The 143,294-nt window shown below is 36.5% G+C and overlaps 16 protein-coding genes and 2 non-coding genes across 18 annotated transcripts; 5 read left to right on the forward strand and 13 right to left on the reverse strand.

The window, feature by feature from the left end:
- Positions 1–70: 70 nt before the first annotated feature.
- On the forward strand, positions 71–3,939 carry LOC108594691 (CG5367). Its single transcript, XM_017979832.1, has 2 exons — positions 71–1,083; positions 2,846–3,939. The coding sequence occupies exons 1-2, from the start codon at positions 91–93 to the stop codon at positions 3,890–3,892; spliced, it is 2,040 nt and encodes a 679-aa protein (XP_017835321.1). The 5' UTR covers positions 71–90; the 3' UTR covers positions 3,893–3,939.
- A 29,717-nt stretch (positions 3,940–33,656) lies between these two features.
- LOC108595324 (lysyl oxidase homolog 3B) lies at positions 33,657–36,112 on the reverse strand. The gene is made up of 4 exons (XM_017980543.1): positions 35,879–36,112; positions 34,885–35,827; positions 34,668–34,825; positions 33,657–33,973 (listed from the first exon to the last, which is right to left on the reverse strand). The coding sequence occupies exons 1-4, from the start codon at positions 36,051–36,053 to the stop codon at positions 33,756–33,758; spliced, it is 1,494 nt and encodes a 497-aa protein (XP_017836032.1). The 5' UTR covers positions 36,054–36,112; the 3' UTR covers positions 33,657–33,755.
- Positions 36,113–44,662: 8,550 nt separating this feature from the next.
- LOC108595914 lies at positions 44,663–45,202 on the forward strand. Its single transcript, XM_017981205.1, has 2 exons — positions 44,663–44,875; positions 44,930–45,202. Exons 1-2 carry the CDS (start codon positions 44,750–44,752, stop codon positions 45,053–45,055), a joined length of 252 nt encoding a protein of 83 aa, XP_017836694.1. The 5' UTR covers positions 44,663–44,749; the 3' UTR covers positions 45,056–45,202.
- Positions 45,203–47,621: 2,419 nt separating this feature from the next.
- On the reverse strand, positions 47,622–49,081 carry LOC108594692 (trypsin-1). The gene is made up of 2 exons (XM_033295030.1): positions 49,077–49,081; positions 47,622–48,750 (listed from the first exon to the last, which is right to left on the reverse strand). The coding sequence occupies exons 1-2, from the start codon at positions 49,079–49,081 to the stop codon at positions 47,622–47,624; spliced, it is 1,134 nt and encodes a 377-aa protein (XP_033150921.1).
- A 502-nt stretch (positions 49,082–49,583) lies between these two features.
- On the reverse strand, positions 49,584–50,872 carry LOC108594969 (trypsin-1). Its single transcript, XM_033295031.1, has 2 exons — positions 50,042–50,872; positions 49,584–49,987 (listed from the first exon to the last, which is right to left on the reverse strand). Exons 1-2 carry the CDS (start codon positions 50,870–50,872, stop codon positions 49,670–49,672), a joined length of 1,149 nt encoding a protein of 382 aa, XP_033150922.1. The 3' UTR covers positions 49,584–49,669.
- Positions 50,873–65,242: 14,370 nt separating this feature from the next.
- Positions 65,243–66,359, forward strand: LOC108595013 (serine/threonine-protein phosphatase PP1-like). The gene has a single exon (XM_017980148.1). The coding sequence runs from the start codon at positions 65,321–65,323 to the stop codon at positions 66,281–66,283; it is 963 nt and encodes a 320-aa protein (XP_017835637.1). The 5' UTR covers positions 65,243–65,320; the 3' UTR covers positions 66,284–66,359.
- A 259-nt stretch (positions 66,360–66,618) lies between these two features.
- LOC108595011 (serine/threonine-protein phosphatase PP1-like) lies at positions 66,619–67,709 on the forward strand. The gene has a single exon (XM_017980146.1). The coding sequence runs from the start codon at positions 66,696–66,698 to the stop codon at positions 67,704–67,706; it is 1,011 nt and encodes a 336-aa protein (XP_017835635.1). The 5' UTR covers positions 66,619–66,695; the 3' UTR covers positions 67,707–67,709.
- An 82-nt stretch (positions 67,710–67,791) lies between these two features.
- LOC108595014 (serine/threonine-protein phosphatase alpha-2 isoform) lies at positions 67,792–68,934 on the reverse strand. Its single transcript, XM_017980149.1, has one exon. The coding sequence runs from the start codon at positions 68,844–68,846 to the stop codon at positions 67,899–67,901; it is 948 nt and encodes a 315-aa protein (XP_017835638.1). The 5' UTR covers positions 68,847–68,934; the 3' UTR covers positions 67,792–67,898.
- LOC108595010 (serine/threonine-protein phosphatase alpha-3 isoform) lies at positions 68,906–70,081 on the reverse strand. The gene has a single exon (XM_017980144.1). It carries the CDS (start codon positions 70,014–70,016, stop codon positions 68,997–68,999), a length of 1,020 nt encoding a protein of 339 aa, XP_017835633.1. The 5' UTR covers positions 70,017–70,081; the 3' UTR covers positions 68,906–68,996.
- Positions 70,082–72,964: 2,883 nt separating this feature from the next.
- On the reverse strand, positions 72,965–73,840 carry LOC108594693 (ryncolin-1). Its single transcript, XM_017979834.1, has 3 exons — positions 73,815–73,840; positions 73,139–73,648; positions 72,965–73,076 (listed from the first exon to the last, which is right to left on the reverse strand). The coding sequence occupies exons 1-3, from the start codon at positions 73,838–73,840 to the stop codon at positions 72,965–72,967; spliced, it is 648 nt and encodes a 215-aa protein (XP_017835323.1).
- An 835-nt stretch (positions 73,841–74,675) lies between these two features.
- LOC108595004 lies at positions 74,676–89,818 on the reverse strand. The gene is made up of 7 exons (XM_017980139.1): positions 89,755–89,818; positions 86,851–87,863; positions 84,547–85,684; positions 81,807–83,066; positions 77,289–81,071; positions 76,430–76,545; positions 74,676–76,361 (listed from the first exon to the last, which is right to left on the reverse strand). The coding sequence occupies exons 1-7, from the start codon at positions 89,816–89,818 to the stop codon at positions 74,793–74,795; spliced, it is 8,943 nt and encodes a 2,980-aa protein (XP_017835628.1). The 3' UTR covers positions 74,676–74,792.
- A 1,531-nt stretch (positions 89,819–91,349) lies between these two features.
- Positions 91,350–92,569, reverse strand: LOC108595015 (cell wall integrity and stress response component 2). The gene is made up of 2 exons (XM_017980150.1): positions 92,211–92,569; positions 91,350–92,152 (listed from the first exon to the last, which is right to left on the reverse strand). The coding sequence occupies exons 1-2, from the start codon at positions 92,541–92,543 to the stop codon at positions 91,628–91,630; spliced, it is 858 nt and encodes a 285-aa protein (XP_017835639.1). The 5' UTR covers positions 92,544–92,569; the 3' UTR covers positions 91,350–91,627.
- A 2,815-nt stretch (positions 92,570–95,384) lies between these two features.
- LOC108595017 lies at positions 95,385–96,174 on the reverse strand. The gene is made up of 3 exons (XM_017980152.1): positions 95,981–96,174; positions 95,762–95,922; positions 95,385–95,696 (listed from the first exon to the last, which is right to left on the reverse strand). Exons 1-3 carry the CDS (start codon positions 96,162–96,164, stop codon positions 95,436–95,438), a joined length of 606 nt encoding a protein of 201 aa, XP_017835641.1. The 5' UTR covers positions 96,165–96,174; the 3' UTR covers positions 95,385–95,435.
- Positions 96,175–97,094: 920 nt separating this feature from the next.
- LOC108595016 lies at positions 97,095–97,955 on the reverse strand. Its single transcript, XM_017980151.1, has 3 exons — positions 97,711–97,955; positions 97,504–97,658; positions 97,095–97,443 (listed from the first exon to the last, which is right to left on the reverse strand). Exons 1-3 carry the CDS (start codon positions 97,907–97,909, stop codon positions 97,141–97,143), a joined length of 657 nt encoding a protein of 218 aa, XP_017835640.1. The 5' UTR covers positions 97,910–97,955; the 3' UTR covers positions 97,095–97,140.
- An 8,293-nt stretch (positions 97,956–106,248) lies between these two features.
- On the reverse strand, positions 106,249–106,320 carry Trnag-ucc. Its single transcript has one exon. It is a non-coding gene; the product is annotated as a tRNA-Gly (tRNA).
- A 7,370-nt stretch (positions 106,321–113,690) lies between these two features.
- Trnag-ucc lies at positions 113,691–113,762 on the reverse strand. Its single transcript has one exon. It is a non-coding gene; the product is annotated as a tRNA-Gly (tRNA).
- Positions 113,763–125,991: 12,229 nt separating this feature from the next.
- LOC108594694 (serine protease 27) lies at positions 125,992–136,392 on the forward strand. The gene is given in 5 exon segments (XM_033295032.1): positions 125,992–126,055; positions 126,413–126,449; positions 126,954–126,977; positions 134,350–135,055; positions 136,063–136,392. Coding segments are annotated over 5 exon segments (1,161 nt in total).
- Positions 136,393–140,848: 4,456 nt separating this feature from the next.
- LOC108595006 lies at positions 140,849–142,581 on the reverse strand. Its single transcript, XM_017980141.1, has one exon. It carries the CDS (start codon positions 142,419–142,421, stop codon positions 140,913–140,915), a length of 1,509 nt encoding a protein of 502 aa, XP_017835630.1. The 5' UTR covers positions 142,422–142,581; the 3' UTR covers positions 140,849–140,912.
- Between the last annotated feature and the right edge of the window lie 713 nt (positions 142,582–143,294).

A 143,294-nucleotide genomic window follows, 5' to 3' on the forward strand; every position in this document is an offset into this window, starting at 1 on the left:
GCATATAGTATATACTATGCGGAGTATATATAATGTGAGCAATTATGAAGCTTCAATCAAACAGTTCTACTACTGCGAACAGTAAGCAATATGTTCAAAATAATCGCAGTCTTGGCACTTGTTGCCTTCGTTGGTGCAACTTCTACGACGGAGCAGCTCAACTCGCAGTTTATCGTCTTTAAAACGAATTTTGCCAAAGGATACAAAAGCCTTGAAGAGGAACTTCAGCGTCGAGAAATCTTCAATAGCAATAAGCGTTCGATCGATGAGCACAACAAACGATTCGAAGCTGGTCTGGAAACCTTCGAAATGGGCGTCAATCAGTTTAGCGATCTGACTTTCGAGGAATTTGAGCGACTCTATCTTTCGAGTCCTAGTCCGTATACTGCTAAGTTTGCTGAAGAGTCTGTCTATGAGCCAACTGAGCAGGACGTGCCTAGCAGTATGGATTGGCGCACCAAAGGCGCTGTAACTCCAGTAAAAGATCAGGGACAGTGTGGCTCATGTTGGGCTTTCTCTGCTACTGGCTCACTTGAGGGGCAATGGTACCTGAAGACCAAGCAGCTCATTTCGCTCTCTGAACAAAATTTGATCGATTGCAGCACTGAAAAATATAATAATCTGGGTTGCAGTGGTGGCATGTATGACAGAGCTTTTCAGTATGTGATCGACAATGGAGGCATCAATGATGAACACACTTATCCTTATCTGGCCAAGCAGGGTAACTGCCAATTTAAGAAGAATGCCATTGCTGCAAAGGTCAACCAAATTGTACAGGTGACAAGTCGTAATGAGGATGCTTTGAAGACAGCAGTGGCGGAGAAGGGACCCATTTCAGTGGCAATTATGGCCACAGCTAAATTCCAAAGCTATAAGAGCGGCGTGTTTAACGACGAGAGCTGCTCTGATAGTATAAATCATGCTGTCCTTGTGGTTGGCTATGGCAATGATGCCAACGGAGGTGACTACTGGTTGGTGAAGAACTCATGGAACGAGGGCTGGGGTGAAAAGGGCTACATTCGCATGTCGCGCAATCGCAATAATCAATGCCAGATTGCTACATACGGTGCGTATCCTGTGGTTTAAATAATTTAATAATCAAACTCTATTTAACCTTAAATATAATCTATAAACTTATAACTTTACAATCATGTATAATATGTATTCAAATAAATCTGATTAACGAATTTCTGTTATTTTTCTATTTAAATGTTGCAATAACTCTTTCTTATTTTACAATTGAATTGAATTGAATACTCTAAAGTTTTTAAAGCTTGGTTGGAATAAATTTCTTAAAGCTACAACAGCAGCAAAGCAACTTGACTGTTCGAGTTATAAGATCTAACAATAAGCTATATACTGTTTTGAATAATTTGTGTTAATCTATTAAATATAGAAAAGCAATATTACTTGGATTGATGGCAATATTTGCCAATTAGCTAAATATGAATTTATTAATAAATTCGCCATATTATGAATTTAAATTTGTCCGATTGTATGTAAGTTGTAACGATCGTAAACGATATTTATTAGAAAACTCTTGAGTGAGCGAATTCATTTATCTTATTGCGCATATTGTCAGATTTATAGCCCTGCTGCTTGCAAAAAGTTGTGCAAGTCTTTATGAATCAATTGGGTTACTTGTATTTATAGTTTTGTTTCATAAGACGTCCATGAACTTGTCATGTTGTAAAACTATAAATACAATAAAGCTTTTGTAGGTCAAAAAATTTGAGTCATCATTTGATCATCATATCAGACTTTGATTGTAAAATATTCTTGGAAAAAGTGAATTTGTTATTATAAATATGTCAATACTTCAAAGCATCTAGAATACCCTCAAATATATACATATGTTGTAGAAAGTGGTTGCATTAATGTAATATTTTCAATCACAATAATACTGTTTGGATATATGTTTCCAGAACGTGTGTGACGACGAGAGATTCGCTTAAAAATCATCATTGTCAAGTTACCAATTTACTAGTGATCTAATACTCCATCATGATCATTTAATTATGGAAACTGAGAGATTTATTTAAACCATAAAAATCTCTACAACACACATGTTGATAACTAATAACAAGCGCAATGAAATTAAATGTGTTATTTACAAAACATATTCTATTTCCAGATATAAATGAGTTGAAACTATAGTAAATTAAATTATTATTAAATTATTATTACTGCTTGCATGCTTTAATTAAGTGATGATTGCAATTTATTTGTAAGACATGGCTTATTATTAATTAATAAAATTAATCAAGTTAGCTTATTCACGAAATAAATTCCATGTCTGCTTCTAGAATGGGCTTAAATATGTTGCAGAAAATGGTTGCATTACTGTAACATTTTGAATCCCTATGATACTGTGTGGATATCTGTTTCCAGAATTCGTGAGACACAGAGAAATAAGTAAATTCTTTGCCTGTCTGTAAAAAAATTGTAATCACATATTGAACATTGAACTTAGTAATTACTCATCTGATTACTTATCTCATTTTTTTTATTTGTTTCGCTTCCAGTTTTATAGTCTTTTGTGAATCAATAATCTGCAATTATATTCGCATTAGTAGCTTTTGCGACTTGTCGTCTGGCACGTGCTTTTGTTTTTCTTATTCTCTACGTATCAAAGCTTTATATTAATGACGATGTACTCTTGCATATTAAGTCAATAATTTAACTTTTTGACAAATTTTATCGGTTATTAACTGATAAGCACTTTCACTTGATGCATAAGATAGAATACAGCAAGCCCTTATCTTACAGGTTAGCTTGCTATCTGTAATTTCTTTAACTGATTGTACCTATATTATATACTAAGAGTGCTATATAATGTGAGCAGCCCAAACGATTCAATCAAACAGTTCTACTACTGCAGATAGTAAACAATATGTTCAAAATAATTGCAATATTTGCGCTTGTCGCCTATGTTGGGGCAGCTTCTTTGACGGAGGTACTCAACTCGGAGTGGAGCAGCTTCAAATCGAATTTCGGACGAGGATACAAAAGTCTCAAAGAGGAACTTCAGCGCCGGGAAATCTTTATTAGCAATAAGCGTTTGATCAATGAGCACAACAAACGCTTTAGAGCTGGCCTTGAAAGCTTCGAAAAGGGTGTCAATCAGTTTAGCGATCTGACTTTCGAGGAATTTGAGAGACTCTACCTTTCAAAGCTTAACCCTTATCATAATAATACGCTTGAAAAGTCTGTGTTTGAGCCAGCTGAGGGAGACGTGCCGGACAGTATAGATTGGCGCACAAAAGGCGCTGTAACTCCAGTTAAGGATCAGGGACAGTGCGGCTCTTGTTGGGCTTTCTCGGCAAATGGCGCATTGGAGGGACAATGGTACCTAAAAACCTCGAGGCTCATCTCATTGTCTGAACAAAATTTGTTGGATTGCAGTACTGAAAAGTATGGTAATCATGGTTGCAATGGTGGCTGGCCGGCCAGTGCTTTGAAGTATATTATCTTCAATCGTGGCATCAATGCTGACAAGACTTATCCTTATGAGGCCAAGCAGGGCAAGTGCCGATTTAATGAGACAGCCATTGCTGCAACAATGAACAAAATTGGATACGTGGCAAGTGGCGATGAGGATGCTTTGAAGAAGGCTGTTGCTACAGTTGGGCCCATTTCTGTGGCTATTATGGTTACAGGTAGTTTCATGAACTATAAAAGTGGCGTGTATAGTGAGGAGAGCTGCCCCGCCGGTGTGAATCATGGAGTAGTTATTGTTGGCTACGGCACTGATGCCAACGGAGTTGACTACTGGTTGGTGAAGAACTCTTGGGGCCCTCACTGGGGTGATAAGGGCTACATTCGCATGTCGCGCAATGCCAACAATCAATGTGAAATTGCCTCATACGGTGTTTATACTGTACTGCAATAATTTTGTAAATAATTTATTAACCATCGTGATATTAGCTTGTAAATATTAAATAAATATAATTAAATCGAACTAGCAAGAAAACACAAAATATTTTAATAAAGCTAAAAAGCTGCTATAGCTTCTTATTATATTTTTTAAATGTAAGTTATATCTATCCCACCAAAGGTTATAAAGAGCTTAAATTTCGCTCTCTTAGCCATATCAAAACTGAAATAAATAGTTTTAATATTCCAAACTGAACAGTTGGCAATATAAACAATATATTTGCTTTCTTAGATTGGTGTTAATATTTTAGCATAATAATCTTTATATTAATATGAGCAAATTCAATAACAATTGACATAATAATAATAAGCGCTTAAAGTGACAACGCAATTGGCAAGTTGAATATGCAGTTTTTGAATTTATTGATAGACAATGGGAATATTTATAATTTCAACACTTGGCCAAGCGGAAGCGGCTTGTTGGGCACAAGTGCCAAAATGATTGCATTTGTCGTTTGTCATTGAGTTTGTTGGTGCTACAGCTAAAGCAAATCGTGTGTGTGCTACTAGAGTCGAGTCTATTTACACAGACGTTGCCCAATGAGCCCTGCAGTGGCCGCCACTTTATGTCTGTGTCTGTATCTGTGTGTGTGTGGGCCGAGGCAAACAAGTCAAAGTCGTAACCGCCGACATTTTGCCGTTCGACAAGCTCCCATTCTCCCATACACATTCGCATATCCATTCGCATCCATGGCCCAGGCCACTGTTGGCCACATGCACATGCCAACACAGTTGGGTATAACCACAGACGCGTCTTTTGTTTGCACTAACTCAATGTTGTTGTTGTTTCGATGTGTGTGTGTAGAGTCTGGTTAACTGTTTGGCATTGTGGCTGCAGATTTGCGCGCTGGGGCACTAAACTTTTATTTCTTAAATCCAAAAATCGTTTGTGCTGCTCTCGGCTCAAAGTCAATATGCGGGCAGGCATTTGGGGGGGTTGCGGGTACGGCGTGTTGGATTCGCATGTCTGTCAACGCCAACTGTAGCCGACTGCTTCCTGCTCCAGCTCGCAGCTCGACTCTGCCCCTTTTTTTTATTTTTACGAAAATCGGTTTTTGTTGATTTGAGCGCCAGTTGTTTAGCCACCAAAAACATGCTACCAGATATCAGAAAGAGACAGAGCGAGAGAGTGACATCTATACATTGAGCAGAGCCTGCAAATGTCCGGAGCTACTTCCATCCTGTCGCAACATTCAAACTCAATGCTGTATGGAGTGGAGTTTTGTTTGTTGTCCGTTTGTCAATTACAAACTTTTATTGCAATTTACTTTTGTTTCAGCCTCGCAGCAGGCAGCGAGGCCATCCCAGCTAGCATGTGGACACACTTTGAGGTCGTTTCCAGTGCCGAGGCCTCTCCTAAGGGTATGCGGAGGTGTCGGTGTCTGCGCTGCCATTGTGTCTGTCAATGTTTTACGTTCAAGTATTTAATATTGTTTTCGATGAAGTAATATCCATTTGCTGTTTGATGAATTGTAACGGTTGGCACTGGGGCTATCAAACGACGATTGCCCCATTGGAATTTCATTGATGTTCGAGCAATGGACATGGCTATTCCCATTATTTTTGTGGGCCCCTCGCTCGCCTGCCCAGCGGCTATTTGATTGTTCGCCAGTCATCTCCCTTTCTCTCTCGCCAGAATGTTTGTTGTTAACAAGCAAAGGCTACTGCTGTGTACAGCTGTTGGCCTGAAGTGGCAGCATTTGCCAATTTGGCAGCCTCTTCAGTTCGCTCGTTGTTGCGGAGCTCCCAACGTTCATTTTGCATTTACGATATGCAAGTGCCAAATGGTAGCTAAAATAAATATAATGTATATGCTAATTGCAATAATGATATTTCAATGAGCTGAAATAATAGATAGTGCAATGAATTGTATGGCAAGCTGGCAATTAAAACATTGAATGCATTTAATTTAGGCGCAGTTAACTTTTTGATATGCAAAGCACGTGTAAACAAATTTCTAAAATAAAAACGGTCAGCAGTTAGATATTTCATAACAAGTTTGCTGTCTCTAGCTCTTATAGTCTCTGAGTTCTTGCTGCTTATACAGACGGACCAACACTACTTCGTCTTCGAATATGTACTTTTTATAGGGTCCCACAACTTCATGATACCCTTTTCCATTCCATTTCAGATTGTAACAATTATTATTCTGTTATTTTTTTGCATGCCAATATATCCCTCTGATATAATATTATTTGTGATATATACATACTATTGAAATTTTCATATTCTATCAAGTAGAAAGCAATTCCTTTTTTTAACTTTAATATTTTTCATTAGAATTTTTTTTAGGTGTTAACAAAAAACTCCATTTCTCTCAGTGGAAAACCACAAATCAAGCTTATCTCTAATGTTTGTAAACTTTAAGATATTTGCCTATTTCACTTTCTATATGATAACAGCAGTTAGATTAATTTAATTTTCATAAGCTAGTGATGTGAATAGTTTAACACAAGCACTTCTTCCTCTTCTTTAGCAGTTATGAAAATGCAATTTAAAACAATTTGTCAACCGGACAAGTTCACACGCACACGCTCGCCCACAGACACACACATATGCGCACATGGTGGGGCCAAAAGAAACTGAAAATAATAATGAAAGCAATAGAATAGAGAGACGAAGAAAATGAATTATGAAGCGAGTACGAACTGGAAGCTGAAACGGAAGTAACGCCCACGATCTGTGTACGTGAGGGGCAAACAAATTTTTTCTGCTTGTATGACAGAGTCAATGCTATAAAAAATTATATTGTGTGTGTATATGCATGTGTGTGTAAGTGTGTGTGTGTGTGTTAAGTTTGGCACGCGGCACGCCCACAATAAACCACAAATGTGTTGCCGGCTGCCCACAAATGTATGCAACATATTTCAGAGTTCGAGCCTCAGCAAAGGACAAAGCAGACCCCAGGGATGGGGCGACGAAGCACTGGGCGTATGGGAGTTGGAACCACAGTTGCAGCTTGAGTGCCAACACTTAATGCGTGACAGCTACACTGCTCAGCCCAACTTTTCGCCATTCCCACTCTGAATTTTGACTTATGTGAGCTCTGGAGCTGCAACTAATACGACTTTGTTCAACTTTGAGCTCTGTGCTTCATGTTTATTACGATTTCATGTGCCATTAAACCAAGTCTAAGTTTCGGCACTGTATTTATGCAGGGCATCATGTCTGGAAACGATCTGCTAATCTGTTGATAAATAAACAAAATACACAACTTGATAGCTTTATTCAAGAGCCCAACTCTGTCGGCGTCGTTGATAAATGCCAAACAATTTTACCTGTGGCAAGGGCTCACATTTTTTTCCACAGCCAAATATTTCTCGCTTTTTTCCCCCATTTATTGTTGTTGTTATTTTGCATGCCACTCACGTTGCGACACGTAAATGTGACCAGGTGCGTGTGCGTGTCGTTCATTGTTGCTCTTTCTCTCGCTCTGTTTTTTACTGTCATTCATCACTGCTAGCAATGTTGCTTGAGAGCAGCATTTTAACTATATGCTAAACAAAGAATTGTCACTTTGACACGTTGGCTGCGTGCCAAATGTTTGCACTTTTTTTTTGCTAGCTTCAAATTTTCTTGCTGCAGTTAACTACTTCAATTCTAAATATGAAAAAGGTAAAGCAAACTTTATGAGTTTTTAATTAATATGTTAAGACTAAAAGCTTTAGAACATTGCGATTTATGTGTATACATTTTGCCTCGACTAATACAAATAAACAAAAAGCCATTAGTGAATTTATTTTATCTCAACTATTTTTATTTTGCAATACGAAAAAGATAAAACAAACTTTATGAGTTTTAATTAATATGTTAAGACTAGAACATTGCTTAGAATTTTAAAAAGAAAATTTTATGTTTCAACGATTTATTGTGTATATATTTTGCCTCGATTCATATAAATAAGCAAAAAGCCATTGGTGAATTTATTTTCTAGTAATCTCAACTATTTTTTATTTTGAACGAAATATTATTAAGCAGTACCAATTACAATTAAATTCTAAAATTTTAGTGACTGGTTATAACAAATGGAGTCACTGTTTTATTTTATTATATGATATTATTATATTATTAAGCTTTATTATGAAGTGATTTTATGGTTGGCTTATAAAAATGATTTCCTTTTGTTGATTTTATAAATACTAAACTTTTTTGTTATTTATTTATATTATACAATATATATTATGATAACTATGGCCATAGACTCGAGTTAAGTTTTAATTACAGTCGACCGCTCAGCAACATTTGTTTGTCATCGAATTTCAAACTTTAAAAAGGATAAAGAGTCTCTTAAAAGTTTGCGAGGTTACTTAGGCCACTTTTTTGTTCTATTCATTTTGAATTACCAATTGAAATGTTGCTTGTAACAGTTTTGAATAATTAATTTGTTCTATAAATTGCTGCCAACATTTGCAAAGCACCCTTAATAAATAGTTATTAGGCTGAACTGCATAGTTGACCATAATTAAAACCATTGTGAGCAGAGTTGCGTGCATTTTGAGTTGGGCGATGGGGCATGGCTCAATCAGAGGCGCGTGTTTGGTCATGCAAATGACTGTTTGGATAATTTTATGCAAATTGTTTGATGATTATGTGCAGCTGAAGTGTAACAACATTTTATTATTATGCTGTCATGCAGAGTTGGAGTTATTGTTATGTTTAATCTCTACCAATTTTGTAGCATGCAAAATGCAATTGAGCAGCGCTAAAGTGAAAAGTTGACAGCAAACATGAACCAAATACAATTAAAGTTGAGCCATTGCCATTGCCAGTTGCGGAATTGAAAAGCTGCCGCTAATGCAATTGCGAAACTTTAATTGAAAGCACACTGCAGCCGCCATTATCAGGCCAGGCCAACTGTCAGGCACACAAACAAAATGCGGGGCTACCAAAATATCTAATATACACGAAAGACAATGCGAAGGCAGCAGCAGCAGCAGCAGCAGCAGCAGCGGCGGCAGTCAAATCAACGCAGCTGTGGCAACGGATGCCGAAATGTTTATGCGCATAATGAACAGCCGCCATTTGCAAAACGCTTTGCTTGTTTATCGTCTCTGCCTCTGTGTGTGTGTGAGTCGCTGCTATGGAAGAATGCACATACACATCGGCGCATTGTCCTAGTGGCCCCTTTAGAGCAAATCTGTTGGCTGCCAGGCGCAGCAGACAGAGCTAGGCTCAAGCTTATAGTTTGGCCCAAAATGCAAGTGCATATGAGTTATATGCTAGCAGCTATATTACGTATACGCAATGTGTTTTGTGTAAAATTAATTTGAAGTGTATGTTGACCCAATTTGCGCGCTTTAAATTGTCATTTGATGTGTGTGCGCATCGCTCGCTCCCTAGCGTGCATTTTCTCAATCATTTATCAAGTGAGTTTTCATAAAATGTCACGCACTGCAAAAACGTTCCCTGTTGTCAGCTTATAAAAATGATGCTACAGCGCATAAGTCAGCGCAAAAAGAAAAAGATATATATGTATGGCAAGCAGCATAAGTGCGCTTGCATGCTTGTGTGTGTGTGTGTGTGTGTGTGAGAAAATCCTGTCGCAGCATGAAAGAAATTGTTAGCAATGACTAAGAGCTTCAAACAAAAGGATTCAGTGGAAGTTGTCGCCAGCTTAAAGCTGATTTCGTATACTAGCTCATATTTGACAATATTACTTTGTTGCATAAGACAGCAGCTGCGCTTGTGTGTGTGCGCGTGTGTGTGTGTGTGTGTGTGTTTGTCTTGCAGCCAATAAGTTGACAGCAGGCGTTGCCAACGTCCTGTCGCCTGCGCTGCAGTTACAACTTAAAGCTTTTAATAAAAATGTCAACTGCATTGAAGTGCAATGAGTTCAAATATGTGTTAGTTCAGCAAAAGCAGAGCGAACGCTGTGAAATAATAAAAAATAATAAAAGTGCTGACAAAAACTTAAGCATAGGTGACAGTTAATTCAAATGCTTTTTACACACATACTTACAACATTTTAGGTCACATATATATATATACATTTTTTTTCTGTTTGTTGAATGCAACTTTTGCCTCACATGACTTGTCTTTGTTTTTAGCTTTTGTGGGTCAGCGACAGAACGTCAAAGTCACTGAGTTAGAAACAGGTATGCGCAACGTGTTTGCCCCTAGCCAAGCCAATTCAGGAGCAGCACTCAACCCCTCCGCTTGTAATTTGAATGCCAATCGACGTGCCAACGTGGCTGACAATTTTATTGACAGCCCGACATTTAGATTGATTGCAGTTGGCAAAACAGAGCAGTTCAATAACAATGCGTAAATATATATTTCTTTCTTTCTTTTTTTTGTTGTCTCTCAGCAGATCCTTAATTAAAAGTTTTGCTTAAATTGTTGACTCGGGTAAGAGACAAAGCTGCAGCTTAGGTTGCATTTTCTTCTCTTGTCCAGGCAAAGGCAATCGTGCAAAACTATTTCAAATTTTAGCATCAGACCGACAGACTTTCGTGTTTTTTATTATGCAAAGTCAGTTCTTTCAAGTTTGCTCTGCAGTTAAATTGCAATCTGATGTTGTAAGCAGCGAAAAGATAACAGTTACTTTGGCTGGGGCATGTTATGAAGCCCGAGACTGTAAATAAGAGTTATGAGTTCAAACGAAATGTAAGCTTAATAAAAACATTGACTCGTAGATATATATTTTCTTTTATGACAAATTTATGAGCTTACAATTTAATATTCTAAAACTATTTTTATTTAATATATTTATCCAATATTTCAATTTAATAGCTCTTAACTTTAAATTTTAATTAATTATCAAATTGTTATTAAATTATTAATTCTTAACTAATAATTATATTGCTATTTCATTTTATTGTTAAAATTAAATATAAAAATTACTCGTCAATTATAATAATATTTATTAGTTATTGTAGTTAGTACACATCACAAATCAGAATATAAACGTTTATCCTGTACAATTTGATTGGTGGAAATGCGTCGCTATAATTTCAATAGCTTTCTAATATATCATGTTCCCAGATATAATTAGCATTTAGTAATAAACTGTTTACTCTTTTATAAGAATTTACAAGTAAATGACCGTAAACGATATGATTTAATTTTTAAATTTCAATTGAAATTACTTGTTACTTGTACTATATAAATTATTTTAAAATATAAACTTCCCCATACCTGTATCTATAATTACAAGCAAGCGTTTGTTTACAAATAATTTTCAATTTGCCATTATTGAAGCTTAGTTACATCAAAGCTTGTTATCCACTGTTCAATAGTTAAATATGTTTTCTATAAGCGTCTGGCCAGGAAACTAAAAGCTTAAACAAAATGAAATGTCAATCACAATGAAGTTTGCAAATCACAAGCACAGAAAGAGAGAGATAGATAGAGAGAGAGAAAGGTGTAGCTGAATGCAGCTTCAGCTGCTTGTTTGCAATTGCAAAACTTTCTCGCTCACACACTCTCTCTCTCTCTCTCGCACTCTGTCTGGCTGGCTGGCTGTATAGATTGCCTATCGCAATGTGTCCGTAAATTATGCATACAAATTAGAGACTGGCAATGTGTGTAGTAGATGACGTGAACATAGAAATGTGGAATAATAACATTAATGAAAACACGTTGATAACATGAAAGGCAGGGAGGGAGAGAGAGGGAGAGAGATCGAGAGACGGCAATAGCAGACGGGGGCAAACAACTGCAGGATACGCTGGCAAGCAGAAAATTAAACTGAACAAAGCACAAGCGAAACAGATGGCGACAGGATAAACACACACATACACACACACACACACACACACACATATGCGGAAGCACAGCAGCGTTGACAACAATCACAGTGAGCGCAAAAACAATACAACAACAACAAAAACAGCTGCTGTCGGCATTATAAATTTGTTTGCCGCTTAGCAACTTTACATCAAAAAGGACAAAATCCTGGCAAAAAGCTTCTCACATGTGTGTTTGCATCTCTCTGCAGCACTTGGCTAAGTAATATTTGCCCGGGACTGACTAGAGAATAAATAAACTGCACACATCACAAACAATTCCCCATCTCTACTATTTTAAATGCGACGACAATGACAAGAGTTGCCCGAAAAAAAAACAACAACAACAACAAAAAGTTTTGCTCGGCAAAACACAAGTTGCAAAAATTGTACAATGCTAAATTCGCTTGTTCTTAAATATATGTATATACACACGTTCATATGTTTGTATAATCGCTTGCTGCCTGCCTCATATTAATTCCATTCCATTCCATTCTGTTGTGCTTTGTTGTGAAATTCTTTTTCTCAAAGATACTCTTGCCAGACAATGTTATTCATTTTATTTGTATTTTTCTTTTACTTTTCTGCTTTTTCCCATGCAAAGCGCATAATCTGCCAAGGCAACGTGTAAGCTCTAACTTTGCTATTGCATACATAAATTTTGAAATAATTATGTGGTAGGAAGAGTGCGCATAAAGCAGCCACTAGTCCAAGCGGAATAACAAAATATAAATAGCAAAAGTAAACAAAAATCCGAATCAAATATACCACTAAAAACCAGAAGCAAAGCAAATGGTTTTTATTTTCATTTTATATCTAAGAGATATCCTTAAAGCACAGCAAAATTAATTCTTTTGAATTTAAAGTGAGTGAATTCAATATTTATTATTTACTATTCATTAGTTGCGGCGTGTCTGTTTTAATAGTAGAAGGTGATTTAATAAGCTCAAGCCAAGCTTGAATCTTTTTCTCATTTAATTTAAAACCTAAAAATATAAATAGCTGAATCCAATATCTGTAATCCACAGGTCTGAATGGGCTGCCTGTTTGGATACTTCTAAGAGATACATTTTTTGACTCAACCTAATCTACCAATTCCTTGATATTTTGTTCCTTTATCACTTAACATTTGCACAACGAATTATCCGCTGCATGAGCCCCATCGACTTTATTCTGTTACCAACACAGAGGCCTCTGATTTGATTAATAAGCTATTTATTTTAACTTTTTTAACTATTAATAATTAACACTAACCCAGACCTGATTGAGTTTTTGGGGTTTCCCCAATCCTTGCAACAAATGTTGGGTTTGTTTAACACTCCCAATCTGTAAACTTATTAGATTTCAAAACAAAAATTTAACTTTAAATATTTTTTGTAATCATTTTCATTTACCGTCGACTGTTCATAGTTGACATTAAATAAATAAACAAATAAATAAAAATAAATATTCACTTGAAGCTAGATAGTCGGTTAGTTAGCTAAACATTATTCCTAGAGTACTCGTTAGTAGACATTGGAGTGTTCTAGGGCTGCTAGCGTTGTGATTCTTCCGTAAATTGATTTACGTATATGTAGAATCGAGAATCGTGCTTAATACAAAAGAAACTTTAAGACGCTTAGACCCTTTATATTCGCCCCAATTTAATTTCCTTTAAGCGATTTCCGTATATTCGAATTAAGAATACGCTCAGGTCGAGTTGGTTTTCTTACTTAATACTGAAGATGACAATTAAATAGTTGTTTAAGATTCTTAAATTGTTGCTAAAACTGCGGACAAACTTACTGATTAAAATATAAAATAAGCTCATTTAGTTATTTAATAAAATTATTAAGCAATATGTAGAATTTGTGTGTATATTAATGAACAGAATTGAGTTCTGAGTAAACCAAACTTCGAGTATTATTATAAGCTCTTTTAAAAGTAGAAACCTACGCTTAATTTGTCCCTAGCTCTAACCCCGCATCTAATTTCCTTTAACGGGTTTGCAGCATATAAATAAGAAATTACAAGAAATGCAACCTAAATAAAAAAAAAGTGTCCGCTCATTGAGAACGCAAATCTTTTTATTTCTATTTGACTTTGGCATGACTTTCACTTAAAAACATGAAATGACAACATTTTTGCACAATTTTGTTATTAGGCAAGTCGCTTGCTGTGGTGCTGTGGTTAGATTTGTCTGCAGGTTGTTTTTGAAGGTGAGCTGGCATTTTGGTGGTGCAGTTGGTGGTGGCTTTGAAAAGTTTTTTAATTAATTAAGCACGTCGAACTAAAAAGTTGTGGCAATTAAACGAAAGTTAAAAACACAAATGTGCAAAAGAAGATGCGCAAAGCAAATGATTTGAGGTTAGAGCAAACCGCAACTGAAAGAAAGTCGAGCAAAAATAAGTATATATATTATTTAATAAATCCACGAACATAACAGTGACGCAGTCACGTGCCACTCACGAGCATTGCGTGCCACATGCCGCACATACAAACAGACAGACCGACAGACAGACATACACATATGCATATGTGTGTAATCCTACACTTGCTCTACTACAAATATGCGCCTAATAATACAGCAGGCAGCTCTTTGTATGCCCCTGCTAACAATCATGTTGCCATAAAGGCTTAAAATATTTGCACGTAAAATGTTGAGCAGCAAATCTCAACGGGCGAACGAACACACACACACACACACACACACGCACACACTTACGCCTTGGTGGCTGTTGGCATATCACAGCTGTTGCGCGTATGAAGCGAACGCGTCGTATGCGTAATATGCCTTCAAAATGCCATCAGCATGTGCCTTTAATGACATCATTTTGCCGTTTTGGCGTTTTGGCCGCTGCAAAGTGTCAAAAGTTTATGCGCTTATTGTTTTATTATTGCATATATATATGAAAAATATATAACAAATGCAAATTTGAAGGCAATCACAGCTGCTTGTAAAAAGCGGAAACTTTAAATTTAGTGCAATATTTTTGTTAATTAACTTGAAGCTAGTTCATTTGGCATGCCCAAGCAAACAGTGGCTGCTAAATGTATAACGACGGCACATCTTTATTGCGCGTCTGTCGCTTCGCTCTCGCTCATTAGTATGCAACATTGTGGCAAGTTACATTAATTGGGCGTTGCAACTGATTTGAATACGAGACACAGCGCACAAGGCAGCGAAGAAATAAAATACGAATATTCGCAAAAGCTGCTAAACGAAAGTGGCATTTAACATCGACTGCAGTCTCGTTGAGCTGAGCTACAACTACTACGCTCAGCTCTGGATGCTGATGAACATGGGTTTTAATTGCCAAAGAGTTGGCGCTGTCTGTTGACTTATGGAAATTGCCGGCTATATCGGTTAATGCCGCAACACATGCGTTGCATAATAACGAGACGTGAGTCTTGCTGGGCTGGGCGCTGCTTTCAAGGACATGTGACCGCACAGCGCCTGCCTGGCATATGAGTCTATTTATTTTAATTAACTACAGGTAAGCGTAAGCGCACTTTTCTGTTTACACTTGGGGCGTGTTTTGTTTGCAGCCATAATTAAAATGCGACACTCTGATTCCTTTTTTTGTTTTGTTCTTTGCCATTGTATGCTTGGCCTAACACATCACTAATTAATAAATAAGTTAGGCTTGAGTTAGGCAGCGCGCTACCTGGAAGCTTACCTGGTTGCCTTGCCAGCATAATTACACTGATTAATTTAGTAAAGCTCTTAGCTGCATACACGCAAAACAAATTTACTCGCTGTCCCGCTCAGCGTCTCAGCCTCATTTGTATTGTCGGCCGAAAAGAAGTTATTGTTGTGCCGCCACATAATGGAAGACCCTACGAGCCACTTGAGGCTTACGGCCACAGCTACTTGGCCAACAAAACTTTGGCGCGCACTTTAAGTAAGACAGCATGGCTGACGTCAAGTTAATATTCATGCATAGAAGCAAACAAATTTAGTTCGCTTGAAGTCTTAATAAATGGCAGCTTATTCCCAATCAGCAATTAAGAAAAATATTTAAAGCTTTAAATGAAATGTTTTAAGTAAAAACTCTTTATTATTTTGTGTGCACATGTCTTTTATATTTATCTGAAATGTTGTGTTATATTGTAAATATTACCGCTTGAGCTATTTTGCAATTTATGCTCTCAAAAGAATTTTGTAGGTATTAAATAAATTCAGTTTACATTAATTCGGATGCTTGCATTCAAAATAACAATTCATATTTATTTAAAAATTCATTTAAAAAAGAATTAATTTCATATCATATATCTTATCATCATATCATATTTTTTAAATGCGTTCATTTTTTTCCAATCTGAAGATTCATTTAAAGGATTATATTAAATGAATCTTCAGATTGGAAAGATTGGAAGATGAATTGAATTCAATAAAGATTTGAATCTTTTATATTATTTTTAATATAAAATACAAAATTGAAACTTTTAGTTTCGATTGTTATTGAGTTGTATAACATATAATTAAAAATAATAATTTAGATAAATTTTCTTTTTAAAATCTTTTTGATAATTTACAAGTCTTTTTTTAAATGTTTATATGCCTTGTCATATTAACAAGACAATAATTTTAAATAAGTGAATATTTTAAAATTATTAGCTGTTATTTAAATGAATATTTTTACGCTGTATTATTGAATATTAAAATAAATGCACTTCGCTTTTTAATTTTTTGTGATATCTTCGATTAATTAAAATAAATGTAGTTAGAGCTGTGGCAAGCTCAAAACATTTAAAGCTTTTTATTGAAGTAAATGTATACTTTTGTTTAATATATTAAGTGAATTAAGAACAAACGAAAATCAGGTCAACTTGCCATTTAAATAATGCAGCTCTAATGCCAATTTGCTTTCAATTCAGTGCACTCGTTTGTAGTTTAAAGTAAAGTGCATTGCCTGAAGACAGTTTGGCAAATTGCATAAATTGTTGTCACAAATGATAAAGTAATGTCATTATACATTACGCATACGCACTGATAGATTCTTGGCTTGCTCGTAGCTCAATTACAAGAAACTTTTTGATGCGCACACAAAGAATGAATGCTACATGTGTATATATCACAGCTCGTAGAACAGATTTACACATACTTACTACTTACTATACTAATGAAACTTAAAGATGGCGCCGCCGGAAACAACTGAGCAAACTTATATAGCCACGAATAGTTATAACGCACACGCATAAGTAGTGCAAAAATAACTTTTTCTGCAAAAGAGCCAAGGCAAAAGAATAAGAGAGAGAGATTATGCCATGTTCAGATACATGGAAACATGTGAAGTAATTTGAGAGCTGCTGTGGGTGGGTGTGGATGTGGGTGGGGGGTAGTAAGTGGTCCATGGCAACAACATGACAAACAACAAAAGATTAGTGAGGGTTGCAGCAATCGCTGGCTTGAGTGTCTTACATTTGTCGAAATTAAACAATGTAAACTTTTTGGTTTTGCCACAACTTTTGGTACTTGCAATTGAGACCAACTATATATGTAACTCAATTAGTTTATGCCTCGAAGAGTTGATGTGACTCAGCTCAGCCAAACTACTTTCATGGCCATTCCTCTCGAGGCATTTTCAATTATGGCCAACCAAGAACGTGGTGAGTTTGCAACCACTTTAACAGTCCAATAGCCAGTTGAGTTCTGCACACATATAAATTTGCAGTAATTGCTTCACGTTCTGGGGGTAGAAGTCAACGCAAAGTTATGCTGACAACTGCTGCAAGTTGTGGTAAGTAATTGACGTCTAATTGCTTATTGAAATAATGCTGCCATAACTTGTGACTGCTAATCGAAGCTTTGCTATGGATTACTGGATCGCTTCAGTGAGCAGCTTTAAGTAATAAATTTAAATAAATTTATCAAAGGCTGTGCCATAACTTTTTAGCATGTTCCACTTGACAAATGTTGCGCTTTTAATATTATTAAAAAAAAAGGGTAAAGTGCGGCTGCTATTCATTGAAAGCTGTGCTCGCCATAGTTATTGATGGGCTGTGCTTTTGCTTTTATTGATTTACTTGGCTTAAAGGCAGGCTTAAAGCCTGCACGGCCATAAGATTGATGGCCGCACTGGCGACACTTAATGCGAAGCTGTTGGCGCCGCATTCATGCAAAGCGAATGAAAAGATAGAAGCAAAGAAAAAGTCCTGCCCATCTTAGTGTGTCTACGGCTGACCACATTAACCGGAAGCAAACAGCCGGCAAACTTATGCAAAAGCAAAGCCCAAAACTTGGCCAGCGCCCGCCCAGTGCTGGCAAACTAAGTGGCAATAGAGTTGACGTGGAGCGTTGACGTTGAAAGCGTTGCCAAGACAGACGCTGAGCGTCGCGTCTGCTGGCGCCTTATTGTGCAAAGTGTTGACTTTATATCCTTCATTTAGTGCACATAAAAAGGATATTATTAAAAGCTTAGAAAAGTAGCCATTTCCTTGAAAAGTCAACGTCGTCAGCTTTGTTACTCTCATTCTATCGCTTGCTCGTCCTTTTTTTTTTTATCACAAAATATATATAAAATATTAGCTGCCTGTGCAAAAGGAATACAATACAATCTCATGTTCTTTTTTTTTTCAGCTCAGCTCAGTCTGCAATCAGCCAGTTGACCAAAGCCCATGGCAGACAATGAGACCAACGCGGTTGCAATAATTTTTCCTTTTTTTTATTTTTTGTTTTGCAGCGCTTTTGGTTGCGGCTCATTTGTCTTTTATGATGTTGGCTCTTTGTCGTTATTAGAGCAAAATTGTAAGCTAAAAGCGTTGGGGGAGTCTTTGCTCCAAAATGTGCCATGTGAAAATATTTGTAAAAAGTCCATTATAATTATAAATGAGTTGAGCGCTCCCTAATACTTAATATTCTTTTTATGTGTGTGTGTGTGTGTGTGTTATTGCCAAAGCTCCATTGGGAAGTTTATTACAAGGCTTTGTCAAATTGACTGCCACATTTTAATGACCAGCTAAAAATTTAGGCCAGCTTGCCAAGTTGGCTAACAAATCATTGACATAGATAGTCCATTTTACACAATTCTTTTTGTTTTTTAAATATTTGATTTGCCTTTGAGGCTGTGTTTGGGTTTGGCTTTTATCTTATGCACTTTGTTTTAAATGAGATAATGGCCAAAAAGATGCTTTGTGCTTAAAGCAAATATATTTAATTCACAAAAAGTTAAGGATATTCAATTCTAAAATTGATGCTAGAATTGATGCTAACAACAAACTTGCATCATTTCATTTTGGATTTTACAGCAAAGGGTAAAAAAAAAAATCACAAAATTTGCCAAAAACATTCTAAAATGCATTTAAATGCAGTTTTGTGCAGTCCACGAGTCCACTTTGAAATTTGACACCATATCAAAGATATAGAAAGTTGTCTTGTTTCTTTATAATTTTGTTTATAGGATAGCTAAATAATTTGTTTTCTTGTAAACATACATTATGACTAACTGATACTTGTAATTCTCGCTTAAAAGGTTTGGCAACTAGCTACACTTGTATTTGCATACACGCCTTGCAAACAAGGACATACATCCTGTATGTGGGCATTTGAGTCGCTAGCCTGAAATTAACGCCTAATAATTGATTTTTTCTAATTTTCAGAGGGGCGGTTTAAAAGGACATGTGACAAAGATTGGAAAAGCTTTAATAATTAGGCTGTAATCAAACAGTGAGTTTTACTGCTTGAGCGAACAGGTTGTGTTATCTAAATTAATCAAAATTAATCATTATTGGTGAGAAAAATCTTAAAAATCAACATATAATCAGTATAACGTAATTTTTAAAAGTGAGCAATAATTTTCTTTACGTCAGAAAATAATTATATACAATTGTATTTATTTTAAAAACAACTAAATTAATGTTGAATTTAAAAGTTCAATTTCAATTGGATAAAACTGATGATATGTTAGAGCTAAGTTTGATGGGCAGACAGAATAAGTAAGGTAAGTGTATGCTAGAGCTATTAATCCATAGATAAGACTGCACTCTATATCAATATCAATGACCATAAGTTGAGCTTATGCGCAAGTTGAAATGCGCTGCCAGCTCTTTGGGTTTCGGACGGGGTCAGTGTTATTATGAAGTAAGAATTCCATTTCAGAAAATGAACACACATTTTAAAGAGAGCACGAGACTGAGAGTTAGCCAGAACTTTATGCGCTGCTGTCTTCAAGCGACAAGATACTTATCCATTATATCGCCAACGCATTTTGTTACTTTGATCAAATTCCAATTAAACGTAAATTTAATTTTCTTGTGTTTTATAATTATTTTTCTTGTAAATACAAATATAATGGCTAATTCAATTTACTGATTTCTGTAATCTTACGTCATTCGCTAAACGCTTTAAATATTTTATCAATATTTTTTCCAGCATATAAATATGAATATATTCCATTTAATTGTGTATGCCACGATAACAAAAACGATAGCATAAAATTTTATATGCTTGACTTTTTACACAACACGTAGCTGAAATTTGTATTTTCAATATTAATAAATTCATTTAATTTTCATAAGCAGAAAATCGATATAGCGTAGATATTGTAATTAGTATACGAAGTCATTGCTGAAATTGACTATTAAATAGAAAATTTACTTAATTACGCGACGGCCAATAAAAGTTAGTTAGCTATCGTCTTGAACGAAATTCCAATTTAAATGAGAATATTAATTAAAGAGTATTTTAAAGTATTTTAAAATCGCTGTAAAAATGCACACGTGTTTTATGAGTAACTCTACCACATCTGAAAGTCTCTGGCGGAACTTGGCCTGGCGCAATATCCTTTTCAGATCGCTATTTTTTCTCCGCTGTTTATTGCTATTTGCACTGGCATTTTGGCAGTGTGGGCGTGGCGCGCGCCTTTGTTGGCGTTGGCGCGTGTATAATTGCTCAGAGACAATGAGCAATTGTTTTTCATTTCTCATTTTGTGTGCAACATTAAATTTTTTCTTTAGCACACACACAAAAAAAAGAAAAAAAAAAGAGAAAAAGATGGAAATTGTTTACATTGTTTGCATACATTTTGCTGCCAGTGTGTGTTTGCACATCTGCTATGCAAAGAGGCCTCAAAGCATTGTTTTCGATATATGTGTGTGTGTGTGTGTGCTTTCAGTGAAAGCAAATTAGTTTACAAAGGACTGTTGCTGTTACCTGCGATGTTGTTTGGCACGCACAAATTGAAAATGCATTTTAAAGCAGCTGTCGCGGCATAAAACGCCGATGGCTACAAATTATTGCATATACATATTGCTGTCCAGACTTGATAGGGTGGGGTGGGTGGTTGCTGCAGCGAACTAACCCTGAAAAGTTGGGTTTGTTTGCATTTTCATAATTAAGCGCGAAAATTGGCCACACACATTGTGGTCGGCTGCGTCGTCATATGTGAAAATTGTATATGTATCCGTCTAGGCTTGGCCCACACACAGACAGTTGCTTGCAATTAGTTGCGGTATATTAAGATAAAGTTCGCGCCCACGTGCCGTTCCAATCAAGCGCCGTTTTATGACTCAATCTGAAGTGCGTCTTTATGAACTTTAGCCAAATGAGCGCAAATAAAATATATTTTCCGACTTGACTGCTGCTTGCTGCTGCTGCTGCTGCTGCTGTTGAAGTGTCTAGGCAACAATTCTGCACTAATTTTTGTCGCTATAAAAATTCAGTTGCATGCCACATAAAGTGTCAACGCCAGGCAACGTACTAGTTGCGTGTTTCATTAGTTGCGAAATATATGACACTCCCCTCCCCCTTCCATTCGCTGTCTGTGCACATTGTATGACAAATTTGCTTTTATTTCTGTGCAGCAGACAGACACAATAAAACACATAAATGCGACACATAGACATGGGCCTCTCATAGTTATGTTATAGTCACAATTTTCAGTACGTGGCGCATATATATTTGCGCCAAAGCAAAATTGGCCATGGCAACTTTAATTATGTTTGCATTTTGTATTCCCCTCAGCACGCACATTAATGCTTTTGGCTGTCTGAGCAATCAGCAAGGGCCAAGTGAGTTGCCAGATGCACTGCATATAATTTTTATGTACTCTGCAGCTTATTAAGTTTGTTTACTTTTTAATTGCCATATGCTTTGCTATATACAAGTTAGGGAAATAATAAAAACTAAGTTCTAGTTTTATATATAAATAATGTATATCATTTATTTATTTAGAGATTACCTTAGATATGACATATAAAAGTCGGCATAGATTTGCTAGTGTAATCAATAGTACACTCATTGGCAATTTTCGTTATCGATAGTATCGATAAAGCGAAAATAATTTAAATTTTAGCTAAATTTATAATAAAATTCAATTATTAAAGATTAATACCCATACTTGTACTTTCAAAGTATAATTAGGTAAGCCATAGGAAAAAAGGTACAAAAAATCAGCCATCGACCCTATCGATATTGCCTTCGATGACTTTTCTTTCAAGCTTGAAAACTTACGCATTATAATTTTGTAAAGCTTCCAAGTATATTTTAATCCCCGCATTTGAAGTTATAGTTAAAAATGTATGTTTTTATTTTTTTCTTTATATTATTTAATTCAAACAAGCTTTCAGTTACCGCTGGGCAACTTAATCTAGTTATATATAAGGGAAAACAATAACAAAAACCATATACTAACTAAACAATTTACTATATACAATTATTTACAATTATCTTACGACAACTGGCATCTTTTTAACCGTCTTCTCCTGAATTAAAATAACATTTAATTATTTGTATTTTATATTTAAAATATTTTAAATGTATTTTTTTATATATAAAATATTTTTCATTAAATCTATTGTTATTTTGTCCTTATTCATATTAAAAATATTTTATCTCACTAATTATGCCCACTCTTTTTTTAAGTGTACTTTTTTCTTGCCTCTTGCAATAAAGTTGACTTTATGCCCCCTGCTTAGGTAAATCCCAAAGACTTATATTTGTTGTAGTTGCTGCAGCAGCAGCAGCAGCACGAATCGTTTCTCATGTTGCTGTGCGTCGACTGCGTCTTGTGACAATCTTAGCTATGGAACTATAGAGCTATAGACTTGTGCCATATGTGCTCAGATATTTTTTACAGACATGCTGCGAAATAGAAAACATTGAGAGCGTCTACGCTTCGTGGCACGGACAGTGTTGAGTCGAAATGCTTCTAATGCTGAAGCTGCATTTACTTTGGGACTCAACATGTCAGTCAGGTCGTCAGCCCAACTGTCTGCTCTACTTGCTCCACGCGCTTTGAGTTGTTCAAAATGACGACAACTATATCCAGAGCAACTTTTGCTAGACCCTTTCAGACAGATGCGGGCTGCAAGCGCAACAATTTGACTTCATGTTGATGTTTCTTTGTTAATTTCCATGCCGTGTGCTGCTTTCCACTTTCCACTTTTTTCTTTTTAGCTTTGTTTCAAATTTTTTGTGTCTTGCTTAAATGTTTTGTACGTGTGACAAATGTTGAACTTGTTGGAATTGTCTTTGCTGCAAAAGTTTGCATGTGCCGCGCACATGGGGGCAGGAGACTTTGAAAGGTGAGGCTGGGAAACGTTTATCTTTGAGTTACACGACATTTGCTGTCTGCAATTAATTTGGAAAAGACTTTTTGAATGCGTCTCTGTGAGACATGCAGGGATTTTGTAACCTGAGGCGCTGACGTAGATACTTTGAGAGAATTTATGCAAAGTAATGTTGAGCAGCTGTAGTCATATTTCTTTGTTATAATTACGCCCCCAGGTAGCAATGAAAATCAAAAGTACTTTAGAAATTATTGGAAAACTTGCCAACTTGAGTGGCAAACACCCAACCACCCCAACCCACACCCCAAGTTAAAATTAGAAATTGGAGGTCATTGCTCATTTCGCTTGCTTAGCCTAAAGTAAACCCACGGCTGGGCGCGCCGCACTTAATTACAAACAATATCGAGTGGGTGGGTGGGCGAGCAGCTAGGCAGGTCACATCTTTTTTCGATTAAAAAGTTTTGCGTGCGCACAAAAGTGAGAAATGAAAACTTGCGCTGGCAATTGTCAGGCATCCACTTAAACTCGACAGCGCCAATTCTAACGAGAGATTAACGAACGATTAACGCCATGACGTGGCTTTGTCTCTTGCACGTGCGCCCGCTTCCCAATCCCAAGTCTCAAGTAGAGACTCTGCCCACGGGGTTTATGTTTGTGGCTCACAGCTGTCGCGCGTTTGTTCGAAATTTATGTTTTGCAGGTGATTTGCCGCATAAAATTCCGCAAAAAGAAATTCATAAGGCAAGCGCCGTAAGCGTAAAATAACAAGCAGCCCGCAGTCAACCGCAATGCCAAAACGCCACAAAGTATGCAGCAGAAATTGTGACACTGCCAACGCGGCGGCGTATGCGTGCCGACAACACAAAAACTTTTTCATTTCTTTCTCTTATTTTTCATTTTTGAGTTGAGTTGAGTTGGTTTCAGTCACTGCCGCTACGCATAGTCCTAGTCATGGCCCCCAGCATAACCTCAATCTCGCCAGTTCGCTGCAAAGTTTGTCAGTTTTCAAACGTTTGTTGGCAGCAGCACCACCCACACCACACCCCAACCCCAACCCCACCACGACAACAATCACACCACATCCCGTTTGACTGCCATTTCAAATATTTTTGTCACATTTTCGGTCGCTCTCTCTGCATTTCTCGCAGCCTTTAACATTTACAAATTGTATCTTAGGGGCGTGTATCTTGTATCTGATTTTCTATGCGGTCTTCAAACTCCTACTACTGTTAATCTGTTAGATGCGTAGGGATTTGTTTGCTCTGCACTACCACAAAAAAAAATGTATAGAAAAGAGCAAATAAAATATCTATTTAAGTCTCCAAGCTGTCTTACAATTAGTTAAACAATCTTCTTTAGATGAAACATTATTTAAAAAAATATATAACATTAGTTGTTCATCAGGAATGTTTACTGTACTTTTGTAATATTTTGTTTGTCCCAGTTTAATTTTAGAAATGATTCATTGGCTATTGCTTGTTCCCTTTGCACTTGATTTAATATTTTTATTATATATTGTTTATATTTATTTTTATTGACAAAATCACGTTGTAGAAATTAGTTTTTAAATTTTGGACTTTCATCATCTAAATATTATATTTTATCAGTAAATTTTCTTTAAGTCGCAAAAGAATTGGACTCAAAAAAAGGTTGTTGCCAATATAAATCTAAAATATACATTCTATTTTTTTTTATTAAAAATATCACGTATCACGTTATAGCAATTGAATACAATATTTTGTATGAGAATACCATTCTTCATTTATTTATATTCAAAAAAATTTAATCCTAAAATAATTGTTGCTAATATTTATTTTAAATGTATATATTTTTTATAATATTATATATATTAAGTATGACAAATTGCTTCTTTCTGCAATACCATTGCCTATTCTTTATAAAGGCTTCAGCAATTTAACAAGCTGTTACAATTTTTATTTTATAAAAAATACAATTTGTGCTTACAATTTAAAATTGCAACAAATAAAAATATAAAATATGCAGGTATGTACATTTGATTATTAATATATTTCGCTGAAAATAGAATTCACTTTAATTATTTTTTGTATGTTTATTATGAAGCACGTGAATACAAATCGCAAAAAAAAATTTTAATTTAAATTTCTAGCGCTGAAAATAGCATAAGCGTTTTTTATTTTTTGTGGATTCAATTTTAAGCGTGTGACTTTTTTTCTAAATAAAATAATTTTTAAGCCAACTTTTCAAACGCTGCAATCACAGCCAATTTGTTTTTTAGCCAGCATGTGTGTTTGTTTTTTATCGCAAATTCCTTCATTTTGTCAACGTCTATTTTTTGTTGTGCTGTGTGTGTGAAAAATTGCGCTGGCTTTTGACCCGCAATTAAGATTGTTCCAGTCGGAGAGCATACGCAAATCGCCGCCAGATACAGCTCCAGTGACTGAAGCTCGGTTTCATTTGCTTGCTTATCAGCAGCTTAAGGCCGAGTGAATGTTTCCCGCATAAAAGTTTCGCTCGCGTATTTATTTTGTTCCCTTTTTTTCAGCTGCTGCTGCTGCTGCTGCTTGGGTTTATCTCTTGTCACATGTGTGTGCTAGCATAGGTGGGCGTTGGTACTGGCGAGGGGGGTGGCAGCTTCGTTTTTCATTTTTACAGTTCGCTTTGCAGCTGTTGATTTTTGATATATAGCACCCAATGGTGTTGTTGCTAGTATAGGACTCATTGTGCTTGTAGCATTTCAGTGCGTTTGACTTTTTGCGCGGCTTGATAAGTGCGCTTAAGTGTGTCAAGTGTTTGGGTCTATGGAGCGAGGGTGGTGCGTGGAGTTTCAGCAATCAGCAGCGGGCAGGAAATGTGCGTAGCTATGCGAGTTTTATTGCCGCAGGCAAGACAAGCTCTCAAAACAGATTGCTCCATCCCATCTCCTGCTCCTTCTCCGCTTCGTTCCGTTCCGTCTGAAGTGCTGACATTTGAAAAGTGTCGCAGCAAATGCTTGTAAATGATATGATAGAGTAATGATTGTAGCTTGTTCTGTTTGCGGCTCAAGGCGCAGCTCTTTGACTTATGGAGTTGCATAAATAAAACACATTTATTTAACGCTGCCTAACGAGAAAAGTTCGGGGTGCATTTTTCATTTTGAGCTTTTAAATAAATTATTTTTGAAAACCAATTGTAGCAGAAATTTTATTGCTGTGCATACATAATTTAAACAAAGCATAATTTCAAAATTTAAAGGCTTTAATATCAAGGTAGGATACACATCCACATTCGTCAAACTATCTAATAAATATTGATAAATATAAAATATATATATAAAATTGGAGAAAAACACAACACAATATCTGTCTAAAAATATATAGTCTGGTAAAATAGTATTTGACACTCTAGTACTCTATACTCTATTATTCGATAGTCTAGTACTTGATACTCTAGTTCGATATTCTTTGTAGTATTTGATACTCAAGTATTCGATACCCCCAAGGGTTTTCAAGTTTTCGAGCATTCGGTACGTTATTAAAATTATATTTAATTAATTTAACTCATTTTCAACACCTAAAACTACAAGATAGTGAAATTATACAAGATAAAAATATCCATATGTATGTAAATATTTTTTTAGTGGGGAATCCCCAATTAAAAGGAAACAATTTTTTACAGGGAAAAAATAAACCGAGCTATTTGATCTCAATAAAAAAAATTATTCACTCTTAAAGATACTTTCTAAATATTTATTCTGAAATTAAAACTTAAAATTTAATGCGTTTCTTATTATCTACCGATCTATTGCGAATTAATGAAACATTTTGTGGACAATCTTAAGTATTTGGCAAACAATTTATAGCAAAAAAAAAATTAAATTTTTTTCGACTTTCCAATTGGGTATCCCAAAATATTTTTAATCTTCTTCGATTATAAATATGGATACTAGTATGTTCTTTTCACTTCTTATCGAGTCTGAGCTCCAATATGTCATAGCAGAGGATATGAAAACAAAGTTTGTCTTTCTAATCAAAAGAATTTGATTTAAAACATACACATACTCATCTCCTAATTATTCTATGCCCACTTCTTTCCCCAGCGTTTTTGTATCAAATCAATTAATTAGTCAATTATAATTGTTGCTTTTCCTTGAAAAATCACCTACTAAAACACTTTGGAAAGCTCTCTCGGTGTTGCGCTCTCTGTTAAATAAGCAATTAGCCCATTAGTGTGCACATACGATAACGTATTCACTTCCGTTGTAAATGTGCCCATTAAAAAATCTATTTGGCCGAATGGTTGTTGGCAGCCTTAAAAGCTGCATCAAATTAATTGTAATTAAAAATTAAAATGAATTTAACATTAATTATGCAATTTGCTTTCATAATAATTAAAACAAATGTTTGGCTGACTGCCTGCCTGCCTGCCAGCCTGACAAACAAAATCCGGCACACAAATGAGCCAAACAATTTCACTCGTTCGCTGACTTACCCTCCCCCTTTCTCTCGCTTTTCTTATGCTGCTTCTCGTGTGTCGCATCAACCATGAAAATGATAACAAGCCAACGCGCAGCGCATTGGGGCTTGGCTTTATGGCAGGGGAATTGGAGCTGCGGGTTTGCCAGAGCTTTGAGCTCTAAAAAGGGTTGGGGATATGACAGTCGTTGTGTCGTTGTCATCTAATAAGTTTATTCGCAATTAGCTGCGTTTAAAATGCAAATGTTCTGACTGCTCGTGTGTGTGTGTGTGTGACAACAACAAAGCAAACAATGGCGCCAACAGTAATGAAATGGCAATAGCAAGAATATCAAATGAATATTTGACTAAACAAACACACAGGAATATTTTAAATTTAGCAACAGTTTTTATGCATTTTTTAAAACACAATAATTGAAAGAGAAATAAAGGCAGAAAAATATTGGAAGTGGCTAATTGTACTAACTAAATATTGATTGTTGGTATCCAGTTGAAACTTTCAATTAAACTAACTAATTTAATTACATTTTTAACGTGTTGTCTGTTTATATTTTTGATTTGCCAATTTGAAACTGTATTAAGGCTAATCCTTCCGTTAAAAATAAGAGACAATTAAAATTTGTTTAAAAATGATTTTTCAATAATTACAAACCATATTCAAATATACAATCAATTTATTTAGCTTTCAGTTTGATTTAATTTGGAGAATTAGGAGCCTTTGCATTGCTCATTTCTCAATTTACTTTAAATTTAAGTTAGCTCATTCCTTTGCTTAATCTTTGCTAAAACGTAGCATAATTATTTTTTATAAATTTAACACTGAACAATAAAAATAATATAAACATAAAGTTAAATTAAATTTTGAAAGCTGGCAAGGCGTTATATATTATTTAAATTTAAGCTTTTTACACTTTAAGGCCACTTTAAACAAGTAAAGAGCTTAATAAGTAGCTGTCGTGCCTTTAAATTTGTTCAAACATGCATTTAACTCATAAGAGCCAAACCCACAGCTAAACTTCTTTTCCAGTTGGCTGCCTGGACAAGCAATAAGGACGACAATAAATGTTTAAAGCTTCAGTTGATGCATCAGTCAGCACCTTTTTGCTATAACAATAAAACTATATTTACCCAACTAAATCATATGCAATGCATATCTGCACACAAGCGCTTCGAATTGCACTCAAAGTTGTGCCCAAGGCGGCAACAATGCCTGTAATCTGTAATCTACTTTACATCAGCAACTACTAGCATAAAATATTCCCTGTATTGTGCTTGCAACATGCAACAAACATGCATAACAATTGCAATTTGCATTTTGTTGCCATAACAATAGCTGGCAGCAATCTCTTAAGAGCTCAAAATAAAATAAAACTCTAACCGAATTTACACACAACGCAAATGCCTTAAAAAAATAAACAAATACGTTGTCATAAAAACAGCAACAAAATGAATGGCAAGTTGTTTAGTTGACAAGTTTAATATAAAAATAATTGTACCAAAAAATTTGTAGCTTATATTTGTAATTAAATGCAAGCAAAATAGTTTTTAAATTAAGTAATAATAGTTACTTAAATAATTTACTAATACACTTGTTTAGTTGTAAATTCAAGGGTATGCCGAAGGACTACAAAACAAATCTGTAGCTTGGCAGTTTTATTAAAGTGCATTGGCCATATGGAAAGCTTACATATGTCTGTGTGCGTGTGTGTGTGTGTTGCAAGCTGCATTTGTATATGTTTCTTAAACGTTGCACTTTGGCCAACAGTTTCATTTGACATTAGGGACTGCGACTGGGCAGCAGCAAGGACGTTAGTTCGATTGCTGTGCACATACAAATGGCAGGCACTGTAACTGTGTTAGTGTGTGAGTGTCGTTTTAGTGAAATTGCAGAAAATTGTTTTCCGTTTCGTTTCATTTGGTTGTTGCTGCTGCTGCTTCTTCTTCATTGACAATGTGCATGAAAAATTTATTGCAGCCAAAGCACAAAATTAACTGCATACAAAATGTTTAAGGCTGCCTTTCGGCCACGCCCACTCTGTGCCGCTTTATCGCATTTGCTGTTGACAATTGAAATAACAATTTTGCCTGTTACTGTTGCCCCCAGAGCTCAAAATTACCGCCTTGACTAGCTCTGGCAACTGGAAACTACAACTAGCATTGTTTCAATTGCTGCTGCCCAATCGATTTGCCAGCTGCAAAACATTTTGTAAACATTTCGTTAGTCCTGCTGGGCTCAAGTCTCTATGTGTGTGTGTGTGCCAATTTGGACTTTAATCAATTGCAATTGCATTCGTAGCTGCAAGTGAGAGTTAATGAAATGTAAAACTTGCATGCAAGCTACATCGTCTTTTGTCTGAATAAATTCTAAGAAAATTCTAAGCTGGCCCAGTTGAGCTTCATGCCGTAGGCTTACGTTTATATAAATTACATTGAAATTGAATAGTTAACTCTAATAAAAGTTTACAAGGCTGTAAATAGAAAATAAACATGAAAGAATTAGGCTGTGTAATTCTGTCAAGTTTTTGCGTACTAAATAAATAATTGCTTTGTTCTAAACTCAATTATTTTGCATAAGCAAATTTTAAAAATGATTTATGACTAAGTAATTTTGATCTATAGATTACAAATCAGTTTAAACATTTTTCTTATAGTTTTTAAATATTTTTCTGGTGTTTACTTAATGTTGCAAATGCTTTAAACATTTTTGTTTCTAGAATTCGATTAGGCGTGTATACTACAAATTAGAGAATTGTAGTTCAGGTTTATCAGTTGAAGGGATAAGCAATTGATTTGTTTTGCTAGTATAGGTACAAACATTTTGATTATTTACTTATAGTAGTCATTTCGGCTTTAGCGTTTTGTATTATTCAGAGTTTTATATAAACTAAATAACTGATTTACTAGTTCATGAATGAAAAATAGGTTAATCTTATGCTGAGCTAATATACATAATTTTAGTAGTCAGCTAGTTTTTAAGTGAGAAAAAAAATGATTCTAACTTAAATAAGAAAAAGATTTTATTATAACATTTCTTTAAAAAAAAAATTCTGTATATAATAAATGCATGCAAAATTGCAAATATTTTGAAAGTAAGTGATTGACTTTTAAAACAAATATTAAAAAGGTTAAAAGTATAAATGAAATATTGTTAATTAATGATTTAGCTAAACTATGTTGAATTTGAATTTATTTTCAATTATAAAACATCATTACAAAAAGAAAATATTAGAAACCAAATGTTTAATTCTTCAGACAAAAAGTTTGGATCGAGAACGTTAATAAAAATAGGTTATCGTAATCTTTTAATATATGATTTGATAAAATCTAGACAATTACGAATTTCCTCTCATTGTTATTTTTGACCATAGCTTATTTTTTTTGACATTAAGTTACTCAAATTTATGCTTTCTAGCACTGATTAGAAAGTGCTTCAAATTTAAAGAGCATCATCACCTTAATAGAAGCTTTTGGTCTCGAGGCCATCTATTGCTATTGATGTCATCACATTTATCTTACTCAAGGAACTGCCACTGATTACGCAACTCATTTGAAGGCAACTGTCAGACAGCTGACCTAGCTCATCAGTAAGGAGAGATAGGCAAACCAGAATTTCGACAAGGCTCTAAGGCTGTAAACCATTTAACCCTTGCCACAAATTCAATGCCACAAGCGACTTAAAAAGCAAGAAACAAAAATGTAAATAGGTTTCTACTTAACACGAAAACATAAACAGAGCCAAGCTAAGAGCAATTGATTGATTACGTCACCCTGCCAAAAACAACAACAAGAGCCCCAAAAATTTAATTAACATAAGCGGCTTTCGGACAAAAGAACGAGAGAGGGAGAGTGAGAGAGTGAGAGTGCTTGAGCGCTTTTAATTTGTATTTGCAAGCGATTAACAAATCAATCACAGTTAACCAATCTGGCTGACAACTCTGAGAATCCAAGAACTCTAAGCTGGAAACTATTCCAAGTCGAAACGCACTCAACTAACTATAAATCAGTCAAAGTCGGAGGCGCTGCTTGGAAGCTTTTCTGCAATTTGCAGCGTGTCTGTGAGAAATGATAACTGTGCGCAGTCAAGTGTTATCAGCTCCACTCACACTTGTGGCACGTGCCACACATGAAACGACCACGCCCCCTTCTCCCCCAACCGCCTGTGTAGCTGTGCAGACAAACAAGCATATAAATAATTGAAATGTTCCCACTGAACGGGGGCACTTTGGCAAAATTGCAGCACTTTTCAAGTGGTGCGACTAGGTGGTGCTTGGTGGTGGGTTAGTGGCCAGCTGACCTCTCTGGAGCCCATGAGCATTAAGTAATCAAACATTTGATTTTCATTTATCGTGTAATCAAGCGTAAAAACAGCTTCGTGACCAAAGTTACTCATCATCGTTCCAGCTCTTGTGACACCCAAGAAGTGTCTATGTGTGTGTGTGTGTGTGTGTGTGTGTGTGTGTGTGTGTGACTGCGACTGACGGCTGTCCACTTATGGCTGGTGTTGATGACATTACGACCATTTGATTGCTTCATTTTTTTTCTGCCACGTGCATCCATCAGTCGAGACGCTGCCCCGCTTTGTGGCATAAAAAATGTTTGACGATTTGTGTGCTGGGGCCCAACACGTTAGTTTGCCATTAATTGCGTGCGGCTCTCACTTAAATTGATGCTGCCTGGCTGTGCTTAGCTGTTTAGTCTGATGATTGCAGTTAGCGCTTATCGCCTGCGAGCAGAGCAGAGCAAACTTAATTTAAGCTCTATTTATTAGAGGCAATTATTCATTTAGCGAATTTAAGGCTTGAAACTTGAATTATTATTGAACTTCATATTTTGAATGTAGCTCATTCCGTTATTCACATGTTAAATTAAATAAAAATAACTGCTTTTATATTTGCATATTTACATTTTTTGCCTTTTTGCGCAAATTAATTATCAACTGATATATTAAACTGATATGCAAATTTTGAACTTTTTTAAACAATTTCATTTTTTTATATGGGAACTTGCTGTTGATTTACAAGAATGAGTTTCAAGCTTAAACAAAGAGAGCTTTTATATAACTGTATGACGTTCGTTCAATGCGATTGCTCTAGTTAGAAGAGCACTGAATGTCTTGGACATAACTGAATATAAGTGAAAGTTATCTCTAGAAATTGCAGTCTCAAGTCAAATCGTACAAGGCGCATATATCAAAGAGATTTTATTGTTTGGAATATTTAGTCATAAACAGTTATATAGCCATGTCCGTCTGCCCGCAAGTTGCAAGTTCTTCTATTTTTGAAGCAATTTGTTCACATTTTTTAAAAATTTGTTTGCTCCCCCCTCAAACGTAAATTCAGAAAAAAAAAAAAAAACGATTTACGCCCGCAAAAATATCGGAAAAAATCTTAAATAAATGGCATTGGTTTTTCATCTTTCTGAACGGTATCGTTAATTTCAGAACGATCGGATACATATATTAGCAATTAGTTACATTTTAAATCTCAATTTGCCCTAGTCAAAGTGTATTTAAAATTTGATTGAAGCCAACTTTGTTTAAACTGCAACTAAGAGAAAAATCTGTGTTTACTAAAACCAGCTTAAAGTTAATTTTGAATTGCTTTGTAATTGATTTAAAATTAAGTGGCACCCATAAGCTTGAAATAAAAATGGCAACAACGTAATTAAGGTATTAAGGTAATATAACTTGTCTAAGGTCAGGTCTTAACTCTGTATTAATTAATTAATAGCGTCAGTTAGTTGTAGAATGTATAAGAGAAATGTAGTTGAAACTAAAAACACTGGTGTGTATTACATGAATTTTTAGTACAACTCGTCTGTACTAACTGACAACTAACCCCGCCTAGGGTTAGGGTTAGCTTAAGTGACAACAACGCAGCTCAGCTCAGTTCCAGTTCGACACGCAGTGACATTGATACCGCTATTGACACTTGATGAGTGAGTGCTCCGGGCTCGGCGTTGACAATGTCGTTGATGTCGCTCTGACATGTTTACACTTGACTGACTTTCAAGTTCATTATTAAGCATGCGTATGCGCATAAGTAACTACGAGACGCGCTTAATGCTCAGCTTAGTTTATTTATGTTTTTATTACGGTAGAAAAAGTACAAAACCCACTTGGCTTAAACTAATATTTGGCACGGTCAAAGTGAATAATTCGTTGCGGCTCCTAAGGTCTGGACAGACGGCAGTTGTCAACGCGCGCATAACTTTCGCTATAAAACAGATCGCATATGGCGGCATTATTGTCGTAGCTCATCTCGGCCACTTTGAACTCCGGATTGATGGCAATTTTGAGTATATAAGAGCCGGCTGGCAGTTCCGTTATGTCCACCCACTGGCAGTCCAGATTGTAGAGATAGACATCGGAGCAGTTCACTGAGATGCCTACAAAAAAATTAATAAGCAGCCAATAGTATTAAGAAGAGTTTCAATACGTAAATTTAGAAAATAAAAATAATTCTATATATATGGCATACTAAAGAGTTAAAATAAAATTAAAATAGATCAAATAAAATCTTAATAAATAAATTCGATACTATAAAAATTATATAAGTATCTTTAAATGCTTTCTATACATACAAGTTACCTATTTCCATAAGAATCATTTTTGAAAAAGTATATTCTAATTACTTACTCATATAAAATGTTTACTTTCATATGAAAGATACCCTAGTAACAATTTGAATGGTTCCAAAAATTGATAAAATGGTATAAAAATAATGGTATAAAAAAATAAAAGTTGAAAATTCAAAACAATCAGCATCAACACTGGCTGAAATATATATATAGAGTCTTAAATTAGGCGCTAAACTCAAATTTAAAAAATATTAGAATTGTAAAAAATAAATAAAATATGCTGCATACAAATTTTGATTTTAATACACGCAAAATCAGCTCGAGGTCCAGGCCATGGTTATGACGTATTCCGTAGATAATAGTTTTTAAAAAAACATCTACCAGCTTTTATATACGTATATGCTCTCTTTAGATAAAAGAATAAACTCAACTGAGTTTTAAATTCATTTATTCTCTTTAAGTTGAGACTGAAAACAAAGAATTATTTGCTTTGCTTGCTTACCTTGATCACCGTAGTTGGCGCAGTTGTATTTCTTGGGCACTCCCGGCAGACAGTTGCTGTCCTCCAGGCAAAAGGATGCCTTGTGTCCTTGGGCCACTTTTCGTCCTTGTTGATCGTAAATGTCAAAGGTGGCAAAGACCTCCATGCTATGATAGTGCCTGTGAAATATAAATTGAAAATATAATGTGGGTAGATATGTGTTGGTGGTGCACCCTACATATGACACATGTGCCACTCCCACTGGCTTTTATCCTTAATGGGTCGAAAGTCGGCGTTTCCCGCATTGATGGCAGCTGCAGTGAACTTGAGCAAGCGACGCGTCTGATAGCGCCAGCTGGGATCGTCACGCTGTATCTGATACGCCTCATTGGAGACACAGTTCTCCTCCATGGCGCACTGCATCAGCAGCATGGGTCGATCCTCCAAGTGCGCTGTTTGCTCGATTTCATAAAAGTCCACAACCAAATCCGGCGAGCGATAATCACAAATGACAGCAGCCACATGCTGGCGATTTCCATGACAGCTGACAATGCCCTGCAGATGATCATGATGCAGACAATCCGCCAGCTCAGTTTCATTGCCATAGCACTCGCTGCCGCTGAGCATGGGACGCGAAACGTTTGCGCCACCAAAGTAGTCCGTTTGAAAAGCTTCGCGTGCATAGCCCAAATCCAGCTGACGGCAGACGACATTCGCCTCCAGCAGCGACCAGCCATCGGCGCAAATGCTGCCCCAGCGCTGACCATTCAGACGCACCTCAACGCGTCCCTCGCTGGCGTAGCGACCGCCTGCCAGACGCACATAAAGCCGCGAGCTGGGATGTATGGGATACTTGGGCAGCAGACGCGCATCGCTGTAAGCTATGGGCGGACGCACTAGATCCGCTGGTGGATAGCATATAACGCCAGCTGCCTCGCTGGGCTCGCAGTCGTTGATGCCCCAGCCCTCAAAGTGGCATTGGGTGAGCTCCAGCTCGTGACCTTCGCAGTACAAATTGTCCATCCAATAGCGACGCTTGGCAGGACCAAAGTAGCCGCTGTGTGTGTAACGTCGCAGTCCCAGAAATCCCAGCTGACGACAGACAATCTCGCCCTCCGATGCATCCCACTCATCATCGCACACCGCGCCCCATTTGTGATTATGCAGCACCTCAACGTTGCCTGCACCCAAACCGATCAATATTGCAATAAATTTTCTTTTTAAATAATTACCCTCATATTCCGCATCACCACCCACCAGGCGTATAGCGCCCTCTTCCTTATGCAGCGTCTTGCTATAGCGCCGCACCAGCTGCTGCTGCTCCTGTCGCGCATCCTGCAACGTTTGATGCAACACCGCCGCAGCCAAGTGGCAGCAGCAGCTTATTAGCAACAAGTAGCGCCACATTTCGTTTCAACGTGCGCACGAGAACTGAAGCTGAACACTGGCACAGCAAAGTTCACAAACGAAAAATTAAATCGCAAATGAAATCATTTAACTATGAACTTCAGGTGAGCTACTATATGCTGCTGCTTAATATCTGTTGCTTCTGTTGCGGTTCAGAAGCTCGCTCAAAGCTTCAAGCTGAACGCTCAACGCTCTGCCTGACGTCAGAGCCGAGAGACCAGCGACAAGGGCATTGATTGAGACAGACTAGCGACGAGCATATAAATCGCTTGGCTAACAAATTCAACTCATGTTCATCTCCATGTCTGTTTGTGTCTCAATGCATGCAACCATATTGCATGCTCAGCTAGCTGAGAAATCTAATGGCATTTGCAGTTGTTGAAGATGTTGTCATTCTCTCAGGCTGAGCGATCTGGATCGTATATAGAAGCGGATGTGCAGCTTGGCATGCAAACTTGTTAGAACTATTTATGCCTTGCAGCCAAAGTGAAAATTGTTATGCACAGAGAGAAATCAGAGACTCTTTTGACGCATTGAATTGACTCAGCATTAAAATAAAATTTGTTATGAATTAAAATACAGATTAGAAAATAATTAATGCATTCAGATGTGTAAATTCAATAAATTCTTTCGATTCATTTACTACTGAATGCATTTTTTTATATCTCTGTTAGTGAAAAAGTCTATAAAATAATTACGAAGTCTATTCAGATCCATTTAGAGTACATGATTAGCATCTTAGTTAAGTTCTCCAAAGACTAGAAAGCTCTTGAAAAACAAATTTGGAAGTCAGCTACTTCTTTAACTTGTTCACATATAAAAATATGTCTGTATGAGCGACAAGAACTTAGACATTATATGAGCTAGAGCAACCAAATCTCTTATATAGGTTATACGCCCTATTTCCAACAAAATTATATTTAAAACAAAATTTTACCTACACACTCTTTCAAAAACTGAAAGCAACAAGCATTTACGCTCACATAATTAGCATTAAAAATTAAAAAAAAAAACACACACACACAAGCTTTAAAATTTTCTCAACCGATACCAAAAATTTAAGAACGATTGCATAAAGCTAAGCCAGAATAAATATTTCTGGAACAATATTCTTCATTGCACTTTTTAGATAAATGGAAACAGTTAATGTATAAATTTATAAAATAGCTTCATATGAGAATAATAGTTGCACTAATAATTTAATCGCTAGGCTTTGCATTTTTATGAGAATATATTTTATTTAATAGACTTTTTCGCTCAGTGCAACTGTCAAACAAATAATTGCTGCTCTATAAACAATATTAAGAGGAAACAAACTAAAACTTGTTTATTATAGACATACAACTCGCACTATATCGTGCCTGCAATAACAAATAATAATAATAATATTCATACAGACATTCGCATAGCAACAATTATAAACTATTTCTCACACACACACACATGACGAACATTTAATGAGGCACGCCCCCACGTATTTGCTCAAGTTGCATGTTTCGACTCTCCGGACAGCCCAATGTGATTTTGCTATGACATTGCTAAAATATATGGAAATCTAAGCCATAATGCAGTGAGTGAGCAGCAGCAAATACAAAACGCATTGAGCAATATATAGTTAGAGCTATATTTGTTGCTTTTATTATTGTTGCTAAATACACATGCTCATCTCTATCTGCATAGCTGACAAACTCATCAAGGGAAACCCATTATATTTGGCATGCAGCCATTCGAAACGCCACAACAGCAACAACAACAACAAACATGCAACATTGAGAGCTGAACTTGACACTGAAACAAATGCGATTTAAACAGGAAAATAAAACACGTGGTAATGGCGTTTGCCAGTTGCATGCATATCGCTTAGCTTGTATGTGTGTGTGTGTTTGTGGGCGGGTGGGTGTGCACTCATTAGTAAATGTGCCAGACATAATCGTAATTGGAAATCTAACCAGATTAGGTCAGCGACAGACAGAGACAGAGCATGATTTGTAATAGATGCGAAAAGAAACAAAAAGTAGCAAGTCAAACATCATTTAAAATATTCCAACTTATAGATACCCCATAAATATTTCGAAGTAAACAAGAATTATGATTTAGAGTAGTAGAAAGTTAGAAATTAAAAAAAATGTTCAAATAACATATTTTTGTACCCAGTAACAGAATAAACTTTTACTACCCTTTTCCTTTTTTGTTTAATGCATTTCAATTCTGATTCTAATTCATATCAATAATAATAAGAAATTTACCCGAACCTTATTGAAAATTTGTATTGTAACTGTAAAAATTGTAACAAAATAAAAATTAGTTTGCAATGTATTTTAAGTAAATCCATTTTAACTATATTTTTCATTTATGTATGTATTTATATTAATTATTTATATTTTTCAGAATTCTTAATTCTTATGCATGATATTGGAATCAATAAGCTCAGAGCTAATTCGTGTTCTTTCCAGGGTATACATAAATAAACAAAATCCATTGAAGCATAACCAAAAAAAAACAACTCCCAACAGCCGCTGAATAGATTTTCAAGATCAATGGGTTGCTACATTTGGCCTAAGCACAAACAAACGTATTATATTCATAGAAAAAAAAAGTTTACATAAGCGCACACGCAGTTGGAAAATTGATTGATTTAGAAGCTCTATTTGACTTTATTAATTACGCGTACTAACCTATTTATGTGGCATAATCGAAGAGCATGTAGCATGGCTGAAAGTTTCATGAGCAACATCCCAACACACGCACTGGCAATAAATATTGACCATACTGAATTAATTGGATAAACGTTTTATGATATTGAATTATGTTGTATTGGGGTCAGACTGTAGGCAACTTTTGCCACGTCGGAAATTCCCACACAATTTTACGACAGCGTAAATTCCAGAGACACAGGCGTTAAGCACAAGGACAACCTAATCCTTGCCAGTTGCGCGCTGGACAGCGTCATGCACAAAGGTAATAAAATTCGATATAAAATCGTGTAATAAAATCATTACTGGCCTTTGCTCTCTCTCTCTCTCGCTCTCGCTCTCAAACTGGCTTAGCAGCGCCCAGAGGCAAAAGCAAAACGCGCGGGCGGCGGACACAGGATATGACCCAGTCCAAATGCCCCAATGCCAATCGCAATCCCTACGCCTTCGCTTCGGTTTGGCGCAAGCTCCTCAAGAACGCATAAAAATGGCAACGTGTGCCGCTGGCTAAGACCAAAGCGACAAGTTAAAACCGCGCTCTGCTGCTGCCACGGAAAAATAAAGTAAAATAAAAGCAGCGAGGAAATTATTTGTGTGGGGAGCACCCTTTCATTTTTATTTTTCTTGGAGCTGCCCGGAAGGCTTTGGCGTAGGAAGTGTAGTAAAAAGCAAAAAACAGATGCAACAGCCACAGCATGGACAAGTGCTTAAAGGATATTGAAAGGCACTAAATTGCTTTATTACATAATTGAATTGGTTGATTAGCTAACTGCAGGATATGCCATTGCTAAATTATTATTGCTGTGGATAAAATCCCATAACTCGAATAGCAAATCGATAGGTTATCAAATTATAGAGTTTATAACTTGCAAAATATTAGTGGTGCTTGTTTTATAATTAGCAAAAATAAAAATTTTTATTCTGCATTTATCATTAAAATCGATGCTGGATCAAAGCTATTCATTTATTTTTTTATTCAACTTAGTTTAGTTTTTCTTCACAAGTATTTTTTTTAAATTCTTAGTCAAATACATTTACTCAATTGTATATAATCTATAGAAAGCATAAAATTCAAAATTAATGTAATGCAGTTAAGAGAAAGTCTATTTAATTAATTAGACTTTTTTTTAAGTTTTAAATTTTTTTTTAGGATTATCAAAAATAATAGAAAATAATCCAGGCACCCAGATTATATTGGGTATAAATGCTTAAATATTTGTATTTATTTTGCAGAAAAATATTCAGGAAAAAGTTAATTACAAGCAATTTTTTTAGTTCTACTTACATATTATATATCAACTGAAAAATATTCATGAGTAGATTATATACATATATATAGTCCGATATTTGATCTGGCTCCTTTGGTTGAAACGATATTTCAATTAAAGTTTTATTTCTAATGATTTTATGATAAAAATTAAGAAGTAATTCATATTTTAAATTTTTATAATAAAAATGTGAAGCAAAAATTATGGTTTAATTATTATATAATAATTAAAAAATAAATGCATTTAATTAATAATTAAAAATAATTTTATTAATAAAAAAATTATTTTTAAATTTTTTAATTTTATTTAATACAAATTGTATTTGTTACGATCTATCAGCTGCGATAATTTGTATTAAGTTTTTGATATGTATTTATTTTATTTTAATTGCACTTATTTAAATAGAGCATAAATTAATAAATTCTGGATGTGATTCTTCAATCTTCCAACAGAGATATAAATTGCAATTTACTTGATTTCTGCCCAAATAGACAGTGCAAGCTGCTGCGTCTTTAAGCTCCACACATAACTCTCAATACTCTGGGCAACTGTTAAAACAAAACTCCGGCTGTTCATTATGTGCAAAGCCTCGAGTAGCGACATTAAAGCCTACGATATCTCTTTATAATGATATCATGTATGGGCGCTCATTTGAACATTAATAAAATTGGATGCCGCTGACAGCATAAATGTCACCAAAATGCTATTAAAATAAAATTATAGCCGACATAACCATGATTCATTAGCACCAAGCCCCAAAGACGCTCAAACAGCAATCATAACGCAAAAGAAGAATGAAACAAATATAATACAAAACTGTGGCAATAACTCGCAAATTTGTTGCTAGCCAGCAGCAAAACAAAAAAAAATATGTTTATTAATTCTTAATATGCAGCAAAGCAAAAACAACGATAAAGCTAAAAAATGTGGCAAAAGGCGTGTTGGCGCTTTGAAAATGTGCCAAAAAAAAAAAAAAATAAAGTTCACATTGTCTTTAATACCCTTTTTAATGCGAATATCAATGGCAAATGGAGCTGCCCGAGCGGTTGCGGCGAATTGGGCTTGGGTTGGGTAGGGACGTAAAAAATAATAAAATTCAAAATGCGCCTTGTGCGTTTGGCAGTCACTTGGGCACACGAAATGTACAAAGCAATAAAAAAAATTATAATGCTATGAAAAGAATAAAAAAAACAAGCAAATATTCCACGCAGAGCATTGTGAAATGATTCAGCTTGGAATTATAATTATAATGAGCTTTATTTTATGCAATTTTTTGTTCTTATATTTGCCACAATTTGTTGTTACAAAATATATATTAAAAATATGTATTTAATGGGGCTGCTGAAGCGTTTTTAATCATCGAAAAAAAAAAAGAATAAACGTTTGGGCAATGAAAAATGTAAAATGTTTAGCTTAGTTTATTAGCAACACATTTAATAATATTTTTCTAATCAGTTGTTTCAAGCTCATTGGTTCACTTTAACGAAGTTGATAAACTCGTACTAAGATATTATAATTATTTAAAGATTGAAAGCTACCAGAGAATTTGAAGGTTGCAATCTTTAATACTGATATGAATTCGCATACAAAAAATTACGCTGTTATCCTTAAAGTAAGCTAAATGTTAAATCATTATTAATGGATTATTCATAATTAATGTTTTTATATATTTTTAGACCAATTATCATTAAGTCGAATTGTCATTGCAGTCAATACAGGTAAAAAGAACGTATAAAACATAAATCAATTATGATGATTGATAAATAGAGAAAGTTGAAATAACTTCATATAGTGTTAAAATACCAGTCTAGCTATATGATATACCCCTGATCTACGAATCCGCTGCTGATATTCCAACTATCTCAAAGGCGTGAAGCCGATAAAAGTTAATAAGTAAATTTCAAGCTGATAGCAGCACAGGAAAGAAAACTTATGTAGGGTGTTAGTGCCAGTTAATTTGAGGTTTGACTTTTACTATACAAAATGTTATTGTTATTGCAAATTCAAATTGATTAATATTTTATTTTATATTACATTTGCTACATTATGTATTATATGGAAATTATTGAAAATTATTAAACTAAACCATTACAGTGTAATAATAATAAGATAAGTTTTAATAATTACGCTGCCTGAAATATTGTGTTCAGCAAAACTGAATTATTTGCAATATGCTTGCGCTTATATTAATTTTATTTATCGGCCAACTGACTCTGCTGAATTAAATTAAAATATGTGATTTTAACATGTTGATGATGAAGCTCTTACGTATCAATAATATTTAAATTGTAGCTAAGATTTATTGAAGCGTTTAAATACGCTTCAAATTGCAGACAAGCTGTCAGCTGTGGCAGTGGGAACCAATGACAAACAGTAAATACGGCAATAAGCATCGAGATATATATTGTAAACAAATAACAGGTGGTATTTCCGGCTTGTGCATCATTGGGCAGACAGTCCGCACAGACAGGCAGACAGACAACAGCACAATACAAAATCAAAAATACTTTTTTTTTGTTATAAAAGTTGCTGGTAGCTTAGACTAAATTCCACGTATAGTATTTTTGTATATTGGCTGCAGCTTTATTTTAATTTCGTCTGGCCCTTTTGCAGTCTGTTGGGGATTTGCAAGTGAACTTTTTGCTTATTCTGCAGTCTGTCTGTCTGTGCAGATATTTATTTTAGGATTTTTATGAAAAAAGTAAAATGACAGCAAGAAATCAAAAGCAGCAAGCGTAAAATTGTCGTCTATGCGTCTTGGCCAATAAAACTCAAATTGCTGGGGCAGACGCTTCTCGTTGTTGTTGTTGTTGCCACTTTAAAGTGTTTTATGAAATAATTTTTAAATAGCTGCGCACACATATGCAAATCAATTAATTTTTTTTTCTTGTAGCTAATTGAATTTGGCAGACAAAAGAATTATTTTGCTTATGCTATATTTATATATGCAACTCGTTTATCGGATGCAAACTGTTGTGTTGTGTCCCCAATGTGAACTAAATGAATTATGTAACATGTCTAGCCATTTAGTGCCATAATTCAGAGCAATCTATGGAGTCCATATGGCAGACACATCAAAGCCTAGGCCAATATACTAATAGTAAACGGGCTAGGGACCAAGGGAGCCTAAATTGCTCCGGCAGCGAGACAAATTGCATTTGCATAGCATAATTGGAATTGCATATTGAAAAATGTTTATGCCTATAAAAAGCTAAAAGAGAAAAAATAGGAGAAGCAAAAACTGCGATTGAAAACTATAATTTGTTGGCGGTCGTTGCGGCTTTTGTTCGCTCAACAGTGTGGGGGCTATAAACGATATATGACTGTACTATGTTTACCAAATTGAAATACGCATTTCTTTTTTCCGTCAGCATAAATTGGTCTCGTTTTGAGTGGCTAACAAATTATAGACATGTTATTATTTTATATGATTTAGAGCTGCAGAAAGTGTAGAACTCAAATCTGTTCACTTGTTTAGTTGATTGTTGGAAAAAATAAAATTATAAATTTAGTTTTCTATTATTTACAGAAATTGGGTCGTTTTAATAATACAATCAGCACAACTTTTATTCGTACGATCAACATCCCAATACAGTAAGCAAAATGTACAAAAACGCAGCTAAAATAAACAAAATATTTTTAAAATATTAACCGATATTTACCCTGAGCTCTTTACAGATTTTTTAAGCCACTGTGCTAAGAGAGCGCTTAAGCAGAGAGAGCGCGGAAAAGAAATTAAAAAGCAATGATCAAAAGGTCAAAATGTCCAAAAATGTAGTCAAATATCCCACAATTTACAATTGCTTGTCTTTGACATTGACTTTGCTGTGGGATCTATAGAGAGAGAGAGAGAAAGAGTGGGCTGTAATTTTATTAGAATGTTTAGGCTCTCTTAGCGTGCATAAATCTGAATATTTTTTTCATCAAATTAAAAAGAGCTGCTGTCCTTCACTTTAACTCTCAAAGTGAATTCTCGTTCTCTTTCTTTGCTGCCATAGCTGTGACTGCAATTGCACTGTGGTGTATATGATTAAAAATTTCATTTAAACTAAATCTTCTTTAAATGATTCCAAAAAAACAAGAACAAATAATTCCAAAAGACAAATTTTTATACACTTTGAAATGTTCTAATAATATTATTTAATAATTTAATACAAGTAAAATTAGTATCTTTATTAATTTATTTATTTTTCGGTTCTATTTTCAGATAAGCTGGTATGTGCCCAATATTCCATTTTCTAATGCTTGTAAATTCAAATAAAATTGAACCAAAAATTTTATAAAATTATTCTTTACATTAAAAGTTTAACAGCTGGGATTGCTAATATAAATATGTATATTGTTTACAAGTAAATTCATGGTTCAAAGATTTAGATTATACAATTACCATATGATATGATGTATAATTAAAACAGCTTCGTGCTTATAAGCATGTTGTCATAACTATAAGCTTATAAAGATCGAAATCAACGCAAGAACTGATATCATAACATGACTAAGTTTTAGAAAATTTAATTATTATTTTAATATACCTCAAATAATTGAATAAAACAAGAGTTGTGATATGTTCGCCCCATGCCTGGACAAGTTTTTTTTTTTGTTATGTTGTAACAAATTTTGATAAAATCTAGGCTTAGACTATTCACTCAGACGTTATTTTAAATAAGAAAAAAAAAGTAATCTATGCAAATTTTGGTTTCTAAGCTTATTGTGGTGCACCGTTTATGCCTCGAAGATGCCTGTTGCCATTCGCATGGTGGAAGCCCTGGCTTTGGTTACACTAATGGCCCTTATTACCTTCGTCTCGCTTGGTGTTGTGATTGCCCAGCGCACGGTTAGTCTGGCTGTAACATTTATAGAGGTAAAACTGAGACTTGGCTTCAAACAAAGCATTTCAGCTAATTTGAGATTTTAGCCAGCAGCGAATATATTGGATGGTGTGCTGATCGTAACGGAGAGAATGCTTGTGGGCACATTGGTCGGGGTTTCGGCTTTGGTGAATGCAGTAAGCATTGCCTTGCATACGGCGGGAATTGCCTGAATAGGCTCATAAGCAAACTTTGTCTTTGGCTGCATGTTGCTAACCTAAACGAAAAAGGAAATAATATTAAATTGCTGAATGTAAATATTTATAACGAATTTTAAATCAACCTCAAACTAAACCACAATTAGTCCATAATAAAACTTTTAAAGACAAGAGCTAAGTACAAAATATATTAAATGAATCGCAGCAACTTTAAGTTGATTTGGTATGAGCGCAAATTTTCTGTTTATTTGCTCTTAAGTATTTTCTTTAATTTTTGGGTGCAGTGTAAAAGCGAAAACCCAAAAAGTATTTCCCATAAAGGAAAGGCATGCCGCTCTAATATTCAATCAAACAATTTTACGCCCCAATAAATTTCTCTAAGCTGCAGGCAGCTGAAAAATAAAAACAAAATGCGCTCAATTGCAGCAAATTTGCGCCTTGGCTTGTTAAAAAGCAAAGAAACTCAAGCGAATCAACGAATTCTCCTTTTTTTCACTCTTTTTTTTATGCGGCTTATATAAAAATGCGCTCGAGGTGCTGCATTATGTTGTTTTGCAGTTTGATTTTGTTGCTTTGGTTGGGGGCCGCCTTTAACGTTTTTAGCACCTTTAGTTGCGGCTTATTCTATTATTTAGTTATTTATCAATGCTGCGGGTATGGCCAAAATGCCAAAAGGTGTGAGAGTGTGTGTGTGTGTGTAGGCGTTGTTCAGCTTATTGTTATTGTTTTTGTTGTTGTTGGTTAGGCTTTTGATTTAGTGGCAATTTCGTTGTGCCATGCCTTTGGGAGCTTTTTGGAGTTCAAAACAACGCGCACATTACAGACGGGAAATTGAAGCAGCACGCAGGGCCAGGTTAACAAGCCAGCGAACAAACTTCCCGAGGCGCAAACACATTTTGTATTCTCTTTGTGCCCCAACACCTTGCCACAAAGTAAAACTCCTCTCGTTTACTTCCTTTTATATATTGTTATTAAGCTCTGCCAGTCAGATATAAGCACCACTATAGTCGGTGCACTATCCAGTTTTATCCCATAGACTGTGCAAATGGCATAAAGCTAATGCAAGTGTTAATAGTCACTAGACTAGTGGCATGGCTCTGCATAAGATTAAGTTTACTTAAGGAAGCCTCTATCAATTTATTCCAAACTGCATTACATAATCTTTTTATTATTTAAACTACTATTAAGTATAGCGCACGGGCCTATGTGAAATCCTCAAATTGAATCATTTTATTTACAATCTTGAATGCCTTAATTCATTTTTAACTAATCTTTAATAAGAAAATTTTAATTTTTAAATTACAACTAATTATACTTGGAAATAGTATTTTTTTAAAACTGAAATCTAATGCATTTTTATATCTATCTCAAATATATTTATATTCCTTGCTACCCAGAATTGTAAAATTTTGGACCTAGCCCATCGATCTTCTGTTGCTGCAGCAGAAGACTTTATTATTATTATTAATTATTTATTAATTTTTATTTAAAGTTCACCTTTAACTAAAAGACAGCAAATTTGCTGATTATAATATTTGATGTATTATTAATACTTAATAAAGCGCAAAATTGCTCGAACATCATATAAATCCAGCGACAGTTTATAGCTTTACACTATCTATTCTATCTATCAATTTATTCCAAGCTGCGTTATATAATATTTTTATTCTATGAGCATTTATTCTTCTTAATAAAATTCTCTTTTATCACATTTAGACACACCATATAATTTACAATCTTTAGTGTCTGTCTTTGTAAATCTGTAATGTATTAATATATATTTTTTCAATACTTTACATATACAGTATTGAATATCTTAAAGCTATAATTTTTGTATTTTAAAATGTATCATGTGGCATACGATACTTGCTACCCAGAATTGTCCAATTTGGAATAAGATATATGTAGGTATATAACTTCATGTGTTGCAGCAGTAGCTCTCAATGGTATTCCATAAAATTAAAGATATTTGGCATGTTAATTACCCAATTCAGTGTTTTCGTTAGCTTGATTCCTTTCATAGGAATATACCTTTAGAAGTGCTCTATATTCTAACAAAAATTCTGTTTGTAATACTTTAAATATAGCTTAAGGCCTAAAATTAAATTTCTCTAACTCAGGAATCAAATATAAGAAGCTAAAACTGTAAAAGGAAAGTTTTTCATTTAATTAAATTATGTTTTATAATTTGTTTTTATTTTTCTCATTCTTTTAGTCAAGCTTATAGCTTTTTATTATAAGCCACCTGAGTACTTTTTACTTATTTTTAGATTTAATAATTGAAAATATTCATTAAATAAATAGCATTAAGAAAATTTGTATATAGATATAAAAGCTAGTTATTCTAATGCTAACAGTCGGTAGCGACTGTAGAGTTTGGTCCCAAAATCGATGCTAACTTAACAAATAAATAAAATTTTTGTTTACTCCTTTGTGGGAATTTTTCTGAAAATAAAAAAAAAATTATACATTTTTTCTTCTTTAAACGAATGGATTAAAACAATTATAAACATTTTCTTTAGAGTGCAAGAGTATTTAAAATGGCATTGCCTTTATTGTGTTTTGTTTTGAATTGAATGAATCATTCAGCTTCGGGTATTTCAGTCTCTTGACCCGTTGGCTGACTAGCCTGAGTAGTTGGCAGCTCTGGCTGTGCCTGCTCTGTTGTAGTTGAAGTTGAAGGAGGAGTGGCGGCGCTTTGTTCCTCCTCAAGCTGGCTGCAGGCGCAGGCATCGCGTGTGTTCTCCTCGATCCAATCGTTGAAGTTGCTGACACGCGTATAGACGCCGGGAGAGCCGGGCTTGGCGCAGCCCTCGCCCCAGGAGACAATGCCGGCGAGTTGGAAGGCTTGACTGGCGCCCATAACGTGCATGGGTCCACCACTGTCACCCTGGCAGGAGTCCTTGCCGCCTTGCTCCACATTACCGGCGCAGATCATGTTGTCGGTGATTTTGTCGGGTCCGTAGCTGCTGTTGCGACACTCCTGCTGGGAGAGCACAGGCACCTCCACCTCCTGCAGCGTATCCGAGATGGGTCCGCCCTCACTCAATGCGCCCCAGCCGGTGACGACAGCAGTTTGGCCGGCAAAGCTTTCAGCTGCAGGCGGCAGGCAAACTGGATGCATATCAATCCCAAGACGCACTGGCTCATTGAAGCGTATCAAGGCTATATCGCTGTCAAAGTTGCTGGTGCTGTAGTTGGGATGCACCAGCACACGCACCACACGCCGATCCTGAATCTTCACATTGCTGTCCTCTCGATTATGCTCGAGCAGCCGCACGGTAATCAGCCGATGATAGAAGCCATTGACGCAGTGCGCCGCCGTCAGCGCGTACTGATCGTTCACCAGCGAGGCGCCGCAGTAGAAGCTGCCGAACCACATCAGCATGGCCATCCAGGGATACTCATGCACCTCCGTCTCCTGGCCGCCCACGATGCGATGACGCGTATTGATGTTGCCACAAGCGCAGGCGGCACATTCGCGCTTGGCCGGCACACTCGTGTCCGCATACTCTGGCCCCAGTATGGACATGATCCAGTCGAGGAAACTATTCTGACGCAGATTGCTCAGCGACTGCAAAATCTTGGCCGGCTCCGTGCCGCTGCGAAAACTGGGCGTGGCCAGGGCTAAGCCCAGCAAGGAGAGCAAGCAAATATAGCGCATTGCAGAAATGGAAACTGAACTTGGTCTGCCAACTAGCAATTGGCAACTAAATGGATGAATCCTTAGCCCAGCAAGCAGGCAGACTTAAATAGAAAGACGCCAACCGGCTCTAGAACAGGCTTGCAGTCCGGTTTGCAAGCCCAAAAGGTTGTTGGCCCTCTGAGGATCTAAACTTAGACCAAACTCTAGACTCAGCTTGTTGCATTTTATTTGATCGTTAAATCAGCGAAGGGGCTTAGCTTCGATAAGTCGAAGTTGGAATACGCTTGGCTACAGTTTTATTTTTTTAATATTTTTTAAACCATGCAGAAATGTAGCAGGAACTTTAAATAATGTCATTTATATTTAAAAAGTTGTTTATTTAAAATTTACTTCATTTTTAAGAGCCTTAGATTAAACTTAGTTCTGAGCAGTTTTTAAATTAATTTTTTTTAACTAATAGCACTTTTTAAATTAACTCTCAAATATTTTTGTAATTTTGAAAACTGATCAACAATTTTAAGAGCTGTAAAAAAAAAGTGCAAATAAATTAAAATTTGTATTAAAATAAAATAAAGTATGAATTTTTATTTGTTGCATGAATGAGTTTTAGCTTAGCTCTGATCAATTTTGTAATAACTGTAAGCTATAAATAGTAAATGTTGCTAGTATTTTTTTTTATTAAAAAATACTGCACTTTACAATTTAAAGCTAAAAATTTGTATAATATATCTAACGAAACTTTTAAGTTTAAGCACTAAAAACTTAAATTTCCAGATATTTTTTTTTGTAGATGTAAAAACTGATCGAAACTTTTGAAATGGAGTAAATTAAATTACAGTGTAAATAAATTAATTTTTGTAATAAAGTAAAACTTCACTGCTTCTAAGCTATGCACCCTTTACTTGATTGCAAGCCACGCTTATAAAACTTCCAAACTGGTTTCTTGAATCGCTGTCTGATTATTTGCGCTGCTCGCTGCTAATTTATTTGATCTTCTTGGTCTCCTGCTGGCAGAGGCAAGCCTGTTTGGTGAGGTTCTTGATCCAGGTGCCGTAGCGATTGACGCGCGCATAGACGCCCGGATAGCCGGCCTTGGCGCAGCCCTCGCCCCAGCTGACGACGCCGGCAATTTGATGCTCCCGCGTGCCGTTGGGCACAATGTGCAGCGGACCGCCGCTGTCGCCCTGGCAGGAATCCTTGCCGCCCTCATCGAAGCCACCGCACAACATGTTGTCGGTTATTTTGTTGCCATAGCGACTCTTACGGCAGGAATCTTGCGAGAGTATAGGCACTTGCACCTCCTGTGAAAATAAATGCAATGAGTTTGTTAACTTTTGGCAGTCAGTGTGACTCACCTGCAGCGTATCTGAGGTGGGGCCGCCCACCTTGAGCGCACCCCAGCCCGTCACAATGCCCGTTTCGCCCTTGAAGCTGCGCCCAGGCGTGGGCATGCAAACTGGATGCAGCACCTCATTGAACTCCACAGGCTCGTCCAGCTTAATGATGGCTATATCGTTGTCATAGTTGCGTGCATTGTACTTGGGATGCGTAATGACCTCGGCGACCTTGCGATCAATTTTCTGCAGATGCGACATTTTGCGATCGTGCTCCAGCAAGCGAACTGAGATGCGCTCCTTGCGGAAGCCATAGACGCAATGCGAGGCGGTCAACAGGAACTGATCGTTGAGCAGCGAGGCGGCGCAGTAGAAGCGTCCGCCATAGAGCAGCATAGCTACCCAGGGATACTGATGCACCTCCGTCTCCTGGCCGCCCACAATGCGTTTTTGAATGTTGGCCACACCGCAGACGCAGTCGCTGCAATTGCGTGGCGGATTCAGCGTAGGCTGAGCCGGTGGTGCAGTCGTGGTGGCTCTGCGAGTTGTTGTGGTGCTTGTAGCTGGCGCTGCTGTGGTGCTGGTGCTGGTGCTGCTGCTCGGACTGGCGGTGCTGGAGCTCATGCTCATGGGCGCTGCAGTCGCTGAGCTGCTCAACGTGGCCACCGTCACTGTCTCCGGCGTCGCTGAGCCTGGACGTTGTGGCAACAGCGACAGCACCCATTGCACAAAAGTATTCTGGGATTGCTTCAGCAGCGGCGACTCTGGCGTTGTGGCCACATCCGAGCCATAGCTCAACTGGCTGCTGATCAGCAGCAGCAGCAGCAGCAAATAGAACGGCCTCGTAGACATTTTTACGCTTTGCTTTCTCCACACACTCCACGCTTAGCAGCAACTCCACTGGCGGCTCGTGCAGCTCGTTGCAAACTGAAAAGCCAGCAACGAATTTGAAAGCGAGCGACAAGCATTTCACCCAATTTTTGAGCTGGTCAAGCAAAAAGCAAAAGAAAGACACAAAACGAAAAGTTGTTCTGGCCTGTGGCACGTCCACTTTGCCAATCTACATATATGTGCGTGTGTGTGTGTGTGTATACATATTGGTGTGAGTGTATATTGGCCACTTGTATTTGTATTCTGCGTGCATGCGGGGGAGCCGCCGGCTTGACCATGATAATGATGCTTCACCCAAAAGCTACAACAACTCAAAATCAAAGTGTATAAAGTATTGTAAACTATTTGAAATACACTGATGAAACTTAAAATAAATAGTCATTATTTTAATAAGTATTATTTTTTTAATTTTGTATTTTAAATTCCTATATTTCTAGATTTTATATTTTGTTATTTTATATTTTCAATTCAATATTTTATATTTCATATATTTTTGTCTGCTATTTAATTTTTACAATTTTTATATTTCTGTATATTTTATTATTTGTCTTATTTCCATATATCTATTATGTATAATAAAAAATCATATTTTATATCCTATATTATATATATATATATTTTATATATCATATATTTTTATTTTATATTTTAAATTTTTATATTTCTGTATATTATTTTATAAATTGTATCATGTATTTTTTCATATATTATATTTGTATATTTTATTTTTGTTATATTATATTTAAAAAACTCCTATATTATATATTTTTTATATATTACTTTTTCTTATTTTTAATTTTATATTTCATATATTTTATATTTATATCTTAAGTAGAGCATGCAAACTTCAGCTAGCAACAAATAGAAATATATTCGCTTTTATTTGAATTTTTTCTGGTTGTTCTTTTTTTTCGTGTTTTTTGCCATTGAAGTAGCGAAAGTTTTTTCTCGACTTTGATTTTATTGAATTCAATTTTTATTCACTTTTTTGTGATTCGCAGTTGGCTCGCTCGACGCGTCGTAATTTTACTTTCTTTTGATTTATTTTATTGAATGACTATTTTACGCTTGTGTGCGTGCGTGTGTCTCTCTCTCTCTCTCTATGTGTGCGTGCTTGCTTTATTTGTATGGGTTGACCATTTGTGCGTAAATATATATAAGAATATATGTATTTTTATTTTGGGCTTTTGTTTCGGTGGCCATGGAACGACAATCGACACCATTTAACTGTTTACATTTACACCATTTACGTGGTTGGCTTTATCAATTCAATATGCGATATATACAGGGTGCTGTGGCATACTAAAAATTGGGCGAATAATAAATAAAGTGTGTCCAAAACTGTTAAAGCTAAACTAATGCAAATTAATGAGATTAAAACTGGTTTAAAACAAAAGTTTACAGCTTAATAATATGCACTAAAGAACAAATTAAAATATAATTAATAATTTAAGAGCTAACTCCGATGCGCAGAAAACACAAAATGGAATAAATAGCACGAATTTAATTCGAAACGATGTGAGAATATAATAAATCCCGTATTTTCTTGAACCAAATATAAATTCTTAATATTGTTTAATGCAATCCCAAGTTGACCTTTGAATAATTTTGTATAGTTTATTTTATATTTATGTATTTTATGTAAATGTTTTGAATATAACTTGTATACATATATAATAGTTTTGTAGTAAATAAAATGTTATCCTAATTATATTTATTAGATAATTCGATTTTATTTTATAGAAGACAGGGATATTTTCTTAAATTCAATACCAATTGGTCAAACAATTTGGTTTTTTTTCTCGTCTATAATTTGTACGTAAGTTTAGAAGTAAATGGAATATTGGATACTAATAAGATTTATTAGATAAGTAGATTTCATATTTTAGAGTACTTGCCGATTCAGGAGTCAAACCAACAAATCTTCTAATAAACTATTTGAAGAAAGACTTTCAAAAACTTGAACAGGATTAATACATATATCAATATAATGATAGATTCTCACTTAAATATAAAAAAGACTTGTTTAAGTCTGCATTTTATTTAAGATTTATTCGCACTTCTGTTCTTTTCTGTCTAGGAACAGCTTCAGTCTGTTTCTATAACTGTCTGTGCCCTCAGCTTGTCAAGCTTGTTGCTCAGCAGATTAATGGTGAAGCAGCCAACGCGTCTGTTGGCTAAAGAATGAGTCATGCCACATGCCACATGATGCATGCTGCAAGTTCTCAACCCACAAAAATAAATATGCTTAAGCAGAGTTGCGCCTGCGCCTTTTTTTCTAAAGCAGTCCTATTGATAAATGAGCAGAGCAAAAACAAAATTCACTTGCAGTTGCGCTTACTTTTGTTGGGCACTGTGACAAAAACTCATTACTATGCGCACACATAACACTTGGCGCATTAATTGTGCGCGTAATGTGGCCCAAAGGGCACAGACACTAACACACACACACACACACACAGACACACAGGTGTATCTATGTGGCTGATGATGAACTAATGTCGTAGCCTGTCCTCATGCGCTGTGGCAGCCAAGCGCAGTTAAAAACAAAGTGCTATTTGCATAATGACCATGCTAGACAAAAAGCCAAACAACCTATGCTCACTTTTTATCCATACCCAGCTGAGTGTGTGTGTGTGTGTGTGTTTATTTATGCGTCGAGCTGCAGTTGGCAATTATGCAACAACTGCTGCCGCAAAACGTGACCACCAACAACGCGACGACGACGACGACTCCTCTTGCCTGATTGGTGGGTCTGCTCGCAGCCCAAGGCGCCCACCACTCGCTTGTTAAACACGTTGGCAAATATGTTAATAGGCTTTGTAATATGCACATTAGATGCTACTCCAAGTCCATTAAATCAACTGTGCGTCCAGCAATTACTGCGTCCAGCTAACTATTCTAAGCTCTGCTCTCTGCCCTGCAGTCAACTGCAAAAAAAAGCAAAATAAACTCTTTAATGGCTAAGTAAGCGAAAAATAAATATTTGCTAATGCTTATGCGCACTTTGAGCGATGGCTAAGCTAAGAGATAATCAAACGTTTAAAAATCAATTTCTTTAAAGCAACTTAAATTAAATTGAGTAGCTCAAAGATTATTATTCATTACGCTTGAAGCTTGTAGTTAATAAATTATGCAGCTGCGTTCAATAGGCAATGCTAACTCTAATTTATTTATATCAAAATAATTTGATGTACAAATTGTTTATTCATATTGTTATGTATTAATAATTAAATTATTGCTAGTATTAAGCAGCTAAGTACTTAACCGTTGTATAATATTTAAATATAACACATACGCCACGTATGCAAATACTTAATTGGCATTAGTTTTATTAAGTAAGCGATAAATTGTTAGCAATAATAACACAATTTTGCAATATATTCTAAGCTTTAATTTAATAGTTTAGCTACTCATTACCTAATTTAATTATCAGCTATAGCTTAATAAAATATTATACGTGAAGGATTATTATTACAAACATTGATAATTATGTATGTTTTTTGTACTAATGCTTTGAGTTTTTACTATTGTATAATATATAAAAGTTAATTTAATTAAATAATCACAACCACTGTTGACTCGCTTCAATGTTAATCTGAAATTAGCTGAAATTCCAATTAACCACCTTATGTTATATAAATGAATAAATATATAGTGTTAATGCTAATCATTCAAAGCTTTGCTTTTTTATAATTTAACTACATATGTAGTGTACTTAAACTACTTTTTTAAATGTTTTTTTTTACGTTATCAGTATGCGCTCATAGATAAGCTTTGCTTTTAGCTTTTTGAAAAAAAGAGCAACAAGCATTAAAACATTTTTTATTAAATTGCTAGAGGCTACAGACGAGAATTTAAATTACTACGTTTGGTTATGCAGCGCCATGAAAAAAAAACCTCAAAAAACAATTAAAAGCGTGTTGCTCTGACCCGGCGGCTGAACCCTTTTTTTTTTTTTGGTGTTTTCGGAAGTGGTTGGAGGCCTGGAGGTTAAGGCAAGTTGGAAGCTGCGTAACATGTAAATGAAATTTTCGCAGACAGTTTGGCGGGTGTGTAAAAATTTCATGTTTGATTTATGCGAACCACTGCGAAAGATATGAGGATGGGGGTGGTGGGGTTGGGGTTGGGGTCGGGGTTTTTTTGGTTCATTAAAACAATGGCAACGGCAATTGAGTGGCGGACAAACGATATTGCAACATATTTGCATAGACAACCTTTATGGGCAACTATTACAACGCATAGATAATGTTTTTACATAAAATTTTATAAGCCAAGTTAATTAAACTGGTAGTCGGCTAGCCAGACAGCAGTTGCTGTTGCAGTTGCAGTTACAGTTGCCTTTGTGGCAACTTTGTTCACTTGCAGCTGAAAATTTAATTAGTTATTCCATTTGCGTGGCGCACAGAAATCGTTTCGTTAGCTGCTTCTTCTTCTTTTTTCTCTCAGCTGCTGCTGTTGCTGCTGCTGCTACGTTTCGCATTCATAGAAATTAAGCCAATTGCGCTTTTTTTGGTTTTCTGGTCAGCATTATGTGTTGCAAGGTGTGTGGTGCGCCTCAAAGACTGCGCAGCTGAAAGGGTAAAAATTAAAAGTTGCATGTCGAGAATTGAATAGATGTTATTTCCAAAAAAAAAAAAAACAAAAAATGCTGCAGTCCACACCTGAGTCGTTAAAAGGGAACGCCAGGCGCCCATGTAGACACTTCAACAAGCTCCATAATGATGCAGCCAAAGTTGCTTCACATGCAACGCCACATGCTGCAAAAGGTACAAGCAAATAGTGTTGCCAGCTTAGCCATTTTATAGCTAGATTAAAATATCTTAAAATTGCAATAGATATAACAATTTTTTGAAATGCATTTAGCTAGATTTCTAACTATTTTATGAACGGCATTTGGCTATTTTTGTATTCTAAATGAAGCTATGAAATTTTATTTTAAGTTAAAATTAAATTAAAATTAAATTATCCACAAAAGCTGAAAATGATTAGAGAAAACAATATTAGAAAAATAGAAACAGTAAGAAACTTAATTGTTGATAATGAAGAAAAATAACTAATATAATAAAAGCCCCTGTGTCAGCTTTATTCAATTGGTAAATTATTTTAAACATAGCATCCGATATCAAAGGCTTAAGTCATTCAATCTAATGAGGGGTATATATCATATGATATAGAAATCGAAGTTAAATAATTTATAGAAACTTCCTTTAAATAAAATAATATGCATGAATTTGCAAGCTCAGTTAATCACACACAATTCAAGAATAGTTAGCAATATGAGCCCAAACTATATTTTCAAAGTCTAAGCAACAAAAAATGTTTTATTTTTATTCTGTATTAACATATTTTATTCTACATTTATATTTCTAACATTACATTATCAATCGAAGCTTACATATTTTTTTCTTTTAGTTATTTCTAGCGATAAAAAAATTATTGATTCAGCTATTTTAAATCATGAATTTCTAGCAGCACTGCTCTCAAGCAATAAGAAATACTTGTAACTTCTACAAGTTGTGTGCACAGCACGCGATTTTTGTCGATTATGAGTTGTACTTGCAACTGGAGAATACACAATTTTAGCTGCACAATAATTTGCATGCAACACACACACACACAGAGACGACGACGCGGCACAGCCTGAGAAGTGGCATGACATGCAAAGTGCCGCACGCAAAGTCTTATAATGGATTAATTACACGTGAAGTGCATGCCAAAAATTTATATTAAAGTTATGCATAAAATTTAACATGTTTACAAAGTGTTAGCGGCCATGCTTTTATTTAAAAAAAAAAATTGAATTTTTTATTGCGCTCTCTTTAAGCCACACTCTTTTATTCACGCTGATAATTTCATTTGCGATACTTTGGCTGCTGCTGCTGCTGCCACTTCCGCTGGCAATAAAATTAACTGCAGATTTAATTAATTGCGGTTTGCACTTTTCGCATTTTCAACTGTTGCCAACAGCAACAATAAAGTAATACTATTTGGTTTGATTTTGTTAACGCGCTTTTTTTTCATTTCATTTCGCCATTTTCTTTTTTTATTTGCACTTCGCGTCGTTGATTTTTGCTGATTGCATTTTCATAGGAAATCAGTTTTTAATGAAATTTGCAAGTGAGAGGAAAGGCGTGAAATAAATTATTTAATAAATTTGACAAAAGTGTAATAAAAGGCAAAATATGTTTATTTTTTTCTAAGTATATTAACGGTTTTTAGTCAAAGAGAAAAAGCTGCGTTTAGCATTAAGTTTCAATTATGGCTTTATTATTTTATTGGAAACATGGGCGTGGCATTTAGAGGGCATTACATAATGTATAGCATTAATTATAATTTTAAAGCTACGCCCATGGACTGCATATTTATTAATGGAATTAAACAGGTTATGCTTACCTTTTGGCATCCATAAGTCAATTTATTTATTTACTTTTATACACTTTGACATATTTTAATAAACAGTCGGACAAATAACATAAAGCGAAACAATATTAACTAATAAGCGAAATTAAATTAATTAAAAGAAAGAAAAAAATACATAGCTTCATATTAAAAGCAAACATTAATTTAATTAAAAATCACTTCTTTGCTTTATTTATTAAAAGACATTTAATAGCTTTGATTAGTCTTTATGGCGGCATTTAAATAGAAAATTGATAGACCAACAAATTGATACTCAAATTACAAACTCTTGTTGATTTTTATTTTTTTTTTTTTTGGTGATTGTGAGATTTTGTTTGGTTTTTGTTTTCACCTGCAATTCGTGACAATTGATGGGCATGCGGAAAACGTAGCACAAAAAAAAAAGTTAATTTAATTTCTATGCGACAAGCTTGAGCTGTTGCTCTATCTCTTACCATTTTTTTGCTCGTTGGCAATGCTCTTGATTGTGAATTTCGATTTTTATGGTCGTCAACAAGCGCTTAAAGTGGCTAAACGTGTAACGCTCGAAACGCTGGTGCGCCACCAAATCGCCTGTCAAGCGGGTCTAAAGTCGCGTGGTTAATTGGACAAGCATTTGAATTTGGTAAGCAATTGAGAACTTGGATTTGAGCAGTTGCAGCTAGCAAAATTCAAAACTGTAAGCTAATATAAACTAATAGTTAAATATCTTCGACTAATGGAGCCAATTAAGTAAAACTTGGCAATATTTAGTCAGCATATGCAATTGCAAACATTATAAACTCAATTGGGCCTAGTTTGGTCATTCAATTAGGCTAGTTAAAATAATGATGTGGCTATTTTGTTATAATTTTGTTGTTGTCTAACAACATTTGCATTTAAATGAACTCGGAGTGGACAAATGTCTGCGTAGCTGGCAACTCTAATGACATTTGACGCAAATATGCAAAATGCTACCGCATGTGTCTGTGGCTGCTGCTGCATGCTGCATGTTGCATGTACATTTTCTTCATCAATGATTAATTGTTTTGACAATTTTGGTCTGGCAGACATCACTTTCAAATTTCTTGTCTGCTGCGTGGCAAAATTTCGCGTTCGAATTGCAACTAAAACATGCAAAATGCAACTGCCACATACAACGAACAACAGTTGCGGCAGCTTGTTGTATTTGCAGTTGCGACAGGCAGCGCCTCCACCTCCGCTGCCGCCTCCTCTCGCCATTTGTGGCAACTCTCTGCTCTCTGCTGACGAATGTGCCAAAATTGATGTATGATTTTGGCAGCAACAAAGCTGCGTGTCGTCCAGGGCCAAGAGGGAGGCGTGGGCCCAACACACAACATGCAGCAGTGGCTGCTGCACTGTCAGATATTTGAAGATTTATAATATGGCTTTTAGTCTGGCACGCAGATTCATGGCACAGGCGCCGCAAATGCTTCAACATTTCAACTGCTTACAGTTGAAGTGAATTTAAAATTTAAAACTTTTATTCTTAGATAATTGATATACAACTGTTTTTATGGCATTCACATCTATGTGATTGTTAAATAAAAAAAATGTATAAAAAATTAATGTTATTAATTAGAAGACAAACTTGAACTGTAAGGTATATTACATTGTTGTTATAAAAAACAATGATATTATCTATTGCACTTTGAAAAAGTTAATTGCCTCAAAATAATCGATTTTTTATTTCATATATTTAGCTTTTACCTCCAATTTTTATTATAAGTTTTGAGTAATTATAAAACCTTTTTTTTCGCTGCTTTTTATTGCAAATCCTTTTAAATAAATCACTAATTATTGCCATGTAATTTTAACAATTTACTGCTGACCATAATGTTTTAAACTCTAGTGGAAAAATCTCTGTGGCTCGTTTGCTTTCTTGCCTATTTATATTTTTAGCTCTTCATTATTACAAATATGTAGATAATACAATTGTCTTATTCATAATTAATTAAAATTTTGCTCATTAAATTACAATGAAAATTTATATCAAATTAGATAGGGTTGATAGATAGGATATATGCATTTTAAAAGAAATCTTTTGTTCAGTTCAGGCAGTAAGCAATCTAAATATATTTTAGATGTAGAACAATTTGTTACTGCATGTCATGTTTACTACTTCTCAGAATTTCCTTAACAATATTTATTTAAAATTAGTAACACCCTTGAATAAGCTTTAATTTCCTTTGCAAAATTGGGGGTTGCTTGACCCAAAAAAGACCAAAGACAATTGCATTATCTCAACACTATGCTCTAGCTGTCAATTGCAGTAGCTTTAAGCTTTATTGACATTTCACACTTTTGTGCTGGCTGGACCAGCAGGTAAATAACTTTCACCGGAGATAAATCTGCTTTTGTTCAAGAGCAGCTTCCGTTTTGCTTCAACCAATTTCCTAACATTTTCTGCTCTGTGTGCAGCCAAACAAATTAAACTTAAAATAAATAAAGTGAAACTGAACAACAAACATTAAGCAGAGCCCCCTCTCTGGGAGCTGTAGTTAAACTGTGCTCGTAAAACTTTCGCTTGACCCTTGTCACATACAATGATAACAACAGCAAGAGCAGCAACCACCCCCAAACTGGAGGGTGGCAAGGCAAACAGTGAGAAACAGTGTCAGTGTTGTCATGTAATCAACAGAAAATTGGCACCAGTCTCGACATTTACTGCTGCGAGTTGACCACTTGGGTGGGTCGTGGCTTTGTTTGGGGGTGGTGACTGACCAACTGACTTAGTTACAGGCCATATATATCGACACGCTGTTTGCGTGCCAATAAATCGACTTCTTAGTTGCAAATTTGTTTGCCTAGCTTTAGGCGTTTACACTAATGCTCGTCCGTCTGCCTGTCGTTCTGTTCTGGCTGCCTGCCCATTTATTTTATCAGCAACTGCAGCCCACGTGCTATGCATTTAATTTGTTTATTAGCAATGCTAATTAGTACTCGAACTCGAACTGCAGGCGCGTCAGTTGCCAAATATTTACCGTTACAGTTAGCGCTGCAGATGGCCCGCGGCTGCGGCTACGTGCGGGTTAATTAAACGGCCATCCAAATGCATTGCATGCCCCGTTGCCCAGGCAAATGCATAAATCTATGTCCTAATTGCTGCTAAACAGGTGTTTCCACGGCGAAACTCTATAACAACAACAAATAGTGTTGGTAAACGTCTTAACTGTGTGCGCGACACGTTTCACTAAAGTCACTTAAGGGCTGCGGTGACAGCTGCTTTAGCTGTAACTAGGCAACGATTTACGTGATTCTACTGCAAGTAGAGTCATTAAAATAGAGTCGTTAAATAGTTTTTATATTCTGATATTATAAGTTGTATTAGTTTAACTTTAATCCTTTAATTCCATATAAAAACTATTTTATATTATGATATAAGTTGTATAAGTTTAACTTTAATCCCCTGCTCAGAAATAGTTTTTTAATTTATGGCTTCATTTGTATACAGACAGTTAAAAATATTTGCTCTTTTAAATTCAATTGTTTTTAAAATGCTCTTGAATGGTATTCAAACAATTTTGTACAATCTCTATAAAACTGTATCTTTTACAAAAAATAAAATGGGGCTATTGAAAAATAAAATGCAATTACATAAAGCGCTAGATGAGTAAATAATAGAAAGCCTCAAGTTTTCAAAATCAGCTATAATAGGTAAGATATAAACTCCTAAGATCCCAATTTTTATTATAAAAAAAGGCTACAAAAAAGGAAATAACACCCCAAATATGACTAAAGATCGTTGTTGTTGTTTCCTATTTAATTTTTTTGGGCATTACGAGTATTTCCTTTTTTTAATGACTTCTTTCATTAAGGTGTTAATTCATAGCGCCATAAAATTGTACTATAGGTCGTATGATGTATTAGCAATGATAAATCATTTTTTCTATATATAAAAAAGTTTTTAAATTGGGTTCCATTTTATTTAAATTTTTTTATTTTATAATTTGAACACTTATATCGCAATTTAGGATGCTTAGAAAGAAATAGAGCAAAATCTTTAGTTGACCTAATTGTCAAGGATGCGAAGCTTTTTAGTACTGGCAGCAAAAAACACATTTTAAATAATTGGCTTTGATTTACTTTTACTAACGTTTTATTTTTTCCACCCAGATTTCAATCAATTGCAATTTCAAATCCCAGCACACACACAATGCATGTCATTTGGTGTAAGTAGCCAATAAACATAAAACTGGTAAAAAGAGTGAGCGGAGTGCTGAGTGAATAACATGCTGAAAATGAAAATGGATTTGTGTTGAGCAATAAAAAAAATAACTGATGCAGCACATGTAAATCTTCAGATTCTAATACACTTCTCATCACTTGAATAAAAGTTAACGAGCATTTTAAAAATCAAGTTAAGGGATCTTACTTATTCAGTAATCAATAAGGAAAAACTATTTTATATATATATAAATATTTAAATTATGTATTTGTGGTAAAAATTATTGATCAATTTATTAAGAATGAATCTCTAACATTAGATTTACACGACAAAAAAAGATAGTGATGGAATGATTATACTTTATAATCTTATAGAGATTGGAAAAATATTTAATATAATATAATAATAATAAAATTTAATATTTATATATTACATTATCATAATATTTATTTTATGTATCCAAAACTTAGATATCTATATCACAAATAAAATCTTTGAATACTTCTGTTGCGTTTAAAAAATGGAAACTTACCCTTCATTCTCATAATTCCCATTCCCCTTTTAAATAGAAAACCTTGACTCCTACGAGGTTTTCTTTAAAGCATTCACTTTGGTATTCATCGATTGCCCGCTTAAGGAAAATGAAATATCTTGTCGTTGCCTTTTTCAATGTTCTAATCCATATTGAGCACTGTCAACACTCCCTGGGGCGGGCTGTCAGCACTTGGCCAAGTTAACATTTTTGCGAAGCTTTAAAGCGACTGCTAACATACATTTTGCACGCTCTAGCACCAGCACCATAGTTATAAATAATGGCTTGACTGTGTTACATTTTTCGCTGACCTCACAAGCATATTTCCTTATTTTGATACACTTAAATAAAAAGATGGAAATAGGGTGTCTTAAAGTTGTACAAACAGTTAAAAGGAGAGAGCTATTCTTTATAAATATTCCTAATGAGCAAGATAAACTGTATAGATATAGATCTCAAAGATCTCTGAGCTAGGTGCACTAAATTTGATCGGTTCACATTCAGTTTTTCTTGGATTCCGATAAGGAACAGATTTAAAAAAAAAATTACTCGTTATCAGAAAATTTCAAAATTTTCAACCCGATCGGATTAATTGAAAATTTCTATAATATTGAGTCACCATCTGAAATAAATAAAAAATTATTCAAAGAGCAGAGTGATCATAAATGCTGCGACTGCATTGACAACAAATGGAAGTGTATTAAAAAGTTGGCTGCATCCAGATTTCTTGCCCAATCGTTTTTGTTGTATTTCCATGCCAGTTATAATAGAAGTCATGCAGCCCTTTCCCACGGTTGAGTAATTTTTGCGACCGTTTGCTAAACCGTTTTTGGCATTTTTTGTGCATTGCATTTCCTATTTACATTTATCTTTTGCTGCTGCACGCAAAGGCCAAAAAATGAAATTTAATGGTAAATATGATGCAGGCTATAGGGTTGTTGGCCTTTTAGGCGTCAGTGTGACGGCAACCCTGGCGCCACAGCAAAACACAAACTGCAATGCATTGTCCGTTTTTATATGATTTTTAATTTATTTATATACAAGTGTGCTATATATGTATATATATATATATATATTTTTATCTTTGACTGACCAAATGGTGCCAACTAGACACTGCGCCAAAAATTGTTAACGGCTGCCAACTCTGCATGTAAATTGAGTGCAATGCACGACGACAGTGCGTATGCGTAATATTTGTGCTTTGGCACAGAACTAAAAAGATTTAAGCTTACACTCAAGCCAGAGTAATTGTTAAATTGCTGAATTATTCGCGGCATTAAAGCAAAACAAAATGCAGCGCTCGTTGTCCATAAATCATTCAACGTAAATCCCAGTTACAAATTTTATGCATGCAAATCAATTGTTCAATTGTTTCTATTGAAGCGACGCAATAAAAAAATAAACGCAGAATATATATATAGTAGGTTTGTGGCCCTAGAACAGACATGGAACACAACATACAAGTTGGTGGCCATAAATAAATATCGCATAAGCCAGGGCAAAGCTGCGTGGCAAAAAAAAAAAAAAGAATGCAGTCGAAGAATAAACAAAAAGCGTTACGAATAATCGCGCATAGAATATAAATTTCGCTATGCGCTGTTATACAATAAACTTAATTTGCAAATTCAATTTAAATAATAGCTCGCCACACATACATAGACATACATAGATATAGGTATATATGTTGCCACAAATCCCCATGCGCGCTTCACCGCAGCAAATTCAATTGTTTGCATTTGGTTTAGGCTACGATTTTTATATATTTTATTTATAGTTATTTTTTTAACTGACTGCGGATTAAATTTGCTTGAATTTGTGTTTTATGGACTGTATGGAGTTGTGGAGTTTACTGCACAAAAACAAAAACTATGCTAGAAAAATCTTTCTATCTCAATTGCAATTTTTTCTTGCTACAGGTTAACATCTGCACGCAAGCAAAAATATATATATATATGATATAAATATTTGTGTTTATTTTCTTAAATTATTCGTTGCTGCTTGCCACATTTTCATATTTTCCCAGCATACCACAAAAAACGAGTAAAGATTAAATTGAATTTGATGCTCGAATTATTTTAATTTCCTTTGTGAACCAACCGTGTCCAGCTGCAAACTAATAAACGAGCCAGGCACGTACGCACCTCAGACAGCACATTGACATGGCATCAGCTGCTCTGGCTCCAACTCCAACTCCAAGTCCATGCTCTGCAGCTGGCGATGACAAACAATATTCCAGTTGTCGCTGCTCTGCACAGTCCACCAGCTAGCCAGCCATGTTGTCAACTCACACACACACATAGATACAGATACATATGTGTGAGTTGCTATCTTCATGTGCAAATTGAATGTGACTGCTGTGGCGTATGCGGAAATTAAAGCTACTTAAAGAACACATCAAGATATATGCAAAAGAATATTTTATGCAACTTTCAAGTAAACAGTAATAATAATTTTTGTTTATCAAAAATAAATTTTTAGTTTATTTTACATATTTATATCAACAAAGCGCAATTAATATATACTTGGAATTAATTAAAATAATATTCAAAAATATATAAATTTAAATTCTGTAAAATTATTTAAGTAAACATCATTCGCAATTATTTTTTTTCCGAAAAGTCCTGCCGACTCTTATTAGACAAGATTTCATTAAGGAGTTCTCCTCATTAGGTCTTTATTATATTCAAGAGATTATTCTTATTAGACAAGATTTCATGTCAAGTCAGTCACCGCTGCAAGTATCTTTTGGGCCAACAAGGCCTCCTGAGCGTGCAGATCATCTAAGAATATTACATTGATGATAGCGATTAGGTCTTGGTATCGATCTGCATGGATCGTAGCGACCATTATTGATATTGTTGATATTATCAGTGTCGTTAATATTTCCAACAACTGTCTGTTCTGGATCTGAGATGAATAAGTATTTAGTATTTTGCAGAGTTCGAATCTCTAGATTAGATAATTAGTTTAAATAGACAGAAATAAGGCCTATGTGATCTTCAGTTTAATAAGTAAAAAGAGAAATTAATCCTCATATTTTATGTATAATCCAAAATAAATGTGACATAATTGACAAATTGTTACTTTTGGTAACAGCCGTAGCTGATTAGGTACCAGATTGATTGGTAATGTTATTTCAAATATTATTTATAAGAGCGCAAGCTATGTCGACTGCTTTACCGATTTTCAGAGTATCGGAGAGCTTTGTCATATTTACCGGCCAATTTATAGAAACAACAGATTTTATTGTCATGTTTTAATTGTTATTATCTCGTATCCAGTTTTTACACCTCAGACACGGTTATCAATGACATCTATGTTGCTGCCAAAACACTTGGACAATATTATTACCTCGCTGCAGGGCTGGAAGGCGGATAAGCGCTTTAATATACCAGAAATGGACATTTTTAATCTTTTGCAGACCGCACGAGGCGTGCTCATGAGCGAGCCCATGCTATTGGAGCTGAGGGCACCAGTGAATGTGCTGGGCGATATACATGGACAATACGGGGATATGTTGCGTTATTTCGATGCGGCGGGCTATCCGCCAACAGCAAATTATTTATTTCTGGGTGACTATGTGGATCGGGGCAAGAACTCGGTGGAAACGTTAACACTGCTACTGGCCTACAAAGTCAAGTATTCGGAAAAGTTCTATCTGCTTCGCGGCAATCATGAGTCGGCCAACATAAATCACTTCTATGGCTTCTACGATGAGTGCAAGCGGCGCTTCACCGTGCGTCTGTGGAAGTGTTTTGTGGACACCTACAACTGTTTGCCCGTCGCGGCGATTATAGGCGAGAAGATCTTTTGCTGTCACGGCGGATTGAGTCCCGTATTGCATGAGCTGGATGAAATACGTTCGCTGCCCCGACCCTGCGAGGTTAAGACCAATGGCTTGCTTTGCGATCTGCTGTGGGCCGATCCCGAGCCCAACGTCATGGGCTGGGCCAAGAACTCGCGTGGTGTTAGCTTCACCTTCGGTCCAGACATACTGGCACAGTTTCTAAAGCGCTTCAAATTCGATCTCATGTGCCGCGCGCATCAGGTGGTCGAGGATGGCTACGAATTCTTTGCCAAGCGTCAGCTCATAACTATTTTCTCGGCCGTCAACTATTGCGGAGAGTATGACAATGCCGGCGCCATGATGTGCATAGATGAAAGCTTAAATATCACACTTACTGTCTTGAAGCCAAAGAAAAGGGATTTAAGATTTACAGCTGCAGTCGAGAAGGCACCAGATTTATTCTCAAATCAGAAAGACGAGTGAATTCTCCCAAGGTTTTATTAGCAATTATTTATTATTTTTTACTAATGATGTGAAAATTTAACGTAAACTCTTATAAATGTAAAAAATAATAGATTACATTATTGTAGGTAAAGGAAGAATAAAATGCAATTGAACGATTCAATTTAGTTCAAGGTAATAATTAATGGTAAGTCCAAACAAAAATAGAAGAGAGACTAATCGTCTCAATCAATCGATTGCTGAGCAAAATATATAGAATTTACCTCCTTGCCACCAAAGAACCTTTTCCCATAATTGAAAGCATATTTGAAAGCATCTCTTGTCAGATTGTCTGATAATATAATATTACTTTTGATTGAAAAAGTCGATTTTGTAATGTTTCATATTAAAATAATTTAAACCACACACTTCCCACGATATTCACTACACACCTATGACGACGAAGCCATCTCCAGGTCCGGATGTGGATGAACTTATACGCTTTCTTGAGCGTGGCTTTCGTAAAAGCGAGAGGTTCATTCCATTGAACAAAGGCGACATCGAATCGGTGTGTCAGATGGCGCGCGAGGACTTTCTGTTCGGTGATATGTGTCTTAATGTATATGCACCCATGAATGTAGTTGGTGATCTGCACGGACAGTACGAGGATCTGTTGCGGATTATCAGGCACAATGGAGCGCCGCCAAAGCAGCGATATCTCTTTCTTGGTGACTATGTGGATCGGGGCCTAAACTCCGTGGAGACCATGATGCTGCTGCTTTGCTATAAGCTGAAGTACTCCCAGTGCGTTTATCTGCTGCGCGGGAATCATGAGTCCCAGTCCATAAACAGAGTCTATGGCTTCTATGATGAGTGTAAGCGTCGTTATTCTACCAAACTATGGCGCTGCTTTGTCGATTGCTACAACTGCATGCCTGTGGCTGCGCTTATTTCGAATCGGATCTTCTGCTGTCACGGGGGACTGAGTCCCAATCTCGTTAGCATCGAGGAGATAAACAAAATAAAGCGACCTACAGAAATTCCAGAATCGGGCGTACTTTGTGATCTGCTTTGGTCCGATCCAGAGCGCACTCTCCTTGGCTGGGGCAGAAGTCAACGTGGCGTCTCTTATGTTTTTGGCAGCGATGTAGTTGATCACTTCATCAGTCATCACAAATTGGATTTGATCTGTCGCGCCCATCAGGTGGTCGAGGACGGCTACGAGTTCTTTGCGAAGCGGCAATTGGTAACGATATTTTCGGCACCCAATTATTGTGGTGTATTTGATAACGCTGGCGCTGTCATGTCTATAAGTGATAATCTTGTTATTACTTTTGCAATCTTTAATCCCAAAGGCGCTTATGTGGTGGGACTCAAGAATCAGGCAAAGGCTTGGGGCAAGGTATTATCGAGAGTATTTCATACTAATAGAAATAACTCTACAACATCAGCAACTTCAGTTTAATAAAAATGAAAGATTGAAGATATAAACAATTTCTATCTATACGAATAATATATGGATAATAAATCTAATATTACTTTAGCTCTTTATTCTCAAGTTCTCTATAAAATAAAATCATTATTATTTTCTTCTTTGTTTACACCATACCAAATATTTATAAAACCATACAATTTACTGGTCGTCAGAAGTGGCATATTAAATCTTTGATTGGACTTTTCGCATACCAAATTTCTTGGTCGGCTTGAGGACGAAGAATGAGCACATTAGCGTCTCATCCACGGACATCATAGCGCCGGCATTGTCGAACTCTCCGCAATAGTTTGGTGCGGAAAAGATGGTGATGAGTTGTCGCTTTGCAAAGAACTCGTAACCATCCTCGACCACCTGATGGGCTCGACAAACCAAATCGAATTTGAAGCGATGGACAAATTTGCCCACCGTATCCGCTCCGAAGGTAACGCTGACGCCGCGATCGTTTTCCCCCCAACCCATAATCTTTGAGTCCGGATCGGACCAGAGCAAATCGCAGAGCAGACCCTTGTCCGGCACCTCGCAGGGACGTGGCAATTTGGTAATTTGTGCCATGGAAGTCAGATCCGGACTGAGTCCGCCGTGGCAACAGAAGATCTTCTCATCCACGATCGCGGCCACGGGCATGCAGTTGTAGCAATCGATAAAAGTGCGCCACAGTTTGATGGTATAGCGGCGCTTGCACTCATCGTAGAAGCCATAGATGCGATTGATGCCCGCACTCTCGTGATTGCCGCGCAACACAAAGAAATTTTGCGGAAACTTTATCTTGTAGGCAAGCAGCAGACAGAGCGTCTCAATGGATTGCTTGCCCCGATCCACATAATCGCCCAGGAACAGATAGTTGGAGGCAGGCGGATAGCCGCCGTAGTCGAACATTCTCAGCAAGTCCAGAAACTGTCCATGCAAATCACCGCAGATCTTGACCGGCGCACCCAACTCCAGCAGCATGGGCTGGGCCATGAATACCTCACGGCAGCGCGTGCAAAGTAGGCGTATGTCCGTCTCCGATAGATGCAGCTGCTTAACGCGACGCACATCGATAAGCCGCAATATAATCTGATCAATGTTTGCTGGTTCACTCGCAAGCGAGTTGCGCTGCGAATGCGACATTTCAAGTTCAGTGCCAATAATAAAAGAATTTGTTGAGTGTTTAAAACGTTGAGACTGTGATACATTTGAAAGCGTAGCATCGTTTCCGTTTTCATTGCTCAAATGCTTTTTCTATATTTATATATTCGGCCGTTGACAATTGAAACAAAGTTAGATGTGGCCCTTGCCATGCGAGGGCATGCGCACCTTGCGATGTTCGGAGGGACGCAGCACATCAAAGGTAATAACCAGATCCTTGTCGATGCCCATGGAAGCGCCGGCATTGTCATAAACACCACAGTAGTTGGGCGCCGAGAAGAGCGTGACCAGTTGGCGCTTGGCAAAGAACTCGTAGCCATCCTCGACCACCTGATGAGCACGACAGACCAAATCAAAGTCGAACTTTTGCAGGAATTTCTCAATGACATCGCGACCAAACAAAAAGCTTACACCACGATCGCTCGGCGAGAAGCCGAAGCCAATGCGATCCGGATCACTCCAGAGCAGATCACACAAGAGCCCCTCATCGGGCACCTCAGTGGGTCGCGTTAAGCTTTTTATATCGTTCATATGATTCAATCGCGAACTCAAGCCACCGTGACAACAAAAGATGCGATTCGAAACCACCGCAGCCACAGGCATGCAATTGTAGCAATCGACAAAGGTCTTCCATAGTTTGATCGTGTAGCGTCGCTTGCACTCGTCGAAGAAGCCGTAGACGCGATTGATGGCCTGCGATTCGTGATTGCCGCGCAGCAGATGCACATGCCTGGGATACTTGACTTTGAGCGCCAGCAGCAGCGTAATCGTCTCCACGGAATTCTTGCCCCGATCGACATAATCGCCGAGAAACAAATAGTTTGCAATCGGTGGAAAGCCTATGTGCTCCATGATTTTCAACAGATCCGAGAACTGTCCGTGTATGTCGCCCACAACGCGCAATGGTGCACTTATCTCCAGCAGCATGGGCTGCTCCAGAAATGTCTCCCGCGCCAGGTTGCAGAGATTAAGCAGATCCGGCTCGTTCAGCGGCAGACGCTGCAATTTGCTAGTGCGAAATGCTCTCAGCTTGCTTATCAACTCATTTAGATTTAGTTTGATTTCCGTTGCCAAGAGTTTCTTAAACGAATCACTCGACTCAACTGCAATCAAGTTTACACCGGCTTCACGCTTCTCCTCTGCAGCGCCCATATGTATTTGTGTGTGTGTGTATGTTTGTATTTTTGTAAGAATTTTTCAAACTTAATGTATCAATATTTGCAAAGGTAACTATACAAAAATAAAAAAACCAAAGAAAAGCCAAAAAATAAAATCCAAATCTATGCGAAAAACTTTAAATAATTGCTTATGTTTTTAAATACTTAATAGAATATACTAAAAATCTTAGAAATAATAATGTTTTATATATAATATGCAAAGAAAAAAGGGCGTTTACTTAAAATGAAAGAAATTTATGAAGGAAACTCTTAATTTAATAGCAAGAAATATTTTAATAGAAAAGAAATATAGCTTAATTAATTATTGAATCAGTTATTAAGCTTTAAATACATTCCGAGTTATATTTTGCTTATTCAGCTAAAGTTTTTAATTACCTAATACTAATACTACATAGTAGTATACAATTTATTGCGTACTTTGTTTAAATCAAGCACCCCTCTTTGGTGGGAGCTAATTGTCTTAGAATTAGCTACACAACTGTATGTAAGCCATTTATTCTTTTAATTTGTTAAAACAAAGTTATGTTTTTGCTTTCTAAGTTATCATAGTTTTAAACCAAATCAAAGTCAGAATAAAAGAGTTACATTCTACACAACTGTTATGGAACCAATAGATTGCTTGTTAGTAAATATAAACTAAATATCTGAGAATAAATAATAATTAAAATATAATAAAAAGTTAAAGGAATACTAATAATGTTCAAGTAAAGAAAGAAGCAAATAACGATAGAGGTATATACTTCAAAGAAAAAGGGGTGTATACCTAATTTTTAGATCAAGGAAATTTGTTAATAGCAGGAAACATTTTAATTGTCAATATCTCAAGCTTTCTTACGTTATTGACTTATTATTATTATAATATTATATTATTATTTTTAATAAAAATCATTAAATAACGGTTATTTTTTATTTTTATTATGAAAATTAGAAATAAATTATTATTTTTATACTGAAAAAATTAATAAATTTTTTAAAGTTATTTCCTAACTTTTCTAATAAAAATAACAGTCTTATTAAGAATAATTTAAAAACCAAAAATAATTGTTACTTATTGATTTTTAATATAAAAGTTAAAAACTAACTATTGTTTATGATAAAAGTTATAATTGTCCCTGTTTATTAAGCCTTAAATATATAAAAATTCTATAGCTTAAAATTTCATTTCACTTTTTTAAGTCCTGCCACTAAAGTTCGCTGTTCAACTTTAAACTAAAGTATTTAAAAACTGGCATGCATGCAACAGCTTGTGGCCTGTGGGGCCGAGTCGAGTTGTCCACTGGCAGCATCGTTACAATTCATTTGCCATGGTCGCGGCACTCAAACAATTTAATCAAATGACAAAACTGAAAATAATTTATTTGTTGCACATAATTTACAGCACGCGCAACGACGACGACAGAGGCGTGCCAAGTGGGTGGCAGCAAAGGGGCGGCAGGGAGAGATGGCAGTAAGGCAACTGTGAATGTGGCACATTATTAAATTTGTTTGCGTTGTGGGGCGCGCGCAGTAAACAGGCTCGACTACAGTTGGGAGTTGAGAGTTGTGCATTCGGCAGTTGTAGTTGTTGCTATAATAGATTTTAAATGTGGCAGTTGCTGTCAGCAAACTGGGCGAACGATAAACGAGACTGTAGTTTGGCTTGTTGGGACAGATTTCGATCGCGAGTTGTCCATATGGACTTTATGCGTCTGCGACTTGTTGTCAGAGACTAGAGCTAGACTCTGCCTGCATTAGAATCTTTCAATTTTGCCAAACTGCCTGAGGCTGAGGCAAAACTCTTCTGCTGTCTGCTACATCAATTTTGCGCTCGAATAAAGTTGAAAAGTGAAATTTTGGGCAAACAGGAATTGCTCTGCTGCTGCTGCTCTGAAACTTGAGAAAGCAGAAAAAGTTTGCACAAAATTACAAAACGCAGCCATTGGGAAATAAAATGCCAATGCAAATAGCGTAGTTTAAGATTTATCCAAGACAATGCACAAATTAAAAGCACTCGAATTGAATTTGTCTTGACTTTTGGCCACTTATTAAAGCACAATTTATCACTTGGGCAATTTGTGTGGTCAACTGCTTATCCCGGCTTATCGCAATGTCAATAAAATAGACAAAGCGGACAGCAACTAACTTGTTCTCTTCACTTGCCATTTGATTTGCTTTTAATTGCAGGCCAGTGGACATTTTTAATGGCTAAGCAATTGGGCTGGGATTTATGTCAGGCCATTAGCTTCAGTACAACTATTAAGACAAGCATTTATGTATATGAAACAATTATTTTATTACACATACGACGCCTTGTACAGCAGCAGCGAGTTGCAATACTTTAATTTTTTGCCTGCAGTTGTTCTTTTTGTTTTCATTTCTTATTTGCTTGCTGTCTTTTTCCTTAATTTATGCCACCGCCTGTTTCTCGCTTCCCGTTCTTTATTGTTTTTATTTTTTTAATTAAATATTTTGTCATGCATGTTGCATATTCATGCTTTATTTGCACTCATTTCGCTCTGTTTTTGCAGCTTCAATTAACCACATGCTGTGCAGGTAAACTTGACTTGCTTTATTTACCTGCGAATTGAGGTAAACGCTACAATTGTTAATTAACTGATGGCTTTTGCAAAAAATATATATCTGTTTCAGAAGTTGTCAGGGCAAAAGAATTTTAAAATATTTGGTAAGTTTTTAAATACATTAAAAAAGATTTTATAACTCTGAGTATTTTTACAATTTGACAAAAAGATCTATCAGATTTTAGATTAAATTCAATAGAAACTCAATATAATTTAAAGAGGTTATATTTAAAAGAGTAGCTGAATTTTCTATTCATGCTTAATTAAACTAAAGAGTCTCAATCTTAAAAAATAATTTATAATTTTTGTAGGATTTTATTTTTGTGCTTACGACGCTAAAACAAAGTTAACAAAGTGTTTTATTTTATGTTCTTCGCTTTCTAATTAACATTTTCACACGCTTCAACGAGGCACTAGGATCACCCCAGTTAATGCCTTTGCCATTGGTAATATCATTGTACTTGCCCATCAGATTGCTATAAAATATTGTTGGGATTCTTTAATCATTAAGTACATTTTCCAATAGATTACGGCTTACCTAGCATGACATGAGACGTACCACCAAGCGCCCGTACAAAGGTTAGTACAATTATTCTTATCCTTGTCATTATCTCGATCGCGCGTTGAAAACCGATAGCCCAAATGAAATTTCAAAGAGTCTCCAGCATCTCCAGTGTAGACACCCAAAGTACTCAACTTGTAATTATTTTGTTCATTATCGATGGCAAAATGACTGTACTTTGCGTATTTTTGGACTCCCTCGTTATTATCCATAACGATGAGCAGTTCTTGATCTTTATTTTTGGTTAGAGCGCGCAATCTGTCCAAGCCAATAAAGAACTCGCCCTGCACGTTGCCAAAGCCCTGCTTATAGTCCTGCCAGAACAAGAAAAAGTCCACGCTGCCATCCTGACGTCGCAGCACAACAGTCCAGCCTCCACCCTGAGTGTGCTCATCACAGCTTGCAATAAATGGAGCTTCACTGTAGCTGGGCAACTGCAGCTGATAAACGCCGCTGCGGCGACTGAAAGCTGTTGCCTCTTCACAGCTGCTTGGATAATGTTTTGATGCTGATTTAGGTTCACAGTTGCATTTCGAATTTGGCTCTCTTAACAGTTCGCGCATCTGTTTCTGCTCTTGTAATATTTTCTCCAGCTCAGCACTAAGATACACTTTGAGTTGGGAAATCTATAATTTTCTTGTATGATGCTTACCGAAGCGATATGATCTGCAGCTCCATATACTCCCTGTTGTTGTCTTTGACTAGAAAGTGTATTTCGCTTTTCGTGCCGTATTTGACAGTTAGATTGCCCAATCGATCAACATGTTGAGTACACTGCTCTTCACATTTCGAGACTAAAATATTTAGTAATATGAATACGCAAACAGATTTAAAAAACATCATCAGTTGCACAAATTAAACACAAGACTAATTATAATTTGCAAACAATAAGTCGCTTTTAAAAATAAATATATATAGAAACCGTATAGGTTATCTTTATATGACCCGTTCAGAACGAAAAGGGAATTCACCCAAATAATTTTTGTTTTTGGGATTTATTAGATTCATCATTACATTCATCATAAGCCAAGGTATTAATCTGAAAATCAAACGATATATCTGAGAAAAAAGGAAACAATGGGAATCTATACTTCTAAATCAATAATCGAATACAACTTTTCAGCCTATCAGGCGTGCTACAGAATTCAATTCCGCTTGCATTTCGCCTAAAAATTTCATTCGCTGTGTCTGATCACAAAAAATGGAAACAATGGAATAGAATCTATAGTTCTATGTCTCTCAATAGTCAAATGGTACAAATTTTCGGCCTGACAAAGAATTTGAGAAGTGCTAGAGAATTCACTTAACCTTGCATTTCGTCTAAAAATTTCTTTCGCAGTGTCAAAGAACATTCCGCGGAATAATTTTGAGCGAAAATTCAATCCGCTGACACTCACTCGAAATTCACTTGTGATTTCTGTAGTCCCCTCAAAGGGACTTATTAGTCTAAAGGTTTTTAAATTTTAAATTTTGATGCCTTTACAGAAAGTAACAGTACACAATTTAATTTCTTGTTAAATATATATAATCGCTTTTGTTATTTATTTTTAAGTACTCGTATTTCGTATAGCAGTTATTCTCTATGTACAACTATTTAACTAGTAGCTACGGCTATGGCAAAGTGCAGAGCTCACTGGCGCCAGATGCTGGCCAGCAGAGACGCAAGGAGTGTCAACGTTAGGCCAATGCCGCCAAGGGCAGCGGCACCGCCCTTCAGCCAGAGGGTGTTGCATCCATCCGTCGTACAGACCTGGCAATAGCGTTCATCCTCGTTGATGCACTTCAACTGGGAGTGGCAGCCACGCTTGTGTTTGTTATCAAGATCCAGCATGCTGACGCAGCTGTCATCGGCGGCATAGACGGGACAGACGGCCAGATTGTTGGGCTGGTTGGCACACCAGCCTTCGGTGGCTCCATCACAGATCTGGCACTTGCGACGATTGGCGGGGAAGATCTCAACGTTGCACTGGCGGCCGGCACAGGCAGCGCAGGTGCCTTTGGCAACGCAGTCGTCGGCCTCCAGGCTGCTGCGACAGCCACGCAATGTATTTCCGCTGGCGTCCACGCGAGTGAGACAATCGCCCGATTGTGGCGCATTACAATTCACCGTATCCGTAACTGCAGCGGGATTCTGTGCGCAGGCGGGATTCTTGCTGGAGTCGCAGCTCACACAGACTTCGGACTTGGGCAGACGATTCATATCGTTGCAGTCCTTGCCGCTGCATTCGTGCAACAAATTCGACTTGCGCCACTCAGCCAGATCGCTGTCCTTTTGGGAGCTGGCACAGCCCATCAGCTGCACCGCACCCGCTGTGTACTTGGCAAAGCAAAAGTCCTTTTCATCATAGTTGAGACAAACCTCAGCGTGGCTCGAGCTACACTCGCTATCGCGGCAGACGTGGCAGCTCAAGCGATCCGCTGGATAATCGAATATGTTGCAGTGCTCCGAATCGCAGACGGCGCAGTTCTTGCCGCTTGCATCGCTGCTGCAGTCGCTGCGATCGAAGATCTCCTTGTCGTCCAAGCAACTACGCACCAACTTCTTGTTGACCACGGCTACCAAACACTTGCCCTGGCACTGACGCTCGGCTATATCTTTGCTAACCGGGGAAGTAACGCACTTGGCATCTGAGTCGGAGTTGCAATAAGTGCAAGTGTTGTATTCTGTGCTATCCCAGGCATCGTTGCACTCGTTCGACTTGCAGTTGAAGCACAGTTTCGGATTCTGACGACAATAGCGATCCTCATAGTCGTCCACGTCATCAGCGCAGCCGCGTCGACGCACCGTCTTGCCATCCAGCTCGAACACCGTCTTACAGTCCTGCTGCGAATTCAAAGTGCACTCCATGGCGGGGCCCAAGCTGCTGTGGCAGTGTTCGCCCTCGCAGGTGTGACACTTCAGTGGCAGCGGCTGGAAGAATCCATGCTGACCATCGTCCACACGATTGGCCAAATCAATTGAGTTGCAACCGGTGCCCACGCAATGGCGGCAGTTTTTATAGTCTCCCTTATCGCAGCTCAAGACGCTGCTGCAGCCACGTCTCGTCTCATTGCCATTCGCACTGATCACCAATTGGGTTTGGCAGGTCTCCCATTCGCTAACCCAAGCACAAACGCTCTTTCGACTCGGGTCCGACTCGCATTTGCTGTCGTCCAATGAGCTGCAGCTATAGCACTGCATGCGATCAGCGGGATAAATCTGAGAGGGTCACGAAGAAAAAAATCAATCAACGAACAATTCCTTTGTTTTATAAATATTAAACTCACCTCTCGATTGCAACCATCCTCACCGCACACCTCACAGTTTTCGTCCATGCCCAATAAACAAGCAGCGAACTCATCCTGGTCCAGATCATACAGGCAGCCGCGTGTAGTGGAACCATCTAACAAAGAAATATATTAGAACACAGTGTAAACTTTGAAATACATGTACGTGCACTGATCAAATAATATTGGAACCTTCAAATCGGGCAATTTATAAAATTCGTATTATCTCTTGAACACACCTTTTATTTCATAAGCGTTATGATTCTCATAATTCCAATTTTCTTTCTAATTAGCTAATTAATTCTAATTAGACTGGAGATATTATTCTCAATTTTCTAAAATCAATTTTTAAGAAGCATGGAGCTTAGACAGATTTTATTCATCGGAATGTAGATAAATTTTTGGAAAGTTTTACAGGAAAGCGTCGATTCTGAAATCCTTAGGGTTTCGCCCGGGAACAAACTCTCAAATCGTAACATCTAAACAACTTCGAGAATCTTATTTTACAAGATTATGAAAGATTGTCTTTAAAACAAATTAACTCCAAAATCTTAGTTCTCACACGACAATTTCATCGTTCATAAAATTTACCTAGGAAAAATTTTGTGAAATCAGCACGAAGTGTATTTTTTGGTGGTTGGAGGAAGAAATTCGCTGTCACGGCTTACTCTGTTTAATAAGAGATCTTACTTTTGAATCCCTGTCTTTGGAGTAAATAAGCTTCATGAAATGTTCCTCTAATTGAGGAAATTGTGCGAAATCGGCATGAAGCGGATTTTGCGGTTGTTTGAGGAAGGAATGTAGTACCACGGACTTTTGAAATCAGTGATGGGCTTGACTTTTTGTGACTTGAACTTACCGCTTTGCAATTTGGTGACGCAGTTGGTATGCGGCATTTGGTCGCAGGTGGTAATGTTACCGATAGCAACGGGGCTAGTGGCGCAGTTGGGATCCACACGCGAATCGCAGACGGCGCACTTGACGGGCGTGGGCAGCTGCATGGGGGAATTGCAGTTGGCGCCCTCGCAGACGGCAATACGTTTGGTCTTAATGACACTTTCCAGATCCTGATTGCGGAAAGAGCTCAGACAGCCAAGCTGTTGGATATTGTTTTGCTCATCCAACCACATGAAGCAGCGGTCGTTGGGCTTATAGATGGGGCAGCTGCTAGTCGTGGGCAGCTCACAGGCATCGCCCTCGCAGACAAAGCAGCTAAGACGATCCGTGGGCAGACTGTGAACATTGCAGTCGGCGCCGCTGCAGGCGAAGCAGTTGGCATCCTTGCCGTCCTTGCACTTGAGCTGATCAGCTGGCTCCTTATCGTCCAGACAGGTGCGTATAACATCCAATCCCAACTCGCTGCTGCCATAGAGGGCACTCATGCACGATCCCTGGCACTGACGACGCCTCAGTCCAGCGCTGCTGCTCTCAGCATCGAGACAGGCGCTGCTCTTATACGAATCGCAATAGATGCAGCTGTTGTAGTCCGTTGTCTTTGTGGCATTGTTGCAGTTGTTGGACTTGCAGTGTGGACAACTGGCAGCATTGCTGGCACAATAGCCGCCGAGCTGAGCATGTGCGGCAACAACATCCTCGCAGCCACGATGCACAACAGCGCCCTTATCATCGAAGACAGTGACGCAGTCCTGTTCATTGTTGTCCGTGCAGCGTGCGCTGCTGAGTTCGGTTTTCTGGCAGTCGGCGCCATCGCAGCTGAGGCAGCTCAAAGGCAGATCCTGCCATTTGCCGTAGTTGTCATCGTCATGCTGGGAAAGATCAGCAACATTGCAGCCCTCGCCAGTGCAGTAGACGCAGTTCTTGGCATTGGGCTCACAGCTCAAGCTGCTGCCGCAGCCTCTGTAAGTGACGCCGCCGCGCAAATTAGTGACGCAGGATTCCTGCTCAGCATAGACTGGACAAATGGCTAGACTGTTGGGTGTGGCTTCGCAGCTAATATCGCTGGCGGAGTTGCAAATGTGGCACGAAGTGCGTTGCTCTGGATACTTTTTCATGTTGCAACGATCGCCCGAACAGCTGTCGCAGCTCTTGGCGGTGCCATTGTAGCAGCCAAGGAACTCATCCTGCTCCAGACTAGACAAGCATCCACGCTCGGTGGCGCCGTCATCCAGCACACGCGTATAGCATTGGCTAAAGCCTTGATGCTGGCATTGAGTTTCGCTAGTGATGCCGCTAGGATTAACAGCGCATTTGGCATCGGTGCGTGAGCTGCAGAGCGCGCAAGTTTGCGACGCTGGCAGCAGCGCCAGCGTATTGCAGTCCTTGGTCTCGCAGCTAAGCAAACGTTTCTCCTTGCGCAGCAAATAAATGTCCGCATGACTGAACTCGCTAAGGCAACCCTGGGCGACAACGCTCTGCTGCTCATCCAACTGTATAAAGCACTGATCGTCGGCGCGATAGTTGGCGCAAGTGGCGGGCTTTGCCTCAACGCAGCCAACACCTTGGCAGCTTAGACAGCTTAGACGACTGGGAACCAAATCCTCAGTGTTGCATTTGTTCTTGTCGCAGGTAGCGCAGTAAGGTTTGGCGCTATTGACGCAGGATTCGCGATCAGCAGCTTCCATGTCATCGTAGCAATTGCGCATGAGCGCATAGGTGGGCTCGTTGTCTTCGGCGTAGAGTGGACGGAAGGCGGACATGCAGCGCTTATGGCAGAGACGCGTTCTGGTTAAGGCTGCGGGCTTGCTAACGCAGTCGGACTGTTTGCTGGAATCGCAGACCAAACACTCGACATAGTCATCCAAGCTGTCGGCGCTGTTGCAGCCATTGGAGTTGCAGCGTGGGCAGAGCTCTGGGTTTGCTTCGCACGAGCTGACGGCGGCGCTGCAGCCACGTTGAGTAACAACGCCGCTGGCGGAGAAGACAGTAATACAATTGTCGCTGCCAGTGCAGCTGACGGCGCTGCCGCCGCCCTTAGCGCAGGACTTTTCATCCGCACAGCTGAGGCAGCTAATGGGCACCTCTTGCCAAGTGCCTGGCTTGCCATGCACATGCAGCCGCTCCAGATCAACAGTGTTGCAGTTATCGCCATCGCAATGGCGACAAGTGCTGGCATCGCTGGCATCCAAGCAGCTCAAGCTGGAGCTGCAGCCGCGCTCGGTGAGCTCATCACGCAAGCTGGTCAAGCATTGCTGCTGCTCATCATAAACAGCGCAGACTGCAGCGCTGTTGGGCGCGGCTGCGCAGTCGCCATTGCTGGCAGAGTCGCACTGATGGCAGCGACGACGATTGGCAGGAAAAACGCTCAGTCCATTGCAGTTGCTGCCAGTGCAAATTTCACAAAGTGAATCCTTGCCCGTCAAGCAGTCGTAGAACTGCTCAGCAGGCAAACTGGCAAGGCAACCTCTGGTGGTGACACCATTCACTGGATTTACATGCGTAACGCATTGCGTGTAAGGCAGCTGCGAGCAAATGTCGTTCATTTCCAGCAGCTGGTTGGGATTGGTGGCGCAGCGCGTTTCGTTGCTGCTGCTGCATTGCAGGCAATTGTTGGGCTCGGGTATAATGTTGGGGTTGTTGCAGTTTTGTCCATCGCAGATGAGCAGACGCTGCTGCGCCACCAGCTCGTTGATCACTTGCGTTTCCATGTCGCTGGCGCAGCCCATGGCAACCACATCCAGCTGATCAAACGCCAAATAACATTGATGCTGCTCCTTATAGGCAACGCACTTGGTTGCCTCCATATCCATGCAGTCGGCACTTGAGCAAGTGTAGCAGGACTGCGGCTCTTTAATCACCGGCTCACTATTGCAAAGATCCTTCGAGCATTGGGTGCAGTGCGCCAGCTTGCCGGCAGCGCATAGCTCGCGATCGCTCAGCTCCAGATCGTCGAAGCAGCCGCGTGTAGGCAGCAGCGCCGAGTCGGCAGCGGAGCTGCGTGGATACATGGCGGATATGCAGCCACCTTGGCACTGACGCGTCTTGCTTGGCAGCTCAAAAGCGCAGCTTGGATCCAAATCAGCATCGCATTGATAACACTCCACATAGTTCGCCAGACTCTCCGCATCGTTGCACTTGTTCGACTTGCACTGTGGGCACTTTGCTTGGTTCGCCTCGCAGTAGCTTTGCTGCTTCGCTAGCACCTCATCGCTGCAGCCGCGCTGGATTACCTGGCCCTCTGCATCGAATACTGTTGCGCAGTTTTGTTTGATGTTGCCGCTGCAGCTGCTGCTGGTTGTTGGCTTGACGCAGCTTTTGGCATCGTCGCAAACGAGACAGGTAAGCGGCAGATCCTGCCAGTTGCCTGGCTCGCCGGCATAACCAGCGGACAAGTCAACTGTATTGCAGTTCTCGCTATCGCACTTGCGGCAGTTGCCAGTTTGGTCCTCATCGCAGTAGAGCTCCGATTGGCAGCCACGACGCGTGCGTCCCTTTTCGAAGCTTGTCAAGCAGCCGTCCGTCTCATGGTACACGGGACAGTAGCTGGCCAGCTCTGTGGGGTTCTTCTCGCAGTCCTTGTCCTTCTTCGAGTCGCAGCGTATGCAGCGCTGCCAATCAGCTGGATAAAGCTCAGAGTTGCACCTTTGAGTGTTGCAGACCTGGCAGGAGCTGCTGCTACCGCTGATGCAATCATCATAATAGTCATCCTTGATGTCCATCACGCAGCCACGCTTTATAATGCCGTCTGAAAGCAATAAACATTTGAATATAATAATAATTACAAAAAAATATTAGAACAAGCTTCATTATTTATACTTTGTGATCAATATTTTAAATAAAGTGGATGACCCTTCGGTATTTTAGAATATGCTGAACTATCTTACATATGTATTTAATAAAATCTTTTTATACAATTTTTTGAGAATTTTGAAACTCAATACAAACCATTTTAGTTGAATAACATTTTGAATATTTTTTGTTTTAAAACCCAAATTTTTTCCGTTCACTTAAATGAAAGAATATAAAGTCTTTGCTAACAATAATATGATCTCTGAATATCTCAAATTTCATGTCCAATTTTCAACGCAAGGGTATTTTCATGTGTGAAAAAAAATTGACAATATAGAAATTTGTGAATAATTCAAAAAATGTTGTTTTTTTAATTTAAATTTCAAAAATTGATGTTTGGTAACGAAATCAACTCAACACAGTTAAGCATTTGGTAATTGGATGATGCATCTTAAGTTATTATTACCAGTAAGCTATTTTTAAAAAAATTTTAATTTAATAATTGGAAAGTGTAATGTTGCAAATTCAATTATATATCTCAAACTCAAAACACTGAGCCATTTCGAATTTTAGAAACATGGTTTCTAATTTAAAACCTCCGAATTTTTCAATTACAAATTAAAAATATATTTATTAAAATAGATTTCCATAAATTTCATGGATGAAGTTTGAAGTAAATTTTGAGACTCACCATCAGTGATTTTCGTGTAGCACTCTGGGGTCAAGTAATGCTGACACTCGACTGTTAAGATAGAATTGCCAGAGACACAGCCTGAGTCCCAGGTGGAGTTGCAAATGTGGCAGATGACAGGCTCTTTGATAACGGCCTTGGTATTGCAATTGTCGCCACTGCACAGACTCAAGTCGCGATAGTTGGTTTGCATAAAGCTGCGGGACAAATCACTGGCGCAGCCCATGCTCTCAATGCGAAGATCGCCGACATGGATGTAGCACTCATCGTTCTCACGATAGGCGCTGCAAGTTTTGGGGCTAATCTTGTCGCACTTCTCATCGTCGCAGTAGTTGCAGCTGAGGCGCTTTTCAGGCACGGCGGCCTTGTTGCAGGCAGCGCCGTTGCATGCAACGCAATGTTGCTTACTGCCCTCGGTGCAGGCTTGGCGATCATCATACTCGAGATCATCGAGACAGCCACGTGCCAATTCGAAAGCCGAGTCTGTTTCGGAACGATTACGTGCATAGAGTCCGGTAAAGCAGCTGCCCTGGCAGCTCACCCGTTTGGTAATGGCGTCCACTTTGCCCACGCAGTCCCATTGGCTGGCGCCCTCGCAGATCAGACAGTCGACATAGCTGCTCAGCTGCTTGGCATTGTTGCAGCCCGTGGATTTGCACTGCTTGCAGTTGTTGGGCGCTCCATCGCAGTATTGCAGCAGCTCCGCATCCCCGTAGAGCAAATCCGTACAGCCGCGCATGACGACGGAGCCGTTGCTGGCAAAGACTGTGGCGCAGTTTTGATTATTGTTGTTGGCGCACTTTTGCAGCAGCCCTGAGCTTTCGCCGCGGCATGCCAGGCCCTCGCAGTGATAGCAATTAATGGGCGGCTGCACCCAGTTGCCCGGATAGCCAATATTCCAGATGCTCAGATCGACCACATTGCAGTTATCACCATTGGCGCAATGGCGACAATATTGCTTATCCGACTCGTCGCAGGTGAACTCAGTCTGGCAGCCACGATAGGTGGCATCATTTACTAACTTCACACTGCAGCCCTGGTCCTGATTGTAGCGTGGACAGACGCTGGCGTGATTCGGTGATGAGCCACAGGTGGGATCGTCCTTCGAGTTGCAGCGCTGGCAGCGGCGTCGATCGGCGGGATAAATCTCCTTGTTGCACAGATCTCCCTCGCACACTTCACAGTTGCCCTCGCCCTTTAAACAAGCACGCAGCAAAGTCTTCGACAAGCTGCTCAAGCAGCCACGACGCGTCGAGTTATCTAAATCGAGAAAGAGCGAAATTAGTTAAAGTTTTACTTCAATTTTATGATCTAAAAAGCGAAATTGGTACAAGTTGCAGCCCAACTTTATCTAATGACGATTCTCTTAGCTTTATACTCAAAACGCAACTCACTGGCAACTCTAAATGTATCGATATCGATAAGACTGTTTACTGATTAATTGAATCACGATTTCAGATTTTTTGGCCAGCACCACTGTTGCCAGATTTTGAGAGGCAAGATAGATAGATTGAGGAAAAAAAAGCTAGAATAAGCTAGATTCTAAATTTGCGTCAAAACTCATGTGATGACCTAATAACAAAACGAAAAAAAAATGTCGGAGAGTTCTGAAATCTAAATTCATGAAATATCAGCCAATTTCTTTCAATTATGAAGACATTTGACCAAAATTCAAAGAAGCCATAAGCTATTTCACGTACAAAAAATACTATATCTAGCACTGCTGCTAGATTAGCTTATTTCACACTAGATCTAGCACATTTGAAAAAGAAATAGCTTAAAAAATTTTCAAAAAGTTTATAGCCTGCAATCTAGCAAATTTAAAAGTATATTCTAATAACAAATATATTCGTAAATTTAATGACATATTTTATAAGCACAAGAATATTAAATAGAAGCTTCTATTTTTCGATTTTACCGCAAATTTATTTTTTAACCGAGTGAATTGTGAAATCACTTTGCAAAATATGAAAAGTTACGTACAAAACTACAATTATTCCGTATGTTTGTCTGCAAAGTTGCGAGATTTGTTAGCTTATTCTTACTGAGAATTTATCTTATATGGGAGCTTAACATCTGGCAACACTGATTCGCATTATAAGAAATCTAAAAATAAGCTACTCGTAAAACGAAAGTTTTAAAGTCCGCTCTTATCGCTGAAAACTATCTACATATCGAAAATATTATCAGAATATATTTAAAGGCTGATAATGCCAATAAATTGATATCAAATCAACAATTATAGCTAACAATGCAATTAAGAAATTATTAAATTAATTTATGTGCTCAAGGTATGGACTTTAAAATAAAACATAATAAATGTACTATGTTCTAAAAATATAAACAGTGCGGAGGAAACTTAAAAACGTTTTCTGTAGTTTTTCTTTATAATATGAAAAGATATGAAACCTAATACATTTTTTTCAAACTCAAGAACATAATTTTGACTTTACAACTTTGCCTAATAAATAAAAACAATGTTAAATCCAAAATACAATTAAACTAAGAATGTAGTTCCTTGAAATGTTTTAAAAAATAAATCGCGACTTTCCTGCTGATGATCAAGTTTTCACTTTTTAATTTAAGCTATACAACTTTCACCTTAAGACCCACGTCGTTCATTTTAAGCAAATGAATCACTCTATTTTGTGGTTTTTTATTGGCTAATTTAATTTAATAGGCTTATTGTGCGAATATTTTTGTCCGCTACTGTATGCATAAGGCTTTAATTTAAACTCACCCGAATGCACTCTGGTCATGCAGCCAGTGTTGGGCAGCACATCGCAGTTTTCAAATTCCTTAATCTTGGAGGGATCGACAGCGCAGTTTTCGTCATCGAGCGAACTGCAGACGGCGCAGTCATTGGGCGTGGGACGGTTCTCGAATGAGTTGCAAATGTTATCGCTGCACTTGACAAGGTTCTCCAGATTAGCCTCGATGAAGTCATCGTCCAGATCGGAAACACAGCCCATGCCAGCAACGGAGGCAGTGTCATCATACAAAGTATAGCACTGATCGTTTTCGCTGAAGCGCGAGCAGACGGCAACATTGGCTATCTCACAGTCCTCGGTGTCCGAGCAGACGTAGCAACTCAAGGAGCCCGTGGCAAGATCATGAACATTGCAGTCGTCACCGCTGCAGGCAGCGCACTTTGCATCGGAGCCAGCGGCACAAATGATTTGATCCTCGGGCTCCTTGTCGTCCAAGCAGCCACGCACAAAGTCAAACGAGCCACTGCCAATCGGACGCAGCGCAGACATGCACTGGCCATTGCACTGGCGTCTATTGGTCACAGCTGTGGGATTCTTGGCGCAGTTGGGATTTGAGTTGCTGTCGCAGAAGATGCAGGAATTGTAGTCCGCCGGTTTGGTGTCCTCGGTGTTGCAGTTGTTCGAGTTGCAGTTGTGGCAGCTTTCGGGATGCGCATCGCAGTAGCTGCCCCAGGCGGACTCTACGCTGTTGCTGCAGCCAAGCGTGGCCAGCTTGCCAGCTTCATCAAAGACTGTCATGCAGTATTCGCCCTTGGTGGAGCAGTGGAGCTGGTCCACATTGCTGCTGTCGGCGCAGCTGGCGACATCGCTGCAGATGCGACAGCTCATGGGCAGCTTCTGTCCCCATTGACCGGGATTGCCATCGACACGTCGCTTCAGATTATGCGAATTGCAATTGTTACCCGCGCATTGGGAACAAGCGTTGCCCGAGCAGCTCAAGGAGCCGCTGCAGCCACGCAGCGTGTGGCCTTCATCATCGATCATGGTCGTGCATCCTTGGCCGGCCATATGCAGCGGGCAGAGCGTGCTGTGCTCTGGTCCGGACTCGCAGTTCTCGTTCATATTGGACTCGCAAATGTGGCAGCTCAAGCGCTCCGCAGGTTGCAGCTGCAATTTAAAAAGTGTTGCTTAATTTTCACTTCAACAAAACTTAAATATTGATTTAAAATTTTAACTATTGGTAATTAAACTATTTTCATAAAATGCTGAGCTTATTACAATTGTTTTCGGTTTTGCTCAATTACCTTTCATTACGAGTAAAATTACTTGAAAAAGTGTTAGATATTTTATTTATTTAAATATATTTTAAATATATTTATATATTATTTAAACAATTTCTAATTAACCAATTTCGAATTAAAAAAAATAACGAAAAATAATGCGGGAATTATTGAATTTATTTTATTAATTTAAAATTATTGAGAAAAATCACCTCATTTTTTTAAATTATTTGTAATAGTAATGTTTTATAATTGAAAATATTTCACGTAGGCTTAACAGCTCAGAGCTCAGAAATTTACAAAAAAAATTCTAAGCTAAAGCTAATCTCAATTAAAGGATTTTAGGATTTTTTTTAGGATTTTTATAAATTAAAAAATAAAATGAGAATCATATTAATTGCACAAATAAAATTCGTTTGGACTTTAAAGAGAAACATAGTTAGGCCATCGCGTTTAAAAATCAGGAATAAGTTAGTAAATATATTGAAATGATTTATTATTAATGCTTGTTTATTTGCCAACAATTTATACAGAACTGACCAGTGGTCGAGTGCCCTCGCTTGCTGGCTTAACGATCAGTCTCACACACATAATTAATTGATTGATAATAGAAAATGAGATCGCAAACCTCTCAGAGATCTTGAGCGATATTTAATGCTATTGTTATTGATTGATCATTAGCATAGACTTATTGGAGTAGCTCATTTGTTTTCTCTATAAGTAGAACAATTGTGTTCAGAAATATTTAAATGTATTATTATTAGATAAATGCAAGGAATACTTTTCTAAAAATTATGTTGTGTCTTAAGTTAAGCTTAAAACAAATTAAAATTATTTTTTTGTAAGTAAAGCTCATTTAAGGAATATAATATATTTTTTTTAACAAACAATTCTACAAATTTAGTTGTGTGCTTAACTTTACTTACTAAAAACAAAATGAATAGCTCTAAAATAATTACAAATTATTTGTGTTAATCATTACGATAAATAATAATTGCTTACTTATGTTAATTAAAATTCAGTTCTTAATATTGAATTCAGTTTGGCACTTACCTTATTGTTGCAATTATCTCCGGCACAGGTGGTGCATCTTGTAGCATTGCTGCCGTCCAAGCACTCCAGATAATCCTCAGCATCCAACGAGCTCATGCAGCCGCGTTCCGTGTGTCCATCGTCGCGCAGGAGCGAATAGCAATCAGTGATGAGCTTATGATTACAAACACTGGCGGTCTCCACTATTGTGGGATCTACAGCGCAAGGTTCAGCAGTGTGTGAGCTGCAGAGCAGGCAGGGATGGGGCTTGGGCAGTGCCGATTCGACGTTGCAATTCTCGCCCTGGCAAGTCCAGAGGCGCTTCTCGCCTTGCAGCACTTTGATGTCGCTGACATTGTATTGGCTGAGGCAGCCCTGGGCGCTGATCTCGCCAGCTTCGTTCAGCTGAATGAAGCAGTGATCCGGTTGCTCATTGGCGGGCACGGCACGGCAAGTGACGGGCTGCGGCTTTTCACATTTGCCTTCGCTGCAGAAGTTGCAAGTGCCGCGCACGCCAAGCTCATGCGTATTACAATTGGCTTTGTTGCAAGCCACACAGTTTGTCAGTTCACCAGCAGCGCAAGCTGCACGATCATCATAGTCCAGATCATCCAGACAAGTGCGCACCAGCTCCAGCGCTGAATCCGCATCACTTTCGCGCGCATAAAGCGCCGTTATGCACTGCTCCTGGCACTGGCGACGCTCGGTGATGAGCTCATGATCAAACACGCAGTTGCCATCGTCCTGCGCATCGCAGTCCAAACAGGAAATTAGCTGCTTGTTCGTTTTCAAATTGTTGCAGCCATGCGAGCGGCACTCATAGCAACTCGCATCCTTTTCAGCACAAGTCTCGGCCAAAGCATCGCTGCAGCCGCGCTCAATCACAGCTCCCTTCGTATCGAAGACCGCCATGCAGCTTTGGGCTACGCTGCCGTCGCATTTGCGCAGCAGTCCCGAGCCCTCGCCGCACTCCTCGGCGCCACTGCAGGTATAGCAGTTAATGGGACCCGTGTGCCAATTGTGTCCCCAAGCATCTGAGAAATAATTACAACTCAATTAGCAAAATGTAAGCAGAGCTGACAAGTTTTAAAGTTAGCCTCTTAATTGCTAAAGTAAGTAAAAGTGGCTCCTTCGTAAGCAGTTACGAACTAGTGCCAAGCCCTAATACTCATATTTAGGTTATTTTTATTTAAATTATGATTAAATAAGAATTATTCTTGTCTTCACTCAATTTTTAATTGATTCCCACTACAAGCAATGGAAAAATATTTCGGAAATAATTAGCTGAGACTTATTTGAATAATTCAACCAATTGAATATAACAAAGAATTTTAATTTGATTGCAATCGGATTAATGCCATCAATTACATTGCCTTAATTATTTTATTGAATTAAATTTAAATACGTACATATTTCAAATATTTTTTTTACTTTAATGTAATCAAAATATTTATTTTTATTGAATTTAATTGAGTTTAATTTAAATAATTATTTAAGATATTTCTGAAATAATGGAAGTAAGTAATAAAAATTGAATTAAAAATGTTGTACTCTTAGTTTTGAATCAAAACGAAAATTGTTGATGTTTGAAATAATTTTGGAATATATTGTTTTAAAAATCTCAACATTTTTTTCCAACATTTCCAAGCATTTACAACTATTCTATACATTTATTTTTTTAAGTACTTTACACTTAAATCTTGCGATCAGCAAATAGTGGAGGACTAATATAGTTACTCTTTTGAATTGCTTTATAATTGAATCTATTAATTTTTTAATTAATCGCAAATTACTAAAATTCATAATACGAGATTATATCATCTCAAATAAGCCCGAATTATTTTTGTATATATATTGTACAGCTACTCCGGATGATAATACAATTTTTATGAAAAGTTTCTGAAACTACTTTATTTTACACACATAAAATTTCTATTCAATACAAAGTATATTCAATCAATTTCAAATCGTGCCTTATTTTAGAAAAACGTAGCTGTATAATTCTAACTAGTCCATTTCACTTTAGCAACTTTAGCTGAAATCAAATCAGCCTACACTGTAGTTTATAAATAAACATTTTTATGTCGTCTAATCAACTGGGCAGTTATGTTTATATTGCTGCAATAAGCAGCATTGTTAAACATTTATGAGCGTTTGTCTAATCGCTTTGCACGTTCATAAAACGACAGTAACGTCAATGGCAGCAGTTTATTGTTTATAATCAGTTGCAACAATTGGTTCAACATTCAGCTTAAGCTTACACAATTATTTCATAAGATTTAAAGTTTATATCAAATAAAGATTTAAGGCACTTGAACATTGATTTTACAATTTCAGTCTAATCAATCTTTTGATTATTCGCTTCAAGGCGATTGCTTCGCTTTATAAGCTTAATCCAAAAACTGTCAGTCACTAATAGAGATTTATAAATATATTCTTAGAAACACTTCAACTTTGCACGCGCAGTGATGAAATTTATAATTTTTTGTATAATATATAGTTCAGTTTTTTATAGTTTTTTTTTTTATTTATAGCATTCAGCATATTAACAAGCCGCACAAGCTATTAACAGTTCAATAAACAGATAAGAAATATTATCACAAATTATTAGCTATGAGTCATTCGATGCATTTTTGCTTCACTATATCCTTGACTTTATATAATGAGTAAAGTTCAATGACTGTTCGGTAAAATAATACGCGCGACTTTATTTATGATAATAAATAAATATAATTATAATTATTTATATTATTCGCTGCACCTCATTTTTTCTTTGTTAATTTGTTTTAAGTTGGTTCGGACTCACTTTTATTTTTTAATTTAAATTATATTATTTCTTTCATTAAACTTTTTATTTCACTTGACTTGACTCAATTGTTAAAACACTTAATTAACACATTATATCCTTGAGCTGGATTAACCTACCACTTGGATTATTGGCATGAAGTACAAGAAGTAGCAGAGCTACTCCTGCTGTGGTCACTCTCATGCTTTTTGAATTTTTACCCGACGCGTATTACGTGTAATATCTAAAACGGGCAACTAATTTTCTGGCCGATAGTTCAGCGCCTTTTATAGATTCGACAAGCGATCGGTAATCGATTATGCCGCTAACCGTTAGCCGAACGAAAGTTATTGCCTTATATAAACGACAATGATTATATGGCATTGTGGCCGAATATTTAGCGATAATGAAAATTTCAGCTCGCTGTTATTTATAACATCTATGGCCAACCTTTAAACATGTGTACGTACTTGAACATACTTATGTATACGCTCGATAGCGGAATTAACATAAAAGGCAAAAACAATGCGAAAGATAAGCGCGCGCACAACGCGTCGTATACTTAATCGCGATTGTTCGATTTTCGTCATATCGCTGCGATAAGCGCTAGGCGACTAATATAGTACTATATGTTCTAGTATATTAGATTTATATTTATGGGGTATTATGCAGACGGCATGAGTATTAAACTTGAACTGAGTCAATGGAACAGTTAGGAAGTGCATCTAACGGCGCAATAATAATGCAATATTCTTATCATTTAATAGCGTTGATATCTGATTATAATCGACGAAACAAATTACATTTGGCAAAGCTTCTAATATCTGTAAGTAAAGTAGAATTGGAATAGAATTGAAATAGTATAGGAATAGAATAGAAATAAAAATAGAAATAGAATAGAAATAGAATCGATATATAATAGAAATATAATAAAAATAGAATAGAAATAGAATAGAAATATAATAAAAATAGAATAGAAATAAAATAGAAAGAATAGAAATATAATAAAAAATAAATAGAATAGAAATAGAAATAGAAGAGAAATGTAATAGTGATGGAATCGAAATAGATTAGAAATAGATAACACTCTGTTCATCAATTCCGCATACAGATCTATTAGATCAGGGTCAACTAATTTTTAAATATATTCCATATGTTTATGTATTCAACGATTAATAAATATTTATTAACAGAAATATAATCTCTGTTACTAAGCTATTTTTTTTACTGGGGTTTTCCACTCTACTAACTAATCTGATCGACTTAATCATGAACAGCTATATGAAAGTCCAGTTACTTAAGATTCTCGATTACGGAATCTCAAGTAACTTTATTTAACGGGTTTTTTCAATTTCATTCTTAGCTCTGTAAATTTATAATGTTCTTGGTATTTATAGATTAGATTATAAAAGTTTTAGTTTATGTTTTAAATCAAGAAACTTGTTACCAACGCACCTGATTTATTCTGTTGTTCTTTATTTTATTATTTATAGCTCAAGATAATCTGCTTGGACTTTGACATGGGGGTTTCACTAATTACAATATCGTCGCTTTTTAGCGAAAGTAAAGTAACCGAAAATTGATTTTCTTCTTCATTTATTTCTGAATTTGGGAATATAGGGATGCGGAACCGAGAATAGAGGGAGCATTTTTATAATATAATAGTATTTTAAATAATATCATAATCATAATTATAATCATTATACTATTTTACCAGATGATGAAATATTTACTTTTGAATAGACTTGCATCAAAATCTTAAACTTAATAAATCGAATTCGTCTATCGAATCTGTAATTCACAAGTGCATATCCTTGATATACTTATCGGTACGTAGTTCACCATGAACTTTATAGTTGAACGCATGGGCTGTTTGCAACTCAATAAAAAATGTATTGTTATCTAAAAAAAACAATTGCTTGCTGATTATCCGATTAGTATTAAATTTTTATGAACTGTCGGCAAAATTGTGGGAATTCAAGATCATAAATTTTTAGGTATAGTTCTAAGGAATTATTTATTTGGCTGACAAACAAAGTTTACCAGCTGAGCAAAGAGCAAAAGGAAAGCAAGATTATTCAAATTGAAGGTGGCAGCACTGTTGGGTTTGGCTGTAGTGGGTGGCAGAGTGGGTGGTGCTGTGGGTGGAGCAGCTGTTGTTGTGGTGCTGGTGCTGGTAGAAGAACTGGAGCTGGAACTAGTAGTAGAAGTGGAACTGGAGCTGCTGCTGCTGCTGCTTGTGGTTGATGTTGAGCTGGAGCTGGAGCTAGATGAAGTGCTCGAACTTGTGTCAGGTGGCGCTGTTGTTGCTTCATTCTCCTGCAGCAGCTGCTTGTTGCAGCTTGCGCCCAGCTCTAGCGGATCACACAGCTGACAATTGATATCCTCAAGGCAACTACGCTGCTGCGTTAGATTGAGCGCGCAGCCGCGTTCCACATGCTGATCCTTGATGCTTGCATAACAAAATGTGCGTCCAGTGCGTGCAATGCCACAACGTTTGCCTATGAGCTGCTCTGGTGCAGTGCGACATTGCTCATCCTAATAGAAGAAAAGAGTCCTTTTTAAATGGCCTAATTTATATTATTAGTTGACTCACCTGTGTGTCCTGACACTGGAGACAACTGAGTTGTCTAGGACTAACATTATTGCACTTTTCAGTTAGACAAATCTCACATTGAGTGCCTTGCTCCTGACATTGTATGCGCCAGCGCTCCTCCACCTTTTCCCAGCAGCCTTGCGCCTGCACTCGGCCGCCTTGAAAGACGCTGACGCAGGCGTCCAATCTGTCCACACATAGCTCAGTGGCTGCATAGCTGCTACGCTGACAATTGATGCCACGACAGTAGACACATGAGTCCACAGCCTGCGCTCTGCTGCAGCAGAGCAAGGACATCAACAAGATTAGAACTGCGCACTTTGTGCTTGGCATTGCAACTGTTGCATTTGTATATTAGAAATGTTAGAAAATGTTCCAAACGCTGCTTTTTATAAACTTTAGTGCCACTCAAGAGCAGCAGAGCCCGAACATCTTAAGTGTGTAAGCAAACTGTTTTGGTATCAATAATGTCCATTGAAAGTCAATTAGTTTTTCGATAATGCACATTAGTCGTGTGATACTCTTTTGACTGTTTGCTTTACTCTCGAGTTGTCAACAAAAGCTTCAGCTGGCTTAAGAATTCTTTGCTTGGCCAAGGCTTCCTAATTTATGGAAAAAAACTTAAACCAAAAACTAATATAATTTTATAAAAAGCTATTGCACAAAAAAAAAAAAAAATTAAGAGACCTCAAACAGCTGCTAAAAGCGTAAGAGAGACAGCAAGTGCAAAAATTTTCAAACTTCATTTTGTGCTAGCAGCGCAGCAGCAGCAAAAGCAGAGCCGTTGCGCAAAGAGCGAGCTATATCAAAAGAGCAAAAGAGAGCGCCGGCGTAAAAGAATTCAAAGGCAAGCGTTAACGACAAAAAGTTTTAACAACGATTAACAATGAGCATAATATTATTTAATAAAACAATTAATTTATCAAAATACTAAATTGATTTAGTTACACACCCATTATTTAAAAAAAATACATTCTTGTAGTCCATAGACCCATTGCTATTGCTTTACTTCATAAATGACTGAAAATGTGAACAAATATCCCATGACCCGTACTGCGCTCAGTCAAGCTTTAATTTAACTCTAACATACATACATATTAATAATTAACATTTTTACATTTTTTAATTATTTATGTTTATATTGTTGCAAACTGTTAGAGATAATCCCCATGTCGAATAAATAAAATTCAATTTAACCAAGTTGATTAAGAATTACAATTTTTGAAGCCCTTAAAAAGCAGACAAAGCCAGCAGCGCAGTAATGCATTAACAGTTAGTTATTATCTTTCTTTCCATCACCTCTCGCCTTTATTGTATGCGCTTTAAGGCGTGCATTAATTACTTCCAGCTTAAGAGTCCTGAATTTATTAAAGAGAGTTAATCTTTGCTAATCGCTCTGTGTGTGTGCAGCGCATGTGTGGGTGCGTGTCTGTCCGTTGATTTAGTTCGCGATCAATTCTCGAGGAGTGGGCAAGTGATGCGGTAATTTTATATTGTCCGTCCAAGGCACATGCTCTCTCTCCTTTATATTTAGTTTGCTTTTTGTTTTATAAAATGCATTATAGCAAAAAATGTAGTGCAGTGAAAGACGCAGTCAAATGCTTAGTCTAATGTTCAGTGTATAGTTAAGCAAATGTTGTGTAGTGTAAAAGGTTGTTCAATAGTGTAGTGTATAATAATAAAAAAAAGTGTAAGTAAATAATGTTTTAATAAAACATTTAAATGTGTAAATTCCATTTGCGCACAATACAGAAACAAAATCTATCCTCAAGGTTTGTACAAGTCATAACTGTTCTTTTTTCTTTCGTTTTGCGCATGGCACTGCTGCTGATAGTTTCGCTCTTTCCTTTTTAATTGCGCTTCTTCGCGCCAAAGGCTCAGCTAACTGCCCACTGCTCTGGCCTTTGCGCTTTGACTGCATTAACATTACTTGACTTTGACATTGACTTTGCTGTGCGATCTATAGAGAGAGAGAGAGAGAGAGAGAGAGAGAGAGAGAGAGAGTGGGCTGTAATTTTATTGGAATGATTACGCTCTCTTAGTAATCAGCGTGCATGAATCTACATGAATATTTTTTTCATCAAATTAAAGAGAGCTGCTATCCTTCACTTCGACTTTCAATGTGTATTCTCGCTCTCTTTCTTTACTGGCTTAGCTGTGACCAGTGTTGCCAGTTTAGCATATTTCAGGCTAGTTCTAGCATATTTCAAAATAGAAAAGCTTATAAATGTAGCAAATAGCTTATAGCCTGAAATCTAGCATATTTTAATTTTCTCTTAGCTTATTTTAATTTTGGTAAATTTTCTTCAAAATTGTATGAAATTTGCAGGCGCTGACCTTTGTTTTTACTTTTACTATCGTAATTTCATGAATTTCGACTTAAATTTTCAACAGCGCGACCTTTTTTTTTTTTTTTGATTTTACAATTGCTGTTAAACTATTCATTTAATCTAGCTTATTCCAGCTTATTTTTTTCCTCAATCTAGCCTATCTTGTCTGTCAAAATCTGCCAACACAGCCTGTGACTCAAATTGCACTGTGGTGTTTATTATTGATGTACTACAATTTCATCTAAACTAAATTAAAAAAAAAAAAATTCAAATAAATTTTATTATTTATCAATTTATAATAAAATAACTGTGCTTTAAATTTGTGCAGACTTTGAAATTAACAACATATTATAATAACATTATAATAAGAAATACTTTAATATTTAATAATTGTTTTTCTTTTCTGTTTTCAGGTGAGTGCCTGAAAATATTATTATTTATCCAAATATTTTTAAATAAGGATTCAAATACAACAATTTATGGAAGTAGCAAATTCAAGAGGTAAATTATTTTTCAGAGAATTTTGTTAGGTTCGTAACAGTTCTTATCGATTTACAAAGTAAAATCTACATAATTATTATTAAATGGACATGTTAATGGCATATTTTATTAAAGACTTATTATTGACGAGGTCATTACCAAGTGAAACGCAAATAGTTTATAACATTTATTATTATCTCATGGTTTAGCTTTGGCTCTTACAATTAGCTGTAAGATCAATTCGGAAAAGAAAATATCAGAACAGTATTTAATAGGTTATGGTAAAAAACAATATCAATCTATCGATGGAATATCAAAGCTATTAATAAATACTTATTCATATAAATTATTCATACGCCATGAATACTTTTCATAATTAAGTTTATTTGCTATATTGATCGCTGTTGACTTAAAACTAGCGCAGAAAGCGAATGAAGCGATTGCCTACGTTTGAGTTATTGGAAATGTTGACAGCATTGCAGCCACGAATGTCGCCGGGCGAGCAGAGCAGGCAGTTGGCATCCTTCAGACAGCTCTGCTGTTCGGCGACTGTTGTGGCACAGCCACGTTGAGTGGAACTGCCGCTGGACTTGACATAACAATAGGAATTGCCGCCTGTGGGGGCGACACAGCGCGTGGGCTGCAACGTCGACGCATTCTCAGCGCAATTGGCGTCCTGGGGACAAATGGGAAATGCGAGCTGTGAGTTGAGTGCTGAAATTGAAAGTCATAGCCGCTTACCTTGCTGGCATCGCACTGGACACAGGCGTAGTCCATGGCGCCCACATTATTGCAGCGATCCGAGTTGCACTTGAAGCAGCTGCTGCCCTTAGAGTGCGATTCGCAGCGCTGGCGCAGCGTTAAGGGAATCTCCAACGAGCAGCCCTTGTACATCACCTTGGCTGCAATAATCAAAAAGTTATCTGCGTCATTTAACACGCCCACACCCTCTCGACCTACAATCATCAAAGATAGTCACACAATAGTCCAACGAGTCCGCGCACTTTTGCTCCTGCGCCTGCAGCGAGGTGCGCTGGCAATTGATGCCATAGCAACTATTACAACTGGCAATGGTGTTGGCCTGGCCAAGTCCTATTAGGCTGAGAACGAGCAGCGCTACACTGTAAATTGCTTGGGCCCTCATTTTAGTCTGAGCCGAGTCAACAAAGCTGTCGCTTTTATAGGCTTCTCAGCCATTTCAATTCCAAGTGCGCACTCGACTGCAATTTTGCACCCAAAGGTGGAAAAACACTTGAGTGAGCTGAAAAGCTGCCGCAATTTTTCAAAACTGATAATAACATGGAAATCAAAGTGGGGGAGATAAGCCTAGTACTAACAAAGAAATTATTAATGCGTTTGCTGCTTTGTCATTCATTTGCCAAAGGTGCAATCTAGTATAATATGAGTAAATAGTAAATAAAGTAAGATTTCAAATTAAGGATTCCAAGTAAATTTATTGAAATAGGTTTTTCTTTAGATACAAATATTATGAGAGCGAAGATCAAAAATATATGTTAATCTATAAGCCGGCAGCAAGTATTGTCATCAATTAATATGAGCAATATTATTGACTGATTATGTTCTTAAATATTTTTAAAATCTAAATGCGTTTTTTACATAATTTAATATTTACTATAATAGTAAATGTATAGAAGCAAGGATCACACAACTTTAAATTATTCTATTGTACTATCGATAGAATTTGTGGTTAAATTAATATTTTAAAATTAAATTCTTCTCAATATATGCAGCTAATTATAAAATTTAAACTAAGCATAAAATATTAAATCTAATATTTAGCTGATTTTTAAAGAAGATTAGATCCTAGAAAAACTGTGAAATAATTAAATTAAATTTTATATATGACTCAGAGTTAGTCAATTTTAAAATATGCCAAATTTATAAACTCAAATATTATTACGGCATGATAAATAAAAATTGAAGTATTTCAAATGCTTAAGCCCGCAAGAAAGTTTTTCCCCTTCAATACAAAATAAAATCAATTGAAGAGGTAGCCAAAATACCCATAGTATCTCACTTGATAAACCCGAATAAAAGACAGCAGATTTGTTACTGATTTTGATATTAAGTTCATTGTTTTGTTTGAATATAATAATAAACTAGTGCAGAGTTAGTAGAGCCACCAGGCTGAGTACGCCCAGCGATAGTCCAAGCAGCTGCTGGGCGCCAGATTTGATTTCCAGCTGATAATTGTTGCAGGCGCCGCCTGGATAAGCGTTCTCCGGCAGACAGAGGCTGCAACTCAAGTCCTCCAGGCAGGTTTTTTGCTCACGCAGACTGAGGGCACAGCCACGTTGCAAATGAACTCCCACTGACTTGACATAGCAATAGGAATTGCGTGCAGTGGGCGCCGCACATTGAGTGGGTGTCAAATTGACGCTCGCCGCATTGCAATTGGCATTCTGTTTGGGCAAAGTGACGTATGAGTAATATTTGTTGTTAAGCAATTAATGTGGGCTAACCTCTGAGCCAATGCATTGCAGACACTGAAAGTCAGCGCGTCCTTTATTGTTGCAAAGTGCGCCGCTGCACTTTTGACATTCTCTGGAAGGTCCTGCGCACTTGGCTTGAGCTGCCAAGCTGAGCTCAAGGAAACAGCCACGCTCGCTGACCATAACTTGAAAGATTTAAGCTTTAGTTACATTTCATTAACAATTAGATCTACTCACATCCTTCATAGACAGTCACACATATGTCCAACAAATCATTGCAGCTCTTGCTTACATCTTGTCGCGTCGTACGCTGGCAATTGATGCCCTCACAGCTGTAGCAAACTCTGGGACTCGAAGCATTTACAGCTGCGTCTCTAAACTCAGCGGCTGTCAGGCTCAGACTGAGTAGAAGGATAATTGTTGTGGGCAGCAACATTTTCTATATACCTGCAACTTTGGTTTGCAGCAGTGAACTGAACACTTGTTGCCCCAACGAACAGTTACAATTCCATTTAGCTCAATAGACACTTGAGAGTTGAGACTATGCAGTTGTTTGTCCAAGTCTTAGATAGAGGTTACACTTGAGCGGCAATTTGTCAAGTGGCATTCAATACGCTTCCATTTAAGAGAGAACTAAACGAATTTTATATCAAAAATATTTATAGTCATTGTTGAATAATATAAAATGCTTACACTGTGCTACAGTCGCAGACAAAGTAAATTATGGGCTTAAATTTGTTGGAGTTTTTTTTTTTGTAATGAATTTTTTAATCTCAGCAACCTATCTTAGATTAATGATATTAGTGATCGATTAAATAAATGCATAATATATAAATTTCGATATTTTAACAAGGAATAAGAGAAATTACCTAACATATTTATATTTATTTATATATATATTTAAAATATATAATATAGCAATTATGCACTCCACGTTATCCATGAAATAATAATAATCCAATATTTTGAGAGATATTCCCTTGTCCTCGATGCGTCCTTTCACGTTATCTATTATTATTATTTTATTCAATTCAATTCAGTTTAAAGATCTCTGCAGCTTTAAAATAATTTGTTAATACTATTTATCAAATCACATACTCGACAGCCCACTGATAATTATATTTTACAGTTAATATTTTATTACTTTTGTATTCTTCAATATCTTAAGTAGCCATTAAGGCTTATCTCTATATATGCTGTGATTTTTCTATTCCCATGACTCAGTTAGTTATTTTTAATAAACATAACTAATATATACGCAATATTTTTGCAAATAAAGAAAATATATTGTTGTTATTGGCGATTGTAATAAACTTGCTTTATGTACTTTCTTTTTTTTTCAATAATTTAATATTAGCCATGGCCTATAGATTGGCTTTATGACATTCGTTAGCTACTGCTTATCAATTCAGTTTATACACATGTGTGAAAATTTATGACGAACTAAAATAAAATTGTAAAGCACCAATAGCTAAAAAAATATACAATAGCTTAAGGTTAGCGTATTTAACGACGCTCAAATGTGCTAATCATAATAGTTACATTGGCATGCGCAAAAACAAATTATCTTTAATTTTCAAGTGTGCAACAATTAATAGGAAATCCCATTATCTATTAAGTTATCAATCATGTGATATGATTCATTTCAAGAATGTTACAAGTTGTCAGTATGGAATGCAAGCAATTAATGCTCTATAAATGAAAAAGTTATACAACATTTCCCAACTGTACTTGGCTTTAAAAATGTTTTTTTTATCAAATTTAATGCGAAGGTCGCTTGCATAAATGTTCAGTTCCTTTTCAAATTAAAGCAGAAAACCGTAGTTATTTGCATATATTTAGCAGCAGATTTGCTTTACAACCCAGACGGACAAAAGTAAGCAGAGATTACGTTATGAAGAGAGAGAGAGAGAGAAACTGCAAAAGGACACACAAAATAATACAAACATAACAAAGAAATATGCAAAGCAGATGAATGGAGGATAAAGGCGCGCACACGGAAATGGAAACAATGCAAAAAGTAACGGAAAACACAGAAAGAAAAAAAAGACACACACACACAAAAACTGAAATCGTTATAAAAATTTTAACTTTATTTCAGCGACGGGCAGAACTTTCGGATATGTCGAGGAGGCGGTAAATGCTAAAGACAATGACATAATGAAACTGAGAGTTGCAAGCTGTGGGGGCTGCAACAAATACAAAACAAATCCACTTAAAAACCCATAAAAAAAATATTACAAAGCTCACTACAAAAAAAAAACACACACACAAAAGTTGAAGTGAGCTTTCTGAAAATCGGAAGCGTAGCTTAATGAAATTATGTATATGGAAATGAAATGAGCAGCAGCTGTAAATGTAACTGGTTAGTTGGAACAGGAAATAAAGGATTTGGACTGTAGTAAAAAGATTTGAAACTTAAAAAAAGTTTGGTTAGCTTTATTTAGAGGCAGACTAAAATAAAGAAAGAAATAGTAATAATCATAAGTAAATATATAATAAAATAAATTATTTCGGACTTTCAAACTAACAGACTGAAATGATTAAAGCTTAGCCAATCATATTAATTTGAATTCAAAATTTTAGAATTCAGCCAGAGCTTAAAAAAATGCAGAGAAAAATTCAGAGGAAACCTATCAGTCTTTTAATGTTGCAAATATTTCAGCTGACTAGCAAACCGAAATAAACAGAAATTAATATCTGGAAGCTAAGTTAATTGTATAAAATTTAATGAAACAATTTAGTAAATTTTAATAAATTAATATCTTTTTTAGTAATCTTTCAGTACTTAAATAACTGAGGATATTCTTATTGGTTAAAATAATATTATGAAATGTAGAATTCAGTTTAAGGATTAATATTTTTTTGAATTTAGAGACAAGCTCTGAAACTTTAATTTCTCTTTTTCAAGTCACAAAGATTATCCGGGTAATATTATTCTAATATAATAATATTAATTTTCTATTAATTTTAAATATTACGAATACATAGCGTTTTAATTATTGGTTAGCTGGATAATTTAATTTTGGTAGCATTAGATAATTTACAAGCTTTGAATTTTGACTAACAAATAAGAAAAATATTTTCTATTACAAATACTTGTAAATTATCTAAGTAAGTTAAGTAGTATTTCCACTATATAATTGAAAGCGTATTCAATCGTCGCTTCTAAGTCTTTATTTGTTAAGAAATAAATTTTGAAGTGGCAAACATACATAGACACATGTAATGATGACATTGACATATAGCTTTTCATTATCATCTTATCACTCGGACTCTTGCTTGATAATTTACAGTCTCGATGCGCTCCACACGTCATGAAATGGATTCGAGTTTGAAGTAGGCCTATCTAATAATTGTCATTTGCTATTTAGATTAGTAATATATGAAACAGTTTGTCTTTGGCCTGCAAATATTTATGCCAGTCTTTAAATAGATTTTTGGCTTTTCGTATTTCACGTCAGTCAATTTTGTTGTTGCATTCAATTTATTGCTGATTGCATATTTTTGGGCAATTTCTTGTGTACGGAGGCGGTGGCGCCACTTAACGAAAAATAGTGTGCGGCGCATAAACTACAGTTTGATTGATTGATGGCATGTGAGCGCAATAATTCGCATTGCGTATACTCCCCGTTGTTTCAACTATTTATGCGTATGCGTTGCGCCTTGCTACGCATTCTCTCATTTCCTTTCGACCCACAATTTTGTGGCCTGCGGTCGCTCACATAACTACATATGTCTGTCTGTCTGTCTCTACCTTGACTGCTTTAGCTAACTATCTAACCCATTTGCTATCTCGCTCTAATTGTGTTTATTGTGCGTTTGAGATTTGAACGTGTATTTGGCGCTTTGGCGCCGCGGTGTTGATTGAAAATGGCTCAAGTAATCGACAGTTGATTGGCTCATTGATTGTTGTTGTTGTTGTCAATGGGCGCGGATTAGTTTTGGGCTGTTTGTGCTAGAGCCTAGAGCGTTGTAAATCTTGTTATGACATTGCGATTACGTTGACGAGATTGTGACCTTCTACTCAAAGCTCAACTAGTATTAAAATTTAAGGCGCTTTCGACACGCCTTCCAATCAAATGCTTATTCAAAATTCATACTACATAGAATAATGCTTAGTCAATTAATTAAATAATTAAATATCAAATAATTAAAAATGTTCTTTTTAGATATTAATTTTTTGAGTTGATAACATAGTTAACTTTTTACAAAATAATTTTTTTTTACCATCAGATAGAAGAAAAAATTTGATGCAACCAATAGCAGGTTAAGAAAATTCGAATAAATTAAAAGTGGAACTTAATTTAAAGGCAATCCACAGTGTTTTATATTTTTAAATTTTTAATTACTAATTTCATAGAGTTAAACATAAAGAACAAATTATACTTAAATTAAATCACATTTCTTTAAATATTAGGTATTGCTTAAAAGTTAAGCATGATTAAAATCTATTAAATTATATTTTATTGTTTGTCTCTTTATTGAATTATGATATCATTAGAAGTTATGTATTCATTAATTCATTCCATTTTGCTGTTAATTTCCAAAAAATTTCCTCTGTCTAAATCTAAATTTAAAATACTTAAAATAATTCAAGCTTTTGCTATATTGCATAGCACTTAATGTGAATTTCTTAAACAGCTTACAACACATATTTTAATTTTCATAATTACTCAAATTCTTCTATTCATGCATTCTTCTATTCTATTTTACATGCAGTCAAGTTATTTATATATTTATTTTTTAATCCCATGCCTCATATACTCAGCATTTGAATAGGGCATTGAAAAATTAGCCACTTTGAAATGGCTTTCGCTTTGCCTGCTGACTCGCATACACTTGCAACACACTTCTTGCGAATTTTCTATGTCAGCAGCGTTGCGTCTGCAGTTGAACCCTGACCCAAATGCGTTGCCCCCACCCAGCAGTGGGTGCACCCCCCAGTCACAGACTCTTTTGCAGAGAAATGAGCTGCTGTTGGTATCAGTGTTGCCAGCTTAGATTATTTCTAGCATATTTTTAAATTAAATAGCTAACAGCTTGGAATTCTAGCATATTTATAAATGTATTGAAATATTTTATTAGCACAGCTTCTTTTCTTAGATTTGTATACTTTCCTTATATGAAGGAGGTATCAAATCAAATAAAAATAGCTAGCAAAACGTTAAAAATTAGGTACAATTTAGTACTATTCCATATACTTGGCTTGAAAGTTGCAAGATTAAGTATTCGCTAGATTTCTTTTTACTCAGAATTTAGCTTATGTAGTGGCTCAACAGCTGGCAACACTACTGGTGGCATTGCCTGGCTGGTTGGCTGTTTGGCTGGTTAGCTGACTCTGGCTGTGGCTACAAACATTTTTGCGGATGGACGCAACCACGAGCACCACTTTGTTTCGAACGGAAGCGCAAGCCGTCGAGAGGGGAAGCACAGTGGTTGAGTGGGTGGTGGGTGGGTGGCTTGCGTTAAGTTTTCTTTCTGTGTATGTGTGTAACGCAAATAAAAGCCAAGAAATGTAAAATGCCGCAAAATGGCGCAAAAGAAAATCCACTTCTGCAAGCAAAAGTTATTTCAGCGCTAGCTTTGTTGTTGCTGCCTTTTACCTTTAGCCAAAATCCAACCATTAGCTGACCTGAAAAAAAAGCGCTGAAGAGAAGCCCAGACCGACATCAGTGAAGTGCTGCTCACTTTTAGTGGCTCCCATATTTAACATAAACAAATATAAACAAACTACTTCAAGTGTATAACAATTTGCAAGCAAGCGAGTCGCACATGTGTGTGTGTGTGTGTGTCAAGTGCACATATGTGCGTGCGTGTGTGTGTGTATTTTCTTTACTTTGCTGTTGCCAGCTTGACAGGTTGAGACTAAGGCAGCTGTCAGCTGTTAAACGTGTCTAAATAAGTAAATATAAAAAGAGTTGAAAAGCGCCCACGGACTCTTAATATCAAATAAAATATAAACAAGCTTAAGCTTGTCATTACACTAAGTATAAGTAGTCATACTTATGTTAGTCGCATGGATTTACTATAGTAAATAGTCAGTAGTTGAATAAATAAATATAAATAAAATATACAACTGAAAATAAAGTTTATTTTGTATAGGTTTATAGGTCAAATTAGCTCTTTTATAATAAATATAACCTAATTACTACTATACTACCTTTATTATAATGCATAATTTATTGTTGGCATTTGTAAGTTTATGGACTTGATCTTCATTGAATAAATAATTCTACAAATTTACAATTATGTTATTTCTTAAAAAAAATATTTTAATTTATTATATTAAAATTAATCTTGATGATTAAAATAAAAGATAAAGATTTATAGGATCTTCTCGTTTTTTAAAATTTTATTTTTGACTAAAAAATAAAATTTTATAAAAAATCTAACTAAAAAATTTTTACTAAAAGTAACGTTCAACCATTCATTCCAGAACAAGTTCCCAGTATAATAATAATGAATAATTTTACTATATTTATAAATATTTTTTCGTTACTTTGATTTGTAAAAAGACTTAAAACAAATTATGACTGACTTAATATTTAATCGCTATAATCTGTGGGCTAAACAAAAACAATAATCATTATTTTTAACATATTATGTTCAACATATTTGCTTGATTTGCAAACTTAATTAGAATTTTGTAATAATTTAAATTATTTAAATATTTAATTCAAACTACGCTTAATGCTTAATACTGCCCCATTAATATTTAATGCACATTATTAAAAATAACTGTTAGACCACACGTAAATCCATCAAAGCTGTCATTAGACAGTCAAAAAAAATTTTTCAATAATAAATTGCGCGCCGTCAAACACAAAATGTGAGACTTATTTCCCTTATCTAACGACAAATTTTCAATCGACGTTTTGCATATTAAACAAGCCACAACAGCAGCAGCAATTAGATATTTAAAAAGTAGCTTCAAACACAAATTATGCATTAGGCGCTGACCATAATCGTTGTGTTTGACTCTGGGCAAGGCGATTAAACGTTTATCGATTGACATTGTTGGTGGTCCGTCCGGCTGCCAACATAATTAACGGCAAACGTCTGCGACTGGCGGCAAAAGTCTCACGGCTCTGACATGAAGCTATGCGCTGGATAATAATAATAATGAAAATGATGATGATGATGATGATGACAATGTTGACGACCACGCCTACCCCCACCCACGCCACTGTCTTGACTTTTGTAATTTCCACGCATAATTACACAAATATGCGAGAGGAGCAGCTATGCAAATGAGATGGGGACACGCTTCCTGCTTCTTGCGACTGGCCTTGGGGTCATTATCATTGCTGGTTATTTATATGTTTGGATGATTACGCGCAATTAATGCACCAATGCAAGTTATGCAATATTGAATACTAATAATGCAGGCAGTGGATTCGACAAGTCAGCAGAAAAAGGAAAATTCAAAAGGAAAATGCAGTTGCCTGATCTGCTGCGTTGTCATTGACAGCAGACACTGTGGGCCATATCTCATTGTCATAACGTACAGTGCTGACAGTAAATAATCCATCAATAATTGCTACGAGTTTTTCCGGTTGCTGTTCTTTTTCTCCTTCAGGCTCGCAGCCCAGCCCAAGCTTCATGTCCATTCTGTTGACATTAATCATGACAATTTTGATGGTGGCTACGCTCGAAAATTGGCCACCCAAGGGTCTGTGCACCATAACTGGAATATCACTTATCAGGCTAGACTTGTCTACTCTCCTGTCACTTGTCTCTGGCATTGCCAAAGAGTCTTGAGTGCAGCTCGACTGGACCTCAAATGGAATTGCTGTAAATGATGATCTCAAGCTCAAGCTTCAGCTAGCGGGGCTTAGTTGGCTCGCCAATTTATTTGTCACAATAAATGGTATAAGCCATCAGTTATGATGAATGAACAGCTCATAAGCGAACGAAACTAGTTTACTATTTATTCCAGGCACGGCAATCATTAATCCCAGACAACGCAATTATTAAAAGCAATATTTTAAAATCCACTCTTTGGGAATTTCTTAATTGAAAAATAAATAAGAGTAAGAAAAACGCTAGTTGAAAAACTATTTCTATTTATTTCTATTTATTTAGCTCAATAATTGTTTAAGAACAAATTTTTACTTTTATTATTTATTTAATGTCAACTATGAACAGTTCTAGATAAAAGAAAATCATTGATGATCTTGAGTTTTAATTAAATTAAATTAAAAATTACTTCTTCTATACTTTTAAATATTTTTATAATTTAAAAAAAAAGTAAAATATAAAATTAATTAATACATATACAAGATTCATTCATCCTTTTGCTTGTGAAGTTTGATTAAAACTTTTTTTTATTTTGTTTTAATTCTCTGTCAATTCAGATTTATTTTGCTTTAATCCTCTTGTATGTGATATTCATGGCTTTGTTCTTTACTTGAAAAATACAAAATAATTATCATTTTGAGTCGTATATTTTTTCATATTTATTTAAAACCAGATTTTCATAATAATAATTAAAAGATGCGCAAGACTTTAATTTAGTTGAGTTATGGGCACCGTTAATAAACTAATAAACTAATAAGTTCATAAAATAAAAAGCAACAAGATTATAAGACAAACAGTCATGCAACCACATCCAGCTATATATATTATCACGAGTCTTTTTCCAAATTTATTTCAATAAAAATTTTAAAGTTGGCACAATCAACGGCTAAAATGTACCCTTACGTTGTATTTCTAAGAAAATAATAAAATAAAGATACAAATTTATTAATAATAAAACAAAAAATTTATTTGTGCGTCGGCCGGGAATCGAACCCGGATCAACTGCTTGGAAGGCAACTATGCTGACCATTACACCACCGACGCCCCTTGACTCAAGTGAACCAAACTACAAAATTTGAATAATACGACTTGTCAAATGAAAATTATTTAAGCAACAACTGAAGCCTAACTAATTTTATTAACTGTTGCAGTTTGTGTTTCGCCATGTTGCAATTTGAATGGCAACTCAGTCAAATATTTTTTATTAGATAAACACAAAACCAGAAACGGGCTTTAAATTTATAGTTAGCTGCAGGCAGTGGAAAGAAAAAAACAAGCAAAAGTAATTTATGTTGATTGCTTGTGCGAATATTTGCGTTTGAGAGTAATTCGTTAAGTTTGTTTGCCCACTGAGTAGTTAACTTGGCTCAGTCAGACGCTTGTAGGTGTTGCAGCTCAGGTGTCAAAGGTCAAACGCTGCAGCTGTCTGCAGCTAAAATGCCATAAGCTTCCACACTGCATCTTTATAATGTGCAACCTGAGAGTGTGTGAGTGTTTGTGTGAGTGTGTGTGTTGCTTATTAAAAAACTTTGCCGACTGTCAGTTATCAGCAGCAGCAGCATTAAGTTCGAATCGTCAGTGCCAGACAGAGAGACAAGCTTAGTACTTTTTTAATTATCAAGTAATATTTGAATGTGTGTGTGTGTTTGTGTGTGTGTGGGTGGCATTGCCTTCATATGCAAATAGTAGTTGAAACTATTTGCTGCTGCTCTGGCTGAATATTTTTATTAATATGTTAGTTGCGCTTGTTTGTGTAAATAATTTTAATTAAAAAATTGTTGGAAAAATAATTTTTCCACACACACACACACGCATTTTGCATTTGAGCTCATAAATTTCTAAAGCAAGCAAAAAGCTAAATATAATTTAAAAGCTATGCAAAAATATTTAATGTCAGTTACTTTTAATACTCCGCAAATTTAATAAATTTCAAGGCCAATAAGCAATTAATTAAAGTCATATTTTTAAATATTTTAACGAAATTATTTTGAGTTTTTATTATATTATATTAGTGTATATTTTTTAATCACTTTATAAATTAGTGGAGTATTTATAACTTTAATAAAGCAATATAATTATTTCCAAAAAATGTTGTTCAAGTTTTTTTTATTTTATGGCATTTTTTTTTTATTGAGTAACTCTGCAAATTATAAATTTAAATGCTATTTGAAAAAATGTTCGAATTTTAATTTTTTTCTTGCATATAATTTATTATGCTGTGAAGCTATTAGTGAGAGTATTTAAAATACAGTTATACATGAAAACTTTTATATCTGCGCTTTAGCCTTGGAGTTGACCACGGGTGGGGGGGTCTTTGGTCTTTGGCCATAAAAATTTCCACACACATTTTGCTGCTGCTCGCTCTCTTATTGTCCAGCTCTCGATGGTGGCTCTGGTGTCCGCTGTGCGTGTGCGGAAATTAAAGGCATCAAGTTAAACGCTCGGGCGACAATCTACTCCGCTTCCAACTCATAATTGCCTTGCGGTGCTTTGGCTAATAGAATTAGAATTGCGCTCTTGGCCATGCGCACAACTTTCAGCAAATTTGTAGCTCTTGCAACCGATGCTGCTGCTGTTGCAGCTGCACGTTGCAGCAGCAGCAGCATTTGCTAGAAGTTGCATGCCGACTGCTTCTCGTGCCGCTTAATTAATTGGCAGGCTATAGGAAGAGAACAAGAAATGTTTGCTATGTGGCCAAGGCTTGTTCGAGTCGCGAATGAGACTCGCTGACTGGTGTCGCCGGCAGTGTCACCAAAGGTTGATTGGGATCAAGGTGGGAACAAAGTTGTCGCTTGTTTGTTGCGCCGACAGCGCCAACGAGCCATGAATTGTCCACTTTATGGGACTACAGTGGGTGACTTAACTTCTTGGCCCCTACACAAGATGTTCTCCCAAAAAAAAAAAACAACAAGCGTTTCTTTTGTTGCTGCCTCTGTCGCTCAAAGCGATAAGCGTGTTGCAAGAATCAACTAAATTGGGCATTCGTTGCGCGTTGGCTGAGCCCAAAATAAATAAATAAAGTCAAACAACCATTGAGTGGAGCTTAAGTTAATAATAAGTATTGAGTAAGCTTTATATTTAAAATAAATCGTAGGACGTAAAGTCAAGTTGGGTCTTGTTTAAATTTTACACAATTAGCTTTCTAAAGAAATACTTAGAAGACAAACTAAATTAATAAATTAATTAGGACTTTAGCTGGGCCAAGGCTCTTCAGCTAATTATTTCTATTATGAACTCAACAATTTTTTGTATATTTTTTTATACTTTTCTTAACAGGTGTAAAAGCCGCTTTGTATTCCCTTCAATTAAAGAGAATATAATTTAATAATATTTTATATATAAAATAGAGTATAGAATATAATCATTACATACATTTACGAAAAAGGCGAGTTCCGTTTAATATATAAAATAAATATACAAGATTTTATTAAGTGCGATTTAATTTAAGAATTTTCGGGATTGAAAAATTCCATCGTTTCGGATTTTGCTAATGCTCAATATTGTTATTGAAAATCTTACTAAATTTAATCCATACGAACTGTCCTATGGGATAAACAATGCCTAAAATATTCAATTATTCCTTTTTTTTTATTTTTTTTTTTTTGTTAAATGATTGTATGCTATTTTTTATTCTAATCTAATACTTTATTTTAAATAATTTATATACTGTTGACTAAAACTCGTTGCGAATTTCATATTTTTTCATTATTTATAATTCATGTAAGTCGGTAAGGGATAAATTTCTTTAGGATGGGCATGTGATGAATATTGTTTATTAAGGTTTTATAAAAATTATTGAAATTTGATCTATAAATTCAAATAACTATCATATCATATTTAAAAGAGCGACATTTAAAAATAAGGAACTGAGTGAATATCGCCTATTGTGTATATCGTAGTCGATTGCTATAGCTTAATAGAAAGCAAGCTCCTTATTAATCTAATCGAAGCTGTGAAAACTGCATAGAGTGCAATTGGAGTCAAACTAATTGATTCTCTCTCTTTCACTCTCATGCATTTTGTTTTCATTAATGCATTGCATAACTCAACATATTTTCAAGTCTTACCTTTCACAACTTAAGTGCACACCTATTGATCTTCTCCACCCATTTCAATTAAGATTATGCACGCCAGGCGGTCGGTCGGTCAGCCCGCTCGGCTCTAAAAATACCAAAGACAAAGTCTGCAGCTCAAGTGCGGCGAAGAGTCTAACGGTTCACAGCTGTAGAATTACATATTACAAGCAAATGCAATTACCAGGTGTGTGTTCGCCAGGTAGCTTGAACGCTTCGTTAGCCCAAAAAATCACGACAATTAAACGGCGCTGGCGGAAATTTGTGGAAAAGCCTAAATAACGTAAAAATTTTGCGCATGACAACGAAAATTAAATTGCATGAAATTGGAAAATTATTGCGACGCACACACCATCGAAGCTCGCGAGGTAACTGTGCAATTTGGTTAACCATTTAAGCCAAATTAAGGCGTCGTTGCAACCACCCCCCACCACACCCCTCCAACTCATGCATGATGTGGTGGTGGCTGCTGCTGCTGTTGACGCCGGTCACATGCAATCAAGGCCTGCAATTTTCTTAACCAGTTTCCTTTGCGCCTATTAGCCAGTTGACAGTTCGTGTGCGTAACGCGGCCTCGCGCGCTCCATCCGCTGCAATTTTTCTAATGATGACACGACCAGACTCCAGACCCAATGCCAGACCGAGCAGCAGCAGCTTCAGCTCGTTCCGACTATTTACTTTTTTTCTTATACACTTTGATATTTTATATTAAATATGGAAAGGGGTATAATGAAGTTGTGGAAATGTATGTAACAGGCAGAAGGAGGCGTGGCAGACCCAACAAATTTATATATTCGTGATCAGCAAGACATGTCCGTCCGTCTGTCCGTCTGTATGAGCAACAAGAACTAAGAGATCTTTAGAGCTAAAGCAACCAAATTTGGTTCTCCTGTTTCAAAAGCAATTCGCTTATACTTTTGAACAATTTTTTTCCTCCCCCCTCACTTTATATAATAAATAACGATCTACGCCCAGAAAAACATAAGAAAAATGTTTTGTTTGTTTGGCATGTTTTTGACCGATACCCCAAAAATTTAGGATATATAACATAGGAATTATTCACATTTTATTTTTGTCAAAGTGTATATAAAAGTTGCTTGCGTCTAACTTTAATGCTGCCACTTGTCTTTGCTTTCTGTTTTTTGTATTTTTTTTTGTTGAGTTGCAACCAAGTTTGGTTTGGCATTGGCAATCAGTTGGCAGTTTGTTTGGCTTAATCGTCTGCGTAATTGATATGCGTGTGTATCAGAAGTGGGGGGAGGTAGAAGCTTTTCCTTTTTAATTAAAGTGCACAGCTCGTTGAATTTCCTTAAGCCGGCAATTTAACAGAGACATTATTACGGGCCGACTGAAGCAGCTGCTGCAACTCAAAATGCTAAATGCAAGTGGAAATGACATGGCGAAGATTGAAATTGATGTGGAGATTGATATGCGTGTGGTCTGAAAGCAAAAACCTGCTAAACAAGAATTGATCGCCACTTGATCTAGTTAACTCGCAGATGTTTATCTAGTAAATGTTATTAGCTACGCTATCAATCGAGTTGGTCGATTATTTATGTTTAAAAATGTGTAATAAAAAAGCTTTTACATAGATTTGGGTTAAATAACACGAATTTCATACGAAACGATGTTAGAATATGCAAAATTTTGAATTTTCTTAACCCAAGCATGAAATATTTTAATAATGAATATTACTAAATTTAATTCCAATTGTACTTGAAAAAATTCAAATATATTTTTTTATAATTTCATTAATATTTAGCGTAGTTGGAATAATAATATTTATATTTTTTTATTTAATATTAATTTATTTTATGTCTAATATAAACAGCCGATAGTAAAAGTAAAAGAATCACAAAAATTAATTAAAATTAGTATTTCAATTATATTTTATGAATATGATTATTATATTATTTTATTAGAGAAATACAATACATAATTGTTCCTTTGTTTTCAAATTAAATAAGATAAGAATTTAAATTATTTTTTATATTATATTATTATTTCTTACAGAAGTACAAACTTGATTTCTTTCCTTTGCTGTCTTCTGTGTATTTATGGCTAAAATTACAATTAGTACTGGCCATGTGTGTAGTTGGCTTTGGCGCTACTAACCGACTAATATGTTGGACCCAGCAAATGACTCAAGGCTTCTCTTTTGGGGCTCAGGCTGGCCAAAACGGCAAAGACAAATATTGAGCCGCAATCACTCGGCTGTGAAGATGCCGCAGAGCAAACACAAACAGCAGCAACAAAAGGGGCAACAGTGGCAACAAATATCTTCTCATATAGAATAAGAGCACAATACTACAGTATGCGCTATAAATATGCCACCCAGCCCACTCAGCTGGACAGCAGCAAACAAATAAGCAAAACGTGCTGGGGCAGCAGCTGTGTGTGAATGAGTCGGGGCGGAGGGCGTGGCACGCATTGAAATGCCAAAAACGTAAAATGCAGTGTTTCATTTTTGCTCTTTTTGAGGGGCGTGGCAGAGGCGAAAGCAAATATTGGTTTAAACTGCCCCAAAGGGCGTGGCAGTCGGCCAACCTTCTTCTTCGCTTTATTTTAGCATTTTGTATTTTGGTTGCTTTTATGGTCAAGCGACTTGAATTAAATTAAATACTTGATCTCACACACACACAGAGTGAGGCATAAATAACTTAACTTGACCCACAGAGCTTCACATGCTGCTGCTGCTGGGGTTAACCACAATTGTTAGAGCAAGACAGCAATAGCAAATGTTGCTGCTGCTGCTGTTGCCAGCTTGTAATTTACTTAATGATGCTCAAAGTGATTACAAATGCAGCCAAACATGCTTTACATATTGCACTTGCCTCATGCCACATGTCAAACTCACACTTAAGCACATTACAACAACAACAACAGCAACTTAGACTTGACCCCGCTCTGGTCCAGACACACATAAATTGCCCACAAATCAATTATGCTTACCGTCTGGAGCGCTGCTTATCTCTTAGCCAAGTTACCAAGCCATAAGCCAAGGTCAGCCTGTCGCAACTCAGCGTGTTAAATAAGAGAAGAAAAAAAACACTGAGCGCTCCTTTTAAATATTTCATGCACGTTTTGTGCATTAATTGATATTTGCAGTAATACGCATAAGTCAAGAACATGGCCAGCTATGAAATGAATAGTAAATGAGCTACAGAGCTACCCAAATATGTACTCTGTGTCAAAGGAGCTGGAGCTGACCAGCTACAGCCAAAGAAAAATGTTAGTACGTAAGTAAAAATTCTTATAAGTTTTATATAATATAATATATAATTAGTTCATTTTTGTGTATAATATTTGAAAGCTTACAATTACAGCTTTTGAATGTTAAAAGCATTTGCGAAAACTTTTTGATTGATTTTATATTTGGTATAAAAATTTGAGTCTAAAATTGAAATTAACTTCGAGCTGGTTTTAAAAGCAACTTTCAGTCGCCTAAACTAAATATTCCTAGCAATAGAATTCTGCTACATATGTTTGATGAATAAATTAAATTTATATATACAAATGCTTTAGAGTCTTTAATTCAAGATTATATACAGTTCATATTTATTTAATTTTTATTTGCTTCGAGCTGATTATCGAGACAACAGACTTTTTTTTTAATTTGCGACTTTTAGTTAATATTTTGAGCAATACAATTTAGCTACACATGTTTATCATCTTTTAATTTGTTGTTATTTTATTTAATTTGGTTGCATAAATTAAATAAAATCTTTCTTGCATAAAAGATTTTGATTCTTTTGAATTTTTTCTTTGGCCAAGTGTACTTGGATTTTTTTTGTTGGGTGTGTGCACTTGCGGCTAGCCGATCAAATCTAAGTTGGCTCCGACGGTTTGGGCGGCGCAGGAAATTAGTGCAAACAAAGCGTTTGCCATATGCAAACGGCATACTAATTAGTCAAGTCCTTGTTGGACTTGCGGACTTGTCTCCCAGTCTCTCAAGTCAATGAACTTCGCGTTTGTTCGGAGTTCATCTCGCCAAATATTTGTTTGCATATTATTGGCTTAAATATTTTGCTTGTGAACAGCATAATTTAATGTTTGATGACATGCAAAAATGTTGAACCAAAAATGTCAATGAATATTTGTAGACAAAATAATTGAAATTTAATTGAATGCATTCTATGTGAATATATTTCAAACAAGTTTGTCACAGCTGCGGTCCATTGCCATTGTTAGTTTTATTCAATTAAGCAATTTGTGTGTGCAACACTAAATTAATTATAAAGCAATTTGTAGCAACAGCTGCAAACAAAAAACGAGAACTAGTTGCAACTCAACGATAATTAAAAGTTAATTTAAATACAAAAAAACCAAAAAATTTAGTTGTGCGTCGGCCGGGAATCGAACCCGGATCAACTGCTTGGAAGGCAACTATGCTGACCATTACACCACCGACGCAACTTGGCTAAGGGCTGCTAACTTCTCTACATGAACTAAACTAAACTAATTCTTAGCATCGAGTATCAAACTAGAACAGCATCCAGAGCAGACTCTGCTTGAGATAAGAAAAGGGTTCAATTGGGTTAATAATAATGAGGCTGACCTTCAAAAAGTGGACCATGAATTTTGAATTATCAGCAATTTGTGTTCTAAATAAATTGAAACTTTAAAACTCAAAGCTTTGAATTATTGAGAAATAAATTCAATGGTAAAATGTATTTAAGTGATTATGTTTATACAGTAGTAGGCAAAAGTATTTTAACAAAAATTAATTGTAAATTTATATTCATATAGAAAAAATTCGAACTTATTTTATTAAATTATTCCTCTTAAAATTAAAAATGCATTAATTTGTGCTAAACCAAGAATTAGTTGGGGCATTAATAACATAACTCTGTAACTTTTGTATATTAGTAATAAAAATGTAACAGGGTAAAAGGGGCGTGGCAGTGCCCTTAAAGTATAAGTATAAATTTAAATCGATTAAGCGCTGCTCGTCTGTATGAGCATCAAGAACTCAGAGACCTTAAGAGCTAGAGACTCCAAGCTTGGTATGAATATAATCCTATTGCCGATCTAGATCGCTATTTGTTTGAGTTTTTTTAAATTACATTAAAATAAATATAAATATATAAAATAAATAATAAAAGATTTTTTCTGTAATGGAGTAATATATTTAATTTTTTTTGCCTTTTTCTTTTCATAGATATGGTCATTGTCATGAAATAAAACAAAAGTCATGTTAGAAGGTATATAAATAATTTTTTAGTGTATTTTTCAATAGGTATTACTTCATAGGTAGCTTGGCCACTTTAATTTGCAGTTAATATTCAATTTAAAATATTATTTCCAATGTAAGCCCATAGCTCTAGTTTGTTGGACATGAGTAACTCCCCCACAAACTGAGACTTGAGTTAGACCCTAAAGCAACAGGCGGTCCATAGGGAACTCAGTTGGGTGGCTGCTGCTGCTGCTGTTACGGCTGCTGTCCGCTGTAAATGAACCGTAAAAACAGCAGTAAGTTCAAATGAGCAGTCGATCTCTTCTATGCTCTTTTTTTTTTACTTGAATTGATCGCACCATGTAGGCATTTAATTAATTTGTACGCTACGCGCACAGCGTGTAGATAATTTCCCGTATCGAAAGCAACAAATTGCGACTCATATATCAAAAGAGAAACACACGTAGAAGTTGAAGCTGGCCAGCTACCATTTTGAGCAATTCATATAATTGATTGGCCAGCTAGCTAGACGTCCAAACGGTTGCGAAGCTTTTAGGCCGCGCTTGTTTTGTTTTGTTTCTCTTGCGCGCCTTTGACCTTTTTGGAAAGAAAAGTTGACACTGATGCCAAATGATGTCATTGTACTACGTTTGGTTTTGTGGTTTGGTCTTTTGATTTCCCTTTAAACGCTTTGTGGCTTATTTTGTTATTGAAATGCGAGACGTTCGAAACTTGTTGCTTCAAAGCATTTTGTGTAATTTATCTGCGCGCATTTTTCTTCTTTTTTTTTTTTACATTTTTTATTGCCTGCGTTGGCAGCATGACTTTCAAGCCTATTGAGCTGTCTACTTTGCTTAATTGAGCGCTATTATTTGCGCTTAATCGTTGAACAAAGAGCCGAGTGCTTAGTCATGCAGCATGGATTAGCTTAGAGCATAGACAAATAATAAAGCTAGGCGCACATAATTAAAGCATTTAATGAGCTAAACATATTTCAAAATATTTCATAGTGTAGCGCATATTAATTTAAAAATGCAAAAAAGGCAAGAATAGAAAAAAATTAAATTACAAATGCAAATAAACTTCACAGCTTTGAATTATTGAGAAATGAATTCCATTAGAAAATATTTCAAATATTTTTTTATATATGCTATGTAAACATAGTGACCATAAGTATGTTAACAACAAATAAGTAGTTTAGTTTAGAATATATGATAAAATAATTTAGAATTAACAAACTGTGCCTTAAGAATACAAATTATTAATTAGAGTTTAAACAAGAATTAATTGGGACTTGTCTATCGGTCTGTCCGTCTGTATGAGCAAGAATAACTCTGCGACTATAAGAGCTGTACCAATTAAATTTGTTATATAGATACTCCTATTGCCTTAGCTTAGAGCATAGACAAATAAGAAAGCTACTCACGCTGCTCAGGCGCATATAATTAAAACATTTAATAAGCTTAACATATTTCAAAATATTTCATTGTGTACTTGCATATTAATTTAAAGATGTTTTATGTCTTGCAACAAAGTCCTTGAGACGCATGCGTAAGCAAAGGGCAGAACGAAATGAAATTACATATGCAAAAAAAAAAAAAAGAGTAGAAACGCAACGGAAACTGCATAATCAAAAATCACAGCAAGCGGTAATCAACGGACCATATATTTTCAAGACAGGCTCAATGCGCCACAGCTTCTTGCCCCTTGATGTTGCTGGGAAGGCTGGGAAGCCCACACACCAGCAGCGATCAAAACAAGTCCCAGTCGCTGACCAGTTCTCCGGCTAAGAGGCAAACATTTGGCCAGCACACAGAACAGAACAGGCAACAAAATTATGCCACATGCGGCGCTCACAGTCAGCAGCCCCGGCCTGGACTCTCTAAGACATTGAACTTGTGCATATGAATTTTTAATTGCATGCGGCATGCGAAAATTGCCAGACCAATTAATTACGCATCGATTTGTGTGAGTTGGCAAATTCTAGCTACAGCCTAAGCTAAAGCTTATGGAGTCATCAGCACAAACTTTTTCAGTCATCAATAATATTTCGAGGAAATCAATGCGTTGCCATCGAAAACTGCATTTGAGTGATTGACATGCGTATGCTCTGACCTGAATTTCACATTTTTGCCTGCTCATGAATCATCGACTGCTAACCGGTCACCTCGACTGTTAGCACACGTCAGTTGCGACTGCAGCCCTGCGGCTAAATTGTTGGTAAATAATTTTCAATTAACTGCGAGCAGATGTGGACATGTGGACAACAAGTTGCATAGGTGGCCGCTCCGACAGGCTTAGGGATAGACAGAGACTTGTGTTGGTATGTGAGGTAACTGAACTGCCGGATAAATTAATTAACCCATGAAGGCAGAGCAACTAAGGCAGAATTTGAGTTGGCAGTAAGCTTAAGAGTTATGTTAAAGAGAGAGAGTTATAAAAATTTATATTTAATTTTTTTTTATTCCTTAAATCAAGAGTATTTATTAAGTATTTTCTATTAATATTAAAGAAGTACCGATCTCTGGATATGAGTATTATCTTAAATTATTTCCGATTGAAACATTTTTTTTTAAATTTAAAATAAAGATATAATTAAAATATATTAATCTTATTTATTAATATTACTTGTTTTTAACTAATATCACCCCATTTAAAATATTTTCTATAATTATTGTTAGTTTCTGGGACTAATTCCTTTTTTAAAAGTTATAAAAATTATAATAGCATTCTAAGCAATTCATGCTTGAAATATTTTACTTTTCTTATACTTACTTTATAAAATAGATTTAAACATTTTTAAGCTTTTTTGATTAATAGTTTTAAATAATTTAAAATATATTTTCTATAATATTTATTTGCTCATGGGGTTAAGCGAACAATGCAAATACTTTGGCATTTTGTTCGGTCTCATCCCGCTTTCATACTTATGATATATGAAGCGATGTCTTGAGTCTTCATAATGGAATATGCACTAAAAGAATTACAAATTACACACAAACATAGAGCAAACGAGAGCTGCAGAGGCGTGCGGAGGGGAACGGGGCAGGGAAGAGCAGCAGAGTTGATGATTAATGTAAGTCGCGTACAAAGCAAACTCAAAGGCGGAGATGATGATGATGAGTGCGTTTCCTGGAACTGCCACAACTCGCACAATGGCACATTGGGCAATGGGAAATGGCAATGGGCAATGTCGTTGCCTGACTGACAGTAAATAATCTATCAATAATTGAAGTCGCCTGCTCAACAGCCAAGGCTCGTGCTGATGCCTGCTCCCAACTGCCAACTGCCTGCTTTGGCCCAATCATGGACCACACTTGGCGCTGCTTAAAGGATTTTTATACTTTTTTATGGCTGCGTCGCCGGTCTAGCCAATGATGATGATGATGACAATGATGATGTTGACAATGATGATGATAGCCACCGCTGCTTTGCTCTTGGGCTATTTCTACTTTCCTCACACACAGCATCGCTTTTATGCTTGACTGCTCCGCGCTGCGCTCGATTCGATTATTTATGTCATTTGCTTTGACATTTATCATTCCACGATTTCAAGTTTCTTCTTTTTTGCCTTTTGTCAAGGCCAGCTCGCGACTCTCCTGCCTCCTATCCATGCTTATACCAGTCTATTGGACCCTTGGCTATTTATGGCCGTGCTACTTAACATAAATTTTATTGCTTTTGCTGTTGCTCATTTGGGGGCTGCTTTGGTTTAGTCAACGCGAATCGCTGACCATCCATCGATGATGCCCATACAAAAACACCGAACCCAAACGAGTCGCACACACCAACTGCAGTCAGTGTCTATGAATTGATGAGCGCTCATTTATTGCGTGATTAGTTCGCGTGGTTCGCTATTATCGCTCCTTTTAAAGGAGCAGCCAGCATCATTTGTACCGAGTCGCATTAGCACTTTTGATATATGCCATATCAAATGGATATTTTTATATGAAGGTGGGCAGTGTTTTTTTTAGTCACTTAGGTAAGTGCTTAAGAGCGAAGTTTATGGGGTAGAAGAAATGAATTACAAGAGAAGAATCGAACAAAACTAAATTCGCTACAGTAATTGAAGTGATGTAGGAGCTGTTCCGAAATAAGATTCTAAGGACTTGCACTTTTCAGGACACTGTTTTGTTATCGTTTCGAAATTGTAAATGGATAGACAATGCTAGAGAACTAAGATAGTTTCAAATAAACAGACAATTCGAAAGTCTTTTCGGAAGAGTCATACCAATGGACGTTAGTCCTTGTATCGTGGACAGAGCGGTGATCACAAGACTGAGATACAGAAGCTCTAAGGATCTCCTCCATCATTAAACCTATTCTAAAGAGAAGCTGAATTAAACCTTTAATGTATCAACGACAGCAAGAGAATCGTGTAGGAAGATATAGTTTTGAAAAATGACCACGAATACTTGAAGACTAGTCCGAAATGATCATCCCAGACCAGAAGAATTTTGAAAGAATTCTGGAAGACCTCTAATTAACCCAAACTCCGGTTCATAACAATTCCATCAAAGCTAAGAACCCACGAACCACTTAATTATTATTTTAAAGAGGGTCGCAACCCTTCCTAACCTATGGAATAGAAAATGGAATATCACAAACTATTCGTTAAGCGATTGTCTTAAGCTGACTTGCATTTAAGCTCACCCTAGCCTATCCTAGACAATTACTATACTCTCAAGTTTCAAATAGCGCTTGGAGGCAACATAATTTGCACCTTAAAGCAATTTGCAAGCCATAATTTTTGTGGTAGAGCGCAACCAAAAAGCAATTTCTTTGGCAAATTGTCAAGGTGTTGCGCACCTTTATGGCTCATTAACGGAAATGTCGTGGGCACGACGAGAGTTCGACGCCAAGTTTAGCATCCGTTCGAAATCTGGTCAAGATATACGGCGAGAGTTAAAGTCAAGTCTGGAGCACTAAAAGCAACAAAACGAGCTCAATAAAAACTGTCGGTTGAAACAATAAAACAAAATGGCAATTTACAATTTTATTTACGAGCTACAAACAGTCGCAAAGAGTTGGGGGCAATGCAAGGTGTGAGGGGGCCGGGCAGCTTGCTCTTGAGAGAGCGAAGTTCTGTTGACTTCAAAGCAGCGCCTAGAAATTCGTCATGCCCATTGCGTGTGCAACAAACAAATAAACGTGGCAACTTGGAGTCTCTTGCAACTGGTAACTGGAACTTCATAAATTATGCGCGTTCAGCGAGCGTAGCTGTCAACGCCACGCCGCGCCACGCCCCCTCCTGCTGCCCTTACGAGCAACCCGCTCTCATGTCTATTGTGAACTGGAGCAAATTGTTTTTATGTGCGCGCATCTGCCGCTGCACGTTCCACCCCGCACCTTTTGCCACACTTTTATGACTCTGCCCCTTCTATATTTCAAATGTGTATATTTTTGGCTTTAATTGAAAGTTTATTAGTCGGCGTTGGCTTGACAATAATTTAATTAACTGACACAAATAGCTGCAACTTCAATGCCGCCTGCAATTTGAGTCCCAAGACTTTAATACAAATCTCTTGAGTTCACTGATTGAGAGTGCTGAACCATATATGGCTCGAATTCGAGTTGTGCACGCGGTTTCAATTAAGCCATGGGCGTGACATCCTAAATTGTGGGCGTAGTGTCAGCTGTTGAGTGTTTTGTGGCTGGTCCAAAGTCGTTGTAATTATCGCTTATGGGTGGCATCGGTTCGAGTGTGTGTTAAGTTAAACAGATTTATACTTAAGCTGCACTTTAGCCTTTGACTTTAGTTTGGCAAGGCATGCAGTGGTGGAGGCGTGGTTCAATAACAATAGAAAAATATAAAAAACTATATATTAATACTAAATGTAAGGATACTAGCTATACATACAAAATTAAAAAATCTAAAGCTTAATTTTAAATTAATTACTAAATGTCAAGAATCTAGCTTGGTGAAAATGGTAAAATTCTTTATTTCTTAGAATAAGATTGTTGAGGGAAGAGATAAAGGCGAAAACGAATACGAAAATTATAGATTAATTATATTAATATAGCCTATGTCCGAAGATTTGAAAATAAAAATAATTTAATTTTATTTAAGTACTAAATATAAAAAATAAAATATATTTTTCTTTGAAGAAGATTTTATGGGAAGGAGGTGTAGGCGTTATCTAATCATTTATGTTAAAAATTCAATTCAATTTAATTCGAGTTTTGCGAACATTTTGCGCTGCTTTGAATATTGGAAAGTGCATTAAAAACAAATGCTGACTTCCTTTGAATTTACTTAATATTTCAGTACTTCATATAAATTTTGTAATCATGCAATTTTCATACATTTTCTTTATGATATTTGATAGCTCTGCGCTATCACTTAATTCCCTCATGTACTGCGTTTCGACTGCTTAGCACTCAAAAAGTTTTGCTTAAATCTGTTTTTCATTATGCAGCTAGTAGCTGAAAAAGAAAAACTCCAAAAATATGAAAACAATCCTCAAAAGCTACGACGACAGTCGCTGCTTTGGCTGCGGGCACAGAGCAGAGCAGAGCATCGCATCTTCATCTCCAATGCCAAAGCCGCGTAATGCATCATAAATTCACATTAACACTTTGCAGACATGTGCGTTATGCGGGACCCTTTGGGGCAGACACACACACACACACGCACACTCCCACAGTCGCTTGTCTATATTGTGGGCACACACACATTGTCTGAGTGTCTCTGAGAGTGTCGCTGCTCACATTTATGGCGCTCGTTTTGCGTTCTAAAAGAAACATTCGGTGCGCCATTTGTGTCATGTGTGTAAAGCTGCATTTGCTTGCTCTTTGTTGTTCTTTAAATATTTGTGGCTCTTCTTTAGATACTCTAACGAATGCTGTGTTTTGACTTTATTATGAATTATCGCTAAAAAAAAACACAACTCTCAATTTTATGGACATTGCTTCAGCACCAAATCTCAAAATATTATTAGTCCGTGTTCAGTGTTTTATTTTAAAAATTACATAGTATTAAGTGTATTTAGAAATTATGAAAAATGATTTTGCTATAATTAATTACCATAGGTAAAGCGGGAAACTTTTAAACTTATTTATCATCGCCGATTTTATGACTAATATGTTTTAGATTAATAAATAATTAAATTTAATAATTAGTTTATTCAAGCTAAGCTACTTTTCTAGATTATTAAATTAAAAAATGTACGTATATAAAAAAAAAGGTCGATATGGGGATAATTGAAACTCTTAGTGATAATTTAATAATATATTTCTCTATTAGGTGGATTTTGAGTATTCCGTTGCCATTTTACAGATTATAGCACTTTACTAGATGAATTCAAATCTATTAATATGAATATTAATAAGAGTCCTTATAACTTGAATTTTGATTTTGATTAAAACTATAAAATATAAATTGTCATCAATGCACATTCAAAGCTTTATGTAGATTATGTTTAACTTTATCGATACTAACGATATTTAACAATTTCTATTATGATACAATAATGAAATATATATATATTACTCTTGATTTCAAGAGTATCCAGTAGTCACATCCGATTAGTTTTCGAACAGCCTTGCCAAGCTATTTTGTAAGTCTTTTGAAAATGCCATAAAGTTTTTTTTGTGGCCTGTCGTTGGCCTCGTGTACTAAGCAGCAACAAAACAATGTTTTTTTTTTAATATTCTCTGTGTACAGTGTTCGGTTTTTAATTTTTTATTGTCCATTTTTGAATAAGCTTTTTGAGCATTTGTCAAAATTTGGAGGATTTACGATCGACATCATCATCAAGAACAGATGCAACTACCACTGCCGCCCCATATATAAAAAAATAAAACAGTCGCGACGACAGACGCGGCAAAAGATTTATGTTAATTTGTTGTGATTTATTGAATGGTTTTTATTGGGGCTTTATATTTGAATTTTTGTTGGGTGGCGGCCCCAAAAGCGAGCAATGAATGCGGCTGCTGCTGCTGCTGCAAGCGGCGACATGCAACATGCCACAAATACAAAATGTCATTGCAACTTTTGGCGGCTTTGGCATGTTTTGGTTAATTGAAAATGCGTTGCAACTTGGCACAGTTGGAGTTCCTGGGAGAGAGAGAGACTCGCAGACAAGCCGCATGATCAATGTGCGACTGTCATGCAAATTTAAATTTGTCCAAGCTGCAGCAAAGTCGAAAAACAACAGCAACAATAACAACAGCAACAACAACAGCAGTCCAGAGCGACTTTGTGGACTGGCGATGGTTTGAGGCTTTTTGGGTCCCAAAGATCGTGGCACGCAGACGCAGTTGCTGCTGCAGCCTAGACAAGCGGCAAGTTAATTTATGCAGCAAAGCAACAAAGCCCCAATAAAGGCTCAACAGCAACAGCAACAGCAACAACAACAACAATTGTAAAATTGTTTATGCGTCTGCGCGGCGTTTCGAGTCTGTGGCGCGTTTAGTGTTAAACGCTTGATTAAAATTCTTGTAACTGCAACACTTTTGTGGCATGTATGCCGTTGTTGCAACAGCGCACACTGCGGTTTCTTTATGCCTGTTGCTGTTGCTTTTGCTATTGTTGCTTGTCGGCTTGTGTAGCTTGCGGCTATGATGGGGCATTGAGGCATGCGTCTTGGCATTTCTTGTTGCTGTTGTCTTGTTCCTGCTGCATGTTGCTCTTGTTGTTTTAATTGAATTGATTTGCATTTTTCACGCAGGCGGCGCTCATTCGACGCAGTTGTTTGCATTGTCTTCCAATTTCCAAAGCGGGGGGGAGCAGCGCATTGAAAACTCAACCTGAAGATTGGCGAAAGCAGGAAGTGCTTTGATTGAGGTTGAGAATTTGTGCTAGACTAAATCCTTAAAATTAAAATTGTAATTATTATTGGCTAGCCACATTTTTTATTTGAATTGTTTTATCAATTTTTTCAAATTTAATTAAAGAAAAATAATAAAAATCAACAAAATAAAATAATTTAGAATTATATAATTATTAAATTCAAATTAATTTTATATTAATTTATATTTAATTTTTATTTTTTTAGTTAAATTTTATTATTTTTCATAATTTCAATTTAATTTTATTTGTTAAAAGCTCGCATCGAATTTGTTTGCCGTTATGTTTTTAGCACTTGGTCTTGTCAATCAAAAATTTAATTACCAGCACGCATTAACACCCGAAAATATTGTTATTAATTAATATGTAATTGTAATGGACTGTCGACATGACAACGCCTGCAACACAGTCTGCATTTTGTTCGGGGGTGGGCTGTGGCACAAAAATCGCCGCAGTCTTAACAATTAATAATGACAATTGCGTCCTAGGTGTCTTCCACGCGCAGCAGCACTCTTGTGCTCGACGAGAGAGAAATATTTATTGATATGTATATATGACAAGATGCATCCGTCCGTCGCAGCATCGATCATAGCCCATAGTGGCCGACACGTACGGCTTCTCGATTAGCGTAATTGTTTGAAGTTGGATACGTGCTCGTATAGAAGAGTACGCCTAGGCTGGGTGATGTTGCAAACTGATATAGCCCCGACATAGGAAGAAGGCCTGCCATGACCCCTATAGTCGTAATATATGTTACAATGGGAATTACGAGACTCACACTATTTTTTAGTAACATATAAAAAAAAAAAAGCCAAAGTTTAATTCAATTTTTAAGTCAATAAACTATGCAAACACTAGATGTGTGGCTCACTCTAGGCTTTTGTGGCCCATTGCTGAGTAAAATTTATAATATTATCACTACAAGTTAGACCTGATTGATTGTATTAATTGTATGCGATTTTGTGCGCTCGAGCGCGGTTTTGTGGCACAAGAGCAAAGGATGCCAACCCGACAGCTGATCTAACTGTGTAAGCGTCTTTGCTCGGATGCTCTTTGGCTCTTTTGGCACTTTCCGGTGCGTGTGAGACAGCTGCATGCGCTGAGCTGTATTTAAGTTTATAGTAATCTGTCGTATATATATGTAATTCTATGAGAGAGAGAGGAGAGTATTCCGCTTCACTTAACTTTTAATTTGTTCGAGTCACACCTAGTTGTTCTCGGTGAAGTGGCCGGACCCGTGCGGCATAAAAAGAAATTCAATGTACGATTTGGCTCCGCTGTGGCTCGACCCCAGACCACTCTCACTACGGGCAACTGAAGTGACATAAGAGAGGCTATATGAATAAGAGACCTATTATTAAAATTAAACTCTCTCGTCGTTTAAAATAAAATATATATTCGGGGGCGTTAAGGAATTCGCGATTAGCAACATTATAGCTAGCGACAAGTCGCTAACTCAACAATTTGTTTAAATAGCAACTAATAATAAGCCTTCATTTTATTTTCAGGTAAGCGACAATGGCCTACAATTTTTTTTTTATTTATTTCATGCTTTAAGCATTGGCAAGTATTTAAAAAATATTATTCTTTTAACATTTTGTAACAAAGCACTAGGAACTTTAAATTAAAATATTAGTTATTGTTTAATTTTTTTAACTTAAACTTGAATTTTGATGCTTCCGATTTTGCATACATATTTTTCGATTCGATTTTGCTTAATTTTTTTTTTTTTATCACAAAAATTTTTTGAATGAAGATAAATATGCAATCAAGTATTTTATGTAGCGCTAAAATAATACAATTTATTTCAGATATTTAAGAAAGATATTGCCTTTTAAATTATATAGGTTGGGTAGTGAGCACAATTCGATTCCACTTTATAATTTGTAATTCTCTAATATTTTTAAATATACCAATACGAATTTTTAAGCTAGAGCCTAATTGCCAAATATATTTAAAATGAAATTCCCGATACCCAACTTCAATTGATAACAGGGTATATTTTGGAGCTGCATAGCTGCTAGGCTACCTATGCTATGATAGATCTGTGGGTATGTGGGTGGGCCTTAGGTTAAGTGTCGTTTTGTATGGCTCGTTAGGTCTTTGTAACGCTTCCTGTTTTTATATCCCCCCCACCAACTTTGTTATTTCTCTTTGTGCTGCCCATTTGTAACGGTTTATTGCGCAAAGGGTAGCAATTGACTATCTCACATTTGTTTTAGCCCCTGACTGACTGAGTGACAGTCAAGTGAACTTCCATCCACATTCTAATTGCACATTTGTATGCCTAATCGATCTGTCGAATTCTATTTGTGACGTTGTCTATCACAGAATTTGTGTGCCATGTTGATTTTTCTTTATTCTCGCTCTTTCCTTTAGTGTGTTGACAGTTCGCTTTTCACTCGACCCAGGTGTCCATTTGAACGGTTAACTCAAATCAAGCGTGACATTTTTCACATTTTTTTCTCGCTCTGCTTTGCAACCAAGCTTGGGTATAGGTAATGGCTGGTCAATATTGTTTTAGTTTTAGTTTTTTTTTTTTTTTTTTTTTGGTTTTTTTATTTATTTATATTATTAAGTGAGAAGAAGCGAGTACTTCAGTGTACTATAGCCCAAGTCACATGATCATATAAGAATTTTAACACGGTCTGAGCATGCATAGTGATGCTCTTATAATGAATTTAGCCTTAGCAGATAGTCCTGGCACCGTGCGGTTGGGAGGAGGAAGAGCCCTTGCCCGTGCGAAGATCTCTTAAGGGGTCTAGCAGGTAAAGTCTTCTTGGCAAGCAAGCTGAGTGCTCATCAATCTGTCCGCATATCGGCGGATAAAATAGTAGTTTACTTAATTGTAGATTGCATTTCAAGGCAGTAAAATTATAGAATAAATAAACAACTGTTCTTATTGACTATTTAACAGAGCGAGCAGCTAAAGTAAGACGCAGCCATCTTATCACATACACTTTGGTTAGAAAAGCGCATAAAATAGGACAGAAGAATGATCAAACAGACTCAGCTTGTCGTAGCTTTATAAAGTGTTGATGTGTTTTTTTTCTTATAAATGTAGTTTTGCACAACTAGACGATTGACGCTGAGGAGCTATCATTGTTTTACTTAAGAAGCTCAGGTCGCTGATGTGCTTATTTAGGCAGGGTTTGCTTGTGTCTCATTCATTGTATCTCTCGTCAATCTCATATTTCGTATGATCTTTGTCATATAGTCATATACTTCATGGGATTACGCAGCTCTCATCAGCGGTCGAATATCTACTTTTCAGACACTGCTACGTGGTCTCCTATCTTCTCTTTCTCATCCTTTCGTCTCATCAACTTCACTAAGATAGCTGTGCGCTCCTTCACTCTATGCTCCATTAGTTCGCTTGAGACACTTCTATCAGTGCTAATACGCAGTGTTCTACGCATAGTGATGATGATAAGTGTCGGGAGATAGATCGTGAGATGATAGAGACCACTCACTCACGTCAGGAGATGACATCGAGAGGATCAATGATAAGAGTGGGTTGCGAGAAGTTAATGCATCAGTTTGATATCATTTTGTTGTGTCCGGCTAGACTAAAAGAGGGAAGGCTAAATCTAAATACAGGTAATATTTTGTACATGAATTTTATTAGGTCAAATAGCATTGTCTTCTACTAATCTGTTATGTATATTCCTACTTCTCAGCTTGATGATTACGTTTTTATAATTTCTTTTATAAAGTAATAGCATTTAATCATAACATAGTATTCTATTGCACTTATTATTTTCTGAAAGCTTGCAGATACTGCTTTATATATTCGTGCTAAGGTTATTTGGCTCAATCTGTGTTTTTTAAATTTACTGACAACATTTCAGAAACAAATTTCCACGCTTGAAGCGAGTAGCTAAAGTAAGAACAGATTGATTATAAATATACAACTTAGCATACTAAAAAAGCGCGAGAGCTTATTCAAGATTATGTTGTATTTTTTGATATTGTAGTTATTAAATCACTGAATGTGTGTTAGTTACAAGAATTCATTAGGAGAGTCAGAACAGCTTTGTTAATGCATAAAGTTTGAACCAATAAGTTTACGTTAATGAATACAAATAATTCACAAAAAATTTTAAAATAAACTGAAAACTTTAATGAATATTTATGATTATTGCTGATTATTTTAATGAATCAATTTGAAATAAGCTTTTATATAAGGGACCGTAACTGTATAGAAGCTGCACGGATTTGTATAAAAAAAATTAAAAATGACACTTATTTTTTATTTTATTAAAAAAATATTTTTAATTATTAAAATTAATTTAATTATATAAAAATTAAAAATAATTGTTATTTTTCAATTTTTAAATAAAAATTAAGTCATAACTTTTATTTTCAATTTTTATAATAAAAATTGAGAATAACAGTTAACGTTGTAATTTTTATCCTAAAAATTGAAAATAAAAATTGAATTGAAATATCTTTTTAACCAAAAGACCCGATCAAATATCGGACTATATATATAATCTACACATCAATACCCAGATCAAATATCGGACTATATATATAATCTACACATCAATACCTTTCATTTGATATATAATATGTATGTATATATAAATGCATGTACACATGTATGTATATATGTACATTTAATATTGCCCATTGATGCATTACTTTAAGAAAATGTAGTTTTTATGATTTATGTATATATGTATGTATATGTATTTATGTCTATGAATATATGTATGTATATTTGTTTATGCTTATATATTTATGTATATATGTATGTACTATTTATTTAATTTTAAGAACATTATTTTTTTTAAGGAGTCTGCCGACAAGTTGCATCTTAGGTCCGTCATTACCAGTTTCAATGCAGAAAATGCCCTTTCAACTGAAACCTGGGTAGCGGGAACAGAATGTACGACCTTAGCCAAACGGTACAGGCGTGGATAAGTGAACTTCTTATCCTCCCAATAGCTCATAATGTTTATGCTGAGATCCACTGGCTTTGGTGAATAGCCATAAATCTCAGCAGTTGCCAATTTAAGCGATTTCTTAGGGCCGACTTCTCAAGCTCATATTTATCACTAACGTGCTGCATCACATTGCGTGAAGTTATTGGACTCATGTCCAAGCCTTTAAATATTTGTTCAGTGAGTATTTTAAATGGAGCTGAATCAAATATGGCAAATGGCAATTTCTCCTCCGTCACCAATTGCACGCACGCTTTAGTTACATCACTTGACGAAATGTTAATACTAAATTTTTTTTTTTTTTGCAATTATTTCACTATTTTCCTGGTCCAACTCTGACGTATAGAGATCGGCATGGCACTCCATCAGATGCCTCTTCAAATTTGTTATGTAATTTCCCTTAAAGGAACGATTACAAATTTTGCACACAAATTCATTTGACTTCAAGTCAAAAAACTCGCGAACAACAGCATCACGTTTGCGGCCCATCACAATTAATTATCAAATGAAATAAGTATCAATGAATACAAAAAGTTTGACTATGCTGCACCTGCATGCAAATCGAATTCTAAAAATAGATTTGATTTTTTTATGATACACTGTTGGACAAAAGTTTTTATACACCAATATCTTTTTGAATATTATAAAAAAATTTGCTGTTGCTGCAACAATATATATTATTACTTTTTCTTAAAGCAAAAGCAGAAAAATTTTTTTTTTTTAATATTTAATTGTGTAAACATACTTTTGACCATCAGTTTATGTCTGTCAAATTTGTATTCGCTATCTCTTTCTTTCTTTTGGGCTTACACATGAGTCTGCAATTAGGCGCCAGGTTGTCGCTAATTAGGCGACAGTTAGGCGTCAATGGGCAATCATAAATGTACACATATAAGCATAAACAAATATACATACATATATTCATAGACATAAATACATATACATACATATATACATAAATCATAAAAACTACATTTTCTTAAAGTAATGCATCAATGGGCAATATTAAATGTACATATATACATACATGTGTACATGCATTTATATATACATATTATATATCAAATGAAAGGTATTGATGTGTAGATTATATATATAGTCCGATATTTGATCTGGGTCTTTTGGTTAAAAAGATATTTCAATTCAATTTTTATTTTCTTTTTATGATAAAAATTACGACGTAACTGTTATTTTCAATTTTTATTAAATTGAAAATAAAAGTTATGACTTAATTTTTATTTAATAATTGAAAAATAACAATTATTTTAATTTTTATTGATTAAATTAATTTTATAATTAAAAATTTTAGAACAAAAAAAATTAAAAATAAAAGTTTATTTTGTTTTCGAATACGCCGTAAAAAAATAAGTTATGCGTACTTTTCCCACCCTCCTCCGAGGCTTTCTTGGGCTTCAATTTTTTTAAACTCATAACAATTCTTTATAATATAATATATTTTTAAATAAATACATGCTGTGCATTCAAAAGTCAAATTCGTATTAAGTTCGATGCATATCTAATACTTTGTCATAAATGGGTCAACAATTTGCATTCCGTGCTATTTGAGCTTATGTTAAATTAGACTTTCTAATGCAAAATATTTAACAAACTAATCCGTTGAAGCCCACATCACCTCAATTTTTTTAGGCGCGTATAAAAATCGCACAACTGTCATAAACGGCATGCAATCAGACTTGAGAGTTGGCCAACCAAAATGCGAGGCTAAAACCTAAGCAGCTTACACTATCAGCTAACTGGGCAGACTAGACTAGTGTGCGGTGAGGGGGGTCGGAGTAAAAGTTGCAAGAGATTGCGTGTCAAATGCATTGGCAACAAACGCTGGCCATGTTGTGCGGCATGTTGCATACGCAGCAGCAGCAGCAGCAACAGCCCACATGCAACCTGCGCTTGTGGCACGCAATTAAAATCTTCATTAGCCGCGTTTAATTTCCACTTTTGATAAACCAAAAAAAAAGTAAACTTAAATTTACTTATGCACATAGTACAAACAACTTGTGACATGTGCCCAAGCCATGTGGCTTATCGACATCCAGCATTGGCTTGGGGCAACAAGTGGCAGCCCATGGGGCAGCAGATCCTGCTGCTGCTGCTGCTGCGACACCAACTCAACTTCAATTGGCGAAGCATTTTGCCTGATTAGCCTCTCGCTACATTGGGCTCCCCGATAAGAGAAGCCGAGCTATCAATATATATATGGGGCCTAAGTGACAGTTGACTTGTTTATCAATTGACAGCTCTTGCAGCGGCTAAATGCCAGACGCACACACACACACACAAACACACACATGCGAGTGGAGTCAGGGATTTAAGCTGCAAGTAACTGTTAATAAGCTTGTTGTTCTTGCTGTAGTTGCGGCCTGTGAAAATGTTGCTTTTAATTAAAAGTTGTTGCCGCTTTTGCAATTGTACGCACAGCTGCCCCCCAACCCCCTCGATCCATCGTTAGTAATACGACGAACGTCTTGCTGTCTTGGCTTGGTTGCATATATATCTGTGTCTGTGTCGGAATGTTTGTACATTTGTGTTTATATATATTTTAACATGTATTTTAAAGCCCGATGCTGTCAAGATAAAGAAGCCAAGCTGGCAGCCCGAGCGCATGTTTAACAACAAGCCAAGTATGCAATTGGCAGCGACTAAAGATATTCGCAAACACACACGCACACACACACACACATACACACAGATCGCAAATTGGCTTCAAAAATGAATTATAAATTGGCCATTTATTGTGCAAAATAATTAAGAAATAAATATTTGGCAAAAATAAATCAAATTCAATTTCAAAACTTATTTTTTGAGCAATTAAAAAGTTATTCAACTCAGTTATTAATTTATTTAATCAATCATTCATTCAATCAGTTCAATCTTTGTTCAAAGCTTGGACTCCAAACTCATTTTAGTGTATTTGTCTTACTCCATATTTAGGGAAAAATTCAAATTCTATAGTCAACTGGACAAGTGAAGAACTAGTTCAAGTAGACGTATTCGTATTATTTATTATTTATTAGATTGATGTGTTTCTTTTTTAAATACATACTTTAAAATTTAACTTTAAATATTTTTTTTGTAATCATTTTCTTTTATCGTCGACTGTTCATAGTTGACATTAAATTTTTTTTTATGTTAAATTTATTTTAGTTTTTATTATTATTGTACTTGTTAGTTAGGTGCAAGAAATTAGGTAGACAAATAAATTTAAACTTGTCGATTATTTACAATCTATTTTGCTTATTATTTACAATCTATTATACAAATAATAAGTCAATTTTTTAATTATAAATATACAAAATAAATAAGTTTTTGTTAAGCTTCTGTTAGGCTCCTGTTAATTAAGCTAACAGGGTATACAGCACACTTAGTATTATCCACAACCTAAACGTGTAAATAGATCAATTAATCCTTATAACTATGATGTGAACGAAACTTACTATAAGAGCCGGCCACCCTTAGTCCATAGTTCGGCCTCTTTAGCAAATCTAGTGGGGTGACTAGTTCTATCCCGAACTGCAGGCTGATTGTTGCAAACTTCAAGTCACTATAAAATATTTCATTTATTTGATATTAAATGCTTTTGGTTTCGTACTAACATCTTATAATATTTATTTCAGAAGGAATCTCTTAATTAAAAATACTTTACATTTCACTTGAAACGAAACTTTTGTTTTCGATTTCTGTTAACCCACTTCTGTCTGTCTGTTTGTCTGTCAGTCTGTCCACTTTGTTGCTTGCCACAGTTTATGAACTTGCAAGTTGAAATGAGACCACAGAACTTGATTCTAAAACTTTTGCTCTCTTAGCCGAGTTATTACATTTCTGCAATTAAGCAATATTTCTTTGTCAAGTACGCAAAACTAATTGTGTGCTGGTCACTGTGTCTATGGGAACGCGCCAAGGATTAGGAATTACTTTGGCAGTTGTTGGGCCATTGTTTTGACCACAACTTGCAACTTATTGCCAGTGCCACCACAAGCTGTGAAGACACTTGCAGGATTTGTGGCGTGCTCATTAGACTGTTGCTTACCTTAATGAGTGCGCCCCCAACTATCAATGCTGCATTTAAATCTTGTTAGCTCCACACACACACACAGACAGACATACAACATTCATTTCCATAAATATCAATTAAGAGTGAAAAATATCAAAAGTGACAGCTTAGCCTTGCCACAGCGACTACTGCGAGGCAGCAGCAGCAGCCTACGCATTGCTCGTTTGGGAAGAGAGCAGCTTGAGTTAACATAATTGGACAATTTACGTGCTACTAGGCTGCATTTTTATAGCCGCCGACCGCTCATCAAACAGATATAAAAAATGTTGTACTCTCTACTCCAGTTTTTGGTGTTAAAGCGTTGCAATGTCGTCGCCTTTTCTGGCTCGTGGGCGTGTCAGCACAATTGGCTGAAGCCACGTTGAGGTTCAATGCGTTTACAATAATTCACGGAATTTATGTTGCATACTCTTCAAATTCAATTAGTCTACACCCTCGACTGATTGTCAACAAAAACATTTGGCCAAACCCAAGCGCACAAACTGTTTCCGCTTTGGCCATAAGCCGCTTATTATTATTAAACTGCTTTCACTAATTTACAGAGCAACTTCCTAATTACGACAGCACCCAAAAAAAAAGATACTTACATAGTATTAATAACAATAAGATAAATAACAACATTTGGCAACACTAAGCGTCAATATTTCATGCTAAGCCTATTAGAGATTTGTGTGCCAGCTTACAAAGCTCCGAACTGGAGTAAGTGCGGGGGAGGCGGGGGGACAGACTAGACGCTGCTTCATTAAGCGTTCCCATTTGCATAATATCAGAGTTACAAACAAGTTGATAAGAAATTATGATGTTCCCAGTTGTGTTCTCGTTCAATCACTGCAGCCAAAGCTGTATAAGTATTTTTTTTGGAGCTAAACTAATAACAGATTAATCCGCTTAGTCAATTGTTAATAGATGTTTTAAATCAAAGTTGAAGTTGATTAATCTGAATAAGCTGATTAATGTGCTCTGCGATGTTTTAAAATCTATTTGAATTTGAACTAAAATATATATTTTGTGAAGAGCAATAGGGTGTACCCGACTATGAAATACACTTTGTTAAGAAGAAAATAAAAGGCAGAGATAGAAGTTATAACGTATTATGAAATACAAAAATCTATCAAAAATAGAATAATCTGACTATGAAATACACTTTTCCAAAAACAAAGTAAATAACTGGCAGATTTAGAAGTTAACGTAAATTCTAGATGTAAGGTACTATGAAAAACGAAATACAATAATCAACTTTGTCAAGAGGAAGAGGAAGTAAATAACTGACATAGAAACAAACATAAGTTCCAGATGTAACGTATTATGAAAGTTGATTCCAGTAGTTACGTCATATAAAATATAAACATCAATGGAGAATACGAAATTTGATCCTCTTTTTCCTTTATTTACCTGACAACTATGAGGGTCAATATACAAAAGATGCAAGTCAGGTGTTATTTCCAATCTATTAATGTTTTCCAATTTACAATGCAAATGATAAATTCCAAACAAATGATTAATGAATAGCGCTACTTTATCTTTTTGTTTCCTATTAAATTATATTTAAACAAAATTTTCAACGCTTTGCACTCTCCAAATAAAAAATTAAAATGGTCTTCATCATTTTCGTAAAGTAAACAAAATGCTCTTTGAAATTATGAAATTTTTACCAACTGTGTGGGGGCCAACGACATTTTCACCATTGTACTGACGGACGAACGGACGGGGCAGGTTTGCTGGCCTTGGGGTTGGCAAAACGTGTGTGCACATTATCGGGCAAACATTTCATGAATTCATTTGCGCAGCAGTGTGGAAAATTGTGGTTAAAGTGGAAAGTTGGCAGCTAGCTGGGAGGCAAATGGGGGCGACAGGTTAATAAAAGCGAAAATGCTACAAAGCAATGCATGCGACCAGGAACTGGTAACTGGTCTGGCGAAAATAATTCGAAGAGAGTTTTCTATGCCTAAGATAAGAAATGCAAAACTGGATTTACAGTGAGATCGAAACTGCGTTGCCAAATGGAATTGCAACAGTTACGAATTTGCGGTCAACAAGATGAGTTTAAATCGCCAGACCATTGTCTGCATCTATTGCTTGATGTGCTGCGGAGTTTTGGTGCAAATAGCAGAGGCACGGAACCGTCCGAATGGTATATTGGCTTGGTTGGGTTCCATACTGCGACCCACGACGACGACGACGATGAGGCCTGGAATGGAGATCACTAGTGCTCAAGCGGAAACCAGCACCATGCCCAGTTACCTAATGGAGCGAGAGTGCAGTCATTGTCGCTGTGGCTTCATCAACACCCTGCACCGCATTGTGGGTGGTCAGGAGACGCGACGTCATCAGTATCCCTGGATGGCTGTCATCTTGATACTCGAGCGATTCTACTGCGCTGGCTCACTGATCAACGATCTTTATGTGCTAACCGCTGCTCACTGTGTCGAAGGCGTTCCCCATGAGCTCATCTCTATTCGATTACTCGAGCACAATCGCAGCGACAGCGACGCCGACGTGCTGCAGCGCCAGGTAAACCAGGTGAAGACCCACGAGCTTTACAATCCGCGCAGCTTTGAAAACGACATCGCTGTGATTCGCCTTGATCATCCTGTCAGCTTCGAAGGACACGTTAGACCCATTTGCCTCTCCGCTCCCAGCAGCAGTTTTGAAGGTGAATTGGGTATCGTCACGGGTTGGGGAGCGAAGCGTGAGGGTGACTTTGCCACAGATGCATTGCAGGTGAGTTTAGTCTTAGGCTCGTGCTTGGCTTTGAGTGTTCTCTTTCTCTCTCTCTCTCATTTCTTGCTTTCTTTTCTCTGGCTTACATAGCGTCTCAAATCTATGCGCATTAGGGTCTCCCTCTCTTTTTCCCTCTCCATACCCTACTGTTGCTCCTTCTCATTTTCCATGTCGCTTAAAATTAAATTTTCTCCACGTTTAAGAGTGTTTCTCTATTGGAGTTGAAATATAAATAAGAAATATGACTATAATGAAAGTTGTTCCTATGTAACTTTAACCTGTCCACTTGTTTTTGAATTGTGCAATAAACTTTTTACTAAATTTATTATAAACGAATTTTAAGTAAATCATAAATTTCAAAAGTTCTTATGCATTAAAGTTTGAACCAATAAGTTTACGTTAATGAATACAAATAATTCACAAAAAATTTTAAAATAAACTGAAAACTTTAATGAATATTTATGATTATTGCTGATTATTTGTAATCGTAATAAATAGTAATTTTTACGATTTTTTCCATAAGTAATTTAATTTATTAGTAAAGTAAGTAAACATCTAGTTATACTTTCAAGTTTATAATATTAATCTTTCTCTACTAAGGAGAAAATACCTATGTATATAACATTTTTCTGCAAATTAACTACTTCGTTTTATATGTGGCTAACCATCTTTCAAGTAAAAGTAAAGTAGTGAATTTAGTTAAAAGAATTCAACTAAATAATCAGAGAATGAAACTAGTTCCTGAGCTAGAGCTAGTGAAAAACTCCTCTGGCATATCTCAACCAAGTACTTTATCTATCAGAACTTTGTTATATCTCCGCTCGGAATCGGTCCCCACTCCTCTTAACTTTCCCAACTTACTAAGGTGAATTAAATAGCTTGGATTTTAAATTTATGTATGCATATGTAGATTATGTTTTTTGCTTTCTCTCTCGCACATGCTGTTCTGTTTATTCCTAATGCACTCTCCTGCTTTGAGTAGTAAACCCTCTTGACCTCTCTCTTAGGAAGTTGAGGTGCTGGTGCTTAGTCAAGACGAATGTCGGAATTCGAGCTACCGCCCCACGCAGATTAAGGAGAATATGATCTGCGCTGGATATCTGGGAGAGGGTGGCAAGGATGCGTGCAGTGGAGATAGCGGAGGACCGTTGCACGTGCTGCTGGACGAGAAGCCCGGGCAGTATCAACTCGCTGGGATTGTCTCTTGGGGCACGGGCTGTGCTCGTCCCGATGCCCCTGGAGTTTATACGCGTGTGAGCGAATATCTGCGTTGGATTGCGACGAATACGCCGCACGCTTGCCTGTGTACGCCGTATGCGGATGAGGATGAGTTTTAGTTGGTGTTCAAACTTTGACTGCAACAATGTGGCAAACAAAAGTTTTTGGAATGCATATTAAGGAATTTTGTCATAAACTACTTTAACTGAATTTGCGCACCCAGCAGACCACTCAGAGTCGTCCCAGGCATAAATATCCATAAACATGCATTGGCAAATAAAAAAGCAATTTGAAACTGGGTTAGCTGGCTCTTTACTCCTTACACAGGTAGCAACAGCATCATAGCAGCAGCTTCTATAAGTTTGCCTTTGCCTTTTGCTTAGAATGAGGCCAGGGACGAGGCTCCAGGCAGAGCACTCGCTCTGTTATAAATAAATCCCAATTTGCTGCATTTCAACTGCAATTGAGATTGTTATGCATTTTGCATTTTGCGCCATATCATAAAATATATCCCTGAAAACCTCAGGCAAGGACACGCACACAAAGTGCGGCCAGCAGAACAAGTTTTGAACTCTACATAAATTGCTCAAAATACATATATATACTATATATATATATATATATATATAGTGTGTGGCATGTAGTTGTGGCAAGCGTGTTTTTAAAGTTGCCACACAAACTTTCTACACAACTGGCAACAAAATTATTTACTTTGTATGCTGCATAATCTACGAGTTGAGTTGCAATTACTTTTGTCAATTTTGATTGGTTGCTGCGCTAGTTATTGGAAAGTTGTGTGTGTGTGGCATGCAAGACCAAATCTCTAATCTAAACTGCTCATTTTACATATTAAACAATAAAAAGCTTCGTAGTCTTTGTTCAATCCCACGCCATGAACCAGTTTCTCATCAAACACTGCAGACAAATTGCACATACGCCCCGAAGTCTCTTGTATATGCAAAATAGTTTTTACAATCGGCCATGCATCATTAAAAATGTTTACGACTTCATATTAAAATCTACACGAACCATAAAGAAAAGCATTTATACTTTGCCAATAAATTTGTCTCACTTGAAATTCTGAAATTTATTTTTTCCTTCTGCTTCTTTTTTTTGGGCCACATACTCGTAAAGATTTCCTACTCAAAGCCATAAAGCAGTCTCAGCGTCTTGTCTTAAACTTAAAGTACTGCCGACCTGCATGGATTTCCAGCTAAACGACAAATAACTTGGCATTTAATAACTCTACGGGTATGACTTTTGCCTCGCTCCCTCTCTCTTTCGCTCTCTCTTTTGAGCGCTCACACACGCAGTTCATTATTATGCGTTGAGCGGACTTCATTTCGAGTCGCGAGGCTTCATAACTTAAAGCTGCGCTTTGTCGCAAAACGAATTTATGTGCTGAAATTAAAGCTGAGCTGAGGTTGGGAATCGAAAATGCATATGGGCAAGTCTCGAAAGCAACAAGTGGGGTTTGGTACGCAATATAAACAACTAAAAGTTTGAATTTAAATATTTAAAAAATAAAAAAAATGTGGAAAGTCGAATGCAGATTTAAACACAAATATAAATTTATTTATTAAAGGTAAACTATGAACAGTCAATGTGATTAAAAAATGTATTTAAAATTAACTAAAATAATTATTTGTTTTTTTTTACATTTTTATTTTCTTATAAAATAAAATATATAAGCTTAGATAATGGAATTGGGAAAAATCCAAATGCGCAAACAGATCAGAATCTATATAAATCATTAATAGTGCATATAATAATAATTTTAATAACGAATTTTGATTAAGAGTAAGAGGAGTTCATTCGTCCTTTGAGCTCAAATCTGTCTCACTCAATTAAATTAAATAAATCGCTCTTATACATTTCTAACTAAAGTGTTTAATTATTGTTAATTAGTTTATTTACTAAATGACTTTTGTCTACTCAATTAAGTTTCTGCTGTGGGCTTTCGCTTTATCTGGAATTTTATTAACTTTTCAGAATAAATGGCTAGCATATTATATTTGGTTGCTGCTAATTAAAAGTTCTTGCTGCCAAGTTTAATTAGCTGTTAAGAGAAAACTTTTTACTCATACTAAATACAATAAATTTCGTTGTACGGACTAGCAACAAATAATCATGTGTCATGTTCATAATTGGGAATCAACTTATTGTCAATCTAGAGAGAAACAGTTTGAATGATTTGACTAAGCACAAAGCTTCAGCCAGATTCTGAGAAGGCAAACATGACACATCTCATTATGATGTGGACTCCCCAAATGATGAAGAGCCGCCAACTTTGCATGTGCCCCATGCTCTTGCCGCTTGTTGCTGTCAGAGCATTTTGTTTATGATTTTGTAGCTGTCAAAAAGTTATTAAAAGTATGTGACATTTTTATGACATTATGACGTCTCGACTCGGAGGAGCTCAGAGAGCGTCGTTCACCAAAAAAAAACAAGAATTCAACACAAAATAAAAAAATATAAACAAAAAGCAATGCCACTTGCTTTTGTTTTCATTTGGGCTTGCAGTGATGCTGCTGCTGCTGCTGCTGCGGCTGCTGCCATGAAATATGATATCAAATAAAAAGCAAATTAAAGACGATAAAAATCGTGTCTCGCCTCATGCTGTGACTTGTGTAAAAATTTTTTTGTGCGCTTTGCGAAATTGAAGCCCAAAGCGAGTTGCGTTTGCCTGATTTAAAATTGGCCGCATCTTGAGGCAGATTGGCTTGGATATCAACTCCAGTCGGCAGTTCGCTTCTCTTGTATTTCGTCTTGTTATTTGCCTCTGACGGTGGCTCATAAAACTTGTAAACATCGCACTGATTGTGCCTCCGACTGATTGCCCCAAACTCTGAGCCTCAGAGCTCAGCAGATATGTTTGGTCAGATAATATTACAGTTTCGACTCCCTCACCCTCACGCTGTCGTCATCATGTATCGTAATGAGACGAAGGCGTGCCTGATCAAAAGCCGATAAGCGCTTTAGTGCTGCTGCCCCCCACCCACCCCCTCAGCAGGGGCATATCAATGTCCATTCTTATTTGCATTAAATGCTTCAGCATAAAAACACAATTTGATTCAATGTAATGGGCAGACAGCTGAAGCCCACATGAGCTTATAGATATAAACTTGGATACATAGATATTTTTTATTAGGCAGGCCTTGTTGCCAGATTGTTAGACACTCATAATGGTAACGGGGCAATTGTGGGTGTCGATTCGTATCGAATTCGAATCTGGGGGAATTTTGATCGCCTATTAGGCGTATTACGACCTTGACTGGCCAACTGTTTACTATTAATAAAAAAATATTAATAGTAGCCTACGTAATGGGCTTGAACCCAATTTAAAACTATTTTTTTTATTAAATTCTTTTAAGAGTTGCTTTAATAATAAAAATTAAAAAAAGAATTCCATAAAATATTTAAATGAATTCATTAATTCAAAATAATTTCAATACTAAATTTAAAAAAATTTAATAAAAACAATTCAAAAAATATATTATTTAAGCTTGCAATTAACAACAGAAATAAAATTATTAAGATTTGTAGAATAATATTAAATAAATAAATTCGAATTTATTCAATTATCGAAATCTAATCTACTTAGGACGCTTATTCATGGACATAGCTTGACTTTAATTAAGTGTATATGAGAAAGAGAGTTACTTCGTTATATATTAATCAATCTATATATTCATTAATATAATTTTTATACGTAGACAATTTAAATTATTATTTATTATCTGGTCTCGTTGGGCGCCACCTCGAAGATGTCCACCAGCTTGGACATCGACTCGCCATTGCGATAATACTGAACAATTTTATAAATGCGACCCAGATTGGTGCCTACATAATAAACTGTGTACTGTCAATTATTACTTCACTTTTTCTACGCCCACATATATTTTCTAAAGACCCCACACTATGATCGGTATGTCTAGGTCTAGAGTCTAGACAGTTATACAATCATAAAACTACTCAGCTCGAGAATCTGATCAATAACATTAAAGCTGCAACGCCTTCAATCTGTCAGATGCGCAAAAATCAATTTTGAGTATTCTGGTCTTATGGTTTAAATTTTTGTTTTTACTTGTGAGACTTTTTATTTTAATAATATTAAAATAATTAAATTATACTCTCTTGCAAATTCACTATTCAATTTAATAAATTCACTATTCAACAATTTAGCTAGTGTAGAGACTGGATCGACACACTAACTCACTGGCAGTCAACCTCCTTGACAACAGCCAGCATTGTAGGCGTCTGAAAAGACATCACCCCTTAGACCTTCCCTTTAGACCACCCATGGAGTGGTAGTCATGAATGTAAAAACTCTGTAAAAGTAAATAGCCATATAACTTACTTATTATCTTTAATTAGATACAGTGTAAGTAATTTACTAAATAAAAAAAAAAAAAAAAAACTATTCAACAATGTCAAAAAAAAAATTATTAAATGGCTTAGGCTATTATTTCCAACTTATTTTGCAACTTTAAATATTTGCTACTAGTTTCTCTTCTAAGTGCGTTGCTTTAAATATTTTCTGGATTAATTTATTAACATACGTTGTTGTATTCAGGCAACATTTATAATTAAAAATATGTATTTGTAGATTAACAATAGTTTGGGTTTCAGTCTTGGCTCAACGAGTGCGCCTTGATTTTGAGTTGCGCAGATCGTATCGACGACGCTTGACCGCTGGCGCTTTGACTGTAGCTTGGTGCTCTTCATCCTTTGCTGGCTTCGTAGCAGTTTCTTCAGTTGCTAGTGCCTCAGCAATTGCTTCAGCTTTCACTGAAGGCTCAGGCTCAGCAGCTTCTTTCGCTTCTGCTTCGACGGGCTGCTCTGGCAATTCATCGGAGTCCGACTCGGCTAAGATTTTTCGCAGTGACTTTTTGCGCTTGCCTTTTGTTTTGCTTGGACTTGGCAGCTTCAGCTCATCCGTTTCGTTAGTGACGCCACAAAGCTCTTGCATCACTTGCTCCAGCTCAAAGTCATCGTTGGGCGTGTGCTCCAGTTGTGGCTCAGATTGAGCAGTGACTGCGGCCGGCGGCGGCGCTATGTAGTCTGGATTATCCGGATGCAGCAGCTCGTCGTCTTCATCCTCGGAGTAGACAATGCCAATGGGCAGATTCTGTTGAAAACCATTCGCCTTGCTGGCATCCACCACGACCTCCTTGTAGCCCAAGGTGTGACTGCCATAGCGTGGCAAATACTCGGCAAAGAATTCGTTGATGAGCGTGGGCTCCACCTGGCCATAGAATCCTGCATACTCCGGCACATGGCCGCTTTCAAAATGCAGCACTGAGTCCTTGGGATTGACATGCTTGGCGGCCAGTGCTGGCGTCAGCGGCACTGTGGACTGCCGCTGGCTGCCAATGCGTCCACGACGTGGCAGAAACTGCTCCGCGCTGGGCTCGCGCTCCTGCAACAAACGCACATCGTTGTGATAGTTCAAAAGAGTGAGAAAGCGACTGCGCGCCAGCTCCAGCGGCGACTCCACAGCAGCAGCCAAAGAGCGCTTAGTTCTGGGTGTGCTCATGCTCAGCAGCTGCTGCGGCTTGCACTGCTTGAACTGCTTGTGCTGATAGTAAAGCTGTGGACGCTGCTCCTGCTCCGCCTGCGCCGCTGACTGCGGCACGCGCTGAAATCCCAGACGCAGCAGCTGCTGATTGAACTCCAGCACACTCTGCTGCTCAAAGATGCGCTGCTGTCCAGCCGACAAATGCTCCTGCAGCTCCAAATAGTCCACTTGCAGCAGCTGCCCCTGCGCTGCCCAATTAACAAATCCGACCAGCTCGCTGCTTGTGGCCACAAACAGTTTGTGTGTAAATTGATGTTTATTCAGTTGCCCCAGCGTTGACTCCGTATTCAGTCGCAGCTCCAGCTCCAAGCCCTCACCCGAGACATGCACAGTTTGCGTTTCGATTGTCTGCGGCGCTGCTCTGGGCAGCGGCGCGTCCTCCAGCGTTTTGAGAAACTGCAAAAAGTCCAAGGGCGCTTCATTGTCACCTGTCTGGCTGTCTGGCGGCAGCGTCTGCTGCTCTTGCTGCTCTAGCTGCTGCTGCTCGCCCTGCTGCAGTTCATCGAGCTGCTGCACTATAACTCCAACGGCAAAGGCACTTTCCGCTTCCTGGGCTCTCGAACTCATCTCAGTTCTAACTAATTCTTAGCATCAAAACTATTGTCACGTCACTTTGGCTGCTCGCATTTATCAGTCAACTTTTGTATTACTTTCCACACAAACTTAAACAATTTGACAACTTGTGTCAACTTGTGTGAGCTCGCAGCTCACACAGACTTAGTGTTGCTTATCAATACTGCTCAAGTTATATCGGCAACAAACTGATTTATCGTCGCAAATACAATAAACATATATGTTGAGGCATTAACTAATAAGTCAATAGTAATAAAAGCAACTAAACTGAGCAGAAAAATTGAAGCTAACTAGAATTAAATTTCATATAAAATTCGCTGCGAGCAAAACAATGTAAAATGTCAATTATTTTAATACAAAATAAAAACATTAATAGCAAACAATGTTATTAAATATTGCTACATTATTTGTTTCACTTTATATATAATATTATAACAAAATTGAAGCCATGTTCAATGAGTAAAATAATGAAAGCCAGTTTATGTCATGAAATGTTGATATGTTAATCAATACTGTTAGGTTATATCGACAACAAACTAATTAATCGTTGAATATATATTTAGAATATTAGTTAAACCATTAAGTATAAACGTGAGCAGCATTATAGCATCGAAAATAAATAGGAAACTTGAAGGCAACTAGTCTTAATTTTCATATAAAATTCGCTGTAGAAAGTCTTATATTTAATTATATAAATTATAATAATAACAAAAATAGTAAATTATATTTATAAATATGCTTATGCTATATTATTTATTTCATTTTATATGTATTTATTTTTTAAATTAGGTTAGGTTAGGTTGAGCCGATAGATCACCCTATTATGACACCCCATAAACCATTTTTGGTTCTTAGTCTTACCGGAAT

The sequence above is a fragment of the Drosophila busckii genome, chromosome 2R, assembly GCF_011750605.1.
Source record: "Drosophila busckii strain San Diego stock center, stock number 13000-0081.31 chromosome 2R, ASM1175060v1, whole genome shotgun sequence".
Lineage (NCBI taxonomy): Eukaryota > Metazoa > Arthropoda > Insecta > Diptera > Drosophilidae > Drosophila > Drosophila busckii.

Excerpts from the sequence above, each read along its gene's own strand:
- LOC108595914 (XM_017981205.1), top strand. The coding sequence starts at position 44,750 with ATGCCTGTTGCCATTCGCATGGTGGAAGCCCTGGCTTTGGTTACACTA. Across the intron at positions 44,876-44,929 it reads TGGCTGTAACATTTATAGAG|CCAGCAGCGAATATATTGGA; the intron begins GTAAAACTGAGA and ends TTGAGATTTTAG.
- LOC108595014 (XM_017980149.1), bottom strand. The coding sequence starts at position 68,846 with ATGTCGCATTCGCAGCGCAACTCGCTTGCGAGTGAACCAGCAAACATT.
- LOC108595006 (XM_017980141.1), bottom strand. The coding sequence starts at position 142,421 with ATGAGTTCGAGAGCCCAGGAAGCGGAAAGTGCCTTTGCCGTTGGAGTT.
- LOC108595011 (XM_017980146.1), top strand. The coding sequence starts at position 66,696 with ATGACGACGAAGCCATCTCCAGGTCCGGATGTGGATGAACTTATACGC.
- LOC108595004 (XM_017980139.1), bottom strand. The coding sequence starts at position 89,818 with ATGAGAGTGACCACAGCAGGAGTAGCTCTGCTACTTCTTGTACTTCAT. Across the intron at positions 85,685-86,850 it reads GAGATAATTGCAACAATAAG|CTGCAACCTGCGGAGCGCTT; the intron begins GTAAGTGCCAAA and ends TTTAAATTGCAG. Across the intron at positions 76,362-76,429 it reads AGGATGGTTGCAATCGAGAG|ATTTATCCCGCTGATCGCAT; the intron begins GTGAGTTTAATA and ends TGACCCTCTCAG.
- LOC108595016 (XM_017980151.1), bottom strand. The coding sequence starts at position 97,909 with ATGTTGCTGCCCACAACAATTATCCTTCTACTCAGTCTGAGCCTGACA. Across the intron at positions 97,659-97,710 it reads TGTGACTGTCTATGAAGGAT|TTATGGTCAGCGAGCGTGGC; the intron begins GTGAGTAGATCT and ends AAATCTTTCAAG. Across the intron at positions 97,444-97,503 it reads TGCAATGCATTGGCTCAGAG|AATGCCAATTGCAATGCGGC; the intron begins GTTAGCCCACAT and ends TTGCCCAAACAG.
- LOC108595017 (XM_017980152.1), bottom strand. The coding sequence starts at position 96,164 with ATGAGGGCCCAAGCAATTTACAGTGTAGCGCTGCTCGTTCTCAGCCTA. Across the intron at positions 95,923-95,980 it reads TGTGACTATCTTTGATGATT|CCAAGGTGATGTACAAGGGC; the intron begins GTAGGTCGAGAG and ends TGATTATTGCAG. Across the intron at positions 95,697-95,761 it reads TCCAGTGCGATGCCAGCAAG|GACGCCAATTGCGCTGAGAA; the intron begins GTAAGCGGCTAT and ends ATTTGTCCCCAG.
- LOC108594691 (XM_017979832.1), top strand. The coding sequence starts at position 91 with ATGTTCAAAATAATCGCAGTCTTGGCACTTGTTGCCTTCGTTGGTGCA. Across the intron at positions 1,084-2,845 it reads ACGGTGCGTATCCTGTGGTT|CCCAAACGATTCAATCAAAC; the intron begins TAAATAATTTAA and ends TAATGTGAGCAG.
- LOC108595013 (XM_017980148.1), top strand. The coding sequence starts at position 65,321 with ATGACATCTATGTTGCTGCCAAAACACTTGGACAATATTATTACCTCG.
- LOC108595015 (XM_017980150.1), bottom strand. The coding sequence starts at position 92,543 with ATGCCAAGCACAAAGTGCGCAGTTCTAATCTTGTTGATGTCCTTGCTC. Across the intron at positions 92,153-92,210 it reads TCCAGTGTCAGGACACACAG|GATGAGCAATGTCGCACTGC; the intron begins GTGAGTCAACTA and ends TTCTTCTATTAG.
- LOC108594693 (XM_017979834.1), bottom strand. The coding sequence starts at position 73,840 with ATGGAGCTGCAGATCATATCGCTTCG. Across the intron at positions 73,649-73,814 it reads CTGCAGATCATATCGCTTCG|CTGTGAAGAGGCAACAGCTT; the intron begins GTAAGCATCATA and ends TTATCCAAGCAG. Across the intron at positions 73,077-73,138 it reads TACGTCTCATGTCATGCTAG|CAATCTGATGGGCAAGTACA; the intron begins GTAAGCCGTAAT and ends AATATTTTATAG.
- LOC108595324 (XM_017980543.1), bottom strand. The coding sequence starts at position 36,053 with ATGTGGCGCTACTTGTTGCTAATAAGCTGCTGCTGCCACTTGGCTGCG. Across the intron at positions 35,828-35,878 it reads TGGTGATGCGGAATATGAGG|GCAACGTTGAGGTGCTGCAT; the intron begins GTAATTATTTAA and ends GTTTGGGTGCAG. Across the intron at positions 33,974-34,667 it reads CGCCAACTACGGTGATCAAG|GCATCTCAGTGAACTGCTCC; the intron begins GTAAGCAAGCAA and ends ATTTTTTTGTAG.
- LOC108595010 (XM_017980144.1), bottom strand. The coding sequence starts at position 70,016 with ATGGGCGCTGCAGAGGAGAAGCGTGAAGCCGGTGTAAACTTGATTGCA.
- LOC108594969 (XM_033295031.1), bottom strand. The coding sequence starts at position 50,872 with ATGTCTACGAGGCCGTTCTATTTGCTGCTGCTGCTGCTGCTGATCAGC. Across the intron at positions 49,988-50,041 it reads CCACCTCAGATACGCTGCAG|GAGGTGCAAGTGCCTATACT; the intron begins GTGAGTCACACT and ends TTATTTTCACAG.